This window comes from Megalobrama amblycephala, linkage group LG24 (genome assembly GCF_018812025.1).
Source record: "Megalobrama amblycephala isolate DHTTF-2021 linkage group LG24, ASM1881202v1, whole genome shotgun sequence".
Lineage (NCBI taxonomy): Eukaryota > Metazoa > Chordata > Actinopteri > Cypriniformes > Xenocyprididae > Megalobrama > Megalobrama amblycephala.
In genome coordinates this window covers 24,772,097-24,916,275 of record NC_063067.1, presented here as the reverse complement: position 1 = coordinate 24,916,275, position 144,179 = coordinate 24,772,097, and the positions used below count along the sequence as shown (strand labels likewise).

At 37.6% G+C, this 144,179-nt stretch overlaps 1 protein-coding gene and 1 long non-coding RNA gene across 5 annotated transcripts; both read left to right on the top strand.

Annotated features, from left to right (window-relative positions):
* Positions 1–68,722: 68,722 nt before the first annotated feature.
* LOC125260798 lies at positions 68,723–71,210 on the top strand. Its single transcript, XR_007183126.1, has 2 exons — positions 68,723–69,883; positions 70,641–71,210. It is a non-coding gene; the product is annotated as an uncharacterized LOC125260798 (long non-coding RNA).
* Positions 71,211–73,232: 2,022 nt separating this feature from the next.
* LOC125260501 (NACHT, LRR and PYD domains-containing protein 12-like) lies at positions 73,233–143,974 on the top strand. 4 transcript variants are annotated; one of them, XM_048178908.1, is made up of 15 exons: positions 73,233–73,429; positions 74,548–74,644; positions 75,031–75,135; positions 80,996–81,109; positions 93,073–93,186; positions 93,824–93,949; positions 95,443–95,556; positions 114,326–114,421; positions 114,632–116,356; positions 118,453–118,524; positions 121,236–121,409; positions 132,273–132,446; positions 139,020–139,193; positions 141,565–141,738; positions 142,783–143,974. In XM_048178908.1, exons 2-15 carry the CDS (start codon positions 74,595–74,597, stop codon positions 142,793–142,795), a joined length of 3,225 nt encoding a protein of 1,074 aa, XP_048034865.1. In that variant the 5' UTR covers positions 73,233–73,429; positions 74,548–74,594; the 3' UTR covers positions 142,796–143,974. The 4 variants fall into 4 exon arrangements, with proteins under 4 accessions (XP_048034865.1, XP_048034866.1, XP_048034867.1 ...); XM_048178909.1 differs by lacking the exon at positions 118,453–118,524; XM_048178910.1 differs by lacking the exon at positions 132,273–132,446.
* The last annotated feature ends 205 nt before the right edge of the window (positions 143,975–144,179 follow it).

The following is a 144,179-nucleotide window of genomic DNA, read 5'->3' as shown; positions in this document are numbered from 1 at the left end:
CCGGGAAGCTTGAGTCCCCTCTGTTGTTGGCCAGCTGCCGCTTGTGTGTAAAAGCACAGCCGCGGGTCTGCCCGACACTCTGGGAGATCGTGGAGATCAACGAGAGCAAACCTCTCGCTCCTCTGCGTGTCGTGTGCCGTCGAGCTGCCGGGCTGTCACGGCAACCCAGCGCTCGCTCGGCGCTCTAGATGCACGGTTCCCTTGCATAATCTCCATTGTAGCGCCCTCTCTGGTGCACCAGAAGAGGTCTACTTTGCTGATATGGCTTGGGTGACATGAGGTTGAGGGGTTCCTTCGGGGAACCAACCCCCTAGGGCCCCTCCCTCTCTAGCGCATTGCAAGCTGTGCAGTTTCTGGATTGGATTGCTGGTCCTTCTCATAGGGGAACCTAGCATTTCATTCAGAGCTCCAGCTGAGGGACAGACGTCGATTGCAGCATCGGAGAGAGTGCTGTTATGCTCTGGAAATGAGGGTGACGCTGCCCACTGTAATGGTGTGTGCTTATGCTGACTCAGATTCGGAGTTTACAGCCATGCTTTCCTGGGTCTTCCAGATGTGCATGGAAAACTTGGCAGTATGGGGGTATATTGGTGCCATAAATATGGAATGCCAAAAGTGCCAAAATCTGCATAAGTTTTTCCTCTCTCACTACCCTCTTGGATGGGGTGGCTGTACACAGACCACACCCACCCTGCATGTGAGGCCAAGGCACTCTTTTTGCATGAGGGTAGTTCTGTGCTGGGGTTGAGCTGCGCTTGTTGACTAACCGTGATCAAAGTCACGGCGCAGGCCCTCAGCCAGACGATGTCCACCTCAGTGGTCCAGAAGTGCCCCCTGGCTTACCTTGTGAGGTGCGAGAGGTTGTCAAGCTAAATGCTTTCTCAATGCTCCCATCTTACAAGGTGGCCTTTTCGGTGACACTGTCGAGGACTGAGCCCAGCGGTTCTCCTCAGTTAGTAGCGGATCGGGGAGCTTCCCATGACAAACCTTTGAGTTCCTCTTGGGCCGCCCCTGAGTCTGCTCGTCGCCAAGGGTGTCGTCCCCTGCAAGAAACTCCGGCCCAGCAGGCTCTGCTGTGTCCATTGCGGGTAGATGACGCCTCCCGTCTCTGCAGCTGTTTAAGTGGTTGGTGAGAATCACCCCTGAGACGGGCGACCCAGAGATGGGTGGGGCTGCTCTTCCACCCCTGGAGGAGGGCCGGGTGGTAAATCCTTTTATTGGGTTTGTTTCTGTTCCGCCACTGACCCAAGAGGCAGCGGTACCCAAATTTAAAAGAGCAGTTCCTCCATTTCCAGGTCTGAAGAGGGTTGGAGAGCAGTGGGAGGAGAAAAACCTCACCACTCTCATCCCCTCTTCTGTCGCCAGCGGACAGCAGCGAGCAGTGGGCAGCCAAAGCCTCGACTGCTCCCTCTGTCCATCCGTGGAACCAGGAAGTGTTGCCTAGCACACTGTGACGCCGCTTCGGGCCGCCTCACAAAGAGAGCCCCCGAGCCGCGTCCCTGTGTTCCACCTCGCTGCCCTGCTGCGGGTACGCCGCTGGTCCCTTTGGTCCCGCTTGTACGGTCTCTGCGAGCCTGGTTAGCGCTCCCCAGTCCGTCTCGCTGGCTCCTTTGGACCATCAGGGCTATGCGATTCAGTTCGCCCGGCATCCCCCCAAGTTCAGGGACGTCCTCCTCTACAGCCCCTACTTCATTGTACCCAAGAAAAGCGGCGGGTTACGACCGATCTTGGACCTGCGAGTTTTGAATCGGAGCCTCCACAAGCTACCGTTCAAAATGCTCACGCAGAAACGCATTTTCGAGTGCATCCGTCCCCGAGATTGGTTTGCAGCGATCGACCTGAAGGACGCGTACTTCCACGTTTCGATTCTTCCGCGACACAGGCCATTCCTGAGATTCGCGTTCGAAGGTCGAGCATATCAGTACAGAGTCCTACCCTTCGGGCTGGCCCTGTATCCCCACGTCTTCACGAAAGTCGTGGAGGGAGCCCTCGTTCCCATGAGAGAACAGGGTGTTCGCATTCTCAACTATCTAGACGACTGGCTCTTTCTAGCACAGTCTCGGGATCGGTTGTGCGAACACAGGGACTTGGTGCTCAGTCACCTCAGCCAGTTGGGTCTTCAGGTCAACTGGGAAAAGAGCAAACTCTCCCCTGTGCAGAGGATCTCTTTTCTCGGTATGGAGCTGGATTCGGTCGAACAGATAGCACGCCTCACAGAGGAACGTGCTCAGTCGGTGTTGAACTGCCTGAATACGTTCAATGGCAGGACAGCGGTCCCACTGAAATTCTTTCAGAGGCTCCTGGGGCATATGGCAGCCGCGGCGGCAGTAACCCCGCTCGGTCTGCTTCATATGAGACTGCTTCAACACTGGCTTTACGGCCGAGTCCCGAGATGGGCGTGGCAACGCGGCACGTTCCGGGTGCCAATCACTCAGGAGTGCCGCCAAGCCTTCAGTCCGTGGTCGGACCCTTTGTTTCTCCGGGCAGGAGTGCCCCTAGAACAAGTGTCCCGGCATGCTGTGGTATTCACAGATGCTTCTGCCACCGGCTGGGGTGCCACGTACAACGGGCATGCAGTGTCAGGGGTTTGGACGGGACCCCATCTGCAGTGGCACATCAATTGCCTCGAGTTGCTAGCAGTACGTCTTGCTCTGAGCCGCCTCAAAGGTCCGCTATGGGGCAAGCATGTACTGGTCCGTACGGACAACACCGCGACCGTTGCGTACATCAACCGTCAAGGTGGTCTACTCTCACTCCTCATGACAGCCCCTCCCTGGCCCATTCCTCTGAGGAAGGACCTGCTTTCTCAGAGACGGGGCACTCTTTGGCACCCGCGTCCAGACCTCTGGAAACTCCATGTCTGGTCCCTGGACAGGACGCGGAGGTTCTAGGTAACTTACCCCCTGAGGTACTTAACACCATCACTTCGGCACGTGCACTGTCTACGAGACGTGCTTGCGCCTCGAAGTGGAACCTGTTCGTCGAGTGGTGCTCTTCTCGCAGAGAAGACCCCCGAAGATGCTCGATCGGAGTCGTGCTTTCCTTCTTGCAGCAAGGGTTGGAGCGTAGGCTGTCCCCCTCCACCCTCAAAGTCCATACTGCTGCTATCCTACCAAGACCACATAGATGGCAAATCTGTTGGTCAGCACGACCTGGTCGTCAGGTTCCTTAGGGGGGCGAGACGGTTAAATCCTCCTCGTCCCCCCTCCATACCCTCTTGGGACTTCGCTCTGGTGCTAAGAGCACTTCAGATTGCTCCCTTTGAGCCTTTGCAATCAGCAGACTTAAAGATTCTGTCTATGAAGACTTTGCTGCTGGTTGCATTGGCCTCCATCAAGAGGGTAGGGGACCTGCAGTCATTTTCGGTCGACGAATCGTGCCTGGAGTTCAGGCCGGGTGATAGCCACGTGGTACTAAGACCCCGGCCTGGCTATGTGCCCAAGGTTCCTACCACTCCCTTCAGGGACCAGGTGGTGAGCCTGCAAGCGCTGCCCTCGGAGGAGGCAGACCCAGCCCTGGCTTTACTCTGTCCAGTTCGCGCTTTGCGACTGTACATAGACAGAACCCAAAGCCTCAGGACCTCAGACCAGCTCTTTGTCTGTTATGGAGGCCAGCAGAAGGGAAAGGCTGTCTCCAAGCAGAGGATGGCCCACTGGATAGTGGATGCCATCGCCCTGGCTTACCAAGCTCAGGGCGTGCCCTGCCCGCTCAGGTTGCATGCTCACTCCACGAGAGGTGTCGCATCCTCCTGGGCACTGGCTCGTGGCGCCTCGCTGACAGACATTTGTAGAGCTGCGGGCTGGGCGACACCTAACACGTTCGCTAGATACTATAGCCTTCGTGTCGAGCCGGTCTCCTCCCGTGTTCTCGCCACAGGTCAGAGGCACGGAGAGGCCCCGGCTTAGTGTCGGCTTGCTGCGCTACATGCGCTTCTTTTCTCCAGAGAGTCCCTACAAGGCAGACCCTGTCGAGTCCTCCGATATCCCTTCGGCAGCCGACGTGGCGGAGCGTCTGGCGCCAGGCCTATACTCCGTTGTATCCTTGAGAACCGGGTTTAGGCTGGGTTCCATATGTGTGACCCTATGGGGATCCCATATGGTTGGTTCCACGGTTGCTCCTAAACGAAGCCCGTGTCTTTCCCTCTGGGAGAACCTACCCTTCATCGGGTTGGAGTCACCCCAGCTCTTCCATATGTAGCACAGCCCTACAGGGTTAGTCCATATGTACTTCTCCACATAACTCCTTCGGGGAAGGATGTGGCTTCCGCAGCGTTCCTTTCCCAGCGAAAGGGTACGCTTTCCCAGCGTTATCCAATAGTCTCACTGAATGGGTTTTGGGGAACAGCAGTGGTCGACTCTCTCTGTGTTAGCCCTGTCCCACCATCCTCAGGCAAGGGGGTTCAGGTGGCTTACAACAGAGCGCTGGAAGGGGGCAGCTCCTGTGGCGCTTTGGTAGGGATTCCTATTCGTCGGTCTGTCCGACGTACGTCGAACGTGACCGACTGAATGGGAACGTCTCGGTTACAAAGGTAACCCTCGTTCCCTGAAGGAGGGAACGGAGACGTACGTCCCGTCGCCACAGTCGCTGTACCCCGCTGATGCTGCCGCCTATCTGGTTCGGCTCCTCAGCGAAAACCTGAAGATGCAACGCACCTGCTGCTCATTATATACCCACGCTGCGAGGCGAGCAGCTGATGCATATGATTGCATGCCAATGTGCATTGGCTCGTTTTAGTTACACTCGAAGTAGATTGGCCTCTCTAGCGAGATTCCTATTCGTCGGTCTGTCCGACGTACGTCTCCGTTCCCTCCTTCAGGGAACGAGGGTTACCTTTGTAACCGAGACGTTCTTGACTAAATGTGAACATGCATTTACCTATCTCACTTGCACGAAAACATTCAGTATTCCTCAAAATGAATAAAAACAGTGAAGTGAAATCTCAGAGTTTTGCACAAACCTGTAATAATTAACTATATTAAATTACACAAGTATACTTTTTGGATTTAATCTCACTTTATTAACCTTCAATGCTGCCAACCTTCAATGATCCAATTCACTAATAAGCAAAAATGACTTTAGATTCAATTTAGAAATAAGAGTGTTGAACTTCCTTCTCCTGTATAATTCTTCCTTAATCCAGAATGTAAAGTGAGCAGCAGATATTGGTTTTGGTGAATGGTAAGATGAATATAGATACTGTCCTTTGTGCTTTGCAGGAATGATGATTGTGGAAGGTGGAATGATGATCACTGGAGAGTGGTATGGAGGGATGACGGTGACCGGGAGACAAACACACAGATGAAGCCACAGGATGATACAGGGAAGACGCTGGAGTGGAAGTAGTGAGTATAACTAGGGTCCTTGTGGTAAGCATAAAGAGAGTCCTTTAGCAAACAAGAACAGACAACATACTGAGGTGAGTGGTGTGCTTAAGAAGTGCTGTGGTGATGAGTGGATGAATAGCAGGTGCGGGTGATTACTGATCAGGAGAGGTGATGAGGAAGTGAGTGCAGGTGTGGATGGATGATGGGAGATTGAGTCCAGAGCTGACGGGAACTGTAACAGTCCGCCACTGACCACAAAAATTTGGGTGTAAATGTGGCCTGTGAAGCAAACTTTACACCACAAGATGAACATAAACACCCCACAACTGGGGTTTCTGTTGAGTTTGCTGCACATCCCTGTATGTGTAACAAGCAGAGTGTATGTGCGCTGTGCACCCGACTGATTATGTGTGTATGAATGTGTGCATGTGGTTCAGGTATTCTCTACGTTATGAGGACCAAATGTCCCTACAAGGATAGTAATACCAGTAATTTTTGACCTTGTGGAGACATTTTTGGTCCCATGAGGAAAACAGCTTAAAATGAAATTCTGTTTTTTGAAAATTTAAAAATGCAAAAAGTTTTTTTGTGATGGGTAGGTTTAGGGTTAGGGTTAGGGTTAGATGATAAAATATATAGTTTGAACAGTTTAAAAATCATTATGTCTATGGAAAGTCCCCATAAAACATAGAAACCCAACGTGTGTGTGTGTGTGTGTGTGTGTGTGTGTGTGTGTGTGTGTGTGTGTGTGTGTGTGTGTGTGTGTAAGAGAGAGAGCGATTCATCATTCATCATGAGATTCATTCATTACCCCAGCCATATTATCATCCACACTGGCACCAATGACCTGAGAGTTCAACAAGAGAGAGTAGCTACAGCTCTCATGAATGTAACAGAGAAGGCATCCTCCAACTTCCCCAACTCCAAAATTATCCTCTCCACCCTGCTACTGCGCTCTGATTTCCACCCAGACAACATTAGGCATATAAATGCAAGAGTATCCAGAGACTGTGTCCTAAAGCCCAACGTATACCTGGCTCAGCACCCCACTCTGAATCTCAGCAGTCTTTAAGACCATGTCCCTCTCCACAGAAGGGCAGTCCCCATCTTTACAAAGACCCTGAAGGACATCACACTGAACCGCAACTCCAACACACAACAGCGATCACATGGACACCCCATAGAGCCACTACAGGGACACCCTTCAAATCATCGCCCCCTCGACCACTTCAACTCTGAGCGGAGAAACCCAATGAGTTTCCCCCTGGAAAACCTCACATGACCAGGCCTGCAGCCTTCTCGCCTTATTCCCATGAACATCAGCAGGAGCAGCACCCGGACAGCCAGAGCTACGCTGAAGCAGTCAGCCGATCACTGATCCACTCCAACACCAGCACAGTCGACAGCCAGCAGGCCTCATCTCCATCCAGAGACCTCAGAAACATCCAGCACATGCTGACTCTGCTGTGCTCTCACCTCATGGGTTAGTGACTCAGAAGAGTTAAAAAAAAAAAAAAAAGGAAATGTACTCTGTGTGTGTGTGTGTGTGTGTGTGTGTGTGTGTGTGTGTGTGTGTGTGTGTGTGTGTGTGTGTGTGTGTGCGTGAATGTGTGTGCATTATATTTATTTTATTTATATATTTATTTTAAAAGGGATTCTTAGAAATCTCATTTTATTTAATATATTCTTGGGAAAAAATATAATAGGAATATGATTTTTATTTTATGTATTTTACAATTTATTTTAAAATATATTCTTAGATGCATTATAATATTTAATATATTCTTCTTGATATGTCAATTCAACAATATACTGATGTTTGTCTTGTTTTGAAATAACAAAAACAGTTAAATGATGGACTCGTATTCCTTAAAAATCACATGTTGGAATATTCAAGGAATAAGGTCCTCCTTTTTTGGTATTAAGAGCCAACATTCAGACATCAAAAAAGAAATCCAGAACTCTGACATTATAATACTCCAAGAAACATGGAATATAAAAGATTTGTCCACTGACTGCCCAACTGGATTTAGAGAAATCGTCCTACCATCAACCAAACTAAGAGGGGTGACTTAGGGCAAAGACTGGGGGGGAATGCTGATATGGTACTGAACAGAACTCATAGACTCAATCAAATCTATAAAAACCAGACAATATTACATTTGGTTAAAAATCCAAAAAGACACTGTCTCCACAGACCGTCACATATTCTTGTGTGCTACATATTTACCCCCGGCTGAATCTCCCTATTACAATGAAGAAACCTTCTCCATCCTACAAGATGAGATCTGCCATTTCCAGACAAAAGGAAATGTGTTAATATGTGGCGATTTAAATGCTAGAACTGGAATTGAACCAGACTTTGTCAACACACAGGGAGACAAATATATTACAAACTCCAACCAGCCTCTGCCCTCATACCACCTCAAAAAAAAATTATGACAAATTCACAAACAAAAGTGGGAAAAGCCTACTAGAACTCTGTCAATCACTGGGTCTGTATATAATAAACGGTCGCATTCGGGGAGACTCTTTTGGCTGTTATACCTTTAATTCACTTCTGGGCAACAGTACTGTAGATTATTTCATTACAGACATTGACCCAGTGCATCTCAGAGCATTCATAGTCAGCCCTCAAACACCTGCCAGACTGTCAGACCACTGTAAAATTACATTACATCTAAAACGAGCTCAAACTAATGAATCGCACAGACAGCCCTTTTGTAGCCCAGGGCCAAATTAGTGCCAAATTGATCAACTACAGATCCAAGAAAATAACAAATAAAACTATTAGTTTATTAAATGAATTGTTTAATTTCTTTGAAATACAATAATATTTAAATTATATTATTTAGAATATAATTAAAACATACTGCAGAAAAAACGTACCCAATGAAATAATGAAATTTCACTGCAGATGTAGATCAACCAATTAGCTTGATTCAGTGATGGTAACTCCGCCCACCAGTTAGACGGAGACGGAGGCGATTTGGTTGAACTTGGGAGAATGATGAGTTTCTGCAGAGAAACCTAGAAACAAAAGAATGTCGAGAAAATATTAGTAAAAACGAGATCTGAGTTGTTAAAGGGGTAATTCACCCAAAAATGAAAATTTGACGTTTATCTGCTTACCCCCAGCGCATCCAAGATGTAGGTGACTTTGTTTCTTCAGTAGAACACAAATGATGATTTTTAACTCCAACTGTTGCCGTCTGTCAGTCAAATAATGCTAGTGGATGGGAACTTCTACTATAAGAGTAAATAAAACATGCACAGACAAGTCCAAATTAAACCCTGCGGCTTGTGACGACACATTGATGTCCTAAGACACGAAACGATCGGTTTGTGCGAGAAACCTGAACAGTATTTATATCATTTTTTACCTCTAAAACATCATGTCCAACTGCGTTCAGCATTCACTAACTGAGGTCTGATCGCACTCTGACAACGGCAGTGATGTCTCGCGCATATACTGCAACGAGTGCTAGACATTACTTCCGTTGTCAGAGCGCGATCAGACCTCCTAAGCACTAAGCAGTTGGAATGTTTTAATAAAAAATGATATAAATACTGTTCGGTTTCTCGCACAAACCGATCGTTTCGTGTCTTAGGACATCAATGTGTCGTCACGAGCCACAGGGTTTAATTTGGACTTGTCTGTGCATGTTTTATTTACTCTTATAGTAGAAGTTCCCATCCACTAGCATTATTTGACTGACAGATGACAATGGTTGGAGTTAAAAATCATCATTTGTGTTCTACTGAAGAAAGAAAGTCACCTACATCTTGGATGCGCTGGGGGTAAGCAAATAAACATCAAATTTTCATTTTTGGGTGAACTATCCCTTTAAGGAAAACATGATGGATGTAATTTGATGTTTGGAGTGAGATTTACGCTCTTAAAGCCAATGTTTAGAAACTTTGAGATCGGATCGATCAACATAATAACAGCTGCGCCACACGGAGGAAACAACATAACCTGAGTGTTTACCAGGGAATTGGTAAGTGCATTAATCAAATACAGTTGTGTTATTTGAACTAATTTAGTGTATAATATGAGGTGATGAATGTATTTTGTTCTGTAAAGTTTAATGATTTATGCTTGTGATAATGTTTATGATGTTAACAACTAATTGTATGCTCTGATAAGTTGTTAAGTGAACGATACGGACTCAAAATTCATTTTGAGCTTATGATTTAATGTGAGTGAATGAGTGAGTGAGTGAGTGAGTCTGCTGTCTGGCTATGTGCAGGCCTGTTTTTTGTTTTTGTTTTTGTTTTGTTTTTTTGTGCTATAAAGGACTGTGTTCGAGTTATTGAATCGCTGACGCAGGACTGCTTATTCACGGAGAGGAAAAAAACAGTTGGCGGCCACCCAAAGAGCGGAGCGGACTGAAATTTTCTGGATTCGCATCGGAAAACTGGTTGGATTTTTTTGAATTTTTTGCACGCACTGCACTTCAAACTGAGCGGAGTTCACTGACATCATATGGACATTTATAATTGTATTTACAGTTCATACGATATGTTTAGATGATGTTTGAGATTTTGAGTGAATTTATTTTTTTTTATTTATTTTTTTTTGAGTGTGGTATTTACCATATAATTTCAGTGCCACAGTAAAATATTTAGCTGTTCAAAGGGCAGTGAATTAGAGGTAACCTGCAAGGAAAAAAAGACTCATTATTACCTGATTAGAGGGAAAAAAATGTACAAATTAAGAATATACAAATAACAATTACAGTTTTTTACAATCACTTTGCTACTATTTTCAGGACCTTGATGTCATTTTTCACAACTCTAGACACAAAGCTCACAACCAATGATCAAAATACACATTGTTCAAAACTCTAACCCTTTTCTCAATTGCTTGGATACAATACACATAAAACTTAGATCATTCGTTCATTCAACAAAAATCACCTGTTCAATATGACACAACTTAACATCAAAGTACTACTATTTCAAAAGGCAATTCACACATTACATTTCATATGAGTGTATATTAATTTCCTTACAATGATCTAACTATCAATTGATACAACTGCTCAAAATGATAAGTAACTGTTGCATTACTCTTAATGCATAGTTGTATGGAAACAGAAAAACAATCTTCCATGTTTACTGTAAATCATGAAAGTTTCAGGTTAACGAGATTCATTGTCACCAATTAGCCTGGAGCGTGAACCAATTAGACTAAAATATCCATGGATGTAGCCTAATATTTTATCATAATGCTTCATCAGACACTGTGTCTATGGCCCCAAATACTGTACCACCTTCTCACACTGCAAAACATGCTGTTCTTACTTAGAGTTTTTGTCTTGTTTCTAGTCAAAATATCTTAAAGTTCTTAAATCAAGAAGCATTTTCTTGACAATTTTGACTTATTGTTCCTGAAAACAAGAAAATAATTTTTACTTGTCAAGAAAATGCTTCATGAATATAAGATATTTTGACTAGAAACAAGACAAAAACTCTAAGTAAGAACAGCATGTTTTGCAGTGCACTCCTGTTTTGTTTCTTACAGTACAAGCAAGTTGAGGAACACTGCATTTGATGTTTTACAGTACCGTCTTTTCTTTTCTATTTCATAGCTAAATATTTTTGCTTTGATTCAAATAAAGCTATGTTGTGATTGTTCTGTAGTGTTTTTCATCAATATATTATAAACTTTGTTCAATGATTCTGTGTCTGTAGTATTCCCTCTACTACTGCAGTACTTTTAAAGAGATGTATTTACTATACATGTAGTACCATAATGAAACCTGTGTCACCTATTTTGTTATACAATATTTAATGATTGTACGAACAATGACACAGTGAAACTATCGGTTGCTTGTGTGTGGGTGATCTATAGTTATGTTTCAATGGTATTTCACAGTAAATTTGTGTTTTGAACCAATGATTGTGCAAGTGCAAGATTTCTTTAAAGATGTGAATGCACAATGCAATGTTTTGAACACTAGACAGCCTGTGTTACAAGTGATAACCGTTTTGAGTTTTGTGTCTAGAGTTTTGAAAAATGACATCAAGGTTCTGAAAATAGTAGCAAAACTGTAAGTAAGTGTGTGGGAAGACACAAATATAATTCTGGTGAAAAAAGAAAGAAAAACTGGTGTTCAAGAAGGGAATTTTCTAAACATTTATTTCAATAAGTTTTGTATTATCTAAGATTTATAAACTTTTCTTTTTTTTCTCTCAATTTTCTGCTGTTGAAGGATTGAATTATTCAAGATTTGGATATCGTTATTCAAGTTTTGTTTCAGTTGCATTTTGGTACATTGTATCTCTATTTCCCTAAATGTAAATCTATAAATTCATTCTTTTCCAAAGTTCTAGTGTGCGTGTTTTCTGCCTCCGGCGAAACCTAAATCTTCTGAGGGCCCAGTGAGGTGAACTTATTACTGTATCACACAAATGTGACACTCTCATTTACTAAAGCTGAAACAATCATACAAGTGGACAAAAAACAGCACAGAAAATTATCATAGTGCAATAGAAAGTCAAACTATCAAATTATTATTGGACAAATTTATAATTAACACATATCCACAAAATAAAATAGGCATAAATCCTGGCACTACATGACATCACCAACATATTCCACCAATCAGCATACATGTGCAATTTGAAAAAATCATCAAAAATTAAACCAAAAAACACCAATGAAAAATGGTATGACAATGAGTGTAAAAGTATTAGAACAACAGTACGAAATCTTTCCAATCAAAAACACAGAGACCCAGACAATCAAGAACTCTGCCATCAATATCATGAAGCTCTTAAAGTCTACAAACAAACTCTAAGAGCAAAAAAGGAAGAGCATACAGAACAATTATTTCAAGAAATGGAGGAGTCAATAAATACTAGTAACTTCTGGAACAATTGGAACACTCTCTATAGACCACAACAGGAAGAATTGGCCATTCAAAATGGGAACCAATGGAGGACACACTTTGAAAATCTGTACAAAACAACCGAAACAAATCCTGCTCAAAATAAAATAAAAACCAAATTAGAAATCCTAAAAGAAAAAATAAAAGACAATCAGAACCCCCTGGACTTCCCAATTACAATAAACGAGCTAACAGATAGACTACATGTATTAAAACCCAACAAGGCATGTGGCATTGATGGAATATTAAATTAAATGATCAAATACACCATGACAAATTTAAGACCGCAATAATCAAATTATGACCGCAATAATTACAAAACCCAACAAGGCATGTGGCATTGATGGAATATTAAATGAAATGATCAAATACACCAATGACAAATTTAAGACCGCAATAATCAAATTATGACCGCAATAATTACACCAATCCTTAAACAAGGAGACCAATTTGAGCCAAACAATTACAGAGGCATATGTGTCAATAGCAACCTGGGGAAAATATTCTGTTCGATTATTAATATGAGATTGCAGAACTTTCTCAAAACCCACAAAATCCTGGATAAAAGTCAAATTGGATTTCTGCCCAAGCACAGAACATCTGACCATATTTACACCTTCCACACGATCATTAATAAACATGTATACCAAAACAAAACCAAAGTCTTTGCTTGCTTTGTTGACTTTGAAAAGGCTTTCGATTCAATCTGGCATGAAGGACTCTTCCTAAAACTACTGGAAAATGGGATTGGAGGAAAAACATTTGATTTGATCAGCACCATGTATAAAAAAAATACATGTGCTGTAAAAATAGGGAACAAACGGACAGAATTTTTCTCCCAACAACGAGGAGTCCGTCAAGGTTGCCCATTGAGCCCCACACTATTTAACATTTATATAAACAAATCAGCCAAAGCATTAAATAATTTGACTGCCCCCGGCCCAACCCTGACTGAATCAGAAATTAAATGTCTCCTCTTTGCAGATGATTTAGTAATTTTGTCAAAAACAAAAGAGGGACTACAACAACTCCTCGACATCATAGAGACATTCAGTCAAACATGGGCCTCTTAAAATTAACCCAGTAAAGACAAAAATAATCATTTTTCAAAACAGATCCAGGTGTAGGGAAAATAGATACACCTTTAGAGCAGGAAACCAGGTCCTCCAACACACCTACGAATACACCTATCTGGGTCTAAAACTGAGTTCAACAGGGAATTTTCAATCTGGCTGTGAAAGAGCTGAGAGCAAAAGCAATGAGGGTCTTCTACATGATTAAAATAATACAATTTGACATGAAATTCCAATCTAAACCTGGCTGAAAATCCTAAATGCAATAATTGAACCAATTGCTCTATATGACAGTGAGGTATGGGGACCCCTTAAAAACCACAAGATTTCTCAAAATGGGAAAAAGAAGAAATTGAAACTCTGCATACTCAAATTTGTAAAAGCATATTAAAAGAAAACAGAGCAACACCAAACAACTCATGCAGAGCTGAATTAGGACAATACCCTTTATTGAAACCATCCAAAAAAGAGCTCTGAAATTCTACCAACACCTTAAATACAGTGATCCAAACTCATACCAGGCAGAAGCTCTACAGTGTCAGGAGCAGAACCTGATCAGGAGTGCCCTATCACAGCTGGTGCTGAAACTACAGCCAAACCTACACAGCACAATCCTGGCCCAAACAAATTGTTCAATTACAAAAACAAAATTAACATCAACCTATTGGAAAGATGCCACTAAATTACAAAAAAAGATGGAACTCTATTTACAACTAAAAAGAGACTACAAACCAGCAGAATATCTGAGCTGTGTTAAAGAACATAAAGTTAGAAAAGACCCTAACCAGATACAGGCTGAGTGATTATAGCCTAGCTATAGAGAGAGGACGGCACAGGCAGAGATGGCAACCACGAGAGCAGAGACTATGTTCACTGTGCTCTCAGAGAGAGGTGGAGACAGAGGAACACTTCCTGCTTCACTGTGACCACTATCTCAACATTCGATCGGACTATTTCACTAAATTCCAGCTACTAGAACCAAAATTTATGGCAGCTTCAAATACAGAAAAAATAAATCATATTCTGGTGAGAAAACAGCAAATTGATTGCAACAGCAGCAAAATACGTAACAGCTTGCCACAATCTAAGAGAGACAGCAACCAGTGGACAAAACTAGAATCAGAAATATTCTTAATGTATGTACAGTTTTGTTTTTTTGTTTTTTTACATTGTCTTATTCTTTTTTGTTGTTGTTATTTCTTGTATATCTATATTTATATGTTTATGCATTATATTATCATTATTTGTTCATTATAATGGACCACTTGCTTTGGCAATACTGTGTAAGTCATGCCAATAAAGCAAATTTGAATTGAATTGAGAGAGAGAGAGAGAGAGAGAGAGAGAGAGAGAGAGAGAGAGAGAGAGAGAGAGAGAGAGAGAGAGAGAGAGTGAGAGTGTGTGAGAGAAAGAGAGATGAGAAATGACTGCAGGAATTAGAAACAAAGATACAGTAGACATTTTGACCCCTTAAAAGTCAGGAAAAGGAATCCTAGACAGTCAGTATGGAAAGATCCATTTGTAAAGGAAACTGTTAAAAGCTGTCTTACATAACAAGAACTGCTTTCCCAGTTACAACAAAGAAAGCCCAACTCCTGCATCTATAAAGATTGTGCCTGTTGGGACATATTTGTTCTCTATCACTTCAGGAAGGCTGAATGATGTTATCACTAAAATGCAGTGCATACAATGGACACTTTACTATCTCATGAGTGCACTGGAGAGTTTTTGTAAATGGCAGTGACGCAAGTCATGTGATAAGGGCAACGTGGCGAATGTAGTACATCCAGATTACATTCATACTATACACATTCTTACTATATAGAACATATATTTTTTAGCAAAGTAATTACTTCTTCAGCAAAGTAAGTACTTATTCAGAATAAGTACCTATAAGAGAGTATGCAGTTTCGGACGCAGTCTTAGTGACTACCGATCAAGTCATATAATGTGATTATCGGCCGATACCCATCGAGCAGAGCATCCCTAATTCAAACTATTTAATCTGAATAAGCAGATGAATCATTTTTATAATTACTGACTGTATATAAAATCTCTTGTTCATCTGTATTTATCTTTTTATCCAATAAAACTGAATAAAACTGTTTTCCAGCATGAGTCCACTCACACAAGATGCACACACGTCACTGGATGGTGGAAGGTTTTTTATTTTGCATAGATGGTTATTTTAAATTTGAGGATTTTGAAAGCCCCACTAATCCATCTGATTAGCTGAAAGCGGTAATCTTTGCAAAACACAAAGAGCCCTTTCAAAGTTCCTTTCAGTGTTAAACACCATAGATCCAAGGAATTTTTATATTGTATGTTATCACATTCAGTTTTTCTTGCCAAATATTAGTTATTCTAATATTTTGAAAAATTCCAATTAAATTTGACTTACAGTTTAAAGCTTGTGTAAATTAGCAAGTACTTATGATGCATGTTATGATGATATGATGTTATGATGACAGTAGTGAGTAATCAGCATGTGGATGTTGGGAAGATAATCATGAATCATTAGACTATCAGTTGACTGCAACATCAATCACTCCATTCATCTGTTATATACTGGGAGAGACCATGGAGATGGTATAGTCCTATAAGTACCTAGAAATTCAGCTAAGCAGAAAACTAAACTCTACAAACTATAAAAACTTTTGGACCTACATTCGGAGTTTTGTTTTTGACTTGATATAGATCATTCTTTTAATATGATTAAAAATCACATTGACATTTTTAGAGAGAAACTCCTGTATCAGGCGTGACGTGGGCTCTTTTGGGCTCGTTGAGGACGAGACGTGCTGCTGTGTTCTGAATCATTTGTAGAGGCTTGATTGTGCATGATGGCAGTCCAGCCAGAAGAGCATTGCAGTAATCAAGCCTAGAAATGACCAGAGCCTGTACCAGAAGTTGTGTTGCATGTTCTGTTAGAAAGGGCCTGATTTTCCTGATGTTGTATAGTGCAAATCTGCATGACCGAGCTGTCTTTGCAATGTGGTCTTTGAAGGTCAGTTGATCATCAAGGATTACTCCAAGATTTCTGGCCGAATTTGATGGGGTAATTGAGGATGTGCCTAGCTGGATGCTGAAATCGTGATTTAGAGTCGGATTGGCAGGGAAGACGAGAAGCTCAGTCTTAGGCCAGGTTGATGTTCTCCTTGTACATGCATGCCTTTAGGTGATATTATAGCCGAAACATCCGCCATTAGCTTCCTGCATGTTTCGTGAGCTACACTGGGATCTTTTCTGGTTGGAATGACAGAGTATTCGTGAACTCAGCATAGCAATGGATAGGAGAATGACACAGTGTGCCTGAAGTTTTGGGACCTAGAGGTCGATGTAGTGTCAAAACAATGGAGAAGAGGAGGTGGTCCAAGAACTGAACGGCAGAGTGAACACCCGTGGAATCAGTTGATGAGCTTTGGATACCTTCACCTCTCACAGGCAACCCTGGAAAGACCTTCCTGTGAGATAGGATTCAAACCAGGCAGAAGTGGAGTACTTGTTCATGCCCAGTGAGTGAGAGGGTATGGACAGGAGTTTTACTAATGATTCACCAGTGGTATGAAAGGCAGCAGATACGATTGAGCAGAATTGAGAATTTGATGTTTTGGAATCAGCCTTATGTTAATTTTATGGATTAAAGTTATGTTTACAGCAGTGCGGCCCCAGTCGAACTGGCCACTCTTGAATTACCAGTTAAGTTTAATCACTTAAATTCACATTATTTGGTTGCATCTGTGAGAGGAAAGATGACACCAAGTGCTGAATTACAACTCGTTACAAGTGTCTTTCCTAAATTAAAATTTTGGTAGGTAGACGAAACAGGCCCTGTTTTAACTTGGTCAAAACAATCATCTGACGTGTGTTAATGTGGGTTTCTTAGAGCAGTGGGGTTACTCTGAGCATTCGCTTGAAGTGGCTGTTAGGAGAAACGTTGCACACTGCAGTAGATGCTGTTCGATGATGTAGAATGTCAGTGCTGGTAAAGTGTGGGACGCTGGATGGACTTGTAGAAGGTGTGCTGGGGATGGGCATACTAGATTAATTTAGTAGGATGTATTCTATGGAGAGAGAAAAGTTCCTGGATACTTACTGTCTCACTAGGGGGGAAATAGAGAGCTCTTTGGCTGATGTGTGCTACAGTTTGGTCTGAGTTCCTTGTAATACTGACTTGGAAGCGGAATGAACTGACTGCTGATGGTAGATATTGTTATGTCAGTGAATAACTGATGTTGAATTACTGAAAAACAATGTATCAGCAGTAAGTGGTAATGAGGTTGGGTCTACAGTTTTGGATCCTTGGGGGACAGAGGAGACGCTGTTGAATGTTTTAGAACTAAGTGTGCGTGTACACATCTCATCCCAAGCCTCCTGTCACTGATTCCAAAAGGTAATTCAGTTGGTGGAAATAGGAGGATTTAGCAGTCATGAATTTCAGCCTATTGTTGAGTCAGATTTCTTTAGCTACTGTAGGTCAGTGTATTTGTGGGTTTTGATTAATGTGCCTACTTCCTGCTCTGCAGGACCTTTGAAATAAATGAAGTCCTTGTTGGCACGAAGTGATAACTCAGTAATGTGGTCGACAGACCTGGAATCACTTTACTGGAAAGTAACTGCACACCTTAGAACTTTCATCAACCAATCGGAATCAAGCATTCACATGCAGCCAAGCAACCCCATCCAAGCAGCCCACCCCCACCCCCCAAAAAATTATGTTGACAAGTGTCAAAAAAGGCTAAATAAAATTGTTAGTGTTTCAGTATTTCAGAAAACTTTTAAGAAGTTACTTAAAGGTCCTGTTCTTCGTGATCCCATGTTTTAAACTTTAGTTAGTGTGTAATGTTGTTGTTAGAGTATAAATAAAATCTGTAAAATTTTAAAGCTCAAAGTTCAATGCCAAGCGAGATATTTTATTTAACAGAAGTCGCCTACATCGAACGGCCAGTTTGGACTACATCCCTCTACTTCCTTCTTTAATGACGTCACTAAAACAGTTTTTTGACTAACCTCCGCCCACAGGAATACACAAGAGTTGCGTTTGTAGAGTGTGTTTGTCGCCATGTCGTCGAAACGCTGTTATTTTCATCCCGCAGTCCAATCACCGGGTCTGATTCCGGCTCAAATTGATAGGGTAAAATTAAAGACATGTTTATAATAACACTGAGCGCGTGCATCTCCACGTTATGGTAAGAGGCGTGACCTTTCCGGGCAAGGAGCGCTAAGCTGCTGTCGAATCACAACACAGGAACCACTGGCACAATCAGAACTCATTACGTATTTCTGAAGGAGGGACTTCATAGAACAAGGAAGTCATCAGCCCGTTTTTATGACAGTGGAAACAGCGGTATACAGATAAGTAAATTATGTGAAAAATACTGTGTTTTTTACACGCGAAACATGAACACATGTTATATTGCACACTATAAACACAATCAAAGCTTCAAAAAACCACGAAAAACGGGACCTTTAACTGTATATGTGTCACGAATGTGGCTCCCTTGGCCCATCCTCCGGACCACCGGAGGGAGCCATCACCGGAATACTGAGCAGTTACCATTCGGACTACAATTCCCATGGGCCCTCATTCCTGGGACTGATTGCGCACACACCTGCACCGCATCACATTCACACTATTTAAGACACACACACGCACACTCTGCCGACCCTTCATTACAATATGATTCCTCTCAAGGTTTCTCCTTCATCCTACTTAATCATTTTAAAAAGTAATTTAAATTGAATTGAAACTAGACTGTAGAATAGAATAGAATGATCAAAATAGACTTGTTTTTCTGTAACAAAAATAAATAAATAAATAAATAAATAAATACTGAACAGCCTCTGAATTCTTTGCTTTGTCCATGTTCCCCTAATAGCTGGGCTGTTGATCTTATAGAACCCGAGAGTAGCCTACTCGCTTTTTCTTCTCTTTTTAATCTAATCAAATATGTCAACCATTAGATAAGAAATATTTTGGAGAAAAGATGTTTATGCAGTTTTAAAGAGTATGTCTCTGAAAAGGCTACATTCCCCCCAAAAAAAAAAAAAAAAAAATAGAAACATTTCGGCTTTTAAAAAAACACATATGTTCAAGTTTGTAATTGGGCTTATGAAAACTGCACAAAAAAATTGGTAACACTTTACATTAAAGTTCCCTTTGTAAAGGGTTTATAAAGGTGTTTGTTAATGAGTAATAAGTCATTTACAAATGCATTATAAATCATTAATAATGCAGTTATAACTGCATGAATAAAAAGGGCGATTTTAATTTAATGCAATACCTGCCAAATAGTGAGCCGTTTTTAACTCGCATGTTATAAATGCTTAATAAATGTATTTATTAACACTTTTTTATTTCAAAATAACTCAAACCAAATTCCTGGTTTATTTCATGATGCAGCAAACTAATTATGATATGTCATGTTTATAACTCATGAATAAATGGTTCACATGTGTTCACTTTACATTAAGGTTCACTTTCACAGGTTATTAATGTTTATAACTCATTAATAAATGGTTCACAGGTTTCCTTTACATTAAGGTTACATTAAGGTTCACTTTCACAGATTATTAATGTTTATAACTCATTAATAAATGGTTCACAGGTTTCCACTTTACATTAAGGTGCACTTTCACAGGTTATTAATGTTCATAACTCATTAATAAATGGTTCACAGTTTTCCACTTTACATTAAGGTTCACTTTCACAGGTTATTAATGTTTATAACTCATGAATAAATGGTTCACATGTGTTCACTTTTGGGCAATGAATCGGTCCTCCAATTTGATCAAAGGAAGAATTTACGTTTTGTTAAGATGGCTCTGATAGCAGCAAAGAAATGTATATAGTAGTCAACATTTGAAGTGGATCAAAAAAGTTCATCAAAGTTGTCCTAAGAACTAAGTTGTCCTAAGAGGAAGGTTTTAGGACAACTTTGATGAAAGGTTTTGATCCACTTCAAATGTTGACTACTGTAGTTATAAATTGGAAATCAGAAGAACTGCCCAGTCATGCTGTATGGTTTAGAGAACTTTTGTCCTATGAGCCTGTGGAAAAAATAACATATAATTTGAAAAAAAATAATCATCGATGCTCATTGATGAAAAGATTTGGTGCAAATTTATTGAATATTTGAATAATTTGGATGTTACATTGATTGAAAATGCTGATATGATATGTAATAAAGTTCAAAGTTCTTAGGGAAGGAAGAGGACAGGGTCGGCTTTGACTGCTGACTGAGGCTTTATTTATTCAATCTCCAACAGAAGTCAGTGCATCAGCACATAAACAGAAAAATGTCACAACAATAACTTTCACTTCAGTGTAAATGTTCCAAGCGGCTTCAGGCGTTTCTCAGTCAGCAGTTCCTCTCTCTCTCACTCACTGCTGCTTCTCCTGGCATTTTATCCTGTCTCCACACCAATTACTGAAACAAGAGACAGGTGTTCTTTATTTGCGTTTAACCCACTCACTCACCATGCGTCTCCCGACTCTCTCTCCCGCTACAGACTTCGCTGAACCATGCCCCCCTCGCCACATGATAATGTAACCCTTCTTTACTTTAACTTTTTTAAATGTATTTATATATTCATTGTATTATTATTATAATTTTTATCTTACACATCAGCTCAAGGCCTTGTAATAATGTCCATGCAAGTGTTCTGTCTCTTGAGGGGTGGGACAGGGGTGAGAGGGTGTTTAGAATAAATAGTTTACTGAACTGATTCTGTAAATTGTTCATGTAAAAAATAATAAATATATTGATTTAAAAAAAGGTTCAGTTTCATCTTGATAAACAAGCTGTAGATAGGCATCATGACCTTTTTGGAGAGTATCATGGGCAAGACAGAAACTTCTGGTAAGCAACATAGTAAGTGGCAGTCATGAGATATTAATAAGAAAACCACAAATACAATACACTTCAGTCTAATTATGACAGTCAATTTTTGCTGCATCATGAAATACACCAGGAATCTGGTTTTGAGTTAAATAAGTGTTAATAAATACATTTATTAAGCATTTATAACATGTGAGTTAAAAACTGCTCACTATTTGGCAGGAATGGCATTAAAGTCGCCCTTTTTATTCATGATGTTATAACTGCATTATTAATGATTTATAATGCATTTGTAAATGACTCATTTCTCATTAACAAACACCTTTATAAACCCTTTACAAAGGGAACCTTAATGTAAAGTGTTACCAAAAAATTATATATAGTGAATTAGTAATTATTAGGAGTGTGACGAGACAGGTATCTCACGAGACGAGACGAGACTCGAGATTGAGTTCATGAGACGAGACAAGATTTTTACACACTATTTTTAAGAAATCCTCAGTGGTGAAATACATATGACTATAAAAAATATTCTGCAAGTGTATTTGAAATGTTTTAACTAATCATCTTGTAATGAATGCCATTTCAGTTCTACTTTCTGAGAATGAATTATCATATGCAGTAAAAGACAACAATACTGTTGCACTGTTGCAACAGCACTGTAAAAGGTTTTGCCATTAACTCAACTGACTGACTTCTCTTCTGATTTCAGTCTCTTCAGACCTTACTGTACATGATTTTTGAGCTTCTACAACTTTAGACCTCCTAACTGAACTCCTTTCCACAAACTGATCAGAGAAATAAAACAGTATAAATGAAAATCGTAACACTTTACAATAAGGTCTCATTTATTAACATCACTGTAAAATCCAATAAGTAAACCTTACTTAAAAAAAGTATGCAAACTGATTGCCTTGAAAAACCAAGTAAGGTGAAATAGGAATAGTATGTAGAACTAACAAGTGCCTGTCTAGTATTGTACACTTACAAGAGAGTTTCAGTAACTTAAAACAAATTTGTATCGTATACTTAATCATTTACTTTAGATGTACTTGTCTTAGTATAGACTACTCAGAATTACTATTTTAAACAACTAAATCATTTCAAGTAAAATACACTTTGTGAGTATTCCTAACTCATTTATGCAAGTTGTGCTAAGGTGATGTTTTCTGCATACACTCTCAGAAAATATAGTACATAATTGTACCTTTAGGTGTACAATGGTACAAAGGTACAAATTTGTACCCTTGTGATTTGTACCTTAAGAGACCAGTTTTGTACCTTTGGTGACAATTTTGTACCTTTATTTAACAGTACAAAAATTGACCCTTCAAAAAGGGGACAAAATTGGCTTTGACAGCATACAATCGTTGACGGTAACACTTTACTTGAAGGGGTGTTCATAAGACTGACATGACACCTTCATAATCTTGACATGACACGTGTCATGAATATGAAGGAGGTTTTATGCATGTTTATGACAACTGTCATTAAATGTCATTCGCTCAATTATGTCATTTTTAATGCAAAGATGACATTGTTTGAGATGTCTTTGTTACGACAACTTGACATAAACCAATACATCATAACCTGTCAGTGTCTTTGTCATGACAACTTGACATTAGCAAAACATCATAAACTGTCACAAACATGACATAGCAGATTAATTATCAAACTTAAAAAACTACTTAGCTTTATGGGTTAACATTACATTACATTATTTTGGTAACACTTCAGTATAGGGAACACATATATAAATGATTAAAGGGCACCTATTATGCCCCTTTTTACAAGATGTAATATTGGTCTTGGGTGTCCCCAGAATGTATTTGTGAAGTTTCAACACAAAATACCCCACAGTTAATTTATTATAACCATTTGAAAATGTCATTTTGGGGCCTGTTTTAAAAAGAGCTGTTTTGGTGTGTACCACCTTAAATATAAATGAGCTGCATATCCCCGCCCTGCCTTTGGATGAGGGCGTAACTTGCATACCTATGGCAATAAACTGTCGGTAGAAGCAGAATGGCTGAGAGTGAGAGACCCGCTGTTTTGAATGGCATTCAGCCGTACATGTTTGAACCGGAATCAGACCCAGATGATGAAGAGACTCCGGCAGAAGAAACACAATTGAGAATGGAGCCGGACGTCTCTGAATGGTTATTTGATACATTTATGTACTTATAGAGTTTTAATCGCATCCCCTTTGCAATTATGGATGTGCAACACACACACTGTGATAATGTTCGCGCAATTTTTTGAAACTACAAACACAAATACTGTGATAACGTTTGCTAAGTAAACATACACAGTTTTTAATACAATATCTTTAAAAAATATATATATATATATATATATATATATATATATATATATATACGTGTGGATACACACTATACAAACAAGGTTTAAATTATATACACAGACATTCTACGATGACGACGACAACAACTTTAGACGCATTTGTTATTGAATTGGCTGACATCGACTGAAATGACTATTTGCTCAAAAAACATTAAATACACTTACTTCTTCTGGAGGTGACGTTGGATCGTGAACAGTAGGCAACGATCCACACTTGAGGATTAACTTTGAAGCAAGACCTGCTTTGAATTGACCCTCGTTCTCAAAACAGTCAGTCAAAAAATGATTCGCGCAAACATAAACGTATTTTGGAATTTTGAGTGGCGCCTTTCCTTCGTAAATAAAATCCATCCACTGCGTTTTCAGTGGCTCTGATGTCGGAAGTAAGTGAAAACTACTATGTTCATTATTACATCCCACAACAGAACACTTATGTTTCTTAGGAGACATTACCGGCTGTCGTTGAAACAATGGAGGATGGTTGACAGATCACCGAGGGCGGGGTCTATGCCAAAACCAGATTGTCAATCAAACCACGTGGGTGGGGCTTAGTGCAATTCTACGTCACAGTGAGAGCAATCTTAGAACATGGCGTTCTGAGACAGTGCTTATGAATTATTGAGATTGTAAAAAAACCACTGGGTGGATTTTTCTCATTCTAGGGTGGTTTTGCTCACACACTGCCAACACACATTTATGGTCAAACACCATGTAAAAGTGAATTTTGCATAATAGGTGCCCTTTAACTATGACTTTTCCCTCAATAAACTCTTAATTTACTGCTTATTATAGTTATAAGTTAATTGTTAGGTTTAGGTATTGGGTAGGATTAAGAATGTAGAATAAGGTCATGCAGAATAAGGCATTAATATGTGCTTTATAAGTACTAATAAATAGCCAATATTTTAGCCATATGAATGCTAATAGTAATAAGCAACTAGTTAAAAGACTCTAAAATAAAGTGTTACCATTATTTTATAACAGTGTCATCTTTTTTAAGAAATTTGAAATTGTCTATTATCTGACCTTCTGTTGGTGGAAACTTAAAAAAAACAAAAAACAAAAACAAAAAACATGAAATGAAAAATAGTCATGACGCTGTTATAAAATTATTTGTCAGAGTATTGTCACTTAATGACATTTTAATGACAAGTTCAATTTGTACCACTGTACTTGAGCTCAAGATACATATTCATGACACTATTATAATGGCCTCATGACAGCCAATGTCAAAACCAACCACATGAGAGTTTAATGTAATGTTAACCCATAAAGCTAAATGATGTCAAATTGTCATGACAAAGACACTGACAGGTTATGATGTATTGGTTTATATCAAGTTGTCATAACTCGGACATCTCAAACAATGTCATCTTTGCATTAAAAATGACATAACTGAGCGAATGACACTTAATGACAGTTGTCATAAACATTCATAAAACCTCCTTCATATTCATGACATGTGTCATGTCATGATTATGAAAGTGTCATGTCAGTCTTATGCACACCCCTTCAAGTAAAGTGTTACCTCGTTGACTATAATGAGATATATATATTTTACACACACACGCATGCTGAATTAAAATCACTTGAAGAAACAACAAGTCTCTCTCTTTTTCTCTTGTTGTTTCTTCAGTGATTCTGCTTATTATCATCAGGTGTCACCACTAATTGTCAATCACCACTCAATCATCAATTAATTATCTCATTAACTTTAACACTGTTTCAGTGTTAATTTTTAACACCCGGCAAGATGGACTCATATGGAATGTTTAAAAATATGTTTAAAATGAAATGTTGTAAAATGTGAAAACTGAAAAGGATTTAATAAATTCTGATTTTAATTCAGCGTGTGTGTGTGTAAAATATATATATATATCTCATTATAGTCAACGATTGTACGCTGTCAAAGCCAATTTTGTCCCCTTTTTGAAGGGTCAATTTTTGTACTGTCAAATAAAGGTACAAAATTGTCACCAAAGGTACAAAACTGGTCTCTTAAGGTACAAATCACAAGGGTACAAATTTGTACCTTTGTACTATTGTACCCCTAAAGGTACAATTATGTACTTTATTTTCTGAGAGTGTATGCAGAAAACATCACCTTAGCACAACTTGCATAAATGAGTTAGGAATACTCACAAAGTGTATTTTACTTGAAATGATTTAGTTGTTTAAAATAGTAATTCTATAGTAAGTAGTCTATACTAAGACAAGTACATCTAAAGTAAATGATTAAGTATACGATACAAATTTGTTTTAAGTTACTGAAGCTCTCTTGTAAGTGTACAATACTAGATCAGGCACTTGTTAGTTCTACAAACTTTTCCTATTTCACCTTGGTTTTTTCAAGGCAATCGGTTTGCATGCTTTTTTTAAGTAAGGTTTACTTATTGGATTTTACAGTGATTAATTAACCAACATCAACTAACAATGAGCAATATATGTGCTACAGTGTTTATTAAACTTTATGTTAGTTAATAAAAAATAGTCATTCATTGTTAGTTCATGATAGTTCACAGTGCATTAACTAATGTTAACAAATTAAACCTTACTGTTTGTACTTAATAAGATTAAGAGAAAACTGTTATTCATTTTTATGGTAACACTTTACAATAAGTGCAACCATAATTGCACTCTCTCAATATTCAAAGTGCAAATAAGACCAAATGTTTCTTCGATACAGAGCTAAGAGATTTACTTTTTAAGAGAGTTACGACTACACTGCCCAGCCTGAAGATAGCTTTCATATTGAGAGATATCTGTATTCATCATTCATCTTTCAAAATGCGAGGTATTGAAATCGCGTTTGAATGCGCGCTCGCTTTTACTTTCACTTTCAGTGATCGCACGTAACTCTGTAAATATGGAGCGGTGGCGGCCGTTATCCAACTGAATTAAATGTTTTTTATTTAAATACAAAGCAAAACGACAGTGGATGCATAATGTAAACGTAGCGGTGGCATATTTTTTCCTAATCATCCTAAAGGTGATGATACACGGGGCAACTTTTTGAGCAATGTTGCCGGGCAATGTAGCCGAGCAACGTTGCTTGGGCACTTTCCCATTGAGAATGAGCAACAAATTTATATCTGGATACGTTAGATCGGTCGTGGGCAATTTTTTGAGATCCTCCAATCAGAATGTTAGCAGCCGATCACGTGACCGGTTCGGAGATTTCAGAAAAAATTCAAACAAGATGGCGGCCTTCAGCGGCAGTGGAGCTGAGAAAAGGAGCGTGAACCTTTATCTTTTCACGCTAGTAAGTTGTCATGCGTCAACCCAAAACAGGGAATTTACCTCATAAATTGCTTAAAATACCAACAACTGTCCGAAAGTAATGTGTGTATACTGTAATGAAGCTATTGAATGGTTTCAGTTAAATACTAAAAAGACGGGATTGTTCAGTGTCTGTAGTAGCGTAGGCTGTAGGGCGTTTAACATATGAATAGCTTTTTGATGCAATCGACGCGGGTTCGAATCCGCCTTTTGCTGAACTCGCTCTTCTCCCTTTTCCTGTCACAAATCAGATCGGAAAGGCATTTATTTTTTAATAAAAATGAAGAAAATATTTGAAAAGTTAAAATAAAGTGCCTAACAAGTGTTTAATAATAAAGTATTTATTGAGTTGGCAATAGATTTGCTCCTCTCTGATTAGTTGCTGCCAACTGTCTGTTTGCCCTAATTAGTTGCCCTGTGTCTCATCAGGTTGCCCGTTGACGGCAACATTGCCCAGCAACATTGCTCAAAAAGTTGCCCCGTGTATCATCACCTTAACACTCTTTCATGGTAATATCACGAGACTACTTTTCGCCTCGTCTCATTTCTCGTCACATTTTAGTCTCGCGAGAACTCGTGACACGAGATCTCGTCACACCCCTAGTAAGTGCACAGTGTAAAAAATTAAAACAATTCAGGTTTTATACTTTAATTTAAAGTACTAAATTCTGTGTTGAATCTGTAAAATATATTTATCATCACCACAATACACAAACAAGCTGAGGATCATTTTTTTTTCCATGGAACTTTCTGGGATTGTCTTGTTCATGAAGGATACATGCAATGCTGCCTTTGAATTAAGCCAAAATGAGGCACCATTGAAAACCTTGTGGAACAGCCGTCACACTGGGAATTAGCAAACCATCTTGTAGCTTAAAATGCTTTCAGACATATCTGCTAATAAAGAGCTCATCCAGACCTTTCACCTTCCAATATTTCTCACAGACACATGCATAATGTCTGTATAATATCACAAGCATGGCTAAAATATTTATGACCCCAGTGGACCAGAGACTTTGAGAATTTCCAGCAACAAACAGAGTTGTATTGTCTCTGTCCCTGTGCATGAGATTTTGCAGAGATTTTAGTGCCGTTAGCTTAAAGTGAGACATTGCAGAATCATGGGAAAGTGGCAAGACAGTGTAAAGAGGATATTTTGGAAAGACTGAAGTGCTGGAAACATCAAACAGTCTTCATTCATGACAACTCATTTTACCACCCAGGCATTTTCAGAAATGTCGAAATATCCTTTTGATGTTGCATTAGAAATAGTTTTGTTTACCAGTGCAGTCAATAAATGTCTTTCCAATTATTTTCCATGCAGTAAGCCTCAAGCCTTGCTTTAACTGTTAATTATAGTCTTGTTGACACTTCAAATAATCATAATAATAATCAATAGTTGATGTGAGTGTATCATTTTAATAAAGCAATGAGTGTCTTTCTTGTCCTTGTTGCATGCTTGAGAAAAACACTTTTGCACTCTATGATTCTACTCAACAGCATAGTAACACTCAGTGGCGTGCACGGAGGGTGGGGGTGGGGTGTTGTGGCGAACGGGGGGGCTTGAGCCGTCTGCCCCTTTGATCACGAAAGCGCCCTTTGCGGTCGCATCGCATTCCCATTTCTCATTTATCCTCCCCCGGAATGCGATTTGACCTGTTGTCCACACCAGACTCCAAAACTTAGTTCCAAGTGGCCATGAAGAAGCCACTTGTGTACATTACGCATCTTTTTGGAACACATTCACACGCTGCTTAGCCAATGCTGGCATAATCGCTCACAGCTTTCCTGATGTCCTGATGGCACTGGCATGCTTCAACATCAAGATGCTCAAAGGTCTGTCTAATAATGTCTGGCATGCTGGCTTGATCCAGCTTGGCTGATGTGTAGTTTTTATGCATTCCAGCCGCAAGATTGCATGGACTCAGAAGCTTCCCAGATGTGCTGGCTTGCAGTGTTGTGGAGCCACAGCTGTACAAGAGAAGAAAGTTCACACCGATGATTTGGGTGGGTCTGACATTTAGCACTCAAGGGTCCGTTTAGCATGAGGTTTTTTAGACAGCGGTCTTCCCAAGAAGGACCTCTTCAAATAGACTTACAGGTTCAAGTTTTGGATTTAACTGACATCTGTGTGTAAAATGAATGATTAGTATGAACAGGCTCCTGTTGAATCATTTGTATTTAACAACGTGCTTCTAGAATGTGCATTGAATTAGATATTTAATGCAACATAAAATGCAGAACTCACTTGCTTCAAAACTACTTAAAATTATAGATTATAAGGCTATTTATTGAAGGTTCTATTTGGACTGTTGCAATGTGAAAATGATGGTTTAGTTTAAATCACATCACTGAAACAGATGTTGTGTTATAATTCTGACTTTTAACTTTCAGTTTCTAGTGTGATGGATAGTCTCAACAGAATATTCACATAGTCAGTGCTGAATTTATTGTACATCTCTGAAGACCGAATACTTCCAGTGAAACTTGCCTTGGTTTTCCATCTGTCAGTTCAACAACACAAGCCACTTCTCACTTTCCAAAGTATCCCAAATTCAGACAAGCAAGTGGCAAAACAGAGCAAGGAGACTTATTTAGGCAAAATTACATCAATGTATTATGTAACTATTGTATATTACACTATTATGTAAATGAATTGGGATATTTATTATTGAAATATCCATAAAATATAATGTTTGATATAATTTGTTTTGTTCGTTATTGATTATATACTATTATATTTAGGCAATAGTTATTGTTCATCATAATCATAGATCTCGCAAGACTAAACTGTGACGAGATTTCTCGTCGAGGCGAAAAGTAGTCTCGTGATGTTGCCATGACAGAGTGGTTAGGATAATTAGGAAAGAATATGCCACCGCTACGTTTACATTACGCCTCCTCTATCGTTTTGCTTTGTATTTAAATAAAAAACATTTGATTCAGTTGGATAACGGTCGCCGGCGCTCCATATTCACAGAGTTACGCGCGGTCGCTGAAAGTGAAAGTAAACACAAGCGCGTATTCAAACGCGATTTTAACTTATGAATACAGATATCTCTCAATATGAAAGCTATCTTAGGCTGGGCAGCGTAGTTGTAACCATCTCTTAGCTCTGTATCAATATTTTTTGCCGCAGCATTGGGGGAATTGGTGATCCTCTGCCCATCTTGACTTCTGATAGACACTGCCACTCTGAGAGGCTCTTTTTATACCCAGTCATGTTGCCAATTGACCTAATAAGTTGCAAACTGGTCCTCCAGCTGTTCCTTATATGTACATTTAAGCTTCACAAAAATGATTGAATTAACCCATGTTACGTGCTTTATGAGCAAGTAGAAAAGGAGGCGAATGAAAAAGAAGCAGCTGCGTAATCCGTGTGTTTTGGTACAATACAGCTAAATTTGGAATTACAGCTCTCAACCTTAAGTATAGTTGAACAATTATTCAAAATAAAGCTAAAATCGCATTGTGGTGCGATTATAAACAAGTGGCATCCATCTTCCCAGACTTGTAACGAGAAGCTCTTATCAGCAAAAGAGAAGCTTTAAGGGCTTCCTGTGGCTTTCCATCTAAATAAAAATTTGGTGGTTTAATGTTTGAAAAAGAAGAAATTAAGATAGTTATAAATATTAGTATTGTAATTGTACAGTTGTAATGTAAAAAATGAATATATCATGCTCTTCAGAAAAAATGAGGGTAACACTTTATAATAACTGCACACTATGAAGCATTAGTTAATAGTTATTTTATCACTTATAAAGCATTAATAGACATTAGTAAGTAGTTTATAAATACAGCTATAATTGTTTTATTCTTGATTTATAAGCATATCTATAATGTGTTTAATAATTGTATTTTCATACTTTATTAATAATCAATTTATCATTTCTAAATTAAGTATTACATTATTTACAAACCAGTTATTTAGGAGTTGTCAGTAGTTCATTTAGTAAGTGTAAGTAAATGATTAATAAACTATTTAAACATTCATTTATACATCTTATTATTTAGACACATAGTAATAGTTACTTGTAAATGTTTTATTAACACATATTCCTACTGCAATTCATGATTAATTCAGGTAGTTATAAAACATTTAGAAGTAGTCAGTTAACTATTTTTGTGAGCTCATCTAAAGTGAGGACTATTTATGCTTTGTAAAGCTTTTATAAATGAGATTTAAAGGTTCAGTGATCTTCTGCACTGCTGTTCTCTAATGTTTTAAAGTTAGTACCGAGGTAGTTTTGACACTAGGAATATGTTAATAAAGCATTTATTAACACGCTGAGTAACTAATACTATATGTCTAAATAATAAGATGCATAAATGTACATTTAAATATTTTATTTATCATTTACTTACACTTCCTAAATGATCTTATGAACCACTGACAACTCCTAAATTACTGGTTTGTGAATAATGTAATACATAATTTAGAAATGATAAATTGATCATTAATAAAGTATGAAAATACAATTATTAAACTCATTATAGATATGCTTATAAATCAAGAACAAAGCATTTATAGCTGTATTTATAAATGGCTTACTAATGTCTATTAATGTTTTATAAATGATGAATTAACTATTTACTAATGCTTAACTAATGCTTCATAGCGTGAGTTATTCTAAAGTGTTACCAAAATGAGCAAGCTAACAGGCAGCACAATCTATATTTGTCATTGTACAAAAAGTTTTCTTTAGTTTGTCAAGAGAATGAAAACAGCATTTCTGTGTAGAGTGTAGAGCATGACGTGAAAGAACCCATGACTGAATCAAGCATGTAAATAAAGTGAAACAACAGAGAACAAAATAGCAAAGTAGTCCTCAGATTCCATGTTCATTATACAGCAATAATCTGACATTAAGTCAATCTTGAACTGATCAATTAGCAGAAGTAAGGGTAATGTTAGGGTTAGGCAGTAGGCATAACAACAGTTCTGTCAGGACCACTATCGTCAAAGATGATTGACAAGTATAGCATACAGTTTGGTTTGGCGGTATGGTTCTGTTCTGGATAAAGAACTCCCTGCCTATCCATGAAAAAGAAGCAGCTGCGTAATCCGCGTGTTTTGGTACAATACAGCTTGTCAGCCTAGCAGGGAAAACAGCAATAACCCCCTTAGGGTAAACAGAACAGAATAGGGGTGGGAGAGAAAAAAAGAAAAAAAAAATCAATGCATCAATGCACTGCAATTCTCTGTCCAATGATTCTGGATCGTTTTCAACCGCAGATGTGAGATGATGCTGCTTTCAAGGTGCAGGGCTGGAGACCCCAGGTATACACATTATGACCTTTTATTTTCCTTTTTGGAGCTTGACAGTCATGGCTAATATAAACTGTTGTATATAAGAGGTGCATTAAAAAATATTCACTGTTTGGAAGAACTTGAGGGTGAGCAAATAATGACAGAATTTACATTTTTGAGGGAACTAATCTTCAAAGATGGAGAATTCTCTTGAGCTTGTCAAAGAGAAGCAAAGGGGAGTGATAGGTATCCAGAGACTCACAGTGTGGAATAATGCCTTTAAACACACCCATTCACAGTAAATCTACTGCAGGCACAACCCAGTTGCAATGTCTGCTATACATCTGGAATGTGTGTGTGTCTGTGTGTGTGCATATTTAGCTAAAGCAGGCAAAGAGAAATACAGCTTCATAAAGTACATTATTAGCTTTTCAATCAATCCTGGTCTTTCTCTCTGACTGAATTTTCACTTGAACATCAGTCAGACGGGAACTGCACACCCAGAGCAACAGTAAATGTTTGGTGCTGTTTCACATTCAACATATTGACACAGCTGTAGATTTATTGGGGCAGTTGAGCTTAAGCACAATACTTAGGATCTAAAGACTTGCAGCAGCTGGTATGGAACAATTTAAAGTTCTCATGTAGTCTGAATACAGTCAAAGTCTATCATCTTTAAATAAATTTCACATTTCATTGTTGTAGCATGCTGTAAGACTCCTGACTCTGATTAAGGCCCATGTGCATTGATTCATTAGTCTTTATTTGCAAATCTGTATTACTACTGCAATTTCAAATGCACTGGTCTATATCCAGTATGTTTGTGTCACATAGAATTAGCTGATTTTTGATACTTTAGATTTAATATTGTCACTGTCACGATCACCGCCTGCTCCTGTCAGTTCCCGGACTACACTTCCCACAATCCTCCCTGTCAGTCACATGTTCACGTCACACCTATCACCTGTTGCCACATCCACCCTAGCACACCACACTGATCACCACACCCAGCTGCAGCTCATTACCTGGACTATAAAGGACTTCCACACACACCACCTCACCGCGAAGTATTGTTAACATCCTGTTGCGATTTCTGAGCGTTTATTCCCTGTTTGCCTGTCTGTTCTCGACCTTGTCTGTTTGCCCGTTTTTGATTCTCTGCCGCCGGCCCTTGGACCCCTTTTTATTGTTTCCTGTTGTTGTGAATGATATCTGCCTGCCTTTTGACCTACCGCCTGTACCCTGACTACGACCCTGACTGTCCTTTGCTGCCCCTGTTTGTTCCTGATTGACTCTGCCTGCACGACCATTCTCACTGTAAATAAAATGCTGCACTTGGATCTCCAGCCTGAGTCTCCATTCGTGACAGTCACATGGAATTGATATTGATGCCGTTCAAATTCTGCAGCAGAGCACTGACATCTCAGATCAGGGGCTTTCGCACCAGAGGAACCTTTTCATAGTTCCTATAACTATTGGCTGAAGTACCCGGATTTTGTCATGTTCACACCGCAGGAACTAGGAACAATTTTAGTTCTACAAATTCCTTTTGGCGGAACTAAATTAGCTCCTACTTCAGAGTAGGGTCTAATAGGACTAACAACATTGATTGGTCAAACGCATTTCAAACACCGGCACCTGGCATTTTTAAAAAGCCCTGTAAACATATTTACTTCACGAACATGGAAAACAATGATAATGGCATTTACCTGTTGCAGGGTTGTGTTATTTTCTCCGCCTCGAGGATATGTAATATTGAAATTTGTCATAGGAGATTTCATCTCTTAGGCCCACTTTTTTGCTCTTTCAGTCGTGTAAATTATGTATGCATTTACATCCCATCTCTGTTATCACAAAACCCACGACACACAACAAACACAGCTCATTATCATTATCTAGTCTCATGTATGCCTAATAATTCTTGATAATACTTGCAGTGCCTCACCAAGTGTAACCATATGTCCCCCCAGACATGTTAGAGAACTTGCAAATGTCTTGGTATAAGAGTGGAGTAACATCTGACAGAAGGAACTGTCAAATCTGCTGCAGTCCATGAGGAGAAGATGCACCGTAGTACTTAAACAGCAAATACTGTTACTGAAACAGTAAATGGTAAATTACTTAAATAAAATGGTTCAGAATTAACTAATCATCAAGCTCATGTGCAATAGTACACACCTGTCTTCACCTGAATTGTCTCTGATTAACAAATAAATCTCAGCTGTTCTTGTCAAAATTTTCTGATATCTTGTTGTATGCTACTACAAAGAGCTTTTGAGCTTATGAAGCATCAACATGATCTCATTGTTGAAAGGTATATTGTTTAGGTGAGGGCTAAACAAATTACCAAGGCAACAGAAATACCATTGAACACAGTGCTATCTCCTGTATTCTTTATCTGTCTGGGCTAAGGGCAGGTAAAAATTGCAAAAACACATATCCAAAACCATGTGGGAAAAATGTGTTGTTATCTGATGAGAGCCATATTGAACTTTTTGGCCAAAATTGTAAAAAGTATGTTTGTAACTAAGGATTAGTTCAGGGGTGTCCACACTTATGTAGTTAGTTACTCTTTTTCTTAGTTTTTATACATTTATTTTCTTACTGAAATGTGTCACTTTGGTTTTTGGCATTTCCTAGGTTGTAATTTTACATTAAACTTGCAAATGTTAGGTTATGATTTATCTTGTTTCAGTTTTTTACATCACAAAAACAAGTTATTTTAAAAGTTGTTTGTATCCACTGTAATCACAATTTTTTTCAGACTTTTAATTTGTATGCCCCCTATTGCTAATTGGCTGCAAGTGTGTTGTGGTACTCCGTTTGTTCGGTCCAATCCACTTTGTTTTTCTGCTATTTACACAGCCAGGACTTATGTACAAACACAATATTTTTGTCAGCACACACACGCAGAGCAAATATCTAGCAAATACTGAAAAAATCGCTTACTGTACCTTTAACTGAATGCACCAGTGTACAGAATGTTTTGACTCTACATTCTTTTACTTCCTCTTTTTCTCCTTAATTTGATATGTGTAACCATGATTTGCTTTGCTGGTTGTCCTGCTGCAGGGTAAATACAGCTTCATTTCACACCTCCTAATCCAATTTCACACTGTTCATGGGGTCAAGAAGAAAGAGACTGTTGTGCCAATCTCTCTTTCCCCCATTAAAATTTTCTCTTTCTTCTCTCTCTCTCTCTCTACTCCTCCATTAAACTAGTTTCCATCCTGCAGCAAGAGGTTAGTGTATTTTGGAGACACAGGGCTGGCCATGTGGTTTGGAGTACACGTGTAGGGAACTCGAATAACTAAACACACTGGTTTAAATGAAGGTCAAGTGAAAAGAATACTGGGCCAAAGCAGGCTAGTTCTCAGATTTAACATGCTCTCTCACACACGTAATGAACACACGTGAACATACTTCAAACAATAGTTTAATGTTGATTGTAAATAATGTCCCTTCAACTGGCCTTCAACTGAAACACATACACACACACACACACACAGACAGGAGGGAAAATATGATTTCACTTGAAGTTTAGCTCTGATCCCTTCAAGTGAAATTGATAACATCAGTAATCCTGTAATTTTTAGACATAAATGGCAGTTTCCTGTGAATGGGCCAAAAGTCCTTCACACCATTAATTCACTACACACAAAATACAACACACAATTACATGTTCCCTCAAATAACTGCACTGTGTTTAGCCAAGGGACATATCTTTTTGCCTTTATTAGGCTGGAAAGATAATTTAAGCATTTAACGTTAGCAGTAATGAATAATGATATGGACAGGAGAGCAGAGGTCAACACAGGAGTGTAGATGCTAGAGGAATGCTTGCAATGCTAATTGAATATGTAATTCACCTTGACACTCCAACTGCCTAAAGCAGTAACAATAAATCTGAAAATCAAATGTTCAATTATTTGTTTTATTAGATGTATTATTAGATGATTTTATCATAATTTTCAATATTAAGACAGCAACAGATCAAAAATAAACTATCAGTGTTCTGTCTCCTTACCCCAATTCTCAAAGGTGCTTATAATGACTGATTTATAATTTGTGCTATCAGGTCAGATATTGGACATCACAGTCACTGTGACTTTTATATATAGCAACCTATAAAAATGTGAAAATGTGCTCAGCAAATTTTAAGCTGCTACTGCACACAAGCCCATTAGCAAAACCACCCAAGATGTAGGAACAGAATGTGTTTTTTTTTTTTTTTTTTTACTGAAATAAATAGTACTTGATCAACAGAGGCATAAGAACTGTGTACATAGCTGGAAACACCAGCACACCACAGCTGACTTCACAGGTACTGTGTGTATAATCCAAAAGAGAGATGCGTGACAGAATGATGAATAAATATACTTTTAATAGAACACAAAGAACATGAAAACTACACATTAAATGTTTATGACGCAGAACAATGAAGAGGATAACTGAGGGCTTAAATACACTGCGAATTATCATTAACAAAATAGGGAACAGGTGTAAACTAATCAGAAAACCATGACAACAAATGAATAAACTAGAAACATTGCAAACAGAGACAATGGTCTCTGGAGGAGGACAAGGGAGAGGCAGATGGAGACCCCAAGGAGATGACCAGGGAGAAGTTGGAGGTGGGAAGAGCCAGAATGGAGAAGGGAGGAACCAGAGCAGAGACAGGAGGAACCAGAGGATGACTCAGAGCAATGACAGGATGAAGGCCACCTAATGAAGGGAGGAGCCAGGCTGGAGTCAGGAGCCCAACCGAGAGAGGTAGAAACGTGACCAGAGGCAGGGATGGGAAGTATTTATGGTACATGTATTTCAAATACAAAATAGTATTTTGTAATTTGTATTTGATAGGGTTGATGAAAAGGCCTTTGTATTTTGTATCAAAATACTTTAGTGTTTTATATTTTTGTATTTTTAAAATACAGTAAAATACTTTGTAAGAAGTCTACATCATGACATTACAAAAATGCAGCCTCTGATTGATGCTTACTCAGTGGTTTGCCCAGACTTGAGTTCAGAACAGATGTTAAGTTTTGGAATAGTTTACCAATTTACATAATGCTCTTGAAAACTATTATACTGAGCAGCAGCCCCCTATATTTATGATTTACAATCAACTGATTAATTAGCTAGAAACTAGTTGCTATGAATACAGGTGCCATCAGTTGTCTTCTTATGAATGAGTCAGTATTGCTGATGCAAAGTATGCCCTTCATTACCAAACACCAAGTAACTAAACTAGGATACAACTATGATTCATTCACAAACTGTTAAACATTAAACTGTTGGTTACTTTAAAACTAACCTTCATCTGGGAGATCATAGGGATATGTGAATATTTTATCTGTTAAAGCCACAATATGTACATTTTCACAGCTAGAGGTCGCTTATCCTTGATTTTGTGTAATCATGGGATGTGTTGTCTTCACGTCTACAGCCAGTGGAAAAGAATCGGGATGGGACTCAGGCAGAAATCATGTTCATGGATGAGATTATTAATGTTACTGTAGTATGAAGCAGAGCAGGGCCGAGTGATGTTGGAGCTGAACAAGACCGCTGGAGCAACTGCAAATGAGAGACGAGCGCGACATGTCTGAGTGCAGTATGTGGAGTAACGCAGCGCTGTTTATCATATTAGATACATTTGTGTGTTGAAAGTTGTTATAATGCTACTCTGCGTTCACTTGGCAGCTGCTATGAGACACTGCAGTAAGCTAGATCGATATTAGGCATGGTAAAACATGGTACTCGCGGTAACAAGAACCTATATAACATTATTCATTTTCTGTCAATGAATGAATCCAAACAGTTCCTCATCTGTCTAATAAAACATATGTTTCATTACACAGATGAGGAATATAATGCGTCTTTGGTGTATCCATGGTTTCTGCAAAATAAAACCAAAACCTGAGGGTAATACAGGTATGATGTCATTGATAGGCGACACACAGGCACAGTGCGTCGCCTATCAATTGTGTCCTGGTTAAAATTGCTTATTTCTCTGCATTTAAACATTCTTGGAAACATTTTGGATAATGTAAATACACAAGTCAACAAAATACATAAAATTGTTCTAGTGTATGTGTGTTGTTTTGTTGTTCTTGTTTTTTTTTGTTTTTTTTTATATTTTAATCCAAATCCTACTGTACATATTGTGCCATTAACTATTGCGTATGTCAGATTTATTGCATGACTCAGGCAGTTGCTATCAAACATTGTTTACTTAATAAGCTGAGTCAGTTTAATGGTGAAGGGGTAGATCAAATAGGCTAATTGATAGAAGGTTTGCAAAGAAATTTCATGCTCCCTTGTAAAAGTATTTTTCAGTATTTTTAAAATACAAAAATGAAGTAGTTTATTTTGATACATGGTGTGGCTGCTGTATTTTGTAGTTTATTTTGATACACTTAAAATTAAGGTATTTGGTATTTTATTTTAAAATATATTTTGATGTATTTTTGCCCGTCCCTGACCAGAGGGAACCAAGCAGAGCCGAGGAGAGTCAGGGTGATGCTGAAGACCAGGAGGGCCACGGTGGAGCTGCAGATGGTAGACAGTGGGAGTGAGGAAAATGGAGGAACCGGAAGGAAAGAGGAGACTGGCTGGTGGAGCCAGAGGGGTGGAGGGTCATGGCGCAGCTGATGACTTATAACATCTGTTTCACACATACTCCGTTTGCAGTGCATGCAGTTCATGTTGCAGTATGTATGTGATGCAGGATTGTGATCCTGTTGTGATTTCACATATGCTGCGTTTGCAGTGCGTAACTGATCTGTGGCTTTATATCACAAACAAAACATTTAACTATTTTTATTTCAAATCCAAAAGTTGTTACTGAACATGGCTTGTCAGCATTGCGATTCTCTTTGTATAGACTACACTCTTTCATAGATGTCACATTTATACACACTACATTTAAACAACGTTTTATTCAATTCATTGTTTAGATAAAGTAATACTTCAGATTTGTATATTACGTTGCTCAAACAAGTGGCAAAAGATTTTAACATAAGCTATATGTTAAAATCACAAACATTTCAAGTTAAAGGGTTAGTTCACACAAAAATGAAAATAATGTCATTTATTACTCACCCTCATGTCGTTCTACACCCCTAAGACCTTCGTTCATCTTCGGAACACAAATTAAGATATTTTTGATGAAATCTGATGGCTCAGTGTAATAAATAGCATTTAGAGTAATAAATAGCATTTTTTTCATTTTTGGGTGAACTAACCCTTTAAAACTTATAATAGACAAAAACAGGCGACTCTCGTCTTTTCTTTTGCTTTTAAATATTCGTTCATGAAAGCTGTGGATCATAAAGAGCTAGAGGTCGACCGATAGTGGATTTTACCAATACCGATAACTAGGTTGGGCTGTACTTGCCGATAACCGTCTTTTAGCCGTCTTTTAAATCTTTTAGCGAGAAAGTGGACTGATTAAGTTGTTTCAAGGCAAGTAGAAAGAACTATTGCAATCTTTTTTAATACATGGGGAAATATGCTTTTGTTTCATGTAGTTACAGGGTAAGTATGACATTACGGGCCGTAAATTAAAGTGGAGTTTGTTACCCTCTTATTTCATGTAGTTACAGGGTAAGTATGACATTACGGGCCATAAATTACAAACCTTACAAACCATACAAACCTTTTATTTAAAAAAAAAACTTTATTTGAAAAACAACTTTAATAAAAATAGGTCTACAACACTTATTCATTTTTTTAAATCAACTTTTCAAGTCCTGACAGAAAGTAACATGTTTTGTCCGTTTTTTGGTTGTTGTTTCTCGCTTGGCTTCCTCCTCCTCTTGTTTCTCAACTGATGAATCTTAAGAAGGAATCCCATTAAAAGAAATTACAGTACACCCCAAAATGTTCTAATGGTTGAGGCTATTCATCTTTTCGCTTCTGACCTGTCACCAGCGCCTGCATGAGAGTCAACTTTGCGTTCGAGGAAGCACATTGTAATTAGGGATGGGCATATCGATATGAAGTATCGATATATCGATACTGACGTTGAGTACCGATACTCAAATAAAAATATAGATACTAAGATGTTTTTTTTTAACCAGTGATTTTGTTTAATTAACAATAAATTTAATTCATACAATATGTATTGAATTGGACAAATAACCTATGTTAGTGAATAATTGTGTTGTAGAACTATTTTCCTGCTCATCTGAACACACGCAAATGTTGCAAGTCAGAACCAATCAATCACAGAAAGCGTTCGCTCACTGCCAACAACACATTCAAACGGCTGCATGCGTTTAATATTGTTAGAAACCATTGATGCTTTTGGGAAACGCAGCCTAGAACGATGCTTAACAGAAGACAGAACAACATAATATGTTTGAGTTATTTCACAACAAACAACATGAAATAGTAGCCTACATAGTTTTTGCAATTACATTTTTTTTAAATTGAACATTAAATGTTCATATTGATGTTCTGTTCTGTAACTACACTTTCAGAATACAAAGTTTGCATTGTATGGGTGCAACAGCCTGTCACTGGCAGTCCCTTATGAAAATGAACCATTACAGTGACCATAGTTTAGCTAAGCATATAGTATTTGGGTAGCACTTTATTTTACAGTATGTGTACTTTCCTGGTACATATATAGTAATTATGTTGTACATACAGGTAAAAGAGTGGTAACACAAGGTACTTACCTGACATGTATGTACATAGGAACTAATAAGAAACACTGCTGTACTTTCCAATGTACATACATGGTAACTACTTTGTACCTATAGACAAGTGTTGGGTAATAACCATAGAGTGTAAAAAAATATGGACGTAGCGTCCGTGACGTCACCCATAGAGTTCTGAACAGCAGTTTTGACCATAGACAGTAAAAGAAATGGACACAGCGACCCCATTGGAACTCAATTGAGACAAGTGAAGCCCATTTTTAGCGATTTTTAGCACTTCCTTTTCTGACGCGCAGACTCAAACTAAGCTTGATGACGTCCGCAACCTGTCTGACAGATGTAAATCTTCTAGTAGCTGTGCGTGAAAACTGCCATCGTTAATCTTGCAGAGACGGCGAGCTTGAGCGGGGAGTTCTTTGGCGTGAGTAAGCAGGAGTAAGTATTCTGATTAATTATTTTGTATAGTATTTTAAAATGTAACGCCAGTACGCCATCTCTCTTGACATCTCCCCGATTGCCTGCGAGCTTCTCCTCCTGTCTGTACGGTAATTTCTCTACTGTGCGACAGAGAGTCGAGTGGTTATGACGCAATCGTTAGCCTATTTTTACAAAAACTGTATCTACGGGGCCATAATGTAACATAGAAGGTAATGGAGCCCTTTATACATTGTCGTGTATCTTTAGAAATAAATAATGGACAAATGGAGTCTTTAAACGCCCCAGATGTAAAGTTATTCACTGTCAAAGTGACGCCAAAATGAATGGGAGTCAATGGGGATGCTAACGCAAGTGAAGTTCTGCTACAAGATGGCGGCACCCGGCCGACTTCAACTTCCGGTCGACTTCCTTGGGCACTGGTTTTGACGCCTAAATGAGGCCGCGGCCATCTTAGCTGCGCGTCACAGCACGTCACTCCCGGATAACTGAAAATGGGCAAAGAGGCGGGGAGGTGGTTTGAGCTGATATGACTGGTTGCTGAAACCACGCCTGCCTAGCTCGACGTGACCATGTTAGCAGCAAAGGAGCTATATATCTATCTAAGATACGATCTAAAATATTAATGAAGATAAGTTTTATCATCAGAACGTTCTAAAAGTTTACTGTCAATCTACGGTGTTTTTTAAGATATAGATGCTCCAACACCAGTAGTGTTGGTTGTGCAAATAACAACATGGAAAATCAAATGGGACTTCATACCTTTATAATGAAATAGAGATCGCGAGATGAATCCAATCCGCGGCACTTGGGTAAAATATGAATGTCCATTGCAAAACAAAAAAACATGTCACATTTCTTCTGAATGATCTGCTCTCTGTCATCGTTCTTCAAGAAAGGATGCAATCTGAGCAGCGATCGTATCTAACAAACAAATGAGCCTGTGTCCAAAGTATATTTTTTTCAAAATAGTGCAGCAGTTTTAGTTATAATATCCAAGCAGTGCTGTCGGATTTTGATATCCTCCCGCCATTGTCATTGCAGTAAATCTCACAACCAAAACTTTCAGCCAATGCCACGATCCAACAACGTGTGTTCTGTGTCTCTTCCCCATGCATGCACATCTACACAGACACACATCAGTCTCGAATATTATGCAGCAAGCCATATTTTATAATTGTATAAAATAATCGAGCACAAATACGGCTGAGATGCCAAATTCAGCGGCAGCTGAGGTAACATGACGGCTCACAGACAGCAGCGCAATCTACCTGTCACTCAAGTGACCACGCCCTTAATTATGCAGAACTTTAAGGCTTAATATAATTTAAACTGATAAGTTATAAAAAAAATTCACCGCCCTCAGAGTTGTCATGAAGGGCAAAAATAGCAGTATAGACCAAAACCACAATTTGAACCAACGTGTAAACATGTTTTTTTCTGCTATAAACTTGGCCAATTTAACATGGGACTCTATGAGATTCTGCTCTCTTTTGGAGCCTGTCCCTAGCGGCCAGTCGATGAATCGCAGTTTAAGTTACTTCCGTATTGGCTTCACGAGAGAAAGGGGGAGGTTGCCGCTTGGTAATAACAGGTGCTTACTTATAGTGTCCGTATATGGTAACTAACAGACACATTACTGTACTTACTAATAGTACGTACATGGTAAATATTTTGTACTTACAGACAAGTGTGGGTAATAACAAGCACTTATTTATGGTAACTTGTAAGACACATTACTGTACTTACTTGTAGTATTCTTACATTCTGCTAAGAACCAATCACATGTCAGAGACATTGTATCCTATGTTCTTATTGGCTATAGCACTTGCCAGTAAAGTTTATGCAGATTGGCTCAAAAAGTGTGTATTATGCTGCGGAAGAGTTAACACTCATGTTGCGAGTCTGAGTCGAGCTAATAAATCCTCATGATAAGACTAGTTCTGCGTGCACCCAGAGTCTCTTTGAATACTAATCATTATAACAAAAACACAACATTACTAATTGTTTAAAATGCTTAAGCTTTTTATTGCAAAGGTTAAAGAGCTGGTAATTCCTATGTAATGTTTATGTACAAGGATGCACTTTATTTTACAGTCCTATTTCCATGTACTTATTATGAACGTACTAGTGAATATACCAGTTAGTTAATGTGTAAGTTACACCTGGTAAGAGCTGGTAATTCCTATGTAATGTTTATGTACAAGGGTTCACTTTATTTTACAGTCCTATTTCCATGTAGCTACTTACTCTGAACATACTAGTGATACCAGTTAATTACCAGTATACCAGTTAATGTGTAAGTTACACCTGGTAAGAGCATACGTAGCTTTCAAAGACACAAAACTTACATTTTTGTAAATGAAAATGATAATTTTATTAAAAATATAACATCAAAACAATATTTTGAGCTGCTAATCCTACACCTACCTTTAAAGTAACCCATAAACATTTATTAAAACGCCGTACTGTTTTAAATAAAAGAATGACAGACAAACAAGCGTAATCACAACAATTTATTTATTGCGAAAATGTTGTACCAAAAGTAGTTCAAATGATGATGAGTTGCAGTCGCAGTCCTCTCTGGCAGTAAATAATAGTTTTTACAGAGCAGAATATGATGAATCCGGCTTCTCTACGTGAAGGCGCGCACTCATTCAAATGTCAATCCACTGAAACACGGCATGTCGCAATCTGTGACGAAGCAGGTGAGAGCCAATGAGCGTTTGATATCAGTGCCGTAAACCATGTCGTAACGCTTCTCGAGGGTGGCGCTACTTTCAAATTTAATTTTTTTTTTTTTTTTTTATTATTAGAAAATGTGTTACAGAAACATCAAAATACAATGTATAACATCACATATGTAACAAATAAAACAAAAGTTACACTAGAGGGGCTTAGACAAAATCTATAAAAAAATATTGAAAAGTTTACAACATTTTTAAAGTTTGTAACTGCTTTTTGTTTCAAAGAATAACGTATAGAGTCAATATAATGTTCAACTTCTCTCTTAAAAGATATGAAACAGGGTATTTTGCAAGAAAATTTGCATTTATGAATATGGAACTTTGCCATTAAAAGTATAAAGTTTTTTATATAAATCTGGTTGTGTTTGTTTTTACAATCCTCCATATGACCAAATACTACGTCCTTCCATAATAATACAAATTGGTTATCAATATTTTTTGCTATAAAATCACAAATATTTTGCCAAAATGGTCTTACCAATGGGCAGTGCCAAAACAGATGAATCACAGTTTCAGGGCAATTGTCACAGAAAGTGCATTTAACATCAATATCATTTTTAAATTTTACAAGGTAATGCTTCACTGGGTAAATCCTATGTATAATTTTGAATGATACCTCTTTGACTTTATTTGTAATTAAGTATTGATTAGGTGTAAGCCAGACCTTTTTCCAAGAAATATCTGTCAATCTATTCCAATAAGAGTAAATATAAGGCAAACATATAATATTTCTTTGAAATAACTCTCTTATAGATCTGTTTTTTGAATTAATAGAAAAACAAATATCACCAACATAAGAGTTAATTATAGTAGATGGGGACCATTGTTGACTGTAAATTCTTTCCTGAGATCTGAACAGCATGCAGACTTTAGAGGATATTGCTCCGAAAACTTTTGCATAGTCCCCTGGTGTTACAGGAATCTTGTAATATGCCAAAAACTCATTATAGGTGAAAAGAAAACCATTTGAATTAAATAACTGATCCACCAATATGATATTATTATCAAACCAATGTTTCATAAAAAGTGATTTGCTTTTACATAAAATGTCCTTATTATTCCATATATAATAATTATGTGGTGAAAAGTTATGTTTGAAAATCAATGACCACGATAAAAAGGCCTGGCGATGAAATTCTGATAGTTTAACTGGTATTTTATCAATATTATAATTACAACTGAGAAGAAAATGTATGCTACCCAGGTTTGAAAGAATATGGGAGGGGATAAAATTCCAAATGGAGTAAGGATTTCTGACGATCTGATTAAGCCATTTAACTTTAAATGTATTATTTAATATTTCAAAATCCAGAACATTTAGGCCTCCATTTTCATATGAATTCATAATAACTTTTTTCTTTATATAGTGTATTTTGTTCTTCCATATAAAGTCAATCAGTACTTTATCAATCTCTCTGCATAATGTTTTATCTAGATGCAAGGCCATTGCTGCATAAGTAAGTCTAGAGACACCCTCAGCCTTTGTAATTAGAACTCTGCCCCTTAAAGAAAGATCTCTTATCAACCATTGATTTAATTTCTTTTTAGTTTTTTGAATAATAGGGTTGAAATTCAGAAAACATCTTCTATGCTGATCTTTAGTAATGATTATTCCTAAATACTGAACTTCATTTTTTAAGGGGATACCAAAATAAGATGTTTCAGAACATTCCTTGATGGCCATAAGCTCACATTTAGCTAGATTCAAGTATACACCAGATGCCCTTGAAAATTCACTGATTAAATCAATAGCTACAGAAATCTGTTTTTCATTTTGAACGAATAGTGTAGTGTCATCGGCTAGTTGAGTTATTTTTATCCCTCTATCAACGATTGTGATACCCTTCATAGGACTTGATTTGATATGAGAGGAAAGAAGCTGACTCACTAATAAAAAGAGATATGGAGAGACAGGACACCCCTGCCTAATTCCTCTTGTAATATCGAATCTAGGAGAAGTACCGTTTGATAACTTAACAGAACAGTTCCCATTTTTATATAAAGTTTTAATAGCTGCAGAAAAGAAAAAACCAAAATCAAATTTCTTAAGCGTGTCAAAGAGGAACTGATGCTCTACTGAGTCGAATGCTTTATAAAAATCTAAGAATATTATAAATCCATTATCACTAATAATTTCTGAATAATCCAAGATGTCCAAAACAAATCTTATATTATTTGTTATATGCCGATTTTTCATGAATCCTGATTGTGATTCATCAATTATGGAATCCAATACTGTTTTTAATCTTTTAGCTAAAATTAGGGCCAGCAATTTATAATCATTGTTTAATAAACAGATAGGGCGCCAATTATCAATATAAAGCTTGTCTTTTTTTGGTTTAGGGAGCATTGTAATTAGACCTTGTGTTAGAGTGGGTGGAAGATACTGTCTTTCAATGCTTTCAACAAAAACCTTTATGAGAAAAGGAGACAATTCTTTAGAAAATAACTTATAAAATTCTGATGTCAGACCATCCGTACCTGGTGATTTGGAATTTTTCAAATGATTAATTGCATCAGTCAATTCAGAACATGTAATAGGCTTATCACACATATCCTTTTCATATTTATCAATGGGTTTAATCTGCAACCGAATTCAAAAAGGCATCAGCTGTCACCTGAGAGTAGCTTGAGGTATATAATTTCTTATAGAAATCACTACAATACTGAGAAATTATTGCATGATCATCTGTCGTAACCCCATTAATATTTAATTTATTAATGGTATTATTAAGAAAATCTCGCCTTTCTAAGTTTAAGAAATAATGTGAGTTTTGTTCCCCTTCTTCAAGCCATTTTCTTCTCGAGCGGATAAAAGCACCATCAACTTTTTTCTTGTATATGTCATCTAATTTACTCTTTAACTCAACCATTTCTAATTTTTCATCCTCCAGGAGAGAATTTGGATGTCTCTGAGATAAATTTGTTATTCTTGTTATTATTTTAGTTTCTTCTGCTCGCTTACTTTTGGCCATAAAGGAACCATATTTTCTCAAATATTTGCCAAGTTCAAACTTTAACAGTTCCCAATTTATGCTAAAGGCATTTTCCGACTTGGCTTTATCCCAATAAATAGAAATCAAATCTTTTACATTCTTTTGGACTTCCTTATGCAGCAAAAGAGAATTATTGAGTTTCCAATATGAAGATTTCACAATGTGGTTATGGGGGAGAAGCTTTACATTTATATAAATAGCTCTGTGATCTGTTAAGGGAGTAGGTAAAATATCTACATCCACACCATCCTTGTCAAGACTTTCAGAAATTAGCCAGTAGTCTATTCTAGACAGACAAGAGCCTGATTTGTTACCCCATGTAAAGGCTATACAGTTAGAACATTTAGTTCTCCAAATGTCTACTAGGTTAAACTTATCCATAAAGTTTTGATATTAGTGTTTGTCGAATTTGGTCGACCTGGTGGCCATTTATCTACAGCATAGTCCTGAACAATATTAAAATCCCCTCCCATTATTATGTATGCATTTGGATATTTGTCCAACCATTATATACCTTGTATATAACAGAAATCAGCCCTGTATTGTCTAGCAAATAAAAATAAAGCTTTTCTTTTAATATTATTACGCAGCCCCCTAGCGTTAAAGGAAATAAAAGATAAATTCAACAGGTTGATAGAACAAAGTGAACAGATGTAGATATAACGAAAACCTTTATGAATATAAAAAGCTAAGAAATCAGAATGAATCAAGATCAGCATCCATTAAAACAGTTAAAACAGGGATAACTGACCATTAGCCTTATATTAGGCAAATTCCTTCACTTTCGAATTGAAAGCATAACAGGTAATTAACAGAAATAGCTAACCACTTTTCCGATTAACATAAAACGTTAAATCTTACAACTCAAAGCAACTGCAACATATGTGTAAGACACATCGCTTATGTAATTTCCACACCTTCAATATAACCACGGCCTCCAACAAAATATGCTGATTTGCCTTCCTCTCGCGCCTTTTTAATCATTGGCCACATCTTCTGCCTTGATTCTCTGTCCTCTTTCGTTAAATCTTCAGTGAAGTGCAGGCCATGATGATCACGAAGAAACGGGTTGTTTTTTGCAGCTTTCCATACTGCTTCTCTGTACCTCCTTATAACGAAGCGAATGATGACAGCACGAGACCTCGAATCGTTCAATCGCTTGGACCCCACACGGTGCGCGACATCTATCGCAGCCGGTAGCTGATCTCTCTCTTGCGGTAACACTTGTTGACAGATTCGAATCACCTCCTCGCGAACTTTCTCGTTCGCTGCTTCTGGGATGCCATGCAGTTTCAAGTTCCATCTTCTGCCGTATCGTTCCAGATGAGAAGGAGGTCTCTGCGGAACAAAAAGGGGCGGTTCCCAACTTTGGGGTGTTGTCACACGGGAATAGGTGTTTTTCAACCTCTTTACCTGATTTGCTCAAATCGAGTGGGATATTTCCGGAAAAACAATAAGAGATATGTATTGTATATGAATGTAAGTGTATTGTTTAACAGTTGTTTAACGTTTCTTTTATGTGAATATGCTTGCTAGCTCGTTGTAAAAAGCTCCAAGCAATCTTCCACTCACTTCTAGCGATAACTATTATTAGCTAACATTCGCTATTCTATTTGTTTTTGTTAGTCACTTGATTTGTTTTAGTTTTGCCATTAGGTTGTGGCTACAGTGTATGTGGTCAATAAAATGATTATAAAGTTTAAAGTCTTCAGAGTCATCATTTCAGGTTAACATTTTTTTTTTTTTTTTAAAGTTTACACAAGATCAGTAAGTCAGTAGTCTTATTAATGCATATAAACGCTTATACTTATACAATATACGCTGAGGCAGTGTTTCTGTGGTCGATAGCCTATAAAAACAAACACTTAAAATTAAAGTTAATTATATTACAAGCACTGTCTAGCCTACGTATTCTCTCTGCTTGTCTGTTGATATAGTGCAGTGGTTATGTCATTTTAATATTATTTAAAGTAAATACTATAGTGTTTTTGAACCATACTTGAATTAATTTGTTGTGGTAATTCTATAGGCTATTTCTGTGGTAATATAACAACTATAGTAATATAAACAAATTACGTTACTGTACTAAGTTTTCTTTAAACTATATTATACTACAATACACGCAGTTAACTGTAGTAAAAACTAAAGTACTGTCTACAGCCTATGCTGTAGCATTCATTAACAAAGTGTTGTAAATACTATAATATACAGTATACTACAATTTACTGGTTCAAAAACACTATTTACTATCAATTACTATAGTATTTTTACACCCCATGTCCAACCAAATGACGCCGATTGGATAAGTTCAGACAAATGACTATTTGTCTATGTAAAATATATAGCCATTGTGACAAAATTACATCCCGTGTCATTATAATTCGTAGGCTAGTTTATGCAAAATAATAATAATAAAATAAATAAATAACTAGCACTAAAAAAACGGAGTAGGCTAATAAAATTTGCATAAATCATATATTTCGCCCTCTCGAGCTATAAGCTACAGGTCCTGTAATATAGTTCATACTCTTCAAAATAAATGAATGTATTATAGTAAAATGTTTCCATATATCTAGGCAGGCACTCGGGAAAAAACGCTTAGTTTCCCTGTTACGGAAGTCAAGCATGCAGCAATATTTTATTTATTTTTCATTATCTCTAAACATTAAAAAAGTAGTTGTAATCATAAGAAAACAAGAAAAAAAAATAATAATAATGAATGGCCTTTCGTACTTTACAAAACGCATATCCCGGCTTCCGTACTTTTTTGGTTGGATCGTTATAAACACCTCTCTCAGTTAGAAAACACCCCAAAATTGGGAGACGCCCCTCTTTTGTTCCGCAGAGACCTATACTTGTTCCAGATCTGTCACACGATTCATGCAGCTCAAAGTAGACTGTTCACTCTTCTCCACTCGTCTTTCAATACGGCCCATCTTTTCTTTAAGATCCTTGATTTCTGCACGTGTCGCGTTGACCATCTCTTCTAGTGCGTCGCTTCTGGTGTTAATGAGGTTAGCCAATTTAGTAACAATCTCGTCAGATTTATCCACACTGGTTTGGGAAAGCGATGGTTTTTTGGCTAATGGAGGCTTGCTGCTTGGCGTTGTGGGTACTATGGGAAGTGAAGGAAATTCTTCTTCGTTGCCCAGATCGTGTATCATTCCGTCTTCATAATCGAGATCGGTGTCAATCAACATGCTATTACTGTTCGCTGTTTTGCTAGCAGCACTTGGTCGTTTTTGTGCAGATTTAGGCATTTTGCCACAATGTTATAATGCAAACAATTTACCAAAATGCTGTACACTTGTTCAACACGAAAGTTCTTTCCAAAAAACAAGTTTATCCTTCTTAATCAAATTTGATGCTGAGAGCTCTCCTTTCACACCGCCATCTTGGTCGGCCCCCTTTCAAATTTAAATTATAACGAGCGCGAGCTTTGACTGTGACGTCGCTGCTGAGAATGAAGATGAAGATTAAGATTTATGTATAGACCAATTTGGTGTTTGCAAACAGCGATGACGTTTTTTATGGGCGGAGCCTACCTGGTTGCAGAAAATGAAAGTTGAGCAGTAGCAGTCTATGGAAGCCACGAAATAAAAGAATAAAAAAAAGTTAATTTCGAGTTTATGTCTCAGAATTCTGACTTTTATTTCTCGCAAACCTGAGTTTATATCTCACATTTCTTTCAAAGAAAAACAGAATTGTGATATATAGCCTAGTCGTTATCCTGTCTTTTCTGAATTGCAATTTATCCCGCGATTCTGACTTTTTCCCCCTCAGAATTGTAAAATAAACTCACAATTGCGAGTTATAATGGCCGAACTGGGAGTCATAAACACGCAAATGCAAGAAAAAAAGTCAGAATTGTTAAATAAAATTTTATAGACTATGTTTAAAAGTTATCTATGTAAAATGTTATAGGTTTAAATATTATTTCATGCTGTAACTGCTATGTATGTATGTCCTCTGAACTGCATATGTGAATATTATGTAGACTTACTGTTTACTTCAAATTCCTGCTTTAATAGTAGACTAATCCTTGCAGGTGTCATCAGTCCAGTCTGTGAAATGTCTCAGTTTAGCTTCAAAGGACGTTTTCAACGATGGTTTTCTTTAAAAATGAAGACTATATTTTTTGCATTCCGATTCCAACATCCAGAGGCACAACAAAACGTGTTTCTCTTATTCTGTGGATTTTGCACATTTTCCTCCAATTGCTACCGCTATTTTTCTGCAACCACTATGCGCGCGCAGCTGCAAGTGACGTAATTGTGACGTCTGCTCCAAAGAGGTCTATAAAGGGCTGAATTTGGATCTGTTCCTTACAAACATATCTATTCTAAAGATATGGAGTACAGCAAACAAATAAAAAATGGGTGTGATTTGTGAATATATGTTGTGTTTTCATGTATCTTATGGTTGTATTGTCAGTCGCTGCATAGGAGAAAACATCTGTCTCACAGCAAACAAACTAAATATTACAAGTCACGAACAGAAATGTTATTTCATATTAAGTAGATAAGTAAACTGTATTCAAAAAATGTGACTGAAAACATGTATTGATATGACAATTGAATACATACAACAGATTTAAAACATTAATCCCATGATTTTATTACAGGGGAATTCATTTACATTCAAACTTTACGTTACATGATTTATTATTGCTATTAATACGTAATGTATGTTTTTGTGTGTATAAAAACGTACGTGTGGTTAAACCACATTTTATGTAAAAATACACATGTATTCTCATGAGATCACGGTAATTCCTATGTAAGGTTTATGTACAAGGGCTCACTTTATTTTACAGTCCTATTTCCATGTACTTATTATGAACGTACTAGTGAATATACCAGTTAGTTAATGCGTAAGTTACACCTGGTAAGAGCTGGTAATTCCTATGTAGGGTTTATGTACAAGGGTTCACTTTATTTTACAGTCCTATTTCCATGTACTTATTATGAACGTACTAGTGAATATACCAGTTAGTTAATGCGTAAGTTACACCTGGTAAGAGCTGGTAATTCCTATGTAGGGTTTATGTACAAGGGTTCACTTTATTTTACAGTCCTATTTCCATGTACTTATTATGAACGTACTAGTGAATATACCAGTTAGTTAATGCGTAAATTACACATTACTTAGGGTGAGGTATAAGCATTGTACAAGATACTTCTTGAGTACTGGATGATATACTTTTGCAGTTCAACTTGCCTAATCTTTACAGGACAATAATTCACTTAATAGGGGTATTTTGATGACATACATACAGATCAGTAACACTACTGTACTTGGTATACTCAGTTGTCATGTGTCAAAAGCCTTGCTTAAAAGGACTACTTGATAAGTATTAACCTTACAGTCTATGGTATTAACACTATGAAGTGCTGTATAGTTACTGCAGTGTATCATTTTGGTAAGCACATTTGTTTCACAGTAGTTAAGGAAGTGTCTGTTATTTGTGTCCACACCGTGAGTACAACATAGTTACCATGTATATACCACTAGTAAGTACAGTAATGTGTCTTACTAGTTACCACACATAAGTGCCTGTTATTACCCACACTTGTCTGTAAGTACAAAATATTCACCATGTACATACCATTAGTAAGTACAGTAATGTGTCTGTTAGTTACCATATACGGACACTATAAGTAAGCACCTGTTATTACCCGACACTTGTCTATAGGTACAAAGTAGTTACCATGTATGTACATTGGAAAGTACAGCAGTGTTTCTTATTAGTTCCCATGTACATACATGTCAGGTAAGTACCTTGTGTTACCATTCTTTTACCTGTATGTACAACATAATTACTATATATGTACCAGGAAAGTACACGTACTGTAAAATAAAGTGCTACCAGTATGGGTAGATTTCGATGGTTACCACTACAAGTAAACATTTTAACCATGTGTAAACAAAAATATAATCTAATAAATTGCAATTAAGGCATATTGAATGTTAAAATACCTTTCAAATATAATGTTAAGTGGGTACCATTACCCATTTTACTCATAGTAATTCAATAATTTAGGGACTTAAATTATTAATAATTTAATAACTTAAATTCAGATTAGAGGTATCGTATCGGTATCGATATCGGCGATTTTTGGCCTTGAAAGTATCGGTAACATATCAAAAACAAAATAAGTGGTATCGCCCATCCCTAATTATAATGAGCAACTGAAGCTTTCATGACGTTCTCGCGGGAGATTCATGTGAAACTCGCGCGAGAACTGCCATCTCTGTTATTCTGTCTTGTTTGTTTCTCATTCTCCTTATCTGTTATTCTGTGTATTTTGTTGTGAGCATTAATAAAAAAATTATTTACAAAAAAAAAAAAAAAAAACTGACAGCATCCAACATCTGCGTGAGTTTCTCGGCACGCTTACGTCACGTATGGAAGTAAATTAATGCCAAATGTTTTTGAAATAAAAAGCTTGTTGAATTGCTCTAACTGAAAAAAAATATGCATTACATTAGCTGTACTTGCATTTAGATGCACTGTATTTTTAAGGCTTGCATTTTTATGGGATGAAATTTAACACAGTCGTATATTTAAGCTGTGAATATTTCAATTAAAAATATTTCACACACATTTTCATTATTAAAAATTAAATAATTCATATTCAGATTTCAAATTTCACTTCCAAGATATTTATTCTGTTTAAAAATACAACCTATAAAATTCGACTAGCAATTTTCAGTCCATTTTATTTCACTTTACAAATTCGCTTCCACAAATTCAGTGGCTCAAATTCGGCAGAAAATTCAACATTTCACATCCGGGAACTGCAGGAAGAGCAGTAGAGTGCCGATGCATCATCTCTATCTGCTGTTAGTCTTCTTCACCAGCAGGTGCCGCTAGCGGCTGTTTAGGAAGACCAAAGCAACGCTAGTAAGTCATTCATTCATAAAAACGGATTTACAGAATTAGAACAAGCGGTAAGTGAATGTGTGATGATTATCAGGGCCAGTATAAATGCAGAAAAGCTGATAAAGACACAAAAGCTGCATTTATGTTTAATTCAGTGTCTTTACGCTTACTTTCCCTGTGTAGCTACAGCTTTCTCTACAGTGAACAAGATAACGTTATTGCCCGATGCTGGTGTATAGATCAAACGTTAAATCTGAGATAGACATATATTTCTCTCTGTTGTTTAGTTTCCTTAACTTTGTATCGCAGCGCTGTGTTGTAATACTAGGGCTTCCCTCATCCGTCATAGCTGCCATCAGGACATATAAACTCTTAACACAGCTTAATGGACTCGTACAGTGATATAAAAGACCAAACTCGCACCTCATTTGTGATGTAGGTTAGACTATATAGGCTCCAAGAAAGCAGATACTGGCATAAAGTTGATTTGACGCTGAACGTTTGATTATGATATTCGCAAATTTAGGGACTGTCTCTAAAGTTACGACATTCTGTATTCACGTTTCTACCTTCTACCAAACTCTTGTAGACACACATGCACATATACATATTCAAACACACCTCACTCAAAGTACATGCATATATACTATTTCTTTTCTTTTTTTTTTTTTTACACGTTCATCACACAATTTTTTTACTTTGTTCATTTTTTATTTTACCTGATCATAGATTATCCTGCTTATACAAATTTTAAATAAAATTTAGAAATAAAATTAACTAAGTAGAACTAATTGTGTGATGAATGTGTAAAAAAAAGAAAAAGTATATGTGCATGTACTTTGAGTTGAGTGTGTTTGAATATGTGTGTGTGTGTGTGTGTGTGTGTGTGTGTGTGTGTGTGAGTGAGAGAGAGAGAGAGAGAGAGAGAGAGAGAGAGAGAGAGAGAGAAGGGTGCATCACTCTTCGACCTGGCACCTATAGATGAACACTTCACAGGTAGTTTTGGTGATTGTAAATCATTCTCATCAAATGCTATTGAGCTTTAAATTATGGCATTTTTTTGTATGATCCAATACAGTAGTGAAATACATAGCAATCTTTACATATTACTTGACAGTTTAGTTGGAAACACTTTACAGTAAGGTTCATAATGTATTAACTAATGTGAACTATCCATGAGCAACACATTTGTTGTTGTATTTGTTAATCTTTGTTAACGTTAATAAAAATACAGCAGTTCATTGTTCATGTTACTTCACTGTGCATTAACTAAAGTTGACAAATACAACTCTTGATTTTAATAATGTATTAGTAAATGCTGGAATTAACATTAACAAAGATTAGTAAGTGCTGTAGAAGTGCAGTTCATTGTTCGTTCATATCAACTATTTAATATAAAGTGTTACCTTTTATTTTAATAAACATCAAAAATCTAAAAGGTTTGCATTATACCTGACACCTAGATGAACAATTTACAGTTGGTTTTGTGACTAAGTCATTCTCTTTAAATGCTATTGAAGGTAGAAACGTGAATACAGAATGTTGTAACTTTAGAGACAGTCCCTAAATTTGCGAATATCATAATCAAACGTTCAGCGTCAAATCAACTTAATGCCAGTATCTGCTTTCTTGGAGCCTATATAGTCTAACCTACATCACAAATGAGGTGCGAGTTTGGTCTTTTATATCACTGTACGAGTCCATTAAGCTGTGTTAAGAGTTTATATGTCCTGATGGCAGCTATGACGGATGAGGGAAGCATAGGCGCCGATCCCGTGGGTGCTCGGGGGCTGGAGCACCCACGGAAATGGTCGAGCACCCACGGAAATATACGAGATATTCTCCATTGATTTTAACCAATAGAAAATCAATTGGAGCTTTCAGACACTATCCAAACCCTTTTTTATAGTTTAATAAGACCGTTTATATGGGAATATTTTAATGGCAAACGTCGAGAGCGCATCCAAGTGATGCGCGAGCACAAATGGCTCTTCTCTCGATCAGATACATGAGCGCGCTCAAACACTCCTTGCATCAGATATCAGCGAGAGCATGACTCGCGACAACGCTCGTGAAAAGAATGTGCTTTTTGGGTCGAAATTGTCATATTGCTGCACAGATATAATGCAAATAAAACATCAAGTTGACGTTGATTTGAGTTAAATGAGAAGCGAACTAGCGCTGAAACGTGTTGTTTTTGAAATCATGCGTGGCTCGCTCGTGTAAGTTAGTCTTCTGACATACGCGTCAATCTATCGCTTGACTCTTCTTTCCAGGGAAATCATAAACAAAATGCACACAGACATGTCCCTGCTCTTGATATACAAACATTAATTAACTTCTTTGAACTTTATGAGAGAAAAAAAAAAACGATATGAGGGTAGATTCGAACCACTGATAATTAGAGCACGGCTGGACCTCTGACTGTATTAACAACATTTCTACCACTACACTATTAGGGAACACGAAAAGTAAGTGTGGATTTATCTTTAATATAATATGAATGTAATGGGGGGCACTGGGCACCCACCGGCAGAAACATAAATCGGCGCCTATGGAGGGAAGCCCTAGTATTACAACACAGCGCTGCCATATAAAGTTAAGGACTAAACAACAGAGAGAAATAATGTCTATCTCAGATTTAACGTTTGATCTATACACCAGCATCGGGCAATAACGTTATCTTGTTCACTGGAGAGAAAGCTGTAGCTACACTGGGAAAGTAAGCGTAAATACACTGAATTAAACATAAATGCAGCTTTTGTGTCTTTATCAGCTTTTCTGCATTTATACTGGCCCTGATAATCATCACACATTCACTTACCGCTTGCTCTAATTCTGTAAATCCGTTTTTATGAATGAATGATGACTTACTAACGTTGCTTTGGTCTTCCTAAACAGCCGCTAGCGGCACCTGCTGGTGAAGAAGACTAACAGCAGATAGAGATGATGCATCGGCACTCTACTGCTCTTCCTGCAGTTCCCGGATGTGAAATGTTGAATTTTCTGCCGAATTTGAGCCACTGAATTTGTGGAAGCGAATTTGTAAAGCGAAATAAAATGGACTGAGAATTGCTAGTCGAATTTTATAGGTTGTATTTTTAAACAGAATGAATATTTTGGAAGTGAAATCTAAAAGGTGAATATGAATTATTGAATTTTTAATAATGAAAATGTGTGTGAAATATTTTTAATTGAAATATTCACAGCCTAAATATACGACCATGTTGAATTTCAGCCCATAAAAATGCAAGCCTTAAAAATACAGTGCATCTAAATGCAAGTACAGCTAATGTAATGCATATTTTTTTCAAATAGTGCAATTCAACAAGCTTTTTATTTCAAAAACATTTGGCATTATTTTACTTCCATAGTAACGCTTCAAGTTATGTCAAGCATGAACTCTCAACCTTCGCATGCACGCGCAGAAGACAGTTGAAAATTGAAAGTTTTAAAAATATTAAAATATTTGGTATTTTTCTTACAAATACGTATCGTTTCACTTCAGAAGAAATCGATTCATCCATTGGGGTCGTATGGATTACTGTAGTTATTACTGTTTGTGCTGTTCGATGTTTTGACTTTTAGGAACACGTGAGCTTGCAATATAAAGCGTTCACATATGATTTATTTTTTCCTAAAAACCTTTTTGTGTTCATCTTAAGAAGGAAAGTCGAATACATCTCATGACATAAATCACACCAGTTATAACCCGCTTATGATTTTTTAAACCTTTACTGTGTCTTAAAAACGGCGGTTGCTAACAAATTGCTAAAAGGGACTACTTCCTTTGGCGGGGACTTTAGACGTCATCATGACAAACAGGACATTTGGACAGCAATTTTCATGAAAAAGTGGATAAGTATTCATACACAGCGCAGATCATAATCAGTGAGCATGTTTTTAAATAAAGTTGTTTTTTTAATAAAGTTTGAGGAAGCTTGGTGGTGTTGACCCGCGACCATGGTGTGCTGTAGTCCGTTTATAGCCTACTGTTAGCTTTTTATATCTGACCACTTTATTTAGGCTTCAAAATGTATTTATGTTGTTTTAACTGTTTGCGTTTGTTTGTTTTTTTTGTTGTTTTTTTTTTTTTTAATTACTTACCCTGTAACTACATGAAATAAGAGGGTAACAAGCTCCACTTTAATTTACGGCCCGCAATGTCATACTTACCCTGTAACTACATGAAACAAAAGCATATTTCCCCAAGTATTAAAAAAGATTGCAATAGTTCTTTCTACTTGCCTTGAAACAACTTAATCAGTGCACTTTCTTGCTAAATTGCTCCCAAATGTAAGATTGTTGTCTATCATAACAGTGTAAGTACCCCTTAGTTCTAAAATACTTACAGTATAAATAATTTGTTATTTTCCTGGTTGTTACCCCTTTATTCCCAATACTTTACATATTGTTCCCCTATACTTACACGTACTTACTTCATAACTACACTATAATTATCAAAAGTTACGCTGTAAATTCTTTGTAATTACGCAGTACTTTCTGGGCTGTAATCTAAAGCGTTACCTGAGAAGTTCTACAGAACAAATTATACAAAGAATAATTTAAACGTTAAAATATTACAAGTCAAATGTGTTTCTTTAGCTATAACCTTGTAACATGTATGTAAATTTCATAGGTAACTCTTTGCAAGTCCCATTTGTTAAGCAGGATGTATTAGCTAGCTTACATGAACTATATGCATTATGGAATACACATTTTTACAGTATGTATTAATGTTTGAGCAATACAATTGTACCTTGACCATTCATGTTAGTTTATACTGCATTAAATTTAACAGATAAAATAAAAATTAAAACTCAATTTAAAAATGTATTAGTAAATGTTGAAATTAACAAACTAACTATGAACAATACTTCTACAGTATTTATGAACCTTAATTAATGTTACAAATGGAATCTTGTTGTAAAGTGTTACCATTTCATAAATNTTTGTTGGCCTTGAAACGTCTTAAAATGCACATATGTACACCAGGGAAATCTAAATTTTCTCCGGGGAGCATGCCCCCGTACCCCCTAGCAAACAACATTTTCTGACCTCGGGAATTATGAAACCCTGCGTATGGCCCAGCTTAAATTCTATATAATAAAATCTGAGGTAAACGTGTATGCACTGTGATCAAAAATAAATGGGGCCAAACGCGATTGAATGTAAAGGTTTGTGTCTCGTTATTCTATTAATAACTACCGATTGATTTTGCATTTCTTTCAGAAATTAAGAATTATTAATGTCATTTTAGTGGTGCAAATATCTAAGCTATGTAATACTTCAAATCTCAAGGTTAAATCAGAAGATTTTTTTTAAAAAAATGTTTCTGTAACAGCTGCCAAAAAATAGTATAAATAGCACTGTGGTTTTTAACAAATTAAAAAAAAAAAATTCAAAACATCCTCCCCTCTGGCTTTTTCACAAATCGCACCCTGTATATATATAAAGGAATAAACTAGTCAGAATATAGGCTACAGTTAAAGCTTTCCTTTAGTTTTTGTGAAATAATAATAAAAAAAATGTTAAAGGAAATAATAATAAAAAAATGTTAAAGGAAATAATAATAAAAAAATGTTAAAGGAAATAATAATAAAAAAATGTTAAAGGAAACCCTAAACTGAAAGTTGTCTTTTTTCCTTTTAACAGTTTATTCAATGAGAGGGTGTCAATCAAACATCAGAAGGCGGTCTCTATGCCTCCATTGGCTGATCGTTGTCAGAGCCATAGAGAGAGAGAGTTGCGACAACAGAAGTTCAAAACGCTTGATCGTCATCAGTGTTGCCAGACGTACGATAATTATCATATTTGTACGATAATTTCAACCTCTGTACGATCAATAATGAAAAAAATCCCATAATGTACAATAATTTCAGTATTTTGTGACACTTAAAATGATGGTTGTTATAATCGGCTCATTGATCTAGCTGTGTGGATCCTAACGTGAACTTTGTTAGGCACGTCTTCCATCTCATCTCATGTTACGTCTTCTCGGCCAATCATCGTGGATAATGGATCTCTCTCAGGAGCTCAACCCTGCATCCCAGTATGCATACTGTCCACCCTATCCGCCCGAAATAGTATTGAAAATGACTGTCACATACTATTTAGGATGGATAGTATGCACATTGAGACTCAGGCCAATTTAAGGTTTCTGCCGTGGTGCTTAGGTCAGTTGTTTCCCACTAAGGCACACCTAATAATTATTTATGTATTGTGGTAATTTACAGTTCATGTCAAAAAGTTGTTGGTCTATAGATAAATAGCTGTATTCTGTAGGCTACGTTTGACTCTCATGTCACCTTTATTTATACAGCTCTTTTTACAATGCAGATTGTGTCAAAGTATAGCTTTACAGAGATAGAGGGAACATTGGCTGTACAGCAGCTAAAATAGTGTGATTGTCCAGCTTATGTTAGTTCAGTATTGATTCTTTCCGTTGTAAAAATCATTAGTTATTAATTTAGTTCATTTACCTATACTAAAAAGTCATGTACAATAATTTTCTTTCAAATACGATAATTTCGAGGTTCTGGTACGATAATTTCCAATCTGGCAACACTGATCGTCACGTGATTCGTGTAGACTTCAGATAGTTCCAGGAAGTGCTTCGGCGGCAATTCAAATGACATTTACATTTACATTTACATTTATTCATTTGGCAGACGCTTTTATCCAAAGCGACTTACAAGTGAGGAATACAACAAGCGAGTCGTCATGACGAGGCAAATAGACTCAGTAATACAATACAAATAGTGCTCATAATACAAGTTATAGGCAGTGCTCAGATTATCCTAAGCTACAATAGAGAGGGATTAGAGGAAGTGAAAGGATAGGAATAAGAAGTTTTTTTTTGTTTTTTGTTTTTTTTTTTAAGATGAGGTTAAGTGCTCACGAAAGAGATGGGTTTTCAGCTGCCTTTTGAATATTGCCAGGGATTCCGCATTCCGGATGAAGGCAGGAAGGTCATTCCACCAGCAAGGGACAGTGAATGAGAATGTTCTGGAAAGTGATTTTGTGCCTCTCTGTGATGGTACCACAAGCCTTCGCTCCTTTAATGAGCGCAGGTTTCTGGTAGGAGTGTAGACTCGTAAGAGTGAGTGGAAGTAGGAGGGTGCTGAGCCTGTGGTGGATCTGTAAGCAAGCGTCAACGCCTTGAATTTGATGCGAGCAGCAAGTGGTAGCCAGTGAAGAGAGATGAAGAGAGGCGTGACGTGGGCTCTTTTGGGCTCGTTGAAGACGAGACGTGCTGCTGCATTCTGAATCATTTGTAGAGGCTTGATTGTGCATGATGGCAGTCCAGCCAGAAGAGCATTGCAGTAATCAAGCCTAGAAATGACCAGAGCCTGGACCAGAAGTTGTGTTGCATGTTCTGTTAGAAAGGACCTGATTTTCCTGATGTTGAATAGTGCAAATCTGCATGACCGAGCTGTCTTTGCAATGTGGTCTTTGAAGGTCAGTTGATCATCAAGGATTACTCCAAGATTTCTGGCCGAATTTGATGGGGTAATTGAGGATGTGCCTAGCTGGATGCTGAAATCGTGATTTAGAGTCGGATTGGCAGGGAAGACGAGAAGCTCAGTCTTAGCCAGGTTGAGCTGTAGATGATGTTCTTTCATCCATGCCGAGATGTCCGCCAGACAGCTTGAGATTCGTGCAGCTACTGTGGGATCGTCTGGTTGGAATGAAAGGAAGAGTTGTGTGTCATCAGCATAGCAATGGTAGGAGAAACCATGTTAGGGTTAGAGAGACAGAACCGTGATTTTTGGTCATTTGTAGTCAATAAATGCATCGGTTTACAAAATGTTTGTAATACACTGACATGTGACTGTAGTATGTGTATGTAGTTACAGCAATGTTGTTTTTAAAAGATAAAAACCTGCTAATATAGTGTTTTCAACCAGCGTTGCCTGCCTTGTTAACATATTTCTGGCTAACATTACCTTGTTAAAGACCGTGTTGCAGTTGTTTTGAAGTATTTTTATGTTTTTAAACTTGTATGTTAGTGAAGGGCAATCATGTCATGTTCACTATGGTTTCACAGGAGACCTGCAGGTGACAGGTGATTGCCTTAAAAAACCCACTGCAAACAAGTGAAATATAAAATTTAATTAAACTTAATGTTTACAATTCTTATGCACTTATTACTATATAAATTCTTGCACAATATATTTAATTCTAAAACAAAACATGATTATACACACACATTGACTTTTGCACTGATTTAGTACAATGGATTTATAAATTTGTAATAAACTGCATGTCAAGCATTTCGTCTGTCCTTTCCTACATGTTCTTGTAGTCTCCCGTTTGCAGTGTTGCATGAGGATGATCCAGTCGCTCAGAGAAAGCAGTATGAATGCATGGTTTCCCCACTGACACGGAAAGGAGAAAGTTATGTTCAAGTCAGCAGGAGCAATTTACATAGAGCTAAAGATTGTGCGCCAAGTTGTGTGTTAATCATATATAGGTGTATCTGCCTTTTTTAACAAAAAACAACACTGGGAACTTTTATGTTTATTAAAGGTTTATTATAAATAAGGAGCAAGGAAAAGCTTGCAAAATCCAAGGAGCAGAGACTGGCGGTGACAGCATCATTGCATGGAGTCTTCAGGATCTGAATCCCCTTGTGCTTGTATTGAAAGCAAGATATAAGGAGACAAAAGCGGGAGAAATTAAATACAGTAGTAGTATATAATATACAGTTTTGGTATTTAGTATGATTTTCCCATTTAGCCTAGTGTGTGTGTATGTATATATATATAATTTTTTTGTTTGTTTGTTTGTTTTTTTGCTGCTTGTAAGCGTTTTTTTTATCTCACTTATAAACTTATAAACTTCCCTTTCCCCATCAATCCAAACATCTGCTGAGTTTGACACATAATAGACAGTCAACAGAATCACAATGTAGTAAAAACTAAAGTATACTACAGTATTTATTACAGTATCAGTTCACTACACTGCAGTATGTTGTAGCATTCATTAACAAAGTGTTGTAAATACTATAATATATACAGTATTCTACAATTTACTACAGTATGGTTCAAAAACACTATACTTTTTACTATAGTATTTTTTCACCTGGGTTGTACATTTAATAAGGAATAAGAATATTCTCATTTTTAGCACTTTCACCCACCACAAGCCCCAAAGTTATATTTAACCCCGTTTAGAAGCCTTTTCCTCCAATTACACAACGATGAATAAAGCTGTTTTAAACTATTGTCTAATCTACTATCTGATAACATCCCCTGAAACTATTTATTTAGTGAGCAATATCAGCTGGCATGCTTTAATACACAAGTTAATTTGATTCAGATGTACTGATAATATAAAATCTTATAATTTAAAAGTGCATCACAAACGGTCTGTTCTGCTGTAACTCTACGGCGCGGCTGCTACTTCCGGGAACTATTGAGAGGCTCCACGAGCCGCCATTGCTGTAAAAACTGTTCCATTGGAGTCGCAACTCTCTCTCTATATGGCTCTGATCGTTGTAAAAGAGCCACTGGCTGACACTGATGAAAATAGTAGTCTGACAGACGCAATGACTGATCATTGGACAAAAGAGTTTTTTCTCGCGTGGCGCCATCTGCAGGACAAACATCAGCCAAGATGGAGGAATATCTGATCAGGGCCCGTATGTATAAAACTTCTCAGAAATGCTCTTAAGAGCAGTCGTAAGTTTTGACTTAAAGGGCACCTATTATGCAAAATTCACTTTTACATAGTGTTTGACCATAAATGTGTGTTGGCAGTGTGTGAGCAAAACCACCCTAGAATGAGAAAAATCCACCCAGTGGTTTTTTTACAATCTCAATAATTCATAAGCACTGTCTCAGAACGCCCTGTTCTAAGATTGCTCTCACTGTGACGTAGAATTGCGCTAAGCCCCACCCACGTGGTTTGATTGACAATCTGGTTTTGGCATAGACCCCGCCCTCGGTGATCTGTCAACCATCCTCCATTGTTTCAACGACAGCCGGTAATGTCTCCTAAGAAAGTGTTCTGTTGTGGGATGTAATAATGAACATAGTAGTTTTCACTTACTTCCGACATCAGAGCCACTGAAAACGCAGTGGATGGATTTTATTTACGAAGGAAAGGCGCCACTCAAAATTCCAAAATACGTTTATGTTTGCGCGAATCATTTTTTGACTGACTGTTTTTGAGAACGAGGGTCAATTCAAAGCAGGTCTTGCTTCAAAGTTAATCCTCAAGTGTGGATCGTTGCCTACTGTTCGCGATCCAACGTCACCTCCAGAAGAAGTAAGTGTATTTAATGTTTTTTGAGCAAATAGTCATTTCAGTCGATGTCAGCCAATTCAATAACAAATGCGTCTAAAGTTGTTGTCGTCGTTGTAGAATGTCTGTGTATATAATTTAAACCTTGTTTGTATAGTGTGTATCCACACGTATATATATATATATTTTTTAAAGATATTGTATTAAAAACTGTGTATGTTTACTTAGCAAACGTTATCACAGTATTTGTGTTTATAGTTTCAAAAAATTGCGCGAACGTTATCACAGTGTGTGTGTGTGTGTGTGTGTTGCACATCCATAATTGCAAAGGGGACGCGCTTAAAACTCTATAAGTACATAAATGTATCAAATAACCATTCAGAGACGTCCTGCTCCATTCTCAATTGTGTTTCTTCTGCCGGAGTCTCTTCATCATCTGGGTCTGATTCCGGTTCAAACATGTACGGCTGAATGCCATACAAAACATCGGGTCTCTTCAGCCATTCTGCTTCTACCGACTGTTTATTGCCATAGGTATGCAAGTTACGCCCTCATCCAAAGGCAGGGCGGGGATATGCAGCTCATTTATATTTAAGGTGGTACACACCAAAACAGCTCTTTTTAAAACAGGCCCCAAAAATGACATTTTCAAATGGTTATAATAAATTAACTGTGGGGTATTTTGTGCTGAAACTTCACAAATACATTCTGGGGACACCCAAGACCAATATTACATCTTGTAAAAAGGGGCATAATAGGTGCCCTTTAAGTGTCAAAGTATTCTTAGTAAAGAGTAGGAGTTTTCTAAGAGTAGGAGACTTTTATAAAGAAGCTAAAAGCAACTTTCAGTAAAGTATAAGACGGATTCTTAAGTGCTGACTTTAGTGTTGTGAACTAAGGACTACAATCATGTCAACTCAAAATGGCCGCCCTCAACCTCTGAATCAGCCAATAGCGAGTCTGCAAGGGTGAAGTCACAGCAGCACAACACCAATCATTTAATGTTATTATAAAAAACAATAATAAAAAAATAATAATAATGATAAAAAAAAAAATAAATAAATAAAAAAACCCCACAAACGTATTAATGTCTTAATATTTAAATTGATTTAAAAGCAATAGCTTTGCATTGTGCAAAATTATCACAAATTAGTATTGATGGTGTGGAATCTTTTTCTATTGATATATGTCTCCTCATTTACAGTTAGAGCAATGATGTGTCATGAGTTCATCAACGGCTCCAACAACTGCAGGGAAGCCCACAGTCAACATAAAAGTGTCTTTCTTTTGCCACATGGTTTGGTGGTCAGTTGGAAAGTCAATGAAGTGCCATAGAGTAGAGGCCAAATGTGATGTCCAGCCATATGAAACTGACATCTTCAACCTTAATTCAACTTAATTAAACTTTTAAAAATGTGTTAAAAGATCTAAGCACCTGAGTTTGGGAAGGTGTTAAAGCAGCAGTCGCACTCGGGTGCGCACCAAAAGCGGACCAAACAAGCGTACCGAGACCTGCTTGAAGAGGTGGTCCCGGTACTCTTTCAAATGAACTCTGGAGCGGTTCGCTTGAGATGTGAAAGCAATCCGACCCAGTTAACGGACCAACGAACCAAATGATGTCATAATTCATAACGGGAAATGTGATATAAAAAGCGGTAATGTCTGATTCTGTGAGTGAGCACATTATTTACCATTACTTACTTATCACAGGAATAAATTACATTTTATAATATATTAAAATAGAAAACTTGTTTTTTTTAATTTGTAACATTATTTCACAATATTACTGTTTTTCTGTATTTTTGATCAAATAAATGCAGCCCTGGTGAGCAAAAGAGATTTATTTCAAAATAATTGTTTCCAGTCTTTTGGCAGGTACTTTAATAATAGCAATTATTTATTAATAATAATTATTAATATAATATTTATTAATTATTATATTAATACTTTTATTATATTATATAATACATTAATTATTATCATGATTATTAAATGCTGCAGGACAATAGTATGTATTATTACAATATGTGAAATATCTTTAAATGTGATAAAATAAATATATATTTTTTTAAATAATGGAGGCGTGGTTTGGGGGCGTGGCCAGATTTCATTTTTTCATTTCAGTTTTCAACATTAAACTCATAGCATTATTTAAATTGTGATATCTACATCTCATATCTTCAACTTGCTGAAATCTTTCCTTCCAAACACATTTATTTCCCATCTAACCTGTCGCAGTCCAGTGCTCGTCTTCTCATTACTGTGTTTTTCTCTTACTGATCATATTTCTTACCTGCTGAATTTACATTTATACGTGAATTTGACTGATAAACACCCTTCATGAAAATTAACCATGGTTTTATTATAGTAAAAGTGTAGTAACCATGTTTTTTCATGGATCAATTACCATTTGTATTACCACCGTTTTACTACAAAATACCATGGTTAAAATATGGTTAGAAGGACCATGGTTAATTTGTGGTTACCATGGTTTAACTATAATAACCATGTTTTTAGTTTTATTTGTAGTAAAACCATGGTTAATTTTCGTAAGAGCAGTTTTAAAATAGATGAATGAATGTGCGGTAACTGCCTTAAAGAAATTTAATGATGTTAAACATTTAATCAATCATAAACAGTAACGGTTTGACAGTGTGAATACTTTGAATATTAATTAAGAATTTTGGCATGAATGTGTGAATTACATACAGTGAAATGATTTTCAATGAAAAATGACACAGAATAATGACTAAAATATTTATTACAAATGAATAAATATGTTGATTCTGATCTTCTTCATCAGGGGTCGTATTCACAAATCATCTTAAGGCTAAAAGCTCCTAAATCTGTGAAACGATAGGAGTAGTCAAGAGGACTCCTGAGTCACTAAAACCAAATCACAAACAGTCCTAAAGACACTGAACACCACGAGACGACAGCGATAGAGCCTTGGGTGCTGAACCTTTTCTTCAGAAATGCAATATATTTTGATTTATAGATTTGAATCTACAATGAGATGCCAAGAATAAATCTTTAATAAATAAATAAATAATGTACTATTACCTGTGGCAGTTGTTTTCACAAGTTCACATTTACAAATGATCGAATAGAGTAAATATATATATATATATATATATAATAAGTATGTTTTTGTATCTTTGTTTATAAAGCATCATTTGTGACTTGAATTCTGCATTCTCTCGAGACACAGACATGTAAGAGGCGGACAATTAACTGAACATATACTAGCTTAATTAGTGACACTTAGCCTACATTTTAAAATCTTTATTTCAATATGGAAACATGATATCTCATTCTACAATATTTCTATGATTAAATCGCTGACAGAGACTCCTCCCATCAGCCAATCACTGTGGTCATAGTTAGTAAGTGTGTTGACATCATCCATAGCAACGAGGTCAACCCCGCCCTTCCTCTTACCTTCAGACTTTTGTCTATTCCTTAAAAGATTGTCTCAGCAGCTTTGTGAACAGGTTTAAGAGAAACTCTTGACTAAGAACTTTTACTGCAGTTTAGGAGAACTCTTAGTGGTGAGATCAAATGTCTTGTGAATACGGCCCCAGGTCTCTCACACTGCAGCGGTGTGCGTGGTTTTCAGATTATGATGCGTGTGGGTTTTTTTATACTTTCATTTTTAAAATTTTTATGTGAATTTATAACAATATATTTAGTATTATATTACATTTGCATCAAATTACATAAATCTAGTTAGCGCTGCTGTAAGGGTGTTTCTATGGGAGTGACGGTAAAAATGACATCTTTCTCTCTTCTGACTGCCGTTATCAATCGCTCTCTATTTTTTCCCTCTTTTTGAAGGTTGTAAAAACACTATTATGGAGTTTTTCTTTTGATATTTGCTCAAATAGAAACACAAATATATTTAATGTAGTCTCTCATTCACCGCTATAAAAGTTTACCCAACTATGACGACTTCCACTACTGAGAAACACAGAAATGTGAAAAGGGTTTATTGAGGATTTTTTAAATCGAGTACTCAAATTTAAACGAGGAATCATGAAAGTCCTAATTACATTCATTAAAACAGCGTGTGGCAGAAGAGTCAGCTGACAACGTCGATTGTCCTCCATTTGTTTTCCTCAAGTCTCGTTTGATCTCGTGAGTCTCTGTGAGATCTCGTCTCGCTGTGAAATCGAAGGGTCAATAGAGTACCTCAGGGATGACGTGTTTTTGTAGGCTAATCCAGAAGTTAGCGGCGCACGGGTTCCCTCGATCGAAAGCCAATGCATTTTTCCCATAGACTTTTGGAAAATCGCAGAAAATAAGCTCTGTGTTTAACAAAGGGTTATGACACTTACACGTTTTGTCTATCAAGATAATCTTTACAAGTTAACACAACATTTATACATTCTGAAGCCTAAATAAAGTGGTCAGATATAAGAAGCTAACAGTAGGCTATAAACGGACTACAGCACACCATGGTCGCGGATCAACGTCACCAACAAACTTTATAAACAACTTAAAAACACGCTCTCTGATTATGATCTGCGCTGTGTATGAATACTTATCCACTTTTCCATGAGAAATGCTGTCCAAATGTCCTGTTTGTCATGATGTACGGTGTACATTTTAGGACTTCCTCACACCTCAGTCATACAAGAACAGGCTTCAGTCATCGGACAAAACGGCATCGCGCCTCAGACTGAAAGGCTTCAGGTTTCAGGAAAAACGGCGTCAGGTGTCAGGTCTCGTACAAATAGGCATCAAACGAAACAGCCTCAGACCAAAGGCATCAGACGAAACGGACTTAGAAAGAGTGTAGAAATCATATGTTTCTGTGTTCAAGTGTTTGTTGAGTTGAGGTGATGGAGTGATTGATCTGTAAATGATTGAACACATGAGCTGCTCCTCAGTAAGGAGATACGATCAACATTTAACACTCTTTACTTTAAACACACTCAATCTAGTGTTGTCAGTTTCTGACCTGAATACTGCTGTTAGACCCACCTGAAAAAATAAAGCAGTCCATTTCATTTCCATCTTTATTCTGTTGTATTTATCTGTGCTATTGTTCATTTCTTCTTATTTCATTACTATATTCTTGTCTGTTTTAATTCACTTTACCATTTGAAATCAAGCTTGTGCTGTGTGTGTAAGATATTGCTACAAAATTACCCCAAAAACTAATACATTGAGTTACAAATATTTGTGAGATAATTGTAATAATTGATCAACGTTTATGTATGAAAAAATCTTAAAAGCTTTATCATATAAAGTGATCTCTTCAGAAGAGTTTTTGATTGGATAGACTTTCAATATATGGATAAAAAATAAATAATATGAAAAATATGACAGTATATACAGTGTTTTTCCCTGTGGTGTCGAAAATGCTATTGAATATTGAGACTTTTCAAGGTTTCGTATGGAAGTTATAAATTCCAGTATCGTGACAACACTAGTCAGGACTTTGATACATGAAGAACAAGAATCATTAATGACCGTCACATCCATCTCTTTTCTGTGATCATCTTTACATGTTATTTAATGTGATATAAATTATTTGTTATATTTGTTTTTATATAAGCTTTCCCTTTCAGACAAACACACACAAATAACATGGTAAATCTCACATTAAACATGGTGATCTGTGCTTTTTTAAATAATGAAGTCTCTGTTGATGTGAGAGAGTGAAGAGTGTGTCATTGTTCTCTACAGGTTGAGGAAGTGTGGTGTCACAGATGAAGGTGGTGCTGCTCTGGCTTCAGCTCTGAGATCAAACCCCTCACACCTGAGAGAACTGGATCTGAATTGGAATAAACTAACACAGTCAGGAGTGAAGCTGCTGAAGGATCTGGAGGATGATCCACATTATAAACTGAAGATACTAAGGTAACAATAGTTTTTAACAATTTTCATCATCATATTTTCATTTGAAGTTCAAATGTCTGTTTTACTCACTAGAAATAAATGGAAATTGCATCAGGTTCAGTAACACTGTGTGTGTGTGTGTGTGTGTGTGTGTGTGTGTGTGTGTGTGTGTGTGTGTGTGTGTGTGTCTGTCTGTGTGTGTGTGTGTGTCTGTCTGTGTGTGTGTGTGTGTGTCTGTCTGTCTGTGTGTGTGTGTGTGTGTGTGTGTGTGTGTGTGTGTGTGTGTGTGTGTGTGTGTGTGAGTGTGTGTGTGTGTGAATATTTAGTCTGAGATCATCAGATAATGAGTCTTAAATTCAGCTTCAGTTTCTGTAGGTCTCTGAACTTTAAACTGTTTAATATGAGTTTAATTCTGCTCATATTGTTGTGACTGATTGAATAAATAATATTAATGTTATTTTCAGCTTTTCTCCTTTAACTGTCTCTGTGTGTGATAATCTGAGATTTGGGTTGTTTGATATTAACTGATATTAAATCTGTAGTGGAGTGTAATGATCATTTCTGCTGGTTCTGGATCAGCTGACCGTTGTGTGAAAGTGACCTTTCATGACCTTTTGATTTTGTAAAGTGACTTTGAGCATCAGACTGAAGCAATATTATCATGTTTGAGAATGAATTAATATAGCTTATCTAGTCAGTGCTAAGTTTTCTCATGAAAAAATGTGACAGATGTAATGTCTCATACTGCATATGTGACTGTTTGTGTGTTTTATTTTAGGTTTAGATGACAGTCTGATCTTCTGATGATCATCTGATGGTGAATAAGGATCCACTACAGAGACTCACAGTCAACAGAATCAGAGACTGAAGATACAGTGACTTCACTGTTATAAATTAAGACTTCATTCAGATTTCAATGATCCTCTGACAGACATGATGAGGCGGCAGAGAAACACCTTTTATTTCACAGCAGCAAATTACAGTTTCTCATTCAGAGATTAACCATTTTATTTGTATAAAGGCACAGAATAAACTCAGAGTTTGTTACAGAGAAAATATAGAGCCTGAATATGTTTGTGTTTGTGTTGTACCAGCAGAGGGAGACAAATTTTTTTATTGATTTCTCATAATTATGGGGAAAAAAAGTTCAAGCTCATTATTGGAAAACAAACAGCTTGAGAGTATAAATCATGTTTTTAATAATAGTTGTATTATATTTATATTATTGAATTAATTTGTATTATTTGTATTAAAGGAGTCATGTGATGTGTTTTCATGTTTTCCCTTTAGTGTGTTATGTAGCTTCCTCCTCTTTTTTTCAGCGCACATAAAAACCAAAATTACCAAAGTGTGATTCATCTTTTTCTATTTGTTTACCACTAGCGCATACTGATAACGTTTTATTCTTCTATACTAGCTTGCGTCGTAGCCTATGGTTCAATAGGTGTCATCATCGTACAGTCTACATACATGATTTACCTAAGTTTATTAGATCATGTCCTACAGTGTGATTTAATCTTACGGGATTGGTGAAATCACACAGTCTGTATCAGGAATAAAAGAGAAGTTAGATTCAGACCAGCTAAAACACCTCGATCGAATTCTCCCTCTCAAACCAACCTTATTTATCATTAAAAACAAAAAAGTCAATGTTCAATTATTTAAAAAAAAAAAAGTAATCAGAAAAAAAGTGTTTTAAAGGGCATATTGCAGGTTATTTTTTTTAAATACCATATGAAAAGTTATTGCAGGATTTAAAAGACATGAGGGCACAAATTTAGTAGAAAAGGTGACATTTTCTTTGACTATCTTTAAAAAACTTTACGTCACGAGAGGGAGTCGTTTGCCGCGCTCTGCGTTGACTTAGTGCAGAGTTAAATAGGATCAGTTGCGAGTCAGTAGCTGTGTCCGAAACCGCTCACTCGTTCACTCATTCACTAATCTCTATATAGCATTTGAGTGCACTATATCTGCATGGAGAATTCAGACGCTGACTATAGCCTACACCATGCGTCGGAGAGCTGGAGCTGTCGCAGAAACAGCTCGACACGTGATAAAACTATTTTATCCTACGTTACTTGCATTATAAAATAATGTTAATTAACTTCATTAATTAATTTAATTAATTAAATAATGTTAATTATTATTAATAACAATAACAATCATAATGACTTTATTTTGTAATCATACTTGCCTCCATGCCAGCTTTGTAGTTTCAACGACTGTATAATTGGTTTGTCATGCTTAATATGTGTTCATAATCATTGAATACTATAAAATACTGCAAACAAAAATAAACACATTAACAAGTTTTTTAGTTTGTTAGAAACTCTCACACTCACAGATGACGTGGTCGTTGAGCGCCTTCAGGCAATAGAAATGACATGAAATAAATGTTAAAGCAAAAATAAGCTGTAAAGTATTCTCTGGATTACACTCACTCACGCTCTCTCAGTCCTCTCGCATTGGATTTTGGGAAATAGTGCTTCAGCAAGTGTACACTTGAAATCAGAGAGAATTGTGGGTATAAAGTAGTTAAGGAATTAAGTCGTTCATTCAGAATTCGGACACCACTACAAAATGGCCGACACCCGATAGAGTGCACTATGTAGTGGATAGGGAGCGGTTTCGGACACAGCCAGTGTGTTTGTAGTTTTCTTATATAATTTTTTTTTTTTTTTTTCAATTTATCATCATGGTAAATTGTGACTTTTACAAATTTTAATGTCACATTTTCTAATACTGGAGTTGTTTTATTTTTGTAATATTGATAATTTTCTAATCCATTTTTTTCTAAAGAGACTCTGCCTCCCTTGCCTTGACAGATGCAGGCAGCGACTGATGGCAGAAGCCGTACAACACAAACATCAGAAATTCATTCATCTTAAATTATGATCCTTGCGGCTTTGAGGTTATGTAAGTTTTGGCAGGTTATTTTACATTAATTTAATGCACACAAATGAATAAAGTGATGAATGGAAATTTGGCAGTTCAATGAAGTATAGAAAATGTTTGTAAAAGCTACAAAAATGAAAATGGGCAAATGTGGGATCACTTTAAATAAATAAATAAATAAGCAAATAAATAAATAATGTTTGTGTGTGCGTGTTTGCGACGTGTATACTCCATTTGTGTGTGTGTTCTTTTATGGGAAAATGATTATGCAATTTAGCTTTTTGAGTTAATATTCGGGTCGCATCTGCTTGCTGGTATATAATATGCATCAAGCCGCTGCAATTCTTTTACTTTAAGTAGGCTACGTCCGAATCTCGCGAGAATTAGTACGTCACCCAGGTAATTCTCGCATACGCTTTTTTGAATAGGCCTACTAAGGATTCGCCTACTGCTTTTCGCCTAGCTACTATATAGTAGAGAAGTAGACGGTTTCGGACGCAGCGTTCACCTGTCGCCATTTTAAGAGAGTAAATTATGAATATGAAGGGGGGAAACAGCATTAAAGTGTTTAATAGAAACGTTTATTAGAGTTTAAGCAGGAATTTCCGTGTATCTTTATGATGTTAAAGCTGGAGGATTTGAGAAGCTGTGTCTTGTAAAGGTTTGATCAAGGTGAGTGTTCATGTGTGGAGACTTCCTCATATTTCAGACAGGACCACTTTACTTCGGTAAAGTTGGTTTTATATTCGCACATTCGGACTTCTGATAAATTCAGACTTTCCAATAAATGTGCAATAAATTAATGTTTGCGAATTTTAAGCAGCGACATGATATTGACAACCAACGATTGTCAACTTACAACATTTTTCACAGTCGATCAAAATAGGAAAGTATTGTTTTAATGGCATATTTACTTGTGAACGTCCACTGAATGTCCAATGTAGTGTGATCAACAAGGCTATTGAATACGGATGGCCGAATGTGTGAATATAAAACCAACTTTACCCAAGTGACCACTTTGGCAAGTTACTTGAGTTTATTGAACACAATTATCTTTGGTGGTGGTTCCTTATGAGGGTTCTTGCTCCAAATTTAATTGAACATACAAGAGCTTTAACATTAACTCCCCATGGAACCATCAGCTTGGAATACAGAGACAATTAAGACACTTAATAATGTCTTTAAGGCGAACATGGTAATCGTGTAGATATGGCAGTGGGACATCTGTAGCTTGGTTATGAGGATGAGTGAGGTCCATGCCAGCCGGGACTTGAAAGCCTTAGTGATCTGAACCAATAGCGACAACCAGAAGGTGCACAGTAATATGCTCATGCTTATAATGGGGAGGGAGGGAGGGAGGGTTGCGAGCAGTTTGAGCATACTTACCGAGCAGTAATGCCATGTATATATGCCCCGTGTCTAATAGGACAATGGTAGTGATTGGAGCGATTTGACAGCTGACAGCAGCACTATGCCTACGGGGCCTGACTGAACTAACGCTGCGCTCGATTAATATGAATCTCTGGAGGACATTTTAAGTGATTGTTTGATTGATATTTAATCTTTAATAAAAGGTTTCTTTCACTTCAAGGTTTTTTTGTGTTTGGTGATGTCTCTGATTCTTCAGAAGTTTAACAGCATATGTGTGAAGTTGTGAACATGTATGACTGAGCTTGAGTTTACACAGTCACATGATCCTTTTCTCCCACACTCAAGATATGTTCAGCTGAATTATGAAGTTTAATTAATTCAATCATTTAATTTAGTGTCTGAATGTTTTGTTGATTCAGAGTCAGTGGAGGAGATCAAACTCATCAGATTCTCCTCAAGCTTCATCATGACTGATTCACAAGGATCCAGAGATGGAGATTTTTCTCCAGGATGCAGGTACTTTCAACAAACACTGTGATATATATATATATATATATATATATATATATATATATATATATATGTATGTGTATATATATATGTATATATATATATATATATATGTATATATGTGTGTATATATATATATATATATATATATATATATATATATATATATATATATATATATATATATATATATATATATATATATATATAAAAATTATCCTTGCATGTGTTTTTGTTTTAAAACAAAACATGAAATATTAAATTAAAAGATCATAAAGTTTCCTCATAGTGTTTTTGATGAAAGATGAGTGTGTTTATATTAATATAGTTCCTCTCATAAAGAATGAACACAGTAATCTAAAGGATTAAACTGAATGTGTTCTCTGTTCCAGTTCAGTCCAGCAGAAGAGCTCAAACCCAGAGTCCAGCTGTGTGTCTATGAAGAGGAACTGGTCTGTGAATAACCCACTAATAAGGTTTAAGAGTGGAAACAAATGGTATGATCTCAGGTACTCAGCATAACATTTATATAAAAGATGTGCTTATAGTATTACATTTTTGTATTAGAATATAGGGAAGGTTTTAGAGTTGGGGTTTTCAGACTCGGACGTGCATTTGTCACAGACTCGGATGCATTTTTATTCAGACTCGAGCATTTGGGATTCAAAAAATATTTCCGAGTGCGACCGAGTCCAGCGCTGACTGTGAAATTTGCTTGGGACAGATAATGTCACTGGCCTGATTGTGTCAGTACCTTGTCGTCATGAAAATCTTATCATATTCATATGTTTTTAAGTCTTGTTGGTTTAAACATTCAAGTGATTTTATATTGTTGAACTGAACTGAACTCGATTCTTGCACGCTGTCTGAGACGGCACATACACCCAAAGCGCGTGCCCTTTTTGCATCTTAATATGTTTCTACACTGTGAAATACACAGAAAATAGCGTAACAATAGCATACCAGCAAAAGTACGAATGTGTCATGAAGAAGAAAAAAAACGAGACTGTCTGAACATTTTAATAATTTATTGATAAACTAGTGTTTTCTATGTTTTCGGCTGCAGAGATTAAGTCGACAATGCTGACTCATCATCTCCACAGTAGTGGACGCTCATATGCACGTTTATCACATGAGAATATTTATTTTTCAGAGCTCAAAAGTTTACATACTCCTTGCAGAATTTGCAAAAATGTTAATCATTTTAACAAAATAAGAAGGATCATGAAAATTGCATGTTACTTTTTTTAATTCAGTACTGCCCTGTATAAACTATTTCATACAATGGATGTTTACATAAAGCCCACAAGACAAAAAAGAACTGAAATTATTAAAAAAATGACACCGTTCAACAGTTTACACACCTTTTGATTCTTAATACTGTGTGTGGTTACCTGGATGATCTATGGCTGTTTGTTTGTTTTGTTATGGTTGTTCATGGTTTGTTCTGAGCAGTTAAACTGAGCTCTGTTCTTCAGAAAAATCCTCCAGGTCCTGCAGATTCTTCGGTTTTCCAGCATCTTCTGCAAATTTGAACCCTTTCCAACAGTGACTGTAGGATTTGAGATCCGTCTTTTCACACTGAGGACAACTGAGGGACTCAAATTCAACTATTAAAAAAGGTTCAAACACTCATTGATGCTTCAGAAGGAAACACAATGCATTAAATGGTTAGTTCACCCAAAAATGAAAATAATGTAATTTATTACTCACCCTCATGTCGTTCTACACCCATAAGACCTTCATTCATCTCCGGAAGACAAATTAAGTTATTTTGATTAAATCCCATGGCTCAGTGAGGCCTGCATTCACAGCAATGGTACTTCCTCTCTCAAGATCCATAAGGGTACTAAAAACATATTTAAATCAGTTCATGTGGGTTCAGTGGTTCTACCTTAATATTATAAAGCGACGAGAATATTTTTTGTCTGGCAAAAAAATTAAAATAACGACTTTTCAAAAATATAGTGATGAGCCGATTTCAAAACACTGCTTCGGAACTTTACGAATCGAACCAGTGAATTGGATCTCCTATCAAACGTCTAAACTGCTGAAATTACGTGACGTTGGCGCTCCGAATCACTGATTCGATTCGTAAAGCTCAGAAGCAGTGTTTTGTAATCGGCTCATCACTATATTTTTGAAAAGTCGTTATTTTAATTTTTTTGCCAGACAAAAAGTATTCTCGTCGCTTTATAATATTAAGGTAGAACCACTGAACCCACATGAACTGATTTAAATATGTTTTTAGTACCCTTATGCATCTTGAGAGAGGAAGTACCATTGCTGTGAATGCAGGCCTCACTGAGCCATGGGTTTTAATCAAAATAACTTAATTTGTGTTCCAAAGATGAACAAAGGTCTTACGGATGTAGAATGACATGAGGGTGAGTAATAAATTACATTATTTTTATTTTTGGGTGAACTAACCCTTTAAGAGTCAGGAGGTGAAAACTTTTGAACAAGATGATGTGGAAGTTTATCTTGTTTTGTTACAGAAGATACTTACGTGTTTCCCAGAAGACAAAAAAGTACAATTTATCCTGTTCATCCAATTCAAAAAGTTTTCACCCCCGACTCTTAATGCATCATGTTTCCTTCAGTGAATGTTTGAACCTTTTTTAATAGTTGAGTTTGAGTCCCTCAGTCGTCCTCAGTGTGAAAAGATGAATCTCAAAATCATACAGTCATTGTTGGAAAGGGTTCAAATATGCAGAAGATGCTGGAAAATCAATGAATCTGCAGGAGCTGGAGGATTTTTCTGAAGAACAGAGCTCAGTTTAACTGCTCAGGACAAACAAGAGACTCATGAACAACCATCACAAAACACACAAACAGTCATTGATCATCCAGGTAACTACACAGTATTAAGAATCAAGGGTATGCAAACTTTTGAACAGGCTCATTTTTATAAATTCAGCTACAACTTCGATTTTTTTTTAAAATTTGAATAAAATGAAAACTAAAATACTTTCAAATCACATGAGCCAATATTTATTCATAATAGAACATAGATAACAAAACAAATGTTTAAACTGAGAAATTTTACAATTTTATGCACATAATGAGCTCATTTCAAATTTGATACCTGCTACAGGTCTCAGAATAGTTGGGACGGGGGCATGTTTACCATGGTGTAGCATCTCCTCTTCTTCTCAAAACAGTGTGAAGACGTCTGGGCATCGAGGTTATGAGTTTCTGGAGTTTTGGTGTTGGAATTTGGTTCCATTCTTGCTTGATATAGGTTTCCAGCTGCTGAAGAGTTCGTGGTCGTCTTTGAAGTATTTTTCGTTTAATGATATACCAAATGTTCTCTGTAGGTGAAATATCTGGACTGCATGTAGGCCAATTCAGCACCTGGATTCTTCTACGACAAAGCCATGCTGTTGTAATACCTGCAGTATGTGGTTTTGCATTGTCCTGCTGAAATACACAAGGCCTTCCCAGAAATATACATCTGTATGTTGCTCTAAAACATTTATATACCTTTCAGCATTCATAGTGCCTTCCCAAACTTGCAAGCTGCCCATACCGTATGCACTTATGCACCCCCATACCATCAGAGATGCTGGCTTTTGAACTGAACACTGATGGCACGCTGGAAGGTCTCCTTCCTCTTTAGCCCGGAGGACACGGCATCCTTGATTTCCAACAGAAATATCAAATTTGGACTCGTCTGACCATAGAACACTTTTCCATTTTGAAACAGTCCAATTTAAATGAGCCTTGGCCCACATGACACGACGGAGGTTCTGGACCATGTTCACATATGACTTTCTTTTTGCATAATAGCTTTAGTTGGCATCTGCAGATGGCACAGCAGATTGTTTACCGACAGTGGTTTCTGGAAGTATTCCTGGGCCCATTTAGTAATGTCATTGACACAATCATGCCAATGAGTGATGCAGTGTCATCTGAGGGCCCGAAGACCACGGGCATCCAATAAAGGACTTCAGCCTTGTCCCTTACGCATAGAGATTTCTCCAGTTTCTCTGAATCTTTTGATGATGATATGCACTGTAGATGATGAGATTTGCAAAACCTTTACAATTTGACGTTGAGGAACATTGCTTTTAAAGTATTCCACAATATTTTTAAACACTCTTTCACAGATTGGAGAGCCTCTGCCCATCTTTACTTCTGAGAGACTCTGCCTCTCTAAGACATCCCTTTTATAGCTAATCACCTGATATCAATTAACTTAATTAGTTGCTAGATATTCTCCCAGCTTAATCTTTTCAAAATGACTTGCTTTTTCAGCCATTTGTTGCCCCCGTGCCAACTTTTTTGAGACCTGTAGCAGGCATCAAATTTGAAATGAGCTCATTTTATGCATAAAATTATGAAATTTCTCAGTTTAAACATTTATCTATGTTCTATTGTTAATATAATATTGGCTCATGTGATTTGAAAGTCTTTTCGTTTTCATTTTATTCAAATAAAAAACGTTTTTGTCTAGTGGACTTTCAAGTCAAGTCACCTTTATTTATATAGCGCTTTTTACAATGCAGATTGTGTCAAAGCAGCTTTACAGTCCAGCTTAAGTAAATTCAGCATTTATTCATTCTGTTGTAAGAATCAATAGTTATTAATTTAATTTCTCTGTATCAGGACTGGAGTAAACAGTGATGTCCTCATCCAGCTCAGTTCAGTTCGCATACAAGGGCATCGATGCAGGCAGATCAAAACATTGTTGAAAATCAAATGTCAAGTGTCCCCAACTAAGCAAGCCAAAGGCGACAGCGGCAAGGAACCCAAACACCATCAGGGGGCAAACAGGTGTTAAAATGGAGGGGGAAAAAACCTTGGGAGAAACCAGGCTCAGTCGGGGGGCCAGTTCTCCTCTGGCCAACAGCGAACAGTGCATGATTGTGATTCAGGCAGCTTTCATAAGTCCGACTGGGATTGCAACAGTCAAAGTATTTATTCCAGTTCCATCCAGTTGAGGATCGTATTCATCACGCGGGTATGGGACGGTTCGTTGAGGATCTGTTCCACTGGCTGTTGTGTCGATGAGGTCTTCACAGTGGATGATCTAGTTGGCACAATCTCTGCTGATACTTCAGGGCTGCGTTGTCGTCGTGTCTAGGCGCAGGTCCTCAATCTCACCTGGATACGGCCCAGATCCGGCTGACTATGGTAAACCACGGTATAAACAGAGAAACTAATATTAGCATAGATGCCATTCTTCTTCTGATGTAACGAGTACATCTGGTGTTATAGGAAGTGTTCCCGGTTCCGGCTGACCTAATTTATGCAGCCTAACAATCCTTTAATGGATTTGAAAACAAATTGATAATGTGTTATGTGTATGCCAGGGTAAAGAGATGCGTTTTTAGTCTATATGTAAACTGACAGAGTGTCTGCTTCCCGAACAATGCTAGGAAGATTGTTTCAGAGTTGGAGAAGGATCTACCACCTGCGGTTGATTTTGATATTCTAGGTTTTATCAACTGGCCTGAATTCTGAGATCGCAATAAACGTGAAGGACGATAATGATTTAAGAGCTCGCTCAGGTACTGGGGAGCTAAAGCATTTAGTGCTTTGTAAGTAATTAGCAAGATTTTAAAATCTATACGATGTTTAACAGGGAGCCAATGCAGTGTTGACAGAACCGAGCTAATATGGTCATACGTCCTGGTTCTAGTAAGAACTCTAGCTGCTGCATTTTGGACCAGCTGGAGTTTGTCAAGCGAGCAGGGCAACCACCCAGTAGAGCGATACAGTAATCTAGCCTTGAGGTCATGAATGCATGAACTAACAGTTCTGCATTTGTTATTGAGAACATAGATATATTTTTAAGATGGAAGAATGTGTTTTTTCAAATGCTAGAAATGTGGCTTTCAAATGAAAGATTGGTATCAAAGAGCACACCCAGGTTCCTAACTGACGACGAAGACTTAACAGAGCAGCCATCAAGTGTTAGACAGTATTCTAGGTTATTATGTGCATGTATGTAAACATCTATGGAGATTAGGGGTGTGCAGTGGAGCCTGTATCTGTATTTGTAACAATCTCAAAATTATTCGTATTTGTATCTGTATACATATGTAGAACATGTGTAGAACCATTATCCGTGCCTTTCCGAATAAGGTATTTGGCTTCGGACACACCCCTAATGGAGATTGTCAGTAATGGAGAATTTCATTCACCTTTGTGTAATGGAGTAAGACAGAAGTTTCCAGTAAAACTGCACAACATACTGCAGCTATATAAGTGTGTAGGTCTGTATGCTTTTTTTTATGCATTTTAAAACTAAAATAAACATGTAATAACATTGTGTAAACTCCACACAAGAGACTTAATGGCTCTGATCAAATTGGATAAGGATTAAACTGAATCTGTTCTCTGTTACAGTTCAGTCCAGCAGAAGAGATCAAATCCAGAGTCCAGCTGTGTGTCTGTGAAGAGTGACTGCTCTATGAATCACCCAATAACGTTTAAGAGTGGAGACAAACTGCCTGATCTCAGGTATATAATTTCTATAAAAGATGTGCTTATAGTTATTTTTTAATTAAAAGCAAGTTTGATCAAATTCAGTCAGTCTAATTCTAGCAATGACATCAAGTTAATGTAAGGTGAGATTTTTAGTCCTCTTTATATAATGCGGTAGATTTATATAACATTTTTCTAACTGCTGGTTCAGATTTGCTGAAAGCTACATGGTGTCTGGTCAGAACAGTGTTTCACACCAATTCAGTACCATTACCGAAAGTTGGTTTATGGCACAAATTACAATTCTACTGTTGTACATCTCATGGATGCATAAAGATTTAAAGACAATGGGCCTCATTTATGAAATGAACTTACGACAGAAAATTTGGCATTTATCAATATGAACGTTAGCAGTGGCTGTGATCAAATCTCAGTTTGTGTACACAAGTTTTTGAGTCAGTGGGAACTTGTGTGCAGCATAGTAAATCTGGTGGAGAATTGTTATGAGAGCATTTAGATTATTTTCCTGATTGACAATCGCTCACTAACCAATCATTAACCATTAAACGACATGATTAAAATGTCAAATTAAAATTAAATTAGAATAGATGAGTGTCTGTAACCCATTAAAATACCACAATTTTTTTTTTTCCTTTCCAGAGATTTCGCTTTGCATGCGCAAATAGCAACATCAACAGAACATTAGGATGAACATTAGAACATTAGAAAAACAGAATAAAACACAAGGAATAAAATAATAGGACTACAAAAAATATAGTCTATTTCACTGAAATAACAGATTAACAAAACAAAAGAGAAAAAATGTGCATCAAGTAGGGCTAGTACAGGCTACGCTCATTCGACGCATTGTATTTTTTTTTTTTTTTTTTTTTTTTTATTAAAATATTTATCTTTATTTTATGAAATCCAATTGATCTCACGGGCATCTCACTCACACACGCGAATACAACATATCAGTTCTAGCGTTCTAACATTCCAGTAAAAGATGTGATTATAGTATTCGTTTTTTGAATTAGATTATTGGGAAGGTTTTAGAGTTGGGGTTTTCGGACTCGGACTTGCATTTGTCACAGACTCTGATGCATTTTTATTCAGACTCGAGCATTTGGGATTCAAAAAATATCTCAGAGTGCAACCGAGTCCAGCGCTGTGTGTGAAATTTGCTCCAGACAGATGATGGAAATGTCACTGGCCTGATTGTGTCAGTACCACATAGTCATGAAAATCTATCATATTCATGTGTTTAAGTCTTGTCAGTTTAAAGGGGGGCTCAGTAGTATTTCAAATACACTGTTTGGAAGTTAGTCAGGCTGAAACCAACAACAAACGTCTAACCAATCAGCATTAGGGGGCGTATGATGGTCAAGGAGAGAGAACGAGCAAGAGGAAGATTTGAAAATAAGAAAAAAAAAAAACTGCAGAATGAGAGATGGGACACAATACAAAAGAGCTCAAAAGACACTTGAATGAAGGTTTATGCCTGGGCAAAATGCTTTAGGACCCGCGTTTATATTAATTATCCAGCGTTGGAGAAAGTTAAGTGGCTGCTTTGGCTGCTGATCCCACTCATGTGAGTAACACTGGGTGTTGATTGTCTGGAGCTGCTGCTCAACACAATGCATTAAGAATCGGGGGGTGAAAACTTTTGAAAAAGATGATGTGCAAGTTTTTCTAATTTTGTTTAAAGAGCATATTTTTTTCATTTCATATTGCCCTTTGGAAGCTACAAATGATACTTATGTGTTGCCCAGAAGACAAAAGTACAATTTATCCTATTCATTCAATTCAAAAAGTTTTCACCCCCCGACTCTTAATGCATCGTGTTTCCTTCTGGAGCATCAGTAAATGTTCGCAGCTTTTTTTAATAGTTGTGTTTGAGTCCCTCAGTTGCCCTCGGTGTGAAAAGATGGATCTCAAAATCATACAGTCATTGTTGGAAAGGGTTTAAACATGCAAAAGACACTGGAAAATCGTTTGCATTCGACGTACGTCAGAAGTGAACCAACGATTTGGGATCCCTAATAAAATGCTACTGTTACTGACCCCTTCCAGTGCCCGGCGTCAGCCTCAGCTTCCTGGTCCACCTTGGGGAGGGACCGGACTTACACCAAGAGAATCTACTGCTGTTCAATTCAATTAAATTTAAATTTATTTGTATAGCGCTTTTCACGATACAAATCGTTTCAAAGCAGCTTTACAGAGAATGCATGTTAACATTACAATTTAAAGAATGCAGTTAGCAAATAATGTAATAATTTAGGCAGTTAATTTACAATCACTGTTAGCAGTTTAACTGAAGGTAGAAGCAATGAGCTCCTGGAAAAATGAATTACATATTAACAATAATTAGTATATATAGAAATTTGGGAATGTGCATGTTGATCCAGATGATTGCGTTATCTGAAGTCCTCGTAGGAGTTAGTGCTGTCTCTTCATAGGTGTTGGTCATCTGAGGTCTTCTTAAGAGGCTGGATCCAAACTGAAGCTGATGTCCTCTCTAGTCACCTAGTCAACTCGGGACGGGAAAAGAAAATGGAGAATAATTAGCGTAGCTGCTGTTCATAACATTAAGTAAAGATAGTCATGTGCAATTGATCTGATATGAGATGCATTATGCGAATGCTTGGCTAAAGAGATGCGTCTTTAATCTAGATTTAAACTGGGTGAGCGTGTCTGAGCCCCAAACATTATCAGGAAGGCTTTTCCAGAGTTTCGGAGCCAAATGTGAAACCGCTCTCCCTCCTTTGGTGGACTTAGCTATCCTAGGTACAACCAGAAGTCCAGAGTTTTGTGATCTTAAAGAGCATGAAGGATTGTAGGGTGATAGAAGATCTGTTAAGTACACAGGAGCTAAACCATTTAGAGCCTTATAGGTCAGTAGCAATACTTTATAATCGATACGGAACTTAATGCTGTTCCGCATGACCCGATCACTAAGACTTGGATAACACTGGCAAAGCGTGGCCGCAAGGGACACTGCAGAGACCACAACTTACCAAAGGGAGGTATTACGTGGAAATACACATATAGACTGGCCTTGGGCAGTATGCATATGGAAGTCACATCTGGCAGGGACAGCGGAGCAGACTCTGCCAAGGGAAAGACACGGGCTCACCATAGGGAGGTTACCGTAGAGATACACATATATGGGACCGCCGTAGGAGTCACAACATATGGCACCCAGCCTAGCACAGGCGAATTAATGAGTGCTTGGCCTAGCAACAGACACTCTGCAACATCCGAATCCGCAAGGGGTGGCTGTGGAACTCAACAGGGTTCACCAATGGGGAACTTACTGGAGCAATGGACGCACGTATCCGGCCCAGCGGGCGGGAGTGGCGTTACAAGCCGACACTTAGAATGGATCCCTCGTGCTACTGGGCACTGGGGGCGAGTACACGGGAAGATACTGGTTCTACACAAAGACTGTAGAATCTAGCGAACATGTTAGGTTTCGCCCAGACCGCAGCTCTACATATATCTGTCAGCGAGGCGCTGTGCGCCAGGTCCCAGGAAGAAGCTACTCTCCTCGTGGAGTGAGCTCTCAACCCAACCGGGCAAGGCACACCTTGGAACTGGTAAGCCAAGGCGATGGCATCCACTATCCAGTGTACCATCCTCTGCTTGGAGACAGCAGAGACCTTTCCCTTCTACTGGCCTCCTTAACAGATGATGAGCTGGTCTGAGGTCCTAAAGCATTCGCGTTCTGTCCACGTACAGACTCAGAGCGCGGACGGGACAGAGCAAAGCCAGGGCTAGGTCTGCCTCCTCTGAGGGCAGCGCTTGCTGGATCACTAACTGAACTTGATCGAACATGTTCGGGGGTCCTCTCAGTGAGAGGAACACCACTCGACGAACAGGTTCCACGTCAACGCATAGAGGTGCCTCGTAGAAGGAGCTCTAGCAGAAGTAATAGTGTCTATGACTGACTGGGGTAGATCACCTAGAACCTCCGCGTCCCATCCAGGGACCAGACATGGAGTTTCCAGAGGTCCGGACGCGGGTGCCATAGGGTGCCCCGTCTCTGAGTCACAGGAATGGGCCAGGGAGGTGCTGTCGCAAGGAGCATCAGTTCTGGAAACCAGGTCCGGGTGGGCCAATAAGGCACCACTAACAGGACCTGCTCCTCATCCTTCCTGACTTTGCACAGCAGTTGTGCAAGCAGGCTCACTGGGGGAAACGCATATTTGCAAAGGTCCCGGGGCCAGCTGTGTGCCAGTGCATCCATGCCAAGAGTGCCCTCGGTCAGGGAGTAACACAACTGGCAATGGGCTGAGTCCAGGGAGGCAAACAGATCTATCTGTGCGGCACCGAAATGCAGCCAAATCAGCTGGATCGCCTGGGGGTGGAGTCTCTATTCTCCCAGAAGCGGATGCTGCAGTGAGAGCTTGTCGGCTGCACGGTTGAGCATGCCTGGGATGTGAATGGCACGAAGCGACCTCAGATGCTTCTGACTCCATAAGAGGAGATGTCGGGCAAGTTGCAGCATGCGATGGGAGCGTAGACCGCCCTGGTCGTTGATGTACGCAATGGTCACAGTATTGTCTGTACGGACCGGTAGATGTTTGCCTAGTAGCGACTGTTTGAAGCCGCCCAGCGCAAGGCGTACTGCTAGCAACTTGAGGCAATTGATATGCCACTACAGCTGGGGCCCCCTCAACAGACCTGAGACTGCATGCCCATTGTATGTGGCTTTCCACCCAGTGGTGGAAGCATCTGTGGAGACCACAGCATGCCTGGACACTTGTTCCAGGGGAACTTGTTCTGAAGGGTCTGACCACTCAGTGAGGGTAAGACGGCACCTCGTGTGATGACCACATGGAATGTGCCGCATTGCCACGCCCATCTCGGGACTTGACCGTGAAGCCAGTGCTAAAGCTGCCTCATATGAAGCAATCTGAGTGGCGTGACTGTGGCTGCGGATGCCATATGCCCCAGGAACTTCTAAAACAACTTTAGTGGGGCCGCTGTCCTGCTCTTGAGTGAACTCAGGCAGTTCAACACTGACTGGACGCGCTCCTTGGTGAGGCGCGCTGTCTGGTTGACCGAGTCCATTTCCATACCGAGATGAGAGATAAGAGATCCTCTGCCCGGGGGCGAGTTTGTTCTTGTCCCAGTTGACTCTAAGACCCAACCGGCTGAGGTGAGCAAGCACCAGATCCCTGTTTTCGCATAGTTGTTCTCTCGAGTGAACTAGAATGAGAGAAACAATGGCCGTCTCCATGACCTTGGTAGACGCGGGGCGACAGGGCAAGCCCGAAGTGTAGGACTTTGTACTGATATGCCCAACCCTCGAACGCAAACCATAGAAAGGGTCTGTGTCAAGGAAGAATCGAGACATGAAAGTACGCATCCATCAGGGCTCTGAGGGTGGCAAGGCATAGCGTCACACACCGCCAAACGCGCCCTCTTGGGACCTGGAGGATTGGGAAACAGCTCTTTTAGTGAGGATATGGGTACAGCTGGACTCCGGAGAGCCAGCGGCGGAACAGAAACCGAACAAAGCAAAAGATTTTCCACCAGGGGGAGCATCGTCTCCCGAAGGGCCGTCTTCCTCTCCTCCAGGTCGCCCATCTCAGGACCACTTCTCTCAACTGCGTCGTCGAATAGGCCGACCTGTGATATGGGGGAAGCCAGGAATCTCCCATATCAGCAAGGTTCAGCCACAGATGGCATTGCTGGACCACTAGTGTGGCCATCGCCTGACCAACAGAGCGTGCTGTCACTTTAGTCGCCCCGAATGGCGAGGTCAGTGGCAGCGTGCAGTTCCTCCAGGAGCGGTCAAGACCACCGTGGGGCATGTCCATGAGTGCTTTGGCCTGGTAAACCTGAAGCAATGCCATGGCATGCAGGGCAGAGGCGGCCTGTCCACAGGCTCTGGATTCTTTCTCAGTTAGGTTGGAGGAGAACTTATAGGCCCGGGATGAGAGACGCCCCGCGAGCCAGCATCCGTCGGACACCGCAGCATCGTGACGGCACGCTCAACTGGGGGGACTCTGGCGTACCCCATGATCGCCCCGCCGTCCAGGGTGGTGAAGGCGGAAGAAAGCCGTCTTCCATGACCTGGGGCCATATTCACAAAACATTTTATCTTACCACTAAGAGTTCTCTTAGCTAAGAACTTTTACTGCTATTTAAGAAGCTGCTGAAACAAACTTTTACTAATGAATATACAGAAGTCTTAAGCTAAGAGTAAGGGGTGGGGTAGACCTCGTTGCTATGGATGATGTCAACACACTTACTAACTATGACCACAGTGGCTGATGGGGAAGGAGTCTCTGTCAGCGATTTAATCATAGAAATATTGTAAACGAGATATGTTTCCATATTCAAATAAAGGTTTTGAAATACCAATGTTGCCATATTGAAATAATGATTTTAAAATGTAGGTTAAGTGTCACTAATTAAACTTGTATATGTTCAGTTAATTGTCAGCCTCCTACATGTCTGTGTCTTGAGAGAATTCAGAATTCAAGTGACAAATGATGCTTTATAAACAAAGGTTTTGGAGGAGCGTGTTCAAATGGTCTACCTAATCAGCTCGAGTGGAGGTATATATATATAATATATATATATATATATATATATAGGTCCTTCTCAAAAAATTAGCATATTGTGATAAAGTTCATTATTTTCCATAATGTAATGATAAAATTAAACTTTCATATATTTTAGATTCATTGCACACCAACTGAAATATTTCAGGTCTTTTATTGTTTTAATACTGATGATTTTGGCATACAGCTCATGAAAAACCCAAAATTCCTATCTCAAAAAATTAGCATATCATGAAAAGGTTCTCTAAACGAGCTATTAACCTAATCATCTGAATCAACTAATTAACTCTAAACACCTGCAAAAGATTCCTGAGGCTTTTAAAAACTCCCAGCCTGGTTCATTACTCAAAACCGCAATCATGGGTAAGACTGCCGACCAGAAGGCCATCATTGACACCCTCAAGCGAGAGGGTAAGACACAGAAAGAAATTTCTGAACGAATAGGCTGTTCCCAGAGTGCTGTATCAAGGCACCTCAGTGGGAAGTCTGTGGGAAGGAAAAAGTGTGGCAAAAAACGCTGCACAACGAGAAGAGGTGACCGGACCCTGAGGAAGATTGTGGAGAAGGACCGATTCCAGACCTTGGGGGACCTGCGGAAGCAGTGGACTGAGTCTGGAGTAGAAACATCCAGAGCCACCGTGCACAGGCGTGTGCAGGAAATGGGCTACAGGTGCCGCATTCCCCAGGTCAAGCCACTTTTGAACAGCACTGGACTGTTGCTCAGTGGTCCAAAGTACTTTTTTTGGATGAAAGCAAATTTTGCATGTCATTCGGAAATCAAGGTGCCAGAGTCTGGAGGAAGACTGGGGAGAAGGAAATGCCAAAATGCCTGAAGTCCAGTGTCAAGTACCCACAGTCAGTGATGGTCTGGGGTGCCATGTCAGCTGCTGGTGTTGGTCCACTGTGTTTTATCAAGGGCAGGGTCAATGCAGCTAGCTATCAGGAGATTTTGGAGCACTTCATGCTTCCATCTGCTGAAAAGCTTTATGGAGATGAAGATTTCGTTTTTCAGCACGACCTGGCACCTGCTCACAGTGCCAAAACCACTGGTAAATGGTTTACTGACCATGGTATTACTGTGCTCAATTGGCCTGGCAACTCTCCTGACCTGAACCCCATAGAGAATCTGTGGGATATTGTGAAGAGAAAGTTGAGAGACGCAAGACCCAACACTCTGGATGAGCTTAAGGCCGCTATCGAAGCATCCTGGGCCTCCATAACACCTCAGCAGTGCCACAGGCTGATTGCCTCCATGCCACGCCGCATTGAAGCAGTCATTTCTGCAAAAGGATTCCCGACCAAGTATTGAGTGCATAACTGAACATAATTATTTGAAGGTTGACTTTTTTTGTATTAAAAACACTTTTCTTTTATTGGTCGGATGAAATATGCTAATTTTTTGGAATTTTGGGTTTTCATGAGCTGTATGCCAAAATCATCAGTATTAAAACAATAAAAGACCTGAAATATTTCAGTTGGTGTGCAATGAATCTAAAATATATGAAAGTTTAATTTTTATCATTACATTATGGAAAAGAATGAACTTTATCACAATATGCTAATTTTTTGAGAAGGACCTGTACACACACACACACACACACACTGGTTATATATATATATATATATATATATATATATATATATATATATATATATATATATATATATATATATATAAAACCAGTGTGTGTGTGTGTGTATGTATATATATATATATATATATATATATATATATATATATATATATATATATATATATATATATATATATATATATATATAACCAGTATATGCTGGTTAAGGTAGGTTTTGAAGCTTGTATGCTGGTTTGAGCTGGTTTATGCTGGTCCTATGGTCCATGCTGGTCCTAAGCTGGTCCAGGACCAACATAGGACCAGCATAAACCAGCACAAACCAGCATACCAGCTTCAAAACCTACCTTACCAGCATATATGCTGGTTTTTTCAACAGGGTACACAGACGAGAGCTGACTCGCCTTACCTCGACAGTTTTCTGTATCCCTCTGCCACCCCGTTCCTCACTCTCAGCTGGGATACGGGGTGAACTCTGGGTTTGGGCTAAATAAATTCCAAATAAATTCCAAGATTGGAGCCCTCGATCCCATTGGACAGCACGCCAAATACGCTTATATTTTTGAACTTGTGAAAACAACTGCCACAGGTAATAGTACATTTATTTATTTATTTATTTATTTATTAAAGATTTATTTTTCGCATTTTATTGTATTCAAATCTATAAATCAAAATATGTATTGCATGTATGAAGAAAAGGTTCAGCACCCAAGGCTCTATCGCTATTGCCTCAATGGTGTACAATATCTTTAGGTGGATTAGGATTGTTTGTGATTTGGTCTTAGTGATTTAGGAGTCCTCTTGACTACTCCTAATGCTTCACAGATTTAGGAGCTAGTTTTAGCACTAAAATGCTTTGTGAAATACTCTTAGAGCAAAAATGTAGGAGTCCTAAATTTAGAACTTACATGGCCATTATTTTTAAGAGTTTCTTTTAAATCTGCAAGTTAGGAGCTACTTTTATCCTTAAGATGTTTTGTAAATACGGCCCCTAGTCACCTCATCATGCACCTCCGGAAAGAATATGGTACCGGGGCGGGGCACTGAGAACCAGCGCGAGCCGCCCTGAGAAACCAATTGTTCCAGCGAAGAAGGTTCGGGAAATGGTGGAGGATTCCACGCGAGCCTGACCTTCTCGGCGGCCTGGGAAAGCATAGCGGTCAGCTCTGGATCTGACTTGGGCAATGCTGTGGTCCCAGAGGGAGGCAACACAGCTGAGTCTTCATCTCCAGAGGACTCTTGCTCACCTTCTGATGCTGCGATCGACATCTGGTCCTCAGTTGGTGTGCCAAAGGAAACTCACTAGTCGCTCAGCCACAGATGGTCACTCACGAGAGGGACCAGTACGCTCCTCTGGCAGCACCTCTGGCTGCAGTGTAGTGGAGGGGTTAGGGGCCCACAGAGATGGTCTCGGCGGGAAAGCCCTAACAGAGATCCTCAGGTCACCCTGTCCACACGCCGAACTGCCGCCCTCTTGGCGACAACCAGAAAAAAACAGCAAAACAAACTTATCTGTATGACCAAAAATGAAGGGAGCATTTTGAGTTAAATGCACGTGTTTGAACCGGTTCCTCCCATGTTGAATTAACTGTTATGCAGGAAGCGCACTATACTCGGCTTCCACACTCCACACAAACACTTGAATTTGTGCCAAATATAATTGCTAACTTTATATTTCGGCCATTTATCAGCAAACTAAAATGCAGGCAAAGTTAACACTGTGCAACGCCCAACCTAACACATTTTTGCGCTTGTGAAGGATGTTTTGTGTGGATATTGAAACGAGTGAAATACAAAGCCTTGTTTACATAATAAACAGTAGTTCAGCAACAAATAAATGTTACACGCGAATATGGAAACATTTGGATTCTTCCCAAATGAGAGGGGTAAACTATGTGAGCCCAATTCAGATTAGCTTTAAATAAATTCATTTCTGCTTTATAATGAATGCCACTAGCCTAATTTGTGTTTTAATTGATAATTTAATAAATAATTCTATAGCCACTTATTTTTCGTTCTTGTTCTGTTCTGAATAAAATAAATTTAAAGTATTTTCTGTGGAGTGTGGAGGGGTACTGAAATAGCCAAGTTTATATATATTAATAATGTTCGTAATTATTTAGTTTTATTTACCAGTATTTTTATTTAATATAAATGAATTTTATTGTTTACAATTATGAGATTGAGAGGTGTTTTTAGAGTAAGATAAATTTCTTTTTTATGTGATTACTTCCTCTTCATGGCCGGGTTATGATTCTCTGTGTCGTAAACTATAAGGCAAGGCTTCAAAAACTTGGAGCATGATATTTAAATGAGGATTGTTTTCCGGTGCCACATTTATCAATGTGCGATCAGTTTTAAGATAGGATTGGCAGCATACGAATGTTTCATGAATCACGCGTGAACCCTGTCGGGTCTGCGCTAATTTTAATGTTAGATTGATAGGCAATTGCAATTCTTGAGTCACCAGAAAGAACAAATTAATCATGTTTTATTAACAGAGGAGGAGCATGTTCAGCTAATCAACTCAATTAGTGTGACAGAAGTGACAGAAAGTATATATTCAGCAGACTTACCTCTGTCCCACCACAGTTTCCAGCATCCCTCCTTCACCCCATCTTCTCACTCCTAACTATTCCAATCCCAGCCTTGGAGGGGGGAGCACTCAGGATTCGGGCAAAATTCCAAACTTGGAGCCCTCCACTCTGACAGCACATAACCTTTACTCTATCTGATTATATGTAAGGTAAACTCATGAAAATACGTAAAATCTAACGAAAGCTACTTGTGGCACCAAACAGTCCAGAACACCTGCAAGCACTCAATGCCACAACAAGCTCCTCGCTCTGGCTTTTGATTTGAGATCAATCAGTGCATGATAAATGACAGACCTGGTACCACCTGAATCGGCATGTTATCTTGCTTAGTTCAATATCTAGCATCTGCATTAGTATTATACTTTAAAAAAAGAGGAAATATAGAAATATCATGTTTGACCAGATGGAGAGTGTTGTAACTACTTTCAATATAGGAAAATATAAATTTGTTGTAACTGTGTGAGTGACTAACACACACATGTTTGGGGTTACAGTAGAGCTCTGCGATTAATCAAATTTTATTTTCGATTTCGGCTTCCACCAGTTATGAAAACATGATAATTGAGATAAAATTATTATTGTGCCACATTCTGTTTTGTAATGATGCTCTGATTTTGTCTTATGTTATACATCCAGCGCACATTCCTTTCCCTTTCCTTCCTTTTCCTTTCATGATATGTTTCAGTTTAAACTATTAGGCCGCACTTACACTGCAGTTCTTGATGCCCAATTACAATTTGTTGACTGTATCTGATTTTATTACGACCAGCTTACATCTTTTAAAAGTGACTGATATCAGATATCTGCATTTACACTATACACTTGACAAAACAACCAAAGGTAGACGTACTGACCAAGAAAAGCTTAGGCTGAAAAGGAAGTAAAAATGACATGATTTGCAATGGACGCAGAGGAAATGATAACTTAAGCTTTTGCATTCTGCACAATCTTTTAAGGTCAATAAAACATTGGTCTCTTAATGTTAAGCCTTCATCCTCCACTGTGCCATTGAATAGATTTGTGTGATCACGGTTACATCATTTTATAATTCTATAGTTGTTTTCAATTTGTTTGTTTTGAGTTCCTAATGTTAATAGTTTTTTGTGGGAGTGGGATAGGGGAGGGGAGTGACATAAAATTCATTTGTCTTCTATACTGTTACAGCTTACTCCAGTTTCCAGTAAAAGTGCACAACATATATAATTCTGTATGAATTTTATTTTACAAACCAGTTCAGTCCAGCAGAAGAGATCAAACCCAGAGCCCAGCTGTGTGTCTATGAAGAGTAACTGCTCTATGGAGAAGCCACCAATGTTGAAGAGTGGAGACAAATGGCCAGATCTCAGGTATATAATTTCTATAAAAGTTATAGAAATTATATACCTGATTAGTTTGTAAGTTCTTACTTAACGCAGAAGAAATGATAACTCAAGCTTTTGCATTCTGCACAATCTTTTAAGGTCAATAAAACATTGGTCTCTTAATGTTAAGCCTTCATCCTCCACTGTGCCATTGAAAAGAGTTGTGTGATCACGGTTGACATCATTTTATAATTCTATAGTTGTTTTCAATTTGTTTGTTTTGAATTTCTACTATTAACAGTTTTTTGTGGGAGTGGGGTAGGGGAGGGGAGTGACAAAATTATATTAAAAAAAGTTTGAAAACTACAATTAATTAATGCACACAATTTACTATCTTCTATACTGTTACAGCTTACTACAGGAGAGGCGAGAAGTTTGTAAGAACAGCATTCTTTTTACTTGACACCAATTTATCCAGTTTAGGAACACATAGTAGATTTCAATCCATGTATAATTTGTAGCAGATAAATATGGGAATAATATTGTAATCAAAGTTTGAGAGACAGAGCAAAACACCACAGAGTTAAAGTAAAGTGTTACAACACTCCCTGGTCTTTCAGACAGAAGATTCCAGTAAAAGTGCACAACATATATAATTCGGTATGATTTTTTTTTTATGTAGTTGTAAAACCAGTTCAGTCCATCAGAAGAGCTCAAAACCAGAGTCCAGCTGTGTGTCTATGAAGAGTAACTGCTCTATGGAGAAGCCACCAATGTTGAAGAGTGGAGACAAACGGCCAGATCTCAGGTATATAATTTCTATAAAAGTTATGCTTATAGTATTTGATTTTTATGAAATTGTTATTAATATACAGCAGTTTAATAATCTGGATTTAAACCAAAAAATACTGAGTTCAAATCCTGCAAGTTTCAGTCTATTAATGATTATCATTGCTCCCTTTTGCAAAGCTCTATATATTGAATTGTTAATTTTTCTCAGTGCTTTGGCTCAATTGTCCAATGGGATGTTTTGTTCTTAAAACAAGACATTCAGATCCTTGAACAGTTAGTTATTAATTCTTACTTAAATGGGAACTTAAAGTCCACTAGAGGCTTAGTAACTAGAGCCTTCAAATATATGAGCAGAAGTTGATTGTTGGAAAATATATAAATAAATATATATAATAAATCATAATATAAACAAATCATAATATGTGGACTTAAAGTCCACACTAGAGGCTCAGGAACTGCTATCTAGTTTGTAACTAACTCTGTCCTTTATTCTGTGCATTATTTGTTCTTAAGGCAGAATGTAGTTAGCAGGTCATAAGCTTTCCGTAAAGTAATGTGTAGTTGCATAATATGACATTTACCCTCAATGATCCACTATTAGCCTTCTAATACATGAGCAGATGCTGTGAAATTCATTTAATCCTTCATTAACTTCTTTTGCCTCATGGTAAAAATACGTTTCCATTAAATACAATGTCTACTTAATCATGACTAACATAATAGGTGTTTTTGTATGTAAATAACATTTAGAAACTGTATTTTAAACTAAATTACTGAGGATAAATCAATAAATAGTGATACACTAAATACTGATTATTGATTATGACATTATTTGACTTGCACAATACGGATCGATGTACACAGAGCTGCACTGTAGGACAGTTTGTGTTGATGAGTCACTAACAAAGTAAGATTATTCACATAATGTTGTCTCTCCTAAAATATAAGTGTAAATGTCAGCATTATCATATCTAAAGGTTTGAAGTCTGTCCGGTAAAACAAGAGCTTATTGATGCAGTTCAGTCAGTCTGCTGTTTAATTCCAACCGTCACTCCTGATCGGAGGCTTCCATAAATATATAAATAAATCAATTTATACATAGAGTTAAGGTTCAACTAAGTCTATTGGTGCAACCACAAAAATATTTAGTAGTGCGTAAGTTGTATCTTAGTGCCTATTTACTCCAAAACTAGTCTAAGTTGTAATTTACGAATAGCTGTTGCTATTTATTGATAGTAGCATATTGCTGGTGTTTTGGCATATGTGTGCAAAAGAGTAAGTTCAATTGTTTACAATTTGCTCAGCAACTAAATGAAAAAGGTTTGTTGATCAAAACTGATAAGTTGATTCTCAGTGAAACAGACAAACTCTCAAAATCTCTAAACGTTCGTTCATTGTGTGAGCCTTCACATGCAAAATGATCCATACAGTGTTTAAAATCTGTCAGACATGCACATATATTCATAAATATTTCTGTATGATTTTTATTTTACATAATTTTAAAACCAGTTCAGTCCAGCAGAAGAGATCAAACCCAGAGTCCAGCTGTGTGTCTATGAAGAGTAACTGCTCTATGGAGAAGCCACCAATGTTGAAGAGTGGAGACAAACGGCCAGATCTCAGGTATATAATTTCTATAAAAGTTATGCTTATGGTATTTGATTTTTATGAAATTGTTATTAATATACAGCAGTTTAATAATCTGGATTTAAACCAAAAAATACTAAGTTCAAATCCTGCAATTTGCTGTCTATTAATGATTATCATTGCTCCCTTGTGCAAAGCCCTATGTATTGAATTGTTCATTTTTCTCAGTGCTTTGGCTCATTTGTCAAATGGGATGTTTTGTTCTCAAAACAATAAGTTCAGATCCCTGAACAGTTTGTAAGTTCTTACTTACAGTGGGTATGGAAAGTATTCAGACCCCCTTAAATTTTTCACTCTTTGTTATATTGCAGCCATTTGCTAAAATCATTTAAGTTCATTTTTTCCCTCATTAATGTACACACAGCACCCCATATTGACAGAAAAACACTGAATTGTTGACATTTTTGCAGATTTATTAAAAAAGAAAAACTGAAATATCACATGGTCCTAAGTATTCAGACCCTTTGCTCAGTATTTAGTAGAAGCACCCTTTTGATCTAATACAGCCATGAGTCTTTTTGGGAAAGATGCAACAAGTTTTTCACACCTGGATTTGGGGATCCTCTGCCATTCCTCCTTGCAGATCCTCTCCAGTTCTGTCAGGTTGGATGGTAAACATTGGTGGACAGCCATTTTTAGGTCTCTCCAGAGATGCTCAATTGGGTTTAAGTCAGGGCTCTGGCTGGGCCATTCAAGAACAGTCACGGAGTTGTTGTGAAGCCACTCCTTCGTTATTTTAGCTGTGTGCTTAGGGTCATTGTCTTGTTGGAAGGTAAACCTTCGGCCCAGTCTGAGGTCCTGAGCACTCTGGAGAATGTTTTCGTCCTGTACTTGGCCGCATTCATCTTTCCCTCGATTGCAACCAGTCGTCCTGTCCCTGCAGCTGAAAAACACCCCCACAGCATGCTGCCACCACCATGCTTCACTGTTGGAACTGTATTGGACAGGTGATGAGCAGTGCCTGGTTTTCTTCACACATGCCGCTTAGAATTAAGGCCAAAAAGTTCTATCTTGGTCTCATCAGACCAGAGAATCTTATTCTTACCATCTTAGCAAACTCCATGCAGGCTTTCATGTGTCTTGCACTGAGGAGAGGCTTCCGTCGGGCCACTCTGCCATAAAGCCCCGACTGGTGGAGGGCTGCAGTGATGGTTGACTTTCTACAACTTTCTCCCATCTCCCAACTGCATCTCTGGAGCTCAGCCACAGTGATCTTTGGGTTCTTCTTTACCTCTCTCACCAAGGCTCTTCTCCCCCGACAGCTCAGTTTGGCCGGACGGCCAGCTCTAGGAAGGGTTCTGGTCGTCCCAAACGTCTTCCATTTAAGGATTATGGAGGCCACTGTGCTCTTAGGAACCTTAAGTGCAGCAGAAATTTTTTTGTAACCTTGGCCAGATCTGTGCCTTGCCACAATTCTGTCTCTGAGCTCTTCAGGCAGTTCCTTTGACCTCATGATTCTCATTTGCTCTGACATGCACTGTGAGCTGTAAGGTCTTATATAGACAGGTGTGTGGCTTTCCTAATCAAGTCTAATCAGTATAATCAAACACAGCTGGACTCAAATGAAGGTGTAGAACCATCTCAAGGATGATCAGAAGAAATGGACAGCACCTGAGTTAAATATATGAGTGTCACAGCAAAGGGTCTGAATAATTAGGACCATGTGATATTTCAGTTTTTCTTTTTTAATAAATCTGCAAAAATGTCAACAATTCTGTGTTTTTCTGTCAATATGTGGTGCTGTGTGTACATTAATGAGGAAAAAAAATGAACTTAAATGATTTTAGCAAATGGCTGCAATATAACAAAGAGTGAAAAATGTAAGGGGGTCTGAATGCTTTCCGTACCCACTGTATGTGCATAATACCCTCTTGGGTTGATATATGTATCATAAACTCACCAGTTCTGTGGGCAAGATGGCGCCTGTGTGTGTGGCAAGCAGTCTGCCCTGTTCGTTTCATGTGTTGTTGTTGGCTTTTTTAGCTATTTTCACTTCAGTTTTAACTACTGTGAACTCTACACTATTAACCTATGACCGTCAAACATTACTTGATATTGGGAAACTAATCTCCTACTCACATGATGCCGTGTGGAGTGGATCTTATACATGTCCTCCACCGCTCGCCTCTAACATTCCCGATCTAATTTGTCGACGGCCTTTCGACGCGCCGCGGAGAAAGCGTCGCAGGAGACGAGGGAAGCGGGCTGGTTGCTTTCAGGATCAAGCTTCTCTTTGGACCTACACGGTTTTCCGACTTTCCCTCACTGTCACCCTGGCCCATTTCTGATCGTTTTGTGGCAAGACGCTCGCTGGAAAAGCCCTAACGTTGGATTCGTCCGATTGTCCCTGGCTTCCTGGATGCACCCGCGCGCCCCGGTTTCTTATGAGCCCGCGCGCCCCATCCTCCCCGGATTCACGGTGGAGGAGTCAATCACGGCGTTCTCCGTCAACTGAACCGAGGTCATCCTTTGCCTTGCGAGCCCCCGCCGATCAGAATGGGATTAATTAACGTTCGCTCCCTGGTCAACAAAACTTTTATCCTGCACAACATTTTTACTACAAAGGATATGGATTTTATATTTTTGACAGAAACCTGGGTTAAAGAGGGTGACTCTAGTCCCTTTTCTGAACTTGTTCCTCAGGATTACACGTTTAATAATTGCCCAAGGAAAACTGGACGCGGAGGAGGACTTGCAGCTGTTTTCAAACGAAAATTTGCTACGCGTACCATTCTGTCTTGTGTCTACTCGAGCTTTGAGGTACAGCTTCTTCAAATAGATTTGGTACATCCAGTTCTCTGTGTTAATATCTATCGTCCACCACGCACTTAACAATGCCTTTCTAAATGAATTCTCTGATCTTCTAGGAGAACTCATTCCACGGTTTGATTACATCCTAGTGTTGGGTGACTTTAATATCCATTTATGTTGCCCCACTAAACCACTGGTAACTGATTTTAAAAATCTTATCGACTCATTTGATTTTGTAACAATGGGTGCACGAGCCTACTCACGCTCATGGGCACACGTTGGACTTAGTTCTCTCACATGGATTCCAAATATCGGATATTGAAATCGTTGAAACTTGTTTTTCTGACCACAAACTGGTTCTTTTCTCCTCTCATTTTCCCGGTCCAGTAGTTGCCACACCCCCAGGGACTCGTTTAAATCGTTATTTCTCCACTCAGTCATGTGAGAGATTTGCAGCCTTTTATGATATAACTGATTCACATGTGTTTGATGTATCCTCTCCTGTGCTGGATGTAAACAGACTTTTTTATTCTTTCAATCAAAAATGTTTGTCTACTGTGGATCTTATTGCTCCGTTAAAGCCTAAACGTATTGTTACTAGACCCCAGCCTTGGTTAAATGCTTCAACTAGATGCCTCAGAAAGGCTTGTAGAAGAGCAGAGCGTAAATGGTGTAAGGATAAGTTACAGGTCTCATATGAAATGTGGAGAGATTCCTTATATGTGTACCAGAGAGCTGTCAAGGCCGCCAAGTCCAAATATCTATCTGAATTTATTGGTGACAATTTACATAGATCCAAGACCCTCTTTTCTGTCATTGATTCTGTACTTTGTCCCCCTGTCAACACTTTTCCCGATGCTTCTGTTTCACTGTGTGAACAATTTTCTACCTTTTTTAATGAGAAAACCATTCAACTTAGATCCAACCTGCCCTTGGTAAACTCCATTCAACCTGAGAGCTCAGGCAGTCCGATGTTGTGGAGTGATTTTCAGCCTGTTCCCTTTGAATCCTGTAGAGCCATTGTTGAAAATCTAAGATCAACTTCATGTTCTCTTGATATTATTCCATCTAGATTTCTAAAACAGAATTTTCAGTACAGTTGGACATGATCTTTTAACTATTTTTAATACCAGTCTAACTACTGGGGTTGTTCCTGACTGCCTAAAAACAGCTACAGTAACTCCATTAATTAAAGAGGCCCAATCTTGATTATTCGAACTTTAAAGGTCCCGTTTTTCGTGGTTTTTTGAAGCTTTGATTGTGTTTATAGTGTGCAATATAACATGTGTTCATGTTTCGCATGTAAAAAAAACACAGTATTTTTCACATAATTTACTTATCTGTATACCGCTGTTTCCACTGTCATAAAAACGGTCTGATGACTTCCTTGTTCTATGAAGTCCCTCCTTCAGAAATACGTAACGAGTTCTGATTGTGCCAGCGGTTCCTGTGTTGTGATTCGACAGCAGTTTAGCGCATCTTGCCCGGAAAGGTCACGCCTCTTACCATAACGTGTGCTGCACATAGTTTTACATGTGGATTATTGTGGTGCCGAATGAACACAAAAGACAATAATTCCAGAGAGACTGAACTCTTTAATCTCCACAAGCAGCGACAGAAAACGTACAACGTTAGCACTCACTCAGAAGAGTACCTCATTTGGAAAACAGCCATATACATAAACATAGTCCCCTCTTGTGGCCATTATGTGCACTGCAGTCCAACATTAACTATTGCAGTAAGGATACCACAATTATAATTTTCGGGAACCGAGTTAAACATAAATTGTAACCATTGATCTCTAAGTACAGCGTCCCTGGGAAGGCCAAACAAAGGTGATTGGACTGCGGGATGAAAATAACAGTGTTTCGACGACATGGCGACAAACACACTCTACAAATGCAACTCTTGCTCTTCTCCGTGGGAGCGCAACAAGACCACGCCCCCTTTTTTGTGTATTCCTGTGGGCGGAGGTTAGTCAAAAAACTGTTTTAGTGACGTCATTAAAGAAGGAAGTAGAGGGATGTAGTCCAAACTGGCCGTTCAATGTAGGCGAATTCTGTTAAATAAAATATATCGCTTGGCATTGAACTTTGAGCTTTAAAATTTTACAGATTTTATTTATACTCTAACAACAACATTACACACTAACTAAAGTTTGAAACATGGGATCATGAAGAACGGGACCTTTAATAACTTTAGGCTATATCTAACCTGCAATTTCTCTCCAAGATTCTGGAGAAAATTGTATTGACCCAGCTTCAGTCCCATTTGTCATCAAATAATATTCTTGAAAAATTTCAATCGGGTTTTAAGTCTCAACACAGCACGGAAACTGCACTTTTAAAAGTTGTAAATGATTTTTTACTAGAAACTGATAAAGGCAATACCGTAGCTCTGGTGCTACTAGACCTAAGCTCTGCATTTGATATGGTTGACCACAACATCTTGATCTCCAGTTTGAAGAGCTGTGTTGGTCTACAGGGGAAGGTATTGAATTGGTTTCAATCTTTTTTAACTAACAGAAGCTTTAGTGTTTCTATTGGCCAGCATAGTTCGTCATCACACCCACTCGCCTGTGGGGTGCCACAGGGCTCAATTCTTGCTCCTATTTTATTCTCTATTTTCATGTTGCCAATGGGTGCTATCTTTGAGAAATATGGAGTGTCATTCCACCTTTATGCGGATGATACTCAGCTGTATTTTCCCTTGCAGCATAAAAGTAAAGATGTTTTAGCTCCTCTGTTGAATTGTATAAGTGAATTACAAACATGGTTGAAGCAGAATCTCTTAGTGTTAAATGAGAACAAAACCGAAATCATGCTGTTTGGTATGGAGTCAAATTAATGCCTTAAAGTTTTGCACAAAAATAAAGTTTTTGCAAAACAAAAAAAAGAATTGAGCAATAAAAAAATGTTTTGCAAACAAAAATAAAGAATTGCAAAGGAAAAATAAAGTATTGAGCAGAAAAAAATAAGTTTTGCAAACAAAAATAATAAATTGCAAAATAAAATAACGTAGTGCAAAAATAAAAATATAATCAATTACAAAAATCAATGACAGCTGTAATCCTATTTTATCTTTGCCACATATTTTTCATGCTCAAACCTACTAAATAATTTGCAACGCTCATTTTATTCTGCGTTTCAGTCAAGCGTGCGCTCACGATACCGTTTTTTTTTTGCGCTGCACTTTTCTGTGCGGTTCTCTTTATGGCACTGGTTTGACGTGGGGGTGGAGTCAAGAAACGGGGGCACGCCCCGCGAAACACGTCATCGGCAGGAGACGCAGATCGGAACAGAACAGATCAAGCCCATCCCAATGTGCATACTATCCACCCTATCCGTCCTAAATAGTATTGAATAGTACTAGTGTCACATACTATTTAGGATGGATAGTATGCACATTGAGACGCAGGCAAGCATAGAGACAGAGCGCATTTATTATAATCTGAAAACCACGCCCACCGGGGGAAAAACAATCCAACCGTCTCCAGGCTGCCTTCTTGTCTTTTCTGACTCATTACAAAAAACAGAACAATGCCTAAAAGGTGTTGTGTGACAAGGTGTACAGCTAATGTAACGTTTGTAGTCTTACATCCCCGAAACCATCACAAACCCCGAATAGATGACACACAAGAATCTGAGAAACAATAAAGTGTATTTTATGGACAAATAAATACACTGCAGACATAAACCATAAACCGCAGCAGTATCAGCCATTTTCTGCTGAACTATTCCATGCAACAAAATAACAAAGAATATGCATGAAAATCACATACCTGAGAAACAATAAAGTGTATTTTATGGACAAATAAATACACTGCAGACATAAACCATAAACTGAAACAAGAAAAAACATAAAATGAACAAACTCTGTATGCACTTTTATCACATTTTTTTACAGTAATCAGGACAGAAAAGAAACACACATACCCGCAGCAGTATCAGCCATTTTCTGCTGAACTATGGTAAGCGCAGAAGGACAAAATAAAGACTGTCTGCAGTTTTTTTTTATCCACTAGGGGGCACCAAAACACCATTTGATCGAACTTTCCCTCTAAATTCATGTAATTAAACAAAATGAATATTGTTAAAATTAACATTCTTTTTAACTCCGTTACATTCACCCCCACAGAATTACATGAAATTTAGACATCACCAAAGGTACAAAAATAAAGTCACATAATAAGCATTTCACATCAAAGAAGAACCTCCCATAAAAGGACGGTCAATATGAAAATTATCCCATAAGGATGGACTGATAAGAGAGTAGCGCTACGCTCCCATATCAACAAACGACAGCAGAATGTCCACATACATTCTACAATATTCTTCAACAATTTCGTATTCTTAGAATACACTTCAATAAATGAGAAGAAAACAAAAATACATAATTGAGTAAATAAAGAGACCCCCTTAACGGTCAACTAAGGCACCCTACGTCCTCAGGTATATCATTAGAACATGAACCAAGAACTTTAAACCAGTCCAGACAAACTAAGAAAGAAAGAAGAAAAGGCTTTCTCAAATGTTCCATAAAAGTAGATTAACTTTCCTAATTGACAAAGGCTCTGAACATGGACTTACAAACAGCCTCAACATTACGCTTTGCATCTTGAATTACAGCCTGACCTGACATTGTTTGAATTAATCTGTCAACTGGCTTGATGACACGGCCAAAGCGTGATCTGATCTGTCTGGTGGAACTAGGGTTAACTGGCGTATGTGTGTTCAGAATCACACCGGAAGACTGAGAGTGTGCTCGAGCAGGCGTAACAGTGCTTGCAGATTCTATGTTTCCTGAATCTGAATGTCTTTCATCTTCAGTGACATTCACATCAGCTGTTACTTCATCTGACTTCACAGATGTACTTTCAAAAGGCGTCGCTGGAGCAGCTTGTGGTGTTGGATTAACTATAACATCACCTGAGACTACAGTCGAAGTTGGTTCTTGACTCACATCAGGTTAGTGAGTAACCCAACTCAATGTTCTGTCAGTATCGTCATCCACATGACTGGTCAGAGGAACTGACTCGCAGGCTATGTCATCATCCATGTGTGTGGCTGAGACTTCACTTAACACTGAGCAGTCTTTCTGGCTTGATGAATTTGAAGGCATGCTACTATGGGGTTCACTCACAAGGGAAACCGTACAGTCCACAGATATTTCATCAGGCACAGGCAGGAAGTTGACCAGCAACAAGAGATTGCGATGAACCACCTTCTCCTGACCTGTGGCAGGGTGTCGAATTCTGTAAGTGTGAGTTTGAGGCTTGTGGTCCACTACAGTGTAGACAGTGGACTCCCACCGGTCAGCAGTTTTTCTTTTTCCCCTCTCGGCCTTATTCGCCAACAACACTTGGTCTCCCACGTCGATGGTGAGCCCCTTCACTCGGCTGTTATACAGAGCTGCATGTCTCTTCTGTTCTTTGGTGGCATGCTGTTGTGCAATCACCATGGCCTCTTTTAAATCTTTAACAAGTGTGTCAACAAACTTGTCGTAGCTGATCACATTCTGATCACAAACTTTAATTGAGGATAGTGAGAATGAAAGGGCCTTAGATACTGCTTTGGATGCGACTAGCCTAGTAAACACTGCACATTCGGTTCCGGTTGTAGAAGCCACGCAGCAGGCTAACTGGGTGACTGTGAGGCAGCATAATGGCAAGAACAAACACCACTCTTCCGTTCCGATTAGAACATCAAACAGGTTCTCCCCACTCAGTGACGCACCCACTGAGAATCCTGTTGAAAGTGCCCTAGTTATTGGCGATTCTATTACACGGAACGTGAAAATAGAGACACCAGCCACCATAGTCACATGTTTGCCGGGGGCCAGAGCACCTGACATCAAAGCAAATTTAAAAGTGCTGGCTAATGCTAAACGTAAATATTCTAAAATCATTATCCACGTCGGCACAAATGATGTTCGACTTCGCCAGTCGGAGATCACTAAAATTAACATTAAAGAGGTGTGTGAACTCGCAAATTCAATGTCAGCAGAAGTAATTTGTTCTGGCCCTCTTCCTGTTCGTCGGAGTGATGAGATAGTTAGCAGGTTATCATCACTCAATGGCTGGCTGTCTAAGTGGTGTCCGCAGAATAATATAGGTTTCATAGACAATTGGAAAAGCTTTTGGGGCAGACCTGATCTGTTGAAAAGAGATGGTATTCATCCCTCCCGGGATGGTGCTGCTCTTCTATCTAGAAATTTGGCAAATAGTCTTAGAGCTAAACCATGACAAACCAGGGCCCAGATCAGGACGCAGACAAACTGGCTAAACCGACCGTCTGCTAGCCGCCTCACGTCACAGAACTCAGATAATTCACAGCACATAGAAACTCTTTCACCTAGATATTATCACATAGAGACTGTGTCTGTACCTCGAACTAGTAAATACAAAAAACTTCCGAAACCTTTTAAGGGTAAAAATTTAATTGATGTTCAAAAAATGAAAATCACAGATAAATCAGATAAACAAATGATAAAGCTTGGGTTACTGAATATTAGATCTATTTCTTCAAAAGCACTTATTGTAAATGAAATTATCACAGACAATAAACTAGACTTGCTGTGTTTGACAGAAACCTGGCTAAAACCAGACGATTACATTACTTTAAATGAATCTAGTCCTCAAGGTTATGATTATCGACACAATCCTCAACAGAAAGGCAAAGGGGGAGGTGTTGCTGTAATTTATAGTAATATATTCAGAATCATTCAAAAGAATTTCAAATATAATTCCTTTGAAGTGATGGTGCTGTATATAACATTATGTAAGTTGACATTTGTGCTGGCTACTGTATACAGGCCACCAGGGCACCATACTGACTTTATCAAAGAATTTGCTGATTTTTCTATCAGAGTTAGTACTGGCTGCGGATAAAGTCCTTGTTGTTGGTGATTTTAATATCCATGTAGATAATAATAAAGACGCATTTGGATTGGCATTTGCAGACATTTTAAACTCTATTGGAGTTAGACAACACGTGTCAGGACCCACTCATTGTCGTAATCATACCTTAGATCTAATACTGTCGCATGGAATTGATATTGATGCTGTTGAAATTCTACCGCAGAGCGATGATATATCAGATCATTATTTAGTCTCGTGTATAATACAATTAGCCAAGGCTACAAAACCACCACCCAGCCATAAATATTGTAGAACCATCACGTCTACCACTAAAGATTGCTTTATAAATAATCTCCCCGAGCAGTTTCATCGCCTTAGTATACCTGACAACTTAGAAGAACTCGATGCTGCAACAGAAACTATTGGCGCTCTCTTTTCCAGCACATTAGATGCAGTCGCTCCTTTACGTCTAAAGAAGATTAAGGAAACTAATCCAACGCCGTGGTATGATGAGCACACTCAGGCTCTAAAACGAGCTGTTAGAAAAGCTGAACGTAGTTGGAAGAAAACAAAACTAGAAGTTTTTCGCCTTTCGTGGAAAGAAAAAATGATTGAGTACAGAACGGCTATAAGAAATGCTAGATCTACTTATTTTTCAAATCTCTTAATAGAAAACAAACATAATCCTAGGTATTTATTTGACACAGTGGCTAAATTAACTAGAAACAGAGATTCAACTGCTGACGTTTCCATAGAGCACAGCAGTAATGACTTTATGAACTTCTTTACTTGCAAGATTGATAATATTAGAGAGAAAATTAAAAACATGCAACCGTCTACAGTTTCGCTTCAGACAGTGCACTGTAGTGTCCCTGAGGTAAAACTAGAATCATTCGCCGCTATAGGAGAGGAAGAATTATCTAAACTTATCAAATCATCAAAATCAACGACATGTATGTTAGACCCAATGCCGACTAAACTACTGAAAGAAATGCTTCCAGAGGTCGTAGGTCCACTTCTTGATATAATTAATTCATCGTTAACACTAGGATACGTGCCAAAAACCTTTAAGCAGGCTATTATTAAACCTCTTATTAAAAAACCTCAACTAGATCCGAGAGATTTAGTAAATTACAGGCCAATCTCGAATCTACCTTTTCTGTCAAAGATACTAGAAAAGGCAGTTTCATCACAACTGTGCTCCTTTTTAGAAAGAAATGGAATCTGTGAGGATTTCCAGTCAGGATTTAGACCATACCATAGTACTGAGACTGCTCTCGTTAGAGTTACAAACGATCTACTCTTATCATCCGATCGTGGCTGTATTTCTCTATTAGTGTTATTAGATCTCAGTGCTGCTTTTGACACTATCGATCACAACATTCTTTTAAAAAGACTTGAAAACTATATTGGCATTAGTGGAATTGCTTTGGCATGGTTCAAATCGTACTTATCTGACCGTTATCAGTCTGTAATAATTAATGAAGAGATGTCGTATCGATCACAGGTTCAGTATGGAGTACCACAAGGCTCAGTACTGGGACCGTTGCTTTTCACTCTGTACATGCTGCCCTTAGGAGAGATAATTAGGAAGCATGGTGTTAGTTTTCACTGCTATGCTGACGATACTCAGCTCTATATTTCCTCGCGCCCTGACGAAACCTACAAATTCACAAAACTAACAGAATGCATAGCCGACATTAAAAACTGGATGACAAGAAATTTCTTATTATTAAATTCAGAAAAAACTGATATCCTAATCTTTGGACCAAAAACTTCCTCACGAAAAAACCTTGAATACTCTCTAACACTTGACGGGTGCTCCATTAAATCTTCGTCCTCAGTTAGGAACTTGGGTGTGCTCTTCGATACCAATCTTTCATTTGAAAGTCATGTTTCTAGTATCTGTAAAACCGCCTTCTTCCATCTAAAAAATATATCTAAATTACGACATATGCTCTCAATGACAAATGCGGAACAGTTGATTCATGCATTCATGACCTCAAGACTAGATTATTGTAACGCTCTACTGGGTGGTTGTTCTGCTCGGCTTTTAAACAGACTACAGTTGGTCCAAAATGCGGCAGCTAGAGTTCTTACTAGAACCAGAAAGTATGACCATATTAGCCCAGTTCTGTCAACATTACATTGGCTCCCTATTAAACATCGTATAGATTTTAAAATTTTGCTACTTACTTATAAAGCTCTAAATGGTTTAGCTCCCCAGTACCTAAGTGAGCTCTTAATGCATTATAGTCCTTCACGTTTATTGCGATCTCAGAATTCAGGCCAGTTGATAATACCCAGAATATCAAAATCAACTGAAGGCGGCAGATCCTTTTCCTATTTAGCACCTAAACTCTGGAACAATCTTCCTAGCATTGTTCGGGAAGCAGACACACTCTGTCAGTTTAAATCTAGACTAAAAACACATCTCTTTGCTCTTGCATACACATAACACATTATCAATACATTAACATTTTTCAAATCCGTTAAAGGATTGTTACGCTGCAATAATTAGGTCGGCCGGAACCGAGAACATTTCCTATAACACTAGATATACCTGTACATCAGAATAAGAATGGCATCTACGCTAATATCTGTCTCTCTGCTTATCCCGAGGTTTGCCGGGTGCTGGATCCAGGCCGTATCCAGATCAGATGGAGAACCTGTGTCTGGACCTGACTACAACGTAGCCCAGGAGACAATGGGCCTACAGATCCAGTTCTGGCTGCATAGATTTTTAATCCCCGTATCCGCTTACAAATATATATATATATATATATATCTATTTTTAATCTCTATAATAAAAATGTATAATTCAGATTTTGATCTCCATATCCATTTACATATATTATATATATCTTCCAAGGGGTTTTTTCCCTCCTAGGACTTTTTCCCACGCTGGGTTTTCTCCTAGGGGGTTTTTTCCACCCCTGGAAGTCAGCCGACATTGGCTTAATGTAGCACCATCTTGTATATGTTACATATTACCACGCTTGTTTGTACAGCTTATTTTTAACCACTTCCCTTTTTTCTGTGCTTCTAATATGTAAAGCTGCTTTGAAACAATTACCAATTGTAAAAGCGCTATATAAATAAATTTGACTTGACTTGACTTGACTTGATCATTCAAGACTGAACGGAAGAGAACGTCAACTGGAAGGCGTGGTACCCTCCCAAACATCAAATAGAAGGGTGCATAGCCTGTAGACTCGTGTGTCGTGCAATTGTACAGGAACGTCAACGTCTGCAAACGTCTCGGCCAATCCCTCTTGACATCCGGAGACAGAGCACGGATCATGTTGCCCAGTGTCCTGTTAAAACGTTCCACACTACCGTTGCCCATCGGGTGGTAAGGGGTGGTATGTGATTTCTTCACTCCTGAAAATCTGAGAAGTTCACCAATGAGCCGGCTCTCAAAACTTGCACCCTGGTCGCTGTGGATACGTTCCGGTAGCCCATAGATACAAAAATATTTGTCCCACAGGACCCTGGCAACTTGCTTGGCGGATTGATCTCGGCAAACAAAAGCCTGAGCTAGCCTTGTAAAATGGTCGGTCACAACTAAGACGTCGATGGATTTATTCTTAGCATCTTCTGCCGACCAAAAATCAATACAGACCAGCTCTAGTGGTCTTGTAGAACTTATGTTCTCCAGAGGAGCTCTGCCGGAAGGGTCGGGACTTTTGCTTATGATGCAGCGTTGACAGTGGCGCACATAATCACGTACTCTGTGCTCCATGTTTAGCCAGAAGAAACGCTGCTTCGCCAAACTAACAGTCCTGAATTGACCTTGATGGCCACTGTCATCATGAACACTTCTCAGAATCACATCCACCAACGACTCTGGAACAACATACTGGAAGCGTTTCGTCCTTAATGACTGGTTATGAGACACCCTGTAGAGAACACCATTCCTCACAATCAATTTCTCCCAATGTTTGAGGTAACGAAGCACTGCAGCTGCCTCTCCTGCTCTTTCCCGCCTTGTGGGTCTCTGGCGACTCTCAACATAAGACATGACTCTCGATAACACTCTGTCATTCATCTGCTTGTCACGCAGGTCCTCCACAGAAAATGCTGGCAATGTGTCCTGGCCTGCAGGAACCAACTGAGGCAGGTGATCCACGACTGCCATAGCCCGTGTATCAGCACCAGATTCCCACTCCATATGAGAAGTCAAGACAGCAGTGACATCCGAGCCTGCAACAGTAAGATGATCCACGCCAAAACCATTATTGACTGTGCATGACTGTCGTTGTTGGATAACACTTTCTTCCTGATTTTTACCACAGGACCATCTGAAAGCATCCTGCACAGAGTTAGTTGATATCCTTTTCATGTCGGTCAACATGGAATCATAAGGCACTTGAAGCAGTCTTTGTGTCACCCCACTCTTGACAAAAGGAACTCTGCTGAGGGAGTCAGCGATGACATTCTGAGGGCCAGGTACATACTTTATATCAAAGTTGAAGCTGGCCAATTTGGCCACCCAGCGCTGTTCACAGCAATCCAGCTTAGGCTTTGTAAGTATGTGAGCAAGCGGATTGTTGTCAGTTAAAACAGTGAAATTGTGTCCCTTTAGCCAGTGGCCAAACTTTTCACAAATGGACCATTTCAGGGCCAAAAATTCCAAGCGGTGCGCGGGATAGTTCCGCTGTGAACGTGAAAGGGATTTGCTGGCGAAAGCAACTGGTCTCGCTCTAGTCTCCCCTTCCTGGACTTGTGACAACACAGCCCCAATACCATCCAGGGAAGCATCAGTCGCCAATATGAAGTGACGTGAGAAATCCGGGTGAGCTAGAACAACACTCCTGACCAGAGACGTTTTCAGCTGCTCAACTGCATCATGCTGCGCTTGAGACCAATCCTCAGGTCTTAACTTCCTGTTCTGACACAACACATTTTGAGTCCTTTTCTTCCGTCCCCTGACTTTCTGACCTTGAAGAAGTTCAAAGAGAGGTTTTGCTTTAACAGAATAATTTGGAATGAAATGTTGATAATAATTCATCATCCCCAAAAAGGATCTGATTCTCTTCTGAGATGGTGTCTTCCCATCCGCTTCCATCAGGTCAGAACTGTTCAACTTGGAAATACACTCCACCTTATCAGGGTCCGTAGACACTCCGTCCTTGTTTATGACATGCCCCAGAAACTTTACTGATGCTCTCAAGAGGTGACATTTTTTTGGAGCAAGTTTCAGACCATGGGCCCGTAGCCTTCCAAACACCATCTCCAAACGATCAAGTGCAACTTGCTCATTCGGGCCAAAGACGATCAGATCATCTATATAACACAGAATGCTGAGAAAGTTTTGATCGCCGAAAATACTGTTCATCATCCGCATAAAGCTACCGGGACTATTGCAAAGGCCTTGAGGTAGCCTATTGTACTCAAACAGGCCCATTGGAGTGGTAAAGGCAGTGAATTTTCGATCGTCCTCATGCAGCGGCATGTTGTAAAAACCTGACGTGAGGTCCATTGTACTGAACAGAGCATTACCACCAAGTGCTGCCAGGCAATCTGCCTGATGTGGAAGAGGGTGGGCATCTTTTAAAGTTCTTCTGTTTAACCAACGGAAGTCAGTACAAACCCGAAGATCCCCATTCTTCTTCCACACTAAAACAAGTGGAGATGCATATTCACTTGTAGAACGACGAATTATCTCTTTTTCCTCCATTTCTGTCAGGACCTGGCGCAGCTTGTGGTACTGACTGGGGGCTACTCGCCTGAAAGGGAGTCTGAATGGCCTGGGGTCTGAAAGGTGGATCCTATGTACAAAGCCCTTAGCTTCTCCACAGTCAAGGTGATTTCTTGAAAAGATGTCTTCATATGTCAAGATCAAACTGACTAATTGCTGCTTGTATTGATCAGAAACATCACATGACTCTACATCAAGGTCAGACAGTCCCATGGATTTCAACCTTTCACTTGCAGATATTGCAGATATTGCAAAAAGTGTTAAGTGATTGACAGTCACTCAGCTTTGATCATGTATTGTGTATGCGTTTACTGTCTTTGTCCATAACATCGAAGATCCGAACGGGGTTCAAACACATCTGAGGAGCAGCAACCATGGCCGATCTGCATCAAGCTGATCAGGGCGATCCAAAGAGTCACGGCACCAGTGTAACGTTTGTAGTCTTACATCCCCGAAACCATCACAAACCCCGAATAGATGACACACAAGAATCTGAGAAACAATAAAGTGTATTTTATGGACAAATAAATACACTGCAGACATAAACCATAAACCGCAGCAGTATCAGCCATTTTCTGCTGAACTATTCCATGCAACAAAATAACAAAGAATATGCATGAAAATCACATACCTGAGAAACAATAAAGTGTATTTTATGGACAAATAAATACACTGCAGACATAAACCATAAACTGAAACAAGAAAAACATAAAATGAACAAACTCTGTATGCACTTTTATCACATTTTTTTTACAGTAATCAGGACAGAAAAGAAACACACATACCCGCAGCAGTATCAGCCATTTTCTGCTGAACTATGGTAAGCGCAGAAGGACAAAATAAAGACTGTCTGCAGTTTTTTTTTATCCACTAGGGGGCACCAAAACACCATTTGATCGAACTTTCCCTCTAAATTCATGTAATTAAACAAAATGAATATTGTTAAAATTAACATTCTTTTTAACTCCGTTACACTAACAAGCTAAAAAACCCAGAAATAAGTTTTTATAAGCTGTCGACCCCAAAAAACGAATGTTTAAGGACACAAAAGTGGATACAGGCAGTGAGACAGAGCGCAACGGGTCATATTACTATAAGAAATGCATTGGAGGGGGTCGTAATCGGCGACAACATATGCTAAACAAACCAACAAAAACAAACCATTCATTATTTTTAACCATGTCAAAGAATTATTTCACCTGTCGCCAATTACGTTCCCCTCCAATGCATTTCGCGGGGGCGTGCCCCCGTTTCTTGACTCCACCCCCACGTCAAACCAGTGCCATAAAGAGAACCGCACAGAAAATTACAAAAGCGCAAAAAAAAAAACGGTATCGTGAGCGCACTCTGGACTGAAACGCAGAATAAAATGAGCGTTGCAAATGATTTAGTAGGTTTGAGCATGAAAAATATGTGGCAAAGATAAAATAGGATTACAGCTGTCATTGATTTTTGTAATTGATTATATTTTTATTTTTGCACTACTTTATTTTATTTTGCAATTTATTATTTTTGTTTGCAAAACTTATTTTTTTCCGCTCAATACTTTATTTTTCCTTTGCAATTCTTTATTTTTGTTTGCAAAACATTTTTTTATTGCTCAATTCTTTTTTTGTTTTGCAAAACTTTATTTTTGTGCAAAACTTTAAGGCATTAATTTGACTCCATAGTTTGGCTCCAAGTCATATGAAGACTTTGCCCCTCACTTCGGTCATCTCTCTTCCTACTTTACACCTTGTGCCAAAAATCTTGGTGTCCTTTTTGATTGCAACCTGGGTTTTGAGAAACAAATTAGTGCAGTGGTCAAATCATGTTTCTTCCACTTACGGCGTTTATCAAAAATCAAATCTGTACTCTCTGTTAAACAGTTTGAACAGATTATTCACTTGTTTGTTCTGTCTCGTCTAGATTACTGTAACTCACTTTACTATGGTATAAGTCAGTCTTCTATAGTGCGCTTACAGATGGTCCAAAATGCTGCTGCGAGATTGATTTCAGGCAGACGAAGGTTCGACCACATCTCACCCATTCTTATTTCACTAAATTGGTTACCAGTAAAATTTAGAATTAGTTTTAAAATTTTAACTTTTGTTTACAAATCCTTGCATAATCAAGCCCCACCTTATCTCTCAGAGGCAATCTCTATCTATAAACCAAATAGGTCCCTAAGATCCAGTAATCTTGGTCTCCTCACTGTTCCTAGATCTAGGCCCCATTGCAGAGGTGATCGAGCCTTCGCTGTTGCTGGTCCTAATCTATGGAACAATTTACCAGCTTCTATTAGAGCTGCACCATCTCTGTCTGTATTTAAATTCCAGCTTAAAAATCATTTTATGTCAATAGCTTTTATCTAGCCATGTTTAATCGTATTATGTTGTATTGTTATGTGATGTTTCAATGTTTTGTTGTTTCTTATTCATTTTATTTTACTTGTATTGTACAGCACTTTGGATCAACTAGTAGTTGTGTGAAATGATTTATTATATTCATATATTTCACCCATGAATTCATATATTTCACCCATGAATTGATTAAATACTTGTAATATCGCTAAAGATTCATTACAGTTGTAATTTATGAATAGCTGTTGCTATTTATTGATAGTAGCATATTGCTGGTGTTTTGGCATATGTGTGCAAAAGAGTAAGTTCAATTGTTTACAATTTGCTCAGCAACTAAATGAAAAAGTTTTGTTGATCAAAACTGATAAGTTGATTCTCAGTGAAACAGACAAACTCTTAAAATCTCTAAACATTCTTTCATTGTGTGAGCCTTCACATGCAAAATGATCCATACAGTTTTTAAAATCTGTCAGACATGCACATATATTCATAAATATTTATTACATGGAATGTTTGTAATGTCTGTTAAACTGGCAAATGGCCTGTTGTTGTAATGAAACACAAATCAAATTTTGCAAAGTTTGTATATATATACTGTATATCACTACCATTTTTTGACCTAAACAGCAGCTACAGCAGCACTGTTTAAATGTATTTGTATTTTTACAGTATATTTATTTTTGTAGAAAATCTGTTACATGAAAGCCAGACAAAACTGATTTTCTTGTATAGTACAGAAAGCAACAAAACATTTTGACCAGTGTGGCTCACACAATGACAAAGACACTTTTTATTTTGGTTTACTGACACAATAACTAGGTTTTGAGGCATGAATTAAATGTTTTGGTGAGTTACAACATTTGCATACATGCAATAGAGTTGCGATGTTTCAACAAACAGTTGTGACAATTGAACTTGACAACTGAAGAATGTTAAGCATGTTTAAAAAAAAAATGTGCCAAAACAAATGAGAAAAACTGTAATACATTTTCACACACTGTAAAAACTCTTGGTCTGTTACTCAGTTAATGACACAATTACATCAGTATCAGTGTGTCTGATTCTTTACCCTCTTCATTCTGATTTAAGGTCAAATCTTCAGTCCAGACCAGTTAAAAACAAAATTGTGTTCACGCCTGTGATTCAACCACAAGACTTTAATGAAAGAATGAATCCTGGTTTCAGGTAAAATGTAGGACTTTTTTTTTTTTTTTAGGTGCTGCATCACATCACACATCACACAAACACATGATTAATCATTGAAACATTTCAGAAACCTAATGATGTTCTGTGTCCCATAATACAGCAAACAAAAAAAAAATCTATTTTGTCAATTTACTTTATGGCTATTTACTTCTCTAACTTGTGTAATAATCTGGTATTTTAATCTTACAGCCATGACTCTAAACCTGCTGAAGTCCTCAACACATTGAGATCAAATCTGAGGAAGAAGTTTGAGTGTTTGTATGAGGGAATATCAAAGCAGGGAAACCCAACACTCCTGAATGAGATCTACACAGAGCTCTACATCACAGAGAGTGAAAGTGGAGAAATCAGTAATGAGCATGAGGTGAGACAGATTGAGACACAGTCCAGGAGAGCAGAAACAGAGGACACACCGATCAAATGCAGTGACATCTTTAAACCTTTACCTGGACAAGACAAATCCATCAGAACTGTACTGACAAAGGGAGTCGCTGGCATTGGAAAAACAGTCTCTGTGCAGAAGTTCATCCTGGACTGGGCTGAAGGGAAAGAGAATCAGGACATTCAGCTCATATTTCCACTTCCTTTCAGAGAGCTCAACTTCATGAAGGACAAAACGCTCAGTCTTTCAGATCTTCTTCATGTATTTTTCCCTGAAACAAAAGAAATGGAAATATCCAGTGACAAATATAAAGTTTCATTCATCTTTGATGGTCTGGATGAGTGTCGTCTGTCTCTGGATTTTCAGAGCGATGTGAGGTTGTGTGATGTGACTGAATCGGCCTCAGTGGACGTGCTGCTGATGAACCTCATTGTGGGGAATCTGCTTCCCTCTGCTCTCATCTGGATCACCTCCAGACCAGCAGCAGCTGATCTTGTCCCCTCTGAGTGTGTCCATCGACTGACAGAGGTACGAGGCTTCAGTGACCCACAGAAGGAGGAATACTTCAGGAAGAGAATCAATGATCAGGGACTGACCTACAGGATCATCTCACACCTGAAGTCATCAAGGAGCCTCTTTATTATATGCCACATCCCAGTGTTCTGCTGGATCTCAGCCACTGTTTTAGAGAAGATGTTGAGTGAAGCAGAGAGAGGAGAGATTCCCAAGACTCTCACTCAAATGTACACACACTTCCTGCTCATTCAGACCAACATCAAACATGAGAAGGACTATGAGAAGAAAGTGAAAGATGAAGACATGATTGTCAAACTAGGGAAACTGGCTTTCCAGCAGCTTGTGAAAGGAAACCTGATCTTCTATGAGGAAGACCTGAGAGAGTGTGGCATTGATGTGACAGAAGCATCAGTGTACTCAGGATTGTGCACTCAGATCTTCAGAGAGGAGTTGGGCTTGTATCAGGGGAAAGTCTTCTGCTTTGTTCATCTGAGCATTCAGGAACATCTAGCAGCTCTATATGTGCATCTCTCCTTCATAAACAAGAACATCAATGTGTTTGACCAGATTACCAAACCAACTAACGGAGACAAAGTTTCACTATCTGATCTCCATCAGAGAGCTGTGGATGAGGCTTTAGACAGTAAAAATGGGCATCTGGACCTTTTCCTTCGTTTCCTTCTGGGTCTGTCAGTGGAGTCTAATCAGAGTCTCTTACAAGAACTAAAGACACAGACAGGAAACAGATCTCACAACAATAAGAAAACAGTTGGATATATTAAAGAGAAGATCAGTGAGAATCCCTCTCCAGATAAATACATCAATCTGTTTCACTGTCTGAATGAACTGGGTGATCTTTCACTAGTGAACGAAGCTGAACCTCATACTTATGGAGGACTACGTGATGTGAAACTCTCCTCATCTCAGTGGTCAGCTTTAGTTTTTGTGTTGTTGACCTCAGAGCGGACAATGCAGGAGTTTGACCTGCACAGATTAATTGAATCTAAAAATGATCAGTAAGTAACACTGAGTTCAATCATTACAGTCTATAACATTATGAACAAAGAGAAACAAAAATATCAGAGATGTTTAAATCATGGGACACTCCACTGATTTCTGGGATATTGAGCATAATTTGCGGGTGCTTCTCAAACAGAGGGTGTGTCCTAGTAAGGCTGTATATCTCAACTAACACGTCATCAAGTGTCTCTGAAGGCAGTCTTAATTTGAAGGATTCGTTGATTTTGTTTGAAGTTCTTGAAATTTGAAGGATTCGTTAAATGTATCCTTCATGTCCCTCAATCACCCACAATCCTTTGCAAACATTCAGATTCACAAAAAAGAACTGATGAAAAATGAGTCAGCACTGAGCTTATTAATTCATTATGAAATGTAAGACAAAAATAATGTTTTCAGAGATGAAGGAATACATGTTATCTTTTGTTTTGGGGTAAATTAGTCACTGAACACTAAACTGACAATAATGTAAGCCACTCTTACCCCTTTTCCACCAAGGCAGTTTGAGTGCTGGTTCGGAGCCAGAGCCTAGTTTTAAATCAATTATTTGTCTTTCGACACCCAAAGCACCTGCTCTGAACCAGGAAATGTGGTTTGTAAGAAGCACCAAAACATTGCTGGTCTAGAAGTAAGAACTGCTTGTGACTGGGGGCGGGGTTACCGTGACCAACAAGAAACTTGTGACCGGCATTTTTGAAATAGCTAATCAAGCTAATAACAGCTCAATTATAATCTCTCTCTACATACAAATTAGAGTGATGTATGTTCGCAAAGCCATGAGCATCAATAATAGCAAAACGTCTGCCATCGTTGATGGAAGGCTTGTTTGAGATGCATCGGAGAAGAGCAGAGACGTGTACAGTGACGTACTGTAGGACCTGGCTCTGTGCTGGCTTTCAAGCCCATGGAAAGGCAAACCGGTTCTTAGAAGGCTCGTCAGTTGAACCAACTCTGAACTGGCACTAGCACTAGCTCTGAACTAGCACCCGGTTCATGCTGGTGGAAAAGGAATATGGGAGACACAGATGGCTGTCATTCACTGTATTACATTAATAAAAAAAGATTATCTTTAATACAAAGATATTTAATACAAAGTATGTTTCCAAAATTAAGTTTTAATAGTATTTTGGTGCCGTGATCGTGGGGCCGGAAAATTTGTGACCTTACTAGAGCGTCTCATTCTAGTGTTCAGTGCTGAGGAGGACTCGAGTCTACAAGCCTCAGAAGAACTGGACTAGGAAAGACACAACCTCACTAGGATGCAGCCTTCTGTTTGAGAAGCAACCAATATCAATATGTGGGAGACTCCTGGAACTGGAGGATGATTGACATAGTGACAACCATAGCAATGGACAGTGTGGAGTAAGGGCGAATGCTCAGGTAGCTAGCTTAAAGCCAGTGGGGCTGTCTGTAAGAACAGGTCCAGTCTAGTCAGCTCAGGTATAGAGATATTTTATTACACACCAAGCAGGTATTGTGTGTATGTGTATGTGTATGTGTATGTCTATGTGTGTGTATGGTTTCTACAAAAGAACAGAAATCCAGAGTTTTAGTTTCCCCAATAAACAAAGCCAAATCAAGATAAGGTTACATTGAATTCATAGGCAGTAAAGTAATAAAGTAAACTATACATGAGGCTATCTACTCAAACTATAAGCTTTAGTGTGCTAAAGGCACATTTAAATAACTTAAGCACATGCCTAAACAGGAAATATAACAAACATGAAAATAAACACATTTAGGCCTATGAAAAGGCTAAGTTGGTGTGGCACTTGCCTTGAGGCTGCAGCTTAGGGACACAAAACTTCCCAACAGACGGGACAAAAAAATATGTCAAAATAGAAGTGTTGTAGTGTAAATGCAGACTAATTGACCTGGCACAGCAACATTGACAATAAAAAGAAAAAACAAATATGTGTTGGCTGATAGCTGTAAGCTTCGATAGTTAGATACTTACATTTTTTCACATGTCGTTCATAAAGCAGTGTTTAATTAAAACATATATGAGGGTATTGAGTAAGGTATGTAATGTATTATTTGCTTATGATATTATTATTATTAGCATTAATAATAAACTTATTTGTTATTTAAATAGTGACGCAGAAAATACAGCAGATGAAGTTCTTCAGAAGCTCCTGCCTGTGGTTACAGCAACTAGATCAGTTTCGTAAGTAACACCGAGAACAATCATCACTGTTAAAACATTATAACATTTCTTACTTAACCTGTTAGCCAGCACACCTGCTTTTGGAAAATTCCAAGAAATTACATACCCAAACTAAAAGAGTTGTAAAGAGTTGTAAAATCATAATTATTGTCACAATGAAAAAAAAATTAAAAATAGCTTCAAATTTTTGAAAAGTTATTAGAAATGTATTTTTATGAAATATCTTTATGAAAATAAAGATAGTTGGCCTTGTTACATTCTATAACCATGTTATATTTCAAATCTGAAGATAAGTCTAAAACTTGAGTTTATGTTTTTCAAGATCATGCCATGTGATTTTATTTTGAAAATGCTAACTGATGCTTATTTCCTTCTTCTAAGTATCTATTCAGTGTATTGTCTCTATCGTTTTGTGGTCCAAATTTCCCATTCAGTCTCCCCTGCATATATTCACACCTCTCCAACCTGGTTATGGCTCTAATTATGCCTTTCTTTTGTTTCTAATATAATTAATAACAACTTTTCATTCAGGCAGATTTAATCCATAATTTCTTTCATCAAACTTCTCACTTCACATTCTTTGAAACTGTATCAAATGCCCTTCTTGAAAAAAAAAAATCAGTGAGCTTTACTATTCAAAATGATTTATTTGCATCACATTTGCTCAGAACAGGTGCATCTCTATGAGCTTGCTACCATGTTACAGTAGCTTAGCACACCAACAAAACATGACAATTTATGAGATTAAAACCATGTTTTTGCTCCAAACTTACAAGTCGAGATTTTTAAAGAACCTTCGGTGATGTGGCTTCGGATCAAAAATTTGACAGAAAATATATTCTTTTATGGTATTCTGCACAATGAGAAAAACTATTTAGATTAGCATTGCATTATAAATAATATCTATTATTATGAAAATACCCCACATGGCATGAAGAACACAGATAACCCATACATTGTCACAACATTTTATTATCTTCAAAAGTGTCTATCTGCATGTTAAAATGATCTCTGGAAGCCTATGTAAGTTCCTGAAATGTCACATGGTATGCCTGTTCTTCACCATGTACATTTCTTGAACAAAATGTGCACAGAGCGCCCTCAGGCTGCCAGTATGAATTGAAAACACAGCACATCAGAGTATTCAGTGCTCATAATAATGACAACAGCATGTTTTAGGTATGTAACGATCGGCCCAATAGGTCGATTTTACATGGATTAAAATGGGGTCAGATTAAACTGTGCGAGATTTTGGAGTGTTTAAAAAGATGAGACAGACAACTGAAATGAATAAATAAATTTTATTTACAATTTCCACATGGAACTTAAAACAACACAATAAAACTAGAATAACTTAGGCTGTTAAAAGTGTGGAGTCCATACCCTAAAACAGTCCATAAGAATCCTAGTGTGATGTAAGTCCCAATGTGAAAGTGTCCACCGGTGTATAAACAAAGTCCACAGAAGTGATATTCCAATGCAGAGTGATGTGATTTGCTGGAAAGGTAAGTCTGTAAAATGTAACTCCACAGTCCAGATAGTATGTGATCACGTTTGTAATGAGGGGGTGATTGTTTGTCATGCTGCCTCCTTTATACTGGTTTACTTCCTGGTTCCTGTCATGTGATCAGACACATGACAGGCAGACCCATACTCATTTAAAGACATACACACATTAAAATACGTAAGAGGAATAAAATGGCTAAGACAACATGTAACCCAATTAAAACTCAAATACACATAAAACCATCATGTTATATATATTGAGCGGATAAAACATGTGTCTTATGTGACAGTGTCACAGGTAAAATTTAGTAAATACTCCTCTGTATAGAAAATTGAATAACATATGAGAATCCATCAATATTTCTCAAGATGCGCATGCTTTTGAGCTAAAATCCCTGAGGGATGTTGTTTTGTCAAGTGTTTTAATGACGACCATACAGGAGTTTTTTTTTGTCTCAATGAATGTGACTGACACTCATTTTTTTTTTTTAAAAGGTATTGATTCTGTTTTTCATATTCATAACTCCTGACGCATATTAACAAACTACGGTCACTTATGACTGTAAGGCATTTATCAGTTAATTATTGTTGAGAAGGACAAATAAACCTGTTTAATCCTATATATTCTATATATAATCACTTGAGAAATGTATAAACATGCATCCAATTTTTCCATCTCATGATTTTCCTGTTATAGGGTTTGACCTATGTATTAATTCAAACTCTTTTTTATTAATGTTTCAGAGTTGCATATTATGGCTAACTAAAATCACACACACATACACACACACACACACACATATGTATATATATATATATATATATATATATATATATATATATATATATATATATATATATATATATATATAAATTAAGAAGTTTCAGGGGCGTGGCTCGGGGCCTGACCAGATTTTCCTGCTTTTTTTTATCTCTAGCTGATAACACACATTTAAGATAATTTTGAAGTAGACTTGAGCTGAAAGAGGGGGGTTTCATGATTCAAATTATGAACTTACAATTAAAAATATATATTATTCCTGTTTGAATTTGACTGCAGGTGTGTTATGAAAATGTTTTGTGCACTGTGATACAGACCAAGATCATCTAACATGGTGATTTGAGTTTATGTAATTGGTTTCTTCTTTGATAGTGAAGTCTCTGTTGATCTGTGAGAGTGAAGAGTGTGTCATTGTTCTCTACAGATTGTGGGATTGTGGTGTCACAGATGAAGGATGTGCTGCTCTGTCTTCAGCTCTGAGATCAAACCCATCACACCTGAGAAAACTAGATCTTTCTGTGAATAATCTAGGAGACTCAGGAGTGAAGCTAGTCTCTGCTGTTCTGGAGAATCCTCACTGTAAACTGGAGACACTGTGGTAAGATCATACGTTACTCTCACATTAAATTGTCACTGAATTTTATAATTATATTTATTCATAACAATCTAAAGGGTAACACTTTACTTGAAGGGGTGTGCATAAGACTGACATTACCCCTTCATAATCATGACTTCATGAATATGAAGGAGGCTTTATGCATGTTTATGACAGCAGTCATTAAATGTCATTCACTCAGTTATGTAAGTTTTGATCCAAAGATGAAATTGTTTGAGATGTCTGTGTTATGACAACTTGACATAAACCAATATATCATAACCTTGTCAGTGTCTTTGTCATGACAACTTGACACTACCAAGACAACATAACCTGTCATAAACATGACATAGCAGATTAATTATCAAACTTAAGAAACTACTTAGCTTTATGGGTTAACATTACATTACATTATTTTGGTAACACTCCAGTATAGGAAACACATATAAACTATTAACACTCTGAGGTCTGAAGGTATCGCCGGCGATACCACCGTGGTTTTTTCTTATCAGTGTGAAAGAGACTCAAAATACTCCGTCAATGTTGCACATACAATTAAGAGTTATACACCATTTTAATCTGTGGAATATCTTCTTTCATTTGTGTACACTCAGAGTAAAAACAAAATGTTGTGCTCTTTGTAAAATAAAGAAAACTAACATGATGCGTGATCTCTCGTCTCCCTCTGAACGAAGTCCAATCTGATAGTTCTCAGAAAATGAACTGTAACTTAGTGAATACTAATGACAAAAAAATTACACTTATGTCTAAAAAAACGTTAAGATGTCAGGTTTTAACACTCTGAGGTCTAAAAATGCGTCGGCGCGTTTTGCAGTTTTTTTTTCACATTGCAGCAAAACAGACTTAAAATACTCCGTCATTTTTTATCATAGAGACATAAGTAATATATCAAATGAAACTATAGAATGTCTTCTTTTTTTTGTGTACACTCACAATCAAAATAAAACTTTGTGCGTTTTAAAAATAAATAAAATATACAGGGTGTGCTGTCCTGCCATCTCCGTCTCTGCAAACATCATTCTAAAACGTCACTAAAAGTAACTAAAATAGATCATGAATATTATACATGCTACATGGACATGAGAGATATGTCTTTGCAAAGCTTTAAGTGTCTACTTTTAAACGAAACAAATAAATTCTAAAAAAAATATTCTCCCTTTATGTAATCAGTATAAAAGTAAAGAGAGGTACTGTTTCTCCTGTCTTACCTAATTATCTTTAATGTGTGCCCGCCCACGCGCAGAGCGCTCTATTCATAATATAATGTGCTAAGGCGATCTATGCAAACTGTAAACGCCCCTAACAGCGTCTTAAAAAGCATCAAGTTTCATCAGATTCATTCGCTTTCCTGCGCGTTTGGAAGATGGCACGCTACTCAGGTGAGCAGGCTCTTCAGATGGTCCTGGACAGTGAGGAAGCGTTCACTTTTTCCTCGGAAGAAGAACACGACTCTGACGATGAACGTCTGCATTTTGAAGAGCGACTTGATCCAGCTGAAGATACAGTTTCTGATGAGTAAGTGATTTAGTTTTACTTAAATTATTTGACGTGTTTTTTCTATATAAGCGTACATATATATTTGCCTTATATTTACATCTAGGCCTATCTATATAACTCTATATAACTTTATCTCATAAAAATGCTTATAAATAGAATGCTTTTCTGTTGATATACTTAAATTATTTGACGTGTTTTTTTTATATAAGCGTACATATATATTTGCCTTATATTTACATCTAGGCCTATCTATATAACTTTATCTCATAAAAATGCTTATAAATAGAATGCTTTTCTGTTGATATTCGACTTGTTATTAATATGCATAGATACGTTGGATACACGCGTTAGATCGATTAACTGCATGCAGTTGAATAGCATATTATGATAGACGTGAATGTGCTAAAATATGCTTGGTTGTGAAATGCGCGAACGTGTTGCTATTCACTAAATGTGCTAACTGATATAGCAGACTGTAACGTTTACACATTCGCACACTTTGTCCGGTAATGGCCAATTGACAGACATATACAGCATGCTTGTATACCTGTTAATTTCCTGTCAGTTATGCATAGCTAATGGTATGAGAGTAGTATCTTATATGCTAATAATAACAGTTTTTTTGTTTTGTTTTAGAAATGTGGATCCATCACTCTCGCATTCACCTGCAATTCTCACTAAGAGGGCACGCAGCAACACAGGCGATAATGAGAAAGAGTAAGTACACGTTTACCCACTATATGTGCAAACTGATATAGCAGACTGTAACGTTTACACATTCGCACACTTTGTCCGGTAATGGCCAGTTGACAGACATATACAGCATGCTTGTATACCTGTTACTTTCCTGTCCGTTATGCATAGGTAATGGTATGAGAGTAGTATCTTATATGCTAATAATAACATTTTTTTTTTTTTTTTTACAATTTGTTTTTTTTAGGAATGTGGATCCATCACTCTCACATTCACCTGCAATTCCCACTAAGAGGGCACCCAGCAACACAGGCGGAAATGAGAAAGAGTAAGTACATGTTCACCCACTATATGGTAGGCCTATGTACACTACCGTTCAATAGTTTGAAATCGGTATGATTTTTCATGTTTTTAAAATAAGTTTCGTCTGCTCACCAAGGCTACATTTATTCAATTAAAAATACAGTAAAAACTGAAGACTGGAGTAATGATGGTGAAAATTCAGCTTTGACATCACAAGAATAAATGACTTTGTGAAATATATTTAAATAGTACACAGTTAACACATAATATTTCACAATATTCCTGTTTTTACTGTATTTTTAATTAAATAAATGTAGCCTTGGTGAGCAGACGAAACGTATTTTAAAAACATTAAAAACCTTAGTGATCCCAAACTTTTGAACGGTAGTGTATGTATATATGTGTCTGTATGGCTTTCTTTCTTATGCGTGCACAATATATTAGCATTAGTGCTTGGTAATGTTAATATATACAATAATAAACATTATATTAGTATTAGTTATTGATGATGCAAATAGTATAGCTCCTTGTGTAATAACCATCTCACTGTTTTTTTTTCTCCAGCTATAGCCCTAATGAGAGTGCTCCAAAACCCCTTGCAAAAAAGGCCAAGAAAAACATTCAGACAAGCAACAGGCATTCAGCTCTGTCATGGAAAACAGATAATGACACTGACATGGTTCCACAGACTCTGAGATTCCTACCTGCACGGGAACCTGGACCACAGCTGCGTCCTGCTGATGAACACACTCCTAAGAGTCTCTTCAAAATGCAAGGAATAATGCCACCGCTGGTCGTCGGAACTGCATGCTTTGCAAAGTACAGCTTGGTAAAAGGCAAGACACACCTTGGAAATGCAGGCATGTGACATTTACTTGTGTCTTCAGTTGAAAAGGAACTGTTTTCAAAAATGGCACACAGATGTGTGACTGTTCAGATTCTCTGTTCACCACCTCTCACTGACCATTGGGCTGCAAAGATTATCTATATGTGATCAAGCAGGTTATGTATAGGGTGTAAAAGTGGGCTTTTTTTATAAACCTTACCTTTATTTGCCTGTATACACAAAATGTGCCTTTGACCCTAGTTTATATGTGGATTATATTGTTAACTTTATTTTAAATAAAAAAGAAAAAAAACAATGATATGTCTAGTCTTTGCATTTTCTTAGTTGACTCAGTCACATTCCTGACTGAATGGCTCATTATGCGGCTCATTAGGGGCAGGGTCTTAATCTCCCCAGGTGTAAATCACTTCATTATTCATGAAGAGTCACACCTCTTCGCATATGACCTACCTAAACAAAAAGTGTCTTAGAAATTTAAAATCAATACAATGTTTTATGTGTCAGAGTAGGGAGGATCATTTCCACATCATTTGAAGCAAAAACTCTACACTAAAATATACAATTCTCAAAAGTCTTGTGAAAAAACATTTAGTATGCATTTTGAGGTATTGTTTCAGTTACTTTTTTTTTTTTTTTTTTCAATAACCACGCATAAACATTATTCCTTTAAAAACACAAACATGTACGTACATGTTCCTCACATATTATGGTAGCCTAGTTTGTGCTGAATACAGTGTAATGACACTTTTGTCATTAATATGTTTATAACCAACTGATAAAAGCACAAATGTCAGAGCATGTCAAAACTTCTCCAGGGCCCAAAATCAGCCTCAGACTCCAGAGGGTTAAAACATGTAAGTCAAATCGAAAACAAACCTTCTGTGTTTATGTAATCTGTATGAAAAGAGAGCCATGTCAGAAGTCCGTGATTCAGCTCATTATCCGCTAATGCGGCCACGCCCACGGAGTCAGCGCTATTCAGACGCAAATTCAGTCAATACATGCATACATCATCTCAATCGTATATTTATTGTCTTCAAAAGTGTTTTGAATAGCCATATTTAGCGATCTCTTGCCTCTGTTAGTTCCTTGATTGTCACATGATAATATGCCTCTTCTTTTACTGAGGCATTTGTGGACAAAAGGGGCAGAGCGCCCTCCGGCTGCAAATGAATTAAAAACACAGCATCCAGCGCTCATAATGATGACGATATAGAATAATAAATATTACTCCTCTGTATAGAAAATTGATATAAACATATGAGAATCCATCAATATTTCTCCAAATGTGTATGCTTTTAAGCATATTAAGAAATTATGGTCAATATAAGATTTTAAGAGTCAAAATGTGAAGCTTGAGTCTTAGATCTTTTTAATGATTATAGTTTGTCAACTGCACATCAACATTTAGGCTCTATAATATAACAAATATAGTAGCCTATATGAAATGCCCTAGAGGTAGGAATGTTCAGACGCTTTGCATCACAGAAATACATTATATTTTAAAGTATATTAAAATAGAAAACCATTATTTGGTTAGAGACTTGAGACTTCTTTTAAAAACATTATAATGGCATTATAATGTGTTCAATCTTTTGACTGGTACTGTAATTTAACATAGGCCTATACAAAATTTTCTTCATATCATGTGCAATAATACGTGCATGCATGAGATCACAAAAATCATGTTTTTTTTTGTCCTGAGTGGACTTTAATCCTGTTATTAGCATGATCACAGAGGGTTTTTCACAGCCTACCTGACTGAAAGGCCTCATTAATATGTGACCCGTCACGAAAACCAGGGACACAAGTCGGCAGCACAACTCTTGAGCAAAATGAGAAAGAAGCATTTTTTTTCAAAATTGGTGATTTTCGTTTTTTTGCAGAATCTGTTAGTTGAGATCATGAAGAAGCCTTTCCGTGTTTGAGATAGCAGTATTGGTATATTTAAAAGCGTACATTTTGAGGTTGAAATCGGCTTGTTTTTCAGAGATTCTAACACGCAGTAGGGGCGTGTCATTGTCTGTGTGTATTTCCATACTGGGAAGCGTGGCTACTTACTATGCAGCACTCTGGCCGGCTCTAGCTGATATCAAAATTCAATGAAGAACCGTGGCCGTTACACTGAAAATGTTTTGAAGTACTTCTTCGACAAGCCGGATGCTTATGAACAAGTGCTCACTGATTCTGAAGACGATCTGAGCGACGATGAAAGCGGCATAATAAGACATTACCTCTCTGTAGTCGGGTAACGCGCCGGCGCATTTTGCAGGATTTTTTTCACATTGCAGCAAAACAGACTTAAAATACTCCGTCATGTTTTGTCATAGAGACATAAGTAATATATTGAAACTATAGAATGTCTTCTTTTATTTGTGTACACTCAGAGTAAAAACAAAATGTTGTGCTTTTTGAAAAATAAAGAAAACTAACATGATGCGTGATTTCTCCTCTCCCTCTGAACGAAGTCCAATCTGATAGTTCTCAGAAAATGAACTGTAACTTAGTGAATACTAATCATAAAAAAATTATACTTATGTCTGAAAAAACGTTGAAATGTCAAGTTTTAAAACGTGTAAGTCAAATCGAAAACAAACCTTCTGTGTTTATGTAATCTGTATGAAAAGAGATGTCAGAAGTCCGTGATTCAGCTCATTATCCGCTAATGCGGCCACGCCCACGGAGCCAGCGCTATTCAGATGCAAATTCAGTCAATACATGCATTCATCATCTCAATAATGATTTTATTGTCTTGAAAAGTGTTTTGAATAGCCATAGTTAGCGATCTCTGGTCTCTGTTAGTCCAGTTATTTCCTGGATTGCCTATTCTTCTTTAACAGGCTTCTCAGGTGAGAACATTTCATTTCATGATTATAGTGACCAAAATGATCACGGTTATCACAGAATCCTGTTCAAAAAGTCAATTAACCAAGTTTTATGTGGAAAACCAGCAAATAAAAAATAAAATTAGCATCAATATGTACTTTTTCTTTACATAAACATTAAAATAATAACATTAAAAATTATGGGCAGATTTTAAAGGAGTGTCTTGCAACATGTTATCTACAATGCACAAGTTCAAATAGAGTTTTGACAAAAACGTCACATATTTCAGTCTCTAAATCATTTTTATAAAAGTCAAAAAGATAAATTACTGACATTTACAATGCACATTAACCTTTATTATTAATAGTATGCGGTCCATGCAGCTTTACAGGGGGTATGGCTTATCTAAATGAGATGTAAATGAGCCCTATTGTCACTCCCAGCAGGTGAGAACAGGCGAGAACTGCAACTTTAGAGGCGTTTTTTTCCCTATAGAGCTGTCTTGAGTAGGCACCTTCAAATGGCCACAACTTCTCCAAATATTATCAGATTTCCATGTGTCACACATCGTTGGAAAGCTTGGAGACTACACTGTCAGAATCTGTGAATAACTCAAAATGCCCCAGAACCGACTTGTGTCCCTACTTTCCGTGACTGGTCACATATGCAAGTCATTTCAGGTCATTATTATTCAATTCTTTTGTCTTCACAGGTGAGAATCACCCATTATACATGAGGATTCCCGCCTCCTCGCATACTGTGTTTCTTGACCAAAAGTGTCTTAGAAAATTTAAATCTCTCTATTGTTTTATATGAAGGAGTAGGAAGGATAATTTTTACTTCATTCTGAAGCAAAAACTCTAGTCTACAACCTCCAATACCTAGAAGTCTTATGAACACAGATTTAATATACTTTTTTTGGCCTTATTTCAGTGACTTAAGTTTTTTGTTTTTTCAATAACCACGCATAAACGTTATTCCTTCAAAAACACAAACATGTACATACATGTTCCTCACATATTATTGTAGCCTAGTTTGTGCTGAATACAGTGTAATGACACTTTTTCCATTAATATGTTTATGAACAACTGAAAAAAGCACAAATGTCAGGGCATGTCAAAACTTCTCCAGGGCCCCAAAAATCCTCAGACCCCTGAGGGTTAACTATGACATTTCCCTCAATAAACTCCTAATTTACTGCTTATTAAAAGTTAATTAAGTTAAGAATAAAGCATTAATATCTCCTTAAGTACTAATAAATAGACAATATTCTAGTAATATGCATGCTAATAGTAATAAGCAACTAGTTAAAAAACCCTAAAATAAAGTGTTACCATTATTTTATAACTGTCATTTTTTTAAGAGATTTGAAATTGTCTACTATGTGACTTTCTGTTGGAGAAAACTTAAAAAAAATTATTAAATGAAAACTATTCATGAAGCTGTTATAACATTATTTGACAGAGTAGTAACACTTAATGACATTTTAATGAAAAATTCAATTTGTACCACTGTAGTTGAGGTCAAGAAAAATATTCATGACACTGTTATAAAATTATTTGACAGAGTATTAACAATTAATGACATTTTAATGACAAGTTCAATTTGTACCACTGAAAAAAAAGTGGTCAGAAAAATATTCATGACACTATTATAATGGCCTCATGTCAAAACCAACCACATGACAGTTTAATATAATGTTAACCCATAAAGCTAAATAATGTGAAGTTGTCATGACAAAGACACTGACAGGTTATGATGTATTGGTTCATGTCAAGTTGTTATAACAAAGACATCTCAAACAATGTAATTTTTGCATTAAAGCAAATTACATTTAATGACAGTTGTCATAAACATGCATAAAACCTCCTTCGTATACATGACGTGTGTCATGTCATGATTATGAAGGTGTCATGTCAGTCTTATGCACACCTCTTTAAGTAAAGTGTTACCATGACCTTAAAAATTACTTAAAATACATATATCATAACAAAGGGGCAATAATACCTGGATCAAAAGCAAGTATTCATATGGTTTTATAGAACAACACACAACACTTTTAAAATACATAATATATTCTGCCCTCACAATTAGGACTGGGCGATATATCACATGCGATTGTCACGCGCATTTTGTCAGTAAAGCCGGTACCCTGATTACCGCTAAATCGCCATCACCTGCTTTCAAATGGAGCGGCATTTAATAAACAGAGCCGTAGTTCACTGATAAGCTACGTAATATCGCGTTCATTATCGAAGGCGATTCATCTGCGATAATGAACGTGATATTGCGTAGCTTATCAGTGAACTACGGTTCTGCCTATTAAATGCCGCTCCATTTGAAAGCAGGTGATGGCGATTTAGCGGTAATCAGGGAACCGGCTTTACTGACGAAATGCGCCTGACAATCGCATGCGATATATCGCCCAGCCCTACTCACAATGGCATCTCTCTTCCCAAAGTTAGACAGATAGGTAACTCTTTCTAACACGTAGGCTTGTGGGAGAATGCTGCTTTATTCCACACCATGATGAATTTGTTGAAACAGAGTTAAACTACAAAAATGAGATGTAAATATCCTGGAACTACTTAATTATCTCAACAACATGTAACTAATATGAATTCATAGTATATAGTTCTTAAAATGACTAAAATTCTGCATTATACAGCTTTATAGATGATAGTAAATTTAACAAATTACAATAAAAAATTACAGACAATGCTTTCTACAGAGAATCACAAAATGACTGCCTGGTTCAAGTTCCTTCTGTGTTGTACTAACTAACTGATGCAATTAACTGAATTTAACTGTCTTGGAATGTTACTATGGCAACTATTTTTAAAGAAAGCTACTATGTATTTGTATTGGAATCAATGGCAAACATTAAACATTAAATGAATGATCCAAAACATTATATAGTATACATAGTATAAACAATTATGTTTTATAACAAATGGCTGCAGAGGGCATCAACGGCCTGGTGACTGTTGTTGTCCCACTTTACAGCAGATCAAATCTCTTTAAGATTGGCCAAACAAAATTAATTTAAATGTTAACTTAACTTGTAATAATTGGCAAATTCTTTACGACAAAAATGCTACAGCCACTGTAATTTTAGAACAAGAATTTGTGGACATCGTACATGCAAACTCAAAACACAGAGATGAAACTTTCATTTTGAAACCATGATGAACACAATGTGTTGGCATAGGTTAATTAATGATTTATCTTACAAATCTGATGAAATGGCATACATTGTGATCCAGGTGAACAGAGATGGCATATTCATTCCAATGTCTGTTTCACTTTAAAACACAAACTTTCTGTCATATTCTGTCATTGTCGAAACATCCTACCGCTGTATGGCCAGATGATATGAAAACTGTGTTTCTTGGCTGGATAAAGCAAACCAGCTTCTTGCTATGAAAGTTTTGGATGAGGATTGCAATCAAAGTAAAAATGATTACGGTGACGTACAGAAGCACGCGTGAGTCTGTTATATTGATGCGCAAACAAATCATGTATGAGCACTCTCGACGCACTGATCGCACATTATATTTATGCTCATTTCAGTACATTCACGTTGTTTTCACACACATTCAGGATAATGTTTGGATTTGTCCTGTGTATGTTGCTGTGTACTTTAGTATATATGCGTACTTTTATTTTTTTGGCATCTCCATATGGTCCTGTGCAATATTGCAACTTGACTTGTCTAAAATATAAACAAGCTCTTTGCTGTTGCACATACTATACCAGGGGTAGGCAAGTTCGGTCCTAGAGAGCTGCTGTCCTGCTGAGTTTAGCCCTAACCTTAATCAAACACACCTGAACAAGCTAATCAAGCTCTTCAGGATTACTAAGGCTATAGGCAGGTTTTTTTATCAGGGTTGGAGCTAAACTCTGCAGGACAGCGGCTCTCTAGGACCGAACTTACCTACCCCTGTACTATACACTGTGAAATCTGAAACTTTTTTTTTTTTGCTGCGATTTTTTTATGGGTGCTTTGGTGTATCCAATTTATCCAGTTGGCTTGGGGGCGTGGCCATATTTTCCTTTTTTTTAATCTGATCACACACATTTAAGGTGATTGTGAGGTAGACTTGAGCTGAAAGAGGGGGGTTTTATGACTCTATAATGTTCATAACATTAACCTTTCCTGTTACAATTTTTTTAGAATTTTTATGCGATATACAGTTTTATTTGTTATATCAGTTTTTATGTAATTGTAACACAGTTCGTATGTATGGGAAGAAGGAGGCGGGAACCGGCGAACGTTTAACAAAACTTTAATTCCAAAATAAACAAAGAACAAAACGAAAGTAATGCCGGCAGACCCTCGTGGACGTCTACCGGCCACACAAACATAATAAAACATAAAATAATATCCAGGCCTGGTCCTCTCTCGTCCTTCACTGTCGTCGCCCCTCCTTTTATGCCTCCGGAGCTCCTCCGTGAGAGACTCGAGGCCGCCGCGCCGTTCCCTCACGGCTCTTGTCCGCCCTGTTCGTCACAGTAATCTCTTAGAATAACAGTAAAACTCACTGACATATTTAATTAATTGTTTAAAAAAGAGATATTGGACAAATTATGATCATACATTTAAAAATATATGTATTATTCCTGCTTGAATTTGACTGCAGGTTTGTTATGATAATGTTTTGTGCTCTGTGACACAGGTTGAGGGAGTGTGGTGTCACAGGTGAAGGTTGTGCTGCTCTGGCTTTAGCTCTGAGATCAAACCCCTCACACCTGAGAAAACTGAATCTCTCTGGGAATAGACTAGGAGACTCAGGTGTGGAGCTAGTCTCTACAGGACTGGAGAATCCTTACTGTAAACTGGAGGAACTGAGGTAAGATCATATGTGACTCACATGAAACTGTGTCACTAATTTAATTTATTTATAAAGTAACAAAATGGAATTGGGGAATTAAACTATTATTACATTTAGCGCTGTCACTAATCGGTTGATTATTTTCACAATTAATCAATTAATCTGATTTTTTTTTTTGTAATAATAAAAATAGACCTAAGCAAACAATGGCCTTTAAAATGACTTAAAATACACATCAACACAACGATCAAATCTTTTTGAGTTAGCGTGAACTTACATGCAGCATTGTAAATCTGGTGGAGACTTGTAATGAAAGCATTTTGATCATTTAGATTATTTTCCTGACAAACAACCAAAGCTCATTAGTCAATCATAAACTGTTAAGATTAGAATGTCAAATTAAAATTAAATTAGAATAGATGGGTGTTTGTTAAAAATAACATACAAAAATGTTTTTTCCAGGGGTTAATAGCAGCAAATAGCAGCATAAACAAAAGAACATAAGGATTCACACATCGTCACATCACACACCTGCAATATTATTTATATATTTATTTATGTATAATTTTGTGGATTTATTTATTTATGGATTTATTTATTTGCGAACATCATTTATTTATTTATTTTGTTTTTGCAAGTTTCGTCCTCCATACTGCAGCACTTATGTGAACCGAGAAAAACAGAATAAAATTAAGTAGGCTATAAAAAGAATAAAATAAATAAGACTACACAACATATACTTGATTTTAATAATTAGCAAATTAACAACAGAAAAAATTTGTTTTTGTGACACTCTTACACATTGTATTTGTTTTCTTTATATCTTTATTAAATAAGTTTATTATTTAGTGATCATGCAGATCTTACTGATCATATTTCTTACTTGTTGAATTTACATTTATAAGTGAATTTGACTGATAAACACCCTTTACAAAAATTAACCATGGTTTTATTATAGTAAAAGTGTAGTAATTATGTATTTTCGCAGATTGATTACCATTTGTATTACCACGATTTTACTACAAATACCATTGTTAAAATATGGTTAGCAAGACCATGGTTCTTTTTTAATTTCCCATGGTCTAACTGTAATAACCATGTTTTTTAGTTTCATTTGTAGTATTTAAAACTTTTAATATTAATTAAGAAGTTTAGCATGAATGTGTGAATTACATACAGTGAAATAATTTTCAATGAAAAATGACACAGAATAATGACTAAAATATTCAATACAAATGAATAAATATGTATATGTATCATCACTATTGATTTAGAAAAGCACACTGACATAAAAACTGGCGAAATAATGACGCATGTGTAAGAGCCACAGCTTTCTCAGATCAGCTTATGTTGACTAAAACTACAAGTTCCATTGAGTTTGGAAATAGCTCTTATCCTCTCTTCAAATCATCCTGCAAATGCTCATTTTAAGAGGTGTTTATTCAACTAGGTGATAACAGCCCAATGAAAATATACATAACCGGAAGAATCGATATACTGCTTTGACGAGCACTTCCAGTAATCAATTCCGTTGTGATAAATGTCTGTTGACCCTTTTCACAGACTGTGATGGCATATTTTAACGGTCATCAATACTGTAAATCCTGCAAAGTTTTTTTTATATCTTCATTTTTAAAAATGTTATGTACATTTATAACAATATGTTTAGTAATATATTACATTTGCTTTAAAGGTGCCCTAGAATTAAAAATTGAATTTACCTTGGCATAGTTAAATAACAAGAGTTCAGTACATAGAAATGACATACAGTGAGTCTCAAACACCATTGTTTCCTCCTTCTTATATAAATCTCATTTGTTTAAAAGACCTCCACAGAACAGGCGAATCTCAACATAACACCAACTGTTACGTAACAGTCGGGATAATTAATATGTACGCCCCCAATATTTGCATATGCCAGCCCATGTTCAAGGCATTACACAAGGGCAGCCAGTATTAACTTCTGGATGTGCACAGCTGAATCATCAGACTAGGTAAGCAAGCAAGAACAATAGCGAAAAATGGCAGATGGAGCGATAATAACTGATATGATCCATGATTACATGATATTTTTAGTGATATTTGTAAACTGTCTTTCTAAATGTTTCGTTAGCATGTTGCTAATGTACTGTTAAATGTGGTTAAAGTTACCATTGTTTATTACTGTATTCACGGAGACAAGAGCCGTCGTTATTTTCATTATTAAACACTTGCAGTCTGTATAATTCATAAACACAACTTAATTCTTTATAAATCTCTCCAACAGTGTAGCATTAGCTGTTAGCCACGGAGCACAGCCTCAAACTCATTCAGAATCAAATGTAAACATCCAAATAAATACCATACTCGCATAATCCGATGTATGCATGCAGCATGCATGACGAACACTTTGTAAAGATCCATTTTGAGGGTTATATTAGCTGTGTGAACTTTGATTATGCAATGATAGAGTCGAGAGCACGGGAGGGGGCGGAGAGCGCGAGCATTTAAAGGGGCCGCAGCCTGAAATGGCGCATTTCTAATTATGCCCCAAAATAGGCAGTTAAAAAAATTAATTAAAAAAAATCTGTGGGGTATTTTAAGCTGAAACTTCACAGACACATTCAGGGGACACCTTAGACTTATATTACATCTTGTAAAAAAACGTTCGATGGCACCTTTAATTTACAAAAAATTAAAGGTGCCATCGCTGCTGTGAGGATATTTCTAATACAGCAGCTATGGAAGTGATGGTAGAAATGACATCTCTCTTCTGACTGCCGTTATCAATCGCTCTCTATTTTTTTCCCTCCTTTTTGAAGGAATTATTTCATTTTTTTTTTTTTTACTTTATTTAGTAATAGTTTTTAAATGACAGTTGTTTTTCAGAACAAAGGTCCAAAAAGGAAACAATAGCATGGTATACCAAATGTATAAATGTACTCTAGTACAGATACATTCCTGATACACAAGATAAAGAGGTTCCAAACAGATCTCAGTGGTAAAATTAGAAGGGTGTGGGGAGGAAAAAATAAAAATAGATAAATAGATAAATGCTACAATAACAAGATAATAATGATTAGGTAAATAAATTCAAGAGTTACAAAGCTATAATGCAGTATGAAAACCAGTACGAAGTTATCACATTCCTAAGTGATCTAATACCGACTTCCATATTTTCCAAAATATATCTAGCTTATTGTTGTTAATAAATCGTAACTTCTCAATATGAATAATGCTCACTAGCTCACTCAACAACACATCGAATGTTGGAACAATGTCCAATTTCCACCTCTGAAGAATCAATCTTTTTGTAAGAACCATAAATAAAGAAAAACACTGTCTTTCATATTTACTAAAAGAAGGTACAGAAATTACACCAAAAACAGCAATCATAGGGTCTGGAGCAATTTTTTTTTTTATACACTTTGGAAGGAATTATTTCATTATTATGGAGTCTTTCTTTTGCTATTTGTGCAAATGGAAACACAAAAATTAATTTGAAAGTGTCTCATTTACTATAAATGTTTACCAAACTATGACGACTTTCATTACTGATTTTTTTTTTTAAATCGAGTACTCAAATTTAAACAAGGAATCATGAAAGTCGTAATTACATTCATTAAAACAACATATGGCAGGAGAACCAACTGACAGCATCGATTGTCCTCTATTTGTTTTTTCTTGTCAAGTCACGTTTGATCTCTTGAGTCTCTGTGAGATCTCGTCTCACTGTGGAATCGTTCCTACGATCAACAGGTGTGTGGTCTTGCGATCCAACTAAATCATCTAGTGTGTGTGTTCAGAGGATTATAATGTTAAAAATCATTTGAAACAGTCATTATGTCTGTGGTCTTCCACAGTTTTAAAATCAGTTAAGATTTAAAAATCATCTGTTGTGTCCCAGGACTTAGTGAAGTGTAAGAAATAATATTTTTCCATGTTCAAGTGTTTCTTGAGATGAGGTGATTGAGTGATTGATCTGCAAATGATTGAACACATGAGTTGCTCCTCAGCAGAGTCCTGCACGCGGGCGGGTACCCACGGGTACCCGACGGGTGACCTGCCAAATTATATGTAACGGGTGTGGGTCAGACTGTGAGTCCAATAGCCAAGATTATTCGAGCTCAATTCGGTGCATTTGACAGCTGCTTTCAAATGGTCCTGTGCTTATTGTGTTAAATATGTTTTTCGATATTTATTGTTACTGAAATATCTGAAACCATTCCAATACTCCTTTCTGCAGTATTGATACATTGATAACAGCTGCACTTTCTTGCTTTCCTCTCCGACAGCGAGTTGACACCCCCTCCTCTCTTTCAGTCATCTCATTCACTCTGGTTAAATACTGCTGGTGTGTCCAGGTCTGAATTTCAACACAGGACTGCGCAAATTCTACTCATTCCTGCAGATTTTATGCTCACATCCAAAGCGCATACATAATAAAGCCGCCTCTGACATACAAGTGCCAAAATGAGCTCTTTTTCATGGCTTATTAATGGTTAAATACACTCAAAAATAATGTCACAATGCTCATTTTGGTGAGTATTAACATAAACACAGTCATAACCAGTTCAGGGAGAATGTGTAACAGTATTTTGCTAATCACAGATGGTAGAATGCTGTGATTAGAGACTCTCCAACATTTTGGATCAGGGACCCGTTTCCGAAAGGAGGTTAAGTGAAAAGTATATAAACCCTGAAATGAGTGAAACTCTGGGTTTTCTGTTTCAGAAACCAGGTTAGGTTTACTCTGTGAACCTAACCTGGTTGCAAGCAGGTTTTCTTTGGTAAATCGAGAGTTTATTTTAAGCCTCCTCCTTTGTAAAGCTCAAGCAATGTTTAAATACATTCATTCATGCTGCAAAAAATGCTTTTCTTTCTGAGTATTCTTATTTCATGCACAAATATCTAAAAATTCTTATACAGAAAATCCATCTTGATTTAAGAAAATTATATAATATATTTAGTTTTGTTTCCTGGGGGATCTAAATTAAGTGCATTTTACTTATGTAAAATGATCTACCAGTGTGGTAATAAATATAATCTTTGCAAACGGGAAACATGATTATTGTAAATTTACAGTAGCTCTACCCACCAATATCACAAAAGGGTAAAAACAGCATGGATGATTGATGACTTCAGTGGAGTAGGTAGTAGCATGTTGGGCGTGGAGAACTAATTTGTGATGTGATTGATCCGGGGTCACAAACACCTTTTGCCGAGCTCGCTTTTCTCTCTTTTCCCATCATATATCACATCACAAAGGCATTTATTTTCAATAAAAATTAAGAAAATGTTCTAAAAGCAAATTGCCTAACGAGTGTTTAATAATGATAAAATCATTTACTCTCTGTTATTATTGCATCCTGTTAATGTACAACAATACTGAGGTGCAAATAATATGTATCTGCCAGCATAAAATATAAATAGTATATAATTACTAAAATACCTACTATTTACACTTATTGCAAAGAACTGCTTAGCCTACATGGTAAATAGAACATAATTAGCGAAATAAAAAAAATGCACTTAAATTATTTAATTTTTTTCTTTTTTTGCATGTGGGATACCATGAAAACAAATAGCAATTCAATAACTTACTGTTCTGCCAGTCTTCACCTCTGATTTTATAACAGCGATAAGAATTAAACTTGCATTGACTCTGAAGTACGGGGACGTCATTTTGTCATGTGCTGTTGCCATGGTGAATCATAATATCGGAGCTCCATTAATAATGGCTTTTTATAGTCGTGGTGCACGCTCTTAACTCAAATTGAACTAACTCAATTCAGCTGTTCTGAAACTGAAAACTCACAGTTCCCATTTCAGGGTAAGTCAACTCAGAGTTCAAGTTTTAACTCAGAGTTGATTGAACCTCCTTACTAAAACGGGGCCCAGGTCTTAAAGGGGCAGCAGCCTAATAAACATGCCGCTTTATGTTGTTAATGTGAATCAAACAACAAAAAACTAAAAGATTATCCAGTGTTATTTTAAATTTGATTACTTTGCTTCTTAATCCAGTTTCTTACCTGAATATTACTGTTAAACCTACCTTAAAAAACAAAAACATTTCATTTTTTATATATTTATTCTATTGTATTTATTTGGGCTTTTGTAAATTTGTTTATTTGTTCTTATTTCATTATTATTTACTTTTTAAAATCAATTTATCGTTTGAAATCAAGCTTCCTTGTGCTGTGTGTGTAAGCTATTGCAACAAAATTACCCCACTGTAAAAACAAATACATTGACTTTATATTGCAATTATATATTCAAGGTATCGTATCAAAGTTAGAAATTCCAGTATTGTGACAACACTAGTCAGGGCTTTGATACATGAAGAACAAGAACAAGAATCATTAATGACCAACATGCCCATTTTTTTCTGTGACCATCTTTACATATTATTTAATATAATACAAATAGTTTGTTATGTAAGTTTTTACATAAGTAAAAGTTCCCTCACACACTCACACACACACAAATAAAATGGAAAATCTAATTTATATCAAACATGGTGATCTGTGTGGTATTTGTTTTAAATGAAGTATGTTGATCTGATCCATGTGTTTGATCTGAGAGAGTGAAGAGTGTCATTGTTCTCTACAGGTTGATGGATTGTGGTGTCACAGATGAAGGTTGTGCTGCTCTGGCTTCAGCTCTGAGATCAAACCCCTCACACCTGAGAAAACTAGATCTGACTGTGAATAATCTAGGAGACTCAGGAGTGAAGATAGTCTCTGCTGTACTGAAGAATCCTCATTGTAAACTAGAGGAACTGTGGTAAGACCATACATGACTCTCACATGAAACTGTCACTAAATTGTATAATTTAATTTATTCATAAAGTAACAAAACGGAATAGGGGAATCAAACTATTATTACATTTAGTGCTGTCACTAATTATTATTTTAGTAATCAAGTAATCGGTTGATTATTTTGAAAATTAAATGAAGTAATCAGATATTTTTGTGGTAATTAAAATAGATCTACGCAAACAATGGCCATTCAGATTATTTAAAATACAGATAATAACAGTGGGGCAATAATATCTGGTTCAAAAGCAAGTAATCATATGGGTTTATAGAACAACACTTTTAAAATACACAATATAATGTACATTGTATAAACAATTATGTATTATAACAAATGCCTGCAGAGGGCGCCAGCGGCCTGGTGAATGTTGTTGTCCCACTTTACATCAGATCAAATCTATTTAATACTGGCCAAATTACATTATTTTAAATATTAACTTAATGTTTAATATTTGGCAACTACTTTACTACAGAAATGCTACAGCCACTGTAATTGATTTGAACAAGAATATGTGGACATCATACATGCAAACTCAAGCGCAGAGATTAAACTTTTATTTTGAAATTGTGATGAACAGTTCACATGTTTAAATATATTGTCAAATTCTCCTGTGTTGGCGTAGGTTTATAAATTATTTACCTTACAAATCTGATCCAGATGAATGTTATAAACAACCCGAACTCACAGCTTATTTAGAGATGGAGTTTGAGACGCTCCAGTCAAGTAAATGATAACAGTTCATGTGGAGCAGCATTTACATTGAACAGAGCCGCGCTGAGATGCTGAGAAATATAGCAGCTCTGAGAAATATTAAACCCACAGGCATACATGCATTTAATTGAATCACAGCCTTTGTGAATTCACAGTAGCACTATGCTATAGTATGCCTTTTAAATGGTTTTAATGCATTGTTCAGCCTTAGAAACGGTCTAATAATGTTCTTCATGGATTCTCGTCCTTGCAATGCATCATATTTTGCCGGTTACTGGAAAATTGCAATCAAGGATTTTTTTCCTTTAAATTGAGTACTCGAATTTAAACGAGGAATCATGAAAGTCCTAATTACATTCATTAAAACAATTGTGAGTCGACATGATTACCATTCATTAGTTTTAAAGTCAGTTGGATCTAACCAATCATAACGCCGAATACACTTTTCAACAAAGCAGTCAGGGAAGTTAGTAGATTACGTCGGTGCACTTCAACCTGAAAAATGGTGTGTACTGACGTCTTTCTGTGGTTGAAACAACATTCTTTCTGATGTTCTTTCATGTTTATTTGATACTATAAATTAACTATTAGGAAGAGATGATCTGTTCACAAGCCGCTTGAACTGAGGCACTACAGCATGTCCATCTGTCACGACACATTAAAGAGCTTCAAAATGGTATTTATTGTTTAAATTTCTTTAAAAATTACAATATTTGAAATGTTAGAGTTTTACATATCGAAAGTAACCTGCTCTGCCTTGTCTGTAATTGCGTTGTTAGTGTCCTCTTTGCTCCGCGATGTACCTTTTTCAATGTGTGAGAACATGATGTGTGGCGTGAGAGCGGCATGGCTTGTCAGACATAGCAACAGTAACTAAAGGGGCGGGTCTTTTCCAACAGTCAATTGTGTAGTGTCATTATAATTATTTTACTGCCCAATACTGCCCAATGAGAGCGAGCAAGCTTTACCAACCGGATGTTGCATGCTTCTTTAACTGAAATTTGGCAGTGAAAAGTGGAGTATTGAGAAAGAAGATCACCAAAATTATTTTTTCTTTCCACTGTAAAGCAGAACGCATGACATTCCTACAATCAACAGGTGTATGGTCTCAGGTTCCAACTGAATCATCTACTGTAGTGTGTGCATTCAGGGGATTATAATGTTAAAAGTTGGTTGAAACTGTCATTATGTCTGTGGTCTCCCACAGTTTTAAAATCGGTTAATATTTGAAAATCATCTAGTGTGTCCCAGGCCTAAATGAAGTGTAAGAAATAACATTGTTCTATGTTCAAGTGTTTCTTGAGTTGAGGTGATCGAGTGATTGATCCGTAAATGAAACACGAGCTGCTCCTCAGTAAGGAGGTACCATCAACATTTAACACTCTTGTTGTCAATTAGGCTCAAAAGGGAAATATTATTAATTATTCATAACTCATGATTTTTCATTATGAATATTTCAGTCAGTTAATCAGACACAACACAAACACACACACATACACCCAAATACATGGTAAATCTAATTTACATGAAACATGGTGATCTGTGCTTTTTTTAAATAATGAAGTCTGTTGATCTAATCTGTGTGTCTGATCTAAGAGAGTGAAGAGTGTGACATTGTTCTTTACAGGTTTAGGAAGTGTGGTGTCACAGATGAAGGTTGTGCTGCTCTGGCTTCAGCTCTGAGATCAAACCCCTCACACCTGAGAGAACTGGGTCTGACTGGGAATAAACTAGGAGACTCAGGAGTGAAGATGCTCTCTGATCTGAAGGATGATCCACATTATAAACTGCAGTCATTATGGTAACAATAGTTTTAAAAATCTTCTTTTAAAGTTCAAATGGCTGTTTTATTCACTATAAATAAAAGGAAATTGTATCAGGTTCAGTAACACCATGTGTGTGTGAATATTTTGTCTGAGATCATCAGATAATGAGTCTTAAATTCAGCTTCAGTTTCTGTAGGTCTCTGAACTTTAAACTGTTTAATATGAGTAATTCTTCTCATATTGTTGTGACTGATTGTATAAATATTATTAATGTCATTTTCAACTTTTCCCCATTAACTGTCTCTGTGTGTGATAATCTGAGGTTTGGGTGGTTTGTTATTAACTGATATTAAATTTGTAGTGAAGTGTAATGATCATTTCTGCTGGTTCTGTATCAGTTGCCTGTTGTGTGAAAGTGACCTTTCATGTCCTTTTGATTTTGTAAAGTGACTTTGAGCATCAGATAGAAGCAATATTATCATGTTTGAGAATTAATGTCACGGCTGCACACAGAAACAAGATGTTAGCCGAACTCGAGCCATCCGCTCCCTCATGGTGACCGGCGGAGGAATCCGGAAGCTCATGCTGCTGGATCTATTAATGGTGGTTCGTTCTGTTACGGCTGCACACAGAAACAAGATGTTAGATCCAAGCGCAGCTTTATTATAGGGAAATCCAAGGTCGTAAATCCAAAAAACAGGCAAGGGTCAAACTCCACGTAAACAGTCCACAAAAACAAAAAGCCAGGAATACAAAAGTGCACGTAACATAGATACAACAAACCACAAACAAAGGCAGAAACACTGAGTATAAATAGACAGACACTAATGAACAAACACAAAACAGCTGAGTGCAATGAAATGAGGATAATGAGTCCAGGAGGTGAATTATGGGTGATGTAGTCTAAGGTGAACAAAAGTCCATGTTGGAGTGCCCTCTGGTGGCTAAACAGGGCACTCCAACTCATGATCATGACAATTAATATAGCTGATCTAGTCAGTGCTAAGTTTTCTTATAAAAGATGAGATACATGTAATATCTCATACTGCATATGTGACTGACTGTGTGTTTTATTTTAGGTTTGGCTATTAGATGACAGTCTGATCTTCTGATGATCATCTGATGGTGAATAAGGTGGTGGATTACAGAGACTCACAGTCAACAGAATCAGAGACTGAAGATACAGTGACTTCACTGTTATAAATTAAGACTTCATTTAGATTTCAATGATCCTCTGACAGACATGATAAGGCGGCAGTGAAACACCTCTTATTTCAGAGCAGCAGATTACAGTTTCTCATTCAGAGATTAACCATTTTATTTGTATAAAGGCACAATATAAACTCAAAAAAGTTGGAGTTTTGCTACAAAGAAAATATAGAGCCTGATGTTTGTGTTTGTGTTGTACCAGTAGAGGGAGACAAAGACTAATGAAAGATTCATTTTTCATATATATATATATATATATATATATACACAGCAAAAAAAGAAACGTCCCTTTTTCAGGACTGTGCATTTCAACAATAATGTTGTAAAAATCCAAATAACTTTACAGGTCTTCATTGTAAAGGGTTTAAACAATGTTTTCCATGCATGTTCAATTAACCATAATCAATTAATTAACATGCACCTGTGGAATGGTCGTTAAGACCTTAACAGCTTACAAAAAGTAGGCATTTAAGGTCACAGTTCTTAAAACGCAGGACACTAAAGAGACTTGTCTACCGACTGTGAAAAACACCCAAAGAAAGATGCCCAGGGTCCCTGCTCATCTGCGTGAACGTGCATTAGGCATGCTGCAGGGAGGCATGAGGACTGCTGATGTGGCTAGGGCAATAAATTGCCATGTCCGCACTGTGAGACGCCTGAGACAGCGCTACAGGGAGACAGGAAGGACAGCTGATCATCCTCGCAGTGGAAGACCACGTGTTGAGCACGTCTGGGACCTGTTGGATCGCAGGGTGAGGGCTAGGGCCATTCCCCCCAGAAATGTCCAGGAACTTGCAGGTGCCTTGGTGGAAGAGTGGGGTAACATCTCACAGCAAGAACTGACAAATCTGGTCCAGTCCATGAGGAGGAGATGCACTGCAGTACTTCAAGCAGCTGGTGGCCACACCAGATACTGACTGGTACTTTTGATTTTGAGCCTCCCTTCATTCAGGGACACATTGTCAAACATTTTTAGTTTATGTCTTATGGTGTTGACTCTTTTAGTGTTCATACAAATATTTACACATTAAGTTTACTGAAAGTAAAAACAGTTGAAAGTCAGAGGACGTTTCTTTTTTTGCTCAGTATATATATATATATATATATATATATATATATATATCAGTGGCGTGCAGTGGTGTTCTGAAATGAGGAGGCACATTTTTTTTATGAATCAATGTAAATTCATGTGCATTACTCTTAAAGTTGACATCTTCCTTGTTAAATGAACATTACTTTACAGTACATCAAAAAAAAGAAAAACAAA

What these genes read in the sequence shown, in the direction of transcription:
- LOC125260501 (XM_048178908.1), top strand. Translation starts at nt 74,595, where the DNA reads ATGACTGATTCACAAGGATCCAGAGATGGAGATTTTTCTCCAGGATGC. An exon ending in GACAAACGGCCAGATCTCAG is followed by an intron (nt 95,557 to 114,325) that starts GTATATAATTTC and finishes TTCTGATTTAAG; the next exon opens with GTCAAATCTTCAGTCCAGAC. An exon ending in TGTAAACTGGAGGAACTGAG is followed by an intron (nt 132,447 to 139,019) that starts GTAAGATCATAT and finishes TGTTCTCTACAG; the next exon opens with GTTGATGGATTGTGGTGTCA.